The following is a 144,179-nucleotide window of genomic DNA, read 5'->3' as shown; positions in this document are numbered from 1 at the left end:
AGTCATTAACAGCCAGCACGCTTTTAAAAAGTAGCGTAGGGCTGGTATTTTCCGGCGCACCTTTTGGTGGCGTAAGTATCTTCATTCCTGCTGGGCAGATGGGTAAGTTTATGAATGTTTAATGGTTTTATTGATTAATGGGAGCAAGTTCGCGATTTCTTGGTTTTGGCGCATTCATGAACTTGCTCGCTGTCTTCGCTGGCGGAGAGAGAGGAGGCCACTGATGAACCGTGTCCTCGGGTGAGTAATTTATGCGCCATTATATTTATTATTCTGCCAAGGTGCGTTGTGTTACTTTAAAGAGACAAGATCCGATTGATAAGTGAGGTCAGAGTTATTCACTCTTCAGATTTCAGATCACAACCCCGGGCTTTCTTGCTGTGTTTTTTATTAAGTGTGATGGTTAATGTCACTCAAAGGTTACAGACATTCTGGCTCCTGTGTCAAATTACTTTGTTTCTTTCCACTTTTTAAAAAAAAATGTGACACAGAAATTTGAGTGTTACACTTGAAGTGTGATAGATAGGAAAAAACGGTGACAGACTGAAAATGCACACTAGGAATACCATTCTTATAATAAAAACAGAAAATGCTGGAAAAGCTCAGCAAGTGGGGCAGCATCTGTGGAGAAAGAAATAGAGTTAATGTCTCAGGTCAATGACCATTCGCCCGCTGATGCCCCCATGCCCCCCATGCCCCCCACACCCACCCATCCATCCAATCCTGAACACTTACCTCTTCGTTGCTCTCCTCCTGTCCGACTGAGGACAGCCTGTCAAATCAGGCCGGCCTGGACTTCCAGGTTTCCCGTCTGCAATTCGACCCCTCCGCCCCCTTCCCAGCTCCGGGCTAAAATTATGCCCAGAGTGTCAAGATGCTGATCTCATTCGGAAAGCAAATGGTTGGCAACTATAAATAATGAACTCTGTACCATAGATGGAGACATTGTAACACCCACACTATGCCAACCGATTTTTTCCAGATAGCCTGGCTCCAATATTCCTGACAGAGGTATCTGTCTCGACAATAAACTTTCAGTATAATCACAAGCAGCGAAAGTAGTATCGGCATACAGATCTTCTTTTTGCTTTTTGAAGGCACCCTCATAGCTAGGTAACCAGACTCTTAAAGTTAGAACCGTAAATCTAAAAGGAACCAGGAAGAAGAGAGGCGTAAACTTCTCAGAGAGTGACGTAAATTTTGTTCAGGAGTGAGAGGCAGCTCCAAGAACTTCTGCATACATCCCCACATAACACAGAGGCCTTATAACACATACCTCCACGGTTATATTGAGGAATAATCTTCTGGGGCTATACAACCTGGTGGGTGTATCTGTAGGGGGTTTGGATCTGCTGCGCTGCTGCCATATGAGGCTGCCTTCCCAGGTTGCCAGCTGTTCCACCTCTTCTTCCTCCTCCAACAAATAAAGCATAAAAGAGAGGAATCCCTTTGGGCAAAAACATTTTGCAGCCTTCCCTTCATTTTAGGGAAATCCTTCAAAAAGAAACTGTCTCAAGGGATATTGGAAGCTAGGAGCCTCCGAAATAAGGAGGAATTTTGAGCTCATCCAAAATTCTGCTGCCCGTACCCTAACTCGCACCCAGCCCCATTCACCCGTCACCCCCTGTGCTCACATTGGCTCCTGGCCTGGGAACGCCTCAATTTTAAAATTCTCATCCTTGTTTTCAAATCCCACCATGGCCTCACCCCTCCCTATCTCTGTAACCCACTCCAGCCCTACAACCCTCCGAGATCTCTGTGCTCCTCCAATTCTTGTCTCTTGTGCATCCCCGATTTTAATCGCTCCACCATTGGTGGCCGTGCCTTCAGCTGCTTAGGCCCTAAATTCTGAAATTCCCTCCTTAAATCTCTCCGCCTCTCTCTCCTCCTTTAAGACGCTCCTTAAAACCTACCTCTTTGACCAAGCTTTTGGTCACCTGTCCTAATATCTCCTTAGGTGGCTCCTTAGTGTCAAATTTTGTTTGAAATTCGCTCCTGTGAAGCGCCTTGGGACGTTTTACTACGTCAAAGACGCTATATAAATGCAAATTGTTGATGTTGAAACAAAATTTTGACAAAAACACCAATTCAAGGTGACATTATGAGCCTCTAACAGTACAACGAAATACACCAATTCATCTTTGAAATCCCAGCACGGCCTTATCTTAGCTGCTGTTCTAAGTTACTCCTGTTTTATAGTGGCATACGTTAGATCGGCAGATACTGGGGCACAAAAGATGGAATTTAGAACTTATGAGGGTGATTTTCATGTGGAGCGTAAATCAGGCAGGCGGTGGGTGGGACGTGCATGGCACCCTCTCGGAGGAGTCAGCGGGGGACCCAAACCACTTTGGTTTGGGATCCTCATTATAATGTGGTTGGCGAGCTGCCAGCAAAAAAACACACTCCCCAATAGGCAGCTCGCCAATCTGGAGGCGGAAATTAAGCAGGGCAGTTGAATTAGATGGACCTGCAGCAGCACCTTGAATGGGGGGGGGGGATTAAAGGATCAGGAGTGAAAGGATGTACTGCTTTAAAGGAGCAGCCAACATTTTTGTACAACGGTGCTAGGACAATAAATATGGAAGCCTTTAGGGCTCAAAACCCACAAGCGACCTGCAAGTGTGCCAAACCTGCAATAAGCTTTCCTTGACTGCAGCCAAGGAGCCCTTTAATAGAGGCTGAAAATGACCACCTCCTGACTTGTACCAACCATGTTTGGCGAGTGTGAGCAGGAACTGGCAGTAGTCAGGTGGGCATAGGCGGAGAATAGCTTTGGGGTCTTAACAGTTTCACTAGACTCTGATTAGCGAATATCCTTGAGGCACCTGCCTGTTTCTGGCAGGAGTTTTGACTGTCTGGATCGAGATATCGGAGCTCAATCCGCAGATTGAAAGAAGGATCCCAGCGGGTGTCCTTTTTGCCTGCTCAGAAGAGCAGGTTAACATCATAGCCCACGGGGCTGGGATTGGTATGGGATGTCAGCGGGCGAGTCCCACGGGCTATTTTAACTGCCCGCCCACCCAGTTTCTTCTGGGAGCAGGGTTACAAATCACCCCTAAAATCTCCCTGACCTCGCTTTGCCGAATTCAGGATGGTTTGCCACTAGCCTCAGCCCTGGCTGCCTGATTCCTGCCCAAGTTAAATCGAGGCTTGTGCCTCTATATGGGTAATTGTAAACAATTTTACAACACCAAGTTATAGTCCAGCAATTTTATTTTAAATTCACAAGCTTTCGGAGGCTTCCTCCTTCCTCAGGTGAACGTTGTTGGAAATGAAATCCTCGAAATGAAATCGCATTTATACATCACAGAACAATGCTTGGTGATTACAGACAGTTTTTTCAACTGCCCGTTGCCAAGGCAATCAGTGTGCAGACAGACAGGTGTTACCTGCAAGGTCTCCGAATATACAAATCACCAAAAAAACCCAAAAAAAAACAGAGATAGAGAGGTAGAAACATAGAAAAGACAGCAACTGACCCGTTATATTAAAAACAGATAACATTTGTTCGCTGGTGGGGTAACGTGTAGCGTGACATGAACCCAAGATCCCGGTTGAGGCCGTCCTCATGGGTGCGGAACTTGGCTATCAATTTCTGCTCGACGATTTTGCGTTGTCGTGTGTCTCGAAGGCTGCCTTGGAGTACGCTTACCCGAAGGTCAGTGGCTGAATGTCCTTGACTACTGAAGTGTTCCCCGACTGGGAGGGAACCCTCCTGTTTGGTGATTGTTGCGCGGTGTCCGTTCATCCGTTGTCGCAGCGTCTGCATGGTCTCGCCAATGTACCATGCTCTGGGGCATCCTTTCCTGCAACGTATGAGGTAGACAACGTTGGCCGAGTCACAGGAGTATGAACCATGCACCTGGTGGGTGGTGTCCTCTCGTGTGATGGTGGTATCTGTGTCGATGATCTGGCATGTCTTGCAGAGGTTACCGTGGCAGGGTTGTGTGGTGTCGTGGACGTTGTTCTCTTGAAGGCTAGGTAATTTGCTGCGAACGATGGTCTGTTTGAGGTTGGGTGGCTGTTTAAAGGCGAGTAGTGGAGGTGTGGGGATGGCCATAGCGAGGTGTTCGTCATCATTGATGACATGTTGAAGGCTGCGGAGAATATGGCATAGTTTCTCCGCTCCGGGGAAGTACTGGACGACAAAGGGTACTCTGTTGGTTGCGTCCCGTGTTAGTCTCCTGAGGAGGACTATGCGATTTTTCGCTGTGGCCCGTCGGAACTGTCGATCGATGAGTCGAGCGTCATATCCCGTTCTTACTAGGGCGTCTTTCAGCGTCTGTAGGTGTCCATCGCGTTCCTCCTCGTCTGAGCAGACCCTGTGTATTCGCAGGGCCTGTCCATAGGGGATGGCCTCTTTGACGTGGTTAGGGTGGAAGCTGGAAAAGTGGAGCACCGTGAGGTTGTCTGTGGGCTTGCGGTAGAGTGAGGTGCTGAGGTGCCCGTCTTTGATGGAGATTCGTGTGTCCAAGAAAGAAACTGATTCTGAGGTATATGGGGGTTGCTGTGTTTGAGATCCAATGGTGTTGTATAGATATAAAGACTCTGGGTTGTTTATGGCAGGGCTTAGTTAATACTACAAGTTACATCAAATATATCCACTTTGAAATAAAGCATCTTTCAAGTGAAAAGAAATGTTGTGGTTTTTAAGACAGTTTTCAGGAGCGAGATTAGAAAACATTTCTACACACAAAGGGTGGTAGAAGTTTGGAACTCTCTTCCGCAAACGGCAATTGATACTAGCTCAATTGCTAAATTTAAATCTGAGATAGATAGCTTTTTGGCAATCAAAGGTATTAAGGGATATGGGCCAAAGGCGGGTATATGGAGTTAGATCACAGATCAGCCATGATCTTATCAAATGGCGGAGCAGGCACGAGGGGCTGAATGGCCTGCTCCTGTTCCTATGTTCCTAGTTAATTGAGTTGAATCTTTTGATTCTCCAGGTTGTCCCGGATTCTCCTCTTTTGTTTTATCTCACGATTTGCTTTCACAGGGGTGGAGCTATTCCAAGTTTTATCATTGCAATCACACGCTAAAAATCATTTTGGAATATTGCATTAAAGATATCTATTAACACTTGCAGATTTTTCAATATTAAAAGTGATGACAGATGACAAATAGCAGCTGCTCCCTCAATCCCTTTGAGATTTCTTTTTAATTTTGTGTGCAACACATTTTCGTAGTCTGGTGGTCTCAAAGTGTTGGTGCTGGTTAGTGTTTTGTAAAGTTGGAGTTGCCAAGATCTGGAAATTAATTTCAGTGAAATTGTTAAGCAAGATTGGCCAAGTCCCTACAACTTAATACTCATCCTACTTTTCTGCCAAAACATACTAAACTGTAAGGAACATAGAATAACTATAATTACATTTACTGCCCAACATATACCCATTAGATCACATCTGGAATAGTGCATCCAGTTCTGGGCACCGCACCTCAGGAAGGATATAATGGCCTTGGAGGGGGTGCAGCGCAGATTCACCAGAATGATACCAGGGTATTTTGGCAGGAACATAGGAACAGGAGTAGGCCATTCAGCCCCTCGAGCCTGTTCAGCCATTCAATTAAATCATGGCTGATATGTATTTTAACTCCCTCTACCCACCTTAGTTTCGTAACCCTTGATAACTTTGCCTAACAAAAATCTATCAATCTCAGTTTTGAAATTTTCAATTGACCCCCAGCCTCAACAGCTTTTTCGGGGAGAGAGTTCCAGACTTCCACTACCCTTCATGTAAAGGAGTGTTTTCTGACATCACCCCTGAACAGCCTAGCTCTAATTTTAAGGTTATGCCCCTTTCTTTGGATTGTCCCACCAGAGGAAATAGTTTCTCTCCACCTACCCTATCAAATCCATTTAATCATCTTAAACACCTCAATTAGATCACCCCATAATCTTCTATATTCAAGAGAATTTAAGCCGAGTCTATGCAACCTGTCCTCATAATTTAACCCTTTTAGCCCTGGTATCATTCTGGTGATTCTGCACTGCACCCCCTCCAAGGCCAATATATCCTTCCTGAGGTGCGGTGCCCAGAACTGGATGCAATATTCCAGATGTGGTCTAATCAGAGTTCTGTACAGCTGTAACATAACTTCTTGCACTTTGTATTCCAGCCCTCTTGAGATAAAGGCCAACATTGCATTAGCGTTTTAAATTATTTTTTTGTACTTGTCCACTAGCTTTTAGTGAATTCTGTACTTGGACCCCCTAAATCTCTTTGTTCATCCAAAGTCCCTACCTTTTTGCCATTTAGAAAATACCCTGATCTGTCTTTCTTCGGTCCAAAGTACATGACCTCACACTTTCCCACATTGAACTCCATCTGCCACAGTTTTGCCCACTCACTTAATATATCAATGTTCCTTTGCAACTTTCTGCTCCCATCTACACTATTCACTGTGCCCTAACTTAGTGTCATCAGCAAACTTAGATATACGGCTCTCTATTCCTTCATCCAAGTCATTTGTAAATATGATGAAAAGCTGTGGCCCCAGTACAGATCCCTGGGGGACACCACTATTCACATCCTGCCAATTTGAGTATATACCCATTATCCCAACTCTCTGTCTCCTACCTTCTAACAATTTCCTATCCAAGCCAATAGGTTGCCTCCAATTCTATATGCTCTCATTTTTGTTAACAGTCTCTTAAGTGGAACCTTGTCAAATGCCTTCTGCAAGTCCATATAAATAACATCCATAGACACTCCCTTATTTATCACTTTAGTTACCTCCCAAAAAATTCAACTAGGTTCGTTAGACATGACTTACCCTTTACAAATCCTTGCTGGTTCTCTCTATTCAGCTCATATTTGTCCAAATGCTCAGACACTCTGTCCCTAATAACAGATTCTAATAACTTCCCCATGACTGAAATTAGACTAATAGGCCTATAATTTCCTAACTTATCTCTCTTGCCCTTCACAGTACATCTGTCAATATAAAGTTATTTTTTCACCAAAAGAATTATTTGTTGCAGCTTAAAGCAAACTGGAATGACTTCTCTGTTAGGGCATTACATAAATGTGTCTGCAGAAAGGCATGGAGTGTTAACAAATGTCATAGATGAGGAATTTCAGTTATGTGGAGAGACTGGAGAAGCTGGGATTGTTCTCCTTAGAGCAGAGAAGGTTAAGGGGAGATTTAATAGAGGTGTTCAAAATGATGAAGGATTTTGATAGAGTAAATAAGGAGAAACTTTTCACTGGCAGGGGGGTCGGTAACCAGAGGACACAAATTTAAGATAATTGACAAAAGAACCAGAGGGGAGATGAGGAGAATTGTTTTTACGCAGCGAGTTGTTATGATCTGGAATGCACTGCCTGAAAGGGTGGTGGAAGCAGATTCAATGATATCTTTCAAAAGGCAATTAAATATATACTTGAGAAGGAAAAATTTGCAGGGCTATGGGAAAAGAGCAGGGGAATGGGACTAATTGGATAACTCTTTAATAGAGCCGGTACAGGCTCAGTCGCTCAGAGCTTCTTACGGTCAGAAATGGGGGAAATTATAATGGGGAACAAAGAAATGGCAGAACAATTAAACACATACTTTGGTTCTGTCTTCACAAAGGAGGACACAAATAACCTCCCAGAAATGTTAGGGAACCAAGGCTCTAGTAGTGAGAGGGAGGAACTGAAGGAAACCAGTATTAGTAAAAAAAAGTGCTAGGGAAATTAATGGGGCTAAAGGCTGACAAATCCCCAGGGCCTGATAATCTACATCCCAGAGTACTAAAGGAAGTGGCCCTGGAAATAATGGATGCATTGGTAATCATCTTCCAAAATTCTGTAGACTCTGGAACAGTTCCTACAGGTTGGAGGGTGGCAAATGTAACCCCACTATTTAAAAAAGGAGGGAGAGAAAAAACAGGGAATTACAGACCAGTTAGCCTAACATCAGTAGTGGGGAGTAGTAGCTAGAGTCTATTATAAAAGATATGATAACAGAACACTTGGAGGGCATTAACGGGATTGGACAAAGTCAGCATGGGTTTATGAAAGGTAAATCATGCTTAACAAATCTACTGGAGTTTTTTGAGGAGGTAACTAGTAGAATGGATATGTGAGAACCAGTGGATGTGGTGTATTTGGATTTTCAGAAGGCTTTTGATAAGGTCCCACACAAGAGGTTAGTGTGCAAAATTAAAGCACATGGGATTGGGGGGAATATACTGGCATGGATTGAGAATTGGTTGACAGACAGGAAACAGAGAGTAGGAATAGTAGGAATAAACGGGTCTTTTTCCGGGTGGCAGGCAGTGACTAGTGGGGTACCGCAGGGATCAGCGCTTGGGCCCCAGCTATTCACAATATATATCAATGATTTGGATGAGGGAACTAAATGTAACATTTTCAAGTTTGCAGATGACACAAAGCTGGGGTGGAATGTGAGCTGTGAGGAGGATGCAATGAGGCTCCAATGTGATTTAGACAAGTTGGGTGAGTGGGCAAGAACATGGCAGATGCAGTATAACGTGGATAAATGTGAGGTTACCCACTTTGGTTGTAAAAACAGAAAGGCAGATTATTATCTGAATGGTGATAGATTGAGAAAAGGGGATGTGCAACAAGACCTGGGTGTCCTTGTACACCAGTCGCTGAAAGCAAGCATTCAGGTGCAGCAAGCAGTTAGGAAGGCGAATGGTATGTTGGCTTTCATTGCAAGAGGATTTGAGTACAGGAAAAGGGATGTCTTACTGCAGTTATACAAGGCCTTGGTGAGACCACATCTGGAGTATTGTGTGCAGTTTTGGTCTCCTTATCTGAGGAAGAATGTCCTTGCCATGGAGGGAGTGCAACGAAGGTTTACCAGACTGATTCCTGGGATGGCAGGACTGACGTATAAGGAGAGATTGGGTTGATTAAGCCTATATTCACTAGAGTTTAGAAGAATGAGAGCTGATCTTATCGAAACATATAAAATTCTAACGGGACTAGACAGACTAGATGTAGGGAGGATGTTCCCGATGGCTGGGGAGACCAGAACCAGGGGTCACAATCTCAGGATACGGGGTATGCCATTTAGAAATTTCTTCACTCAGAAGGTGGTGAACCTGTGGAATTCTCTACCACAGAAGGCAGTGGAGGCCAAGTCATTAGATGTATTCAAGAAGGAGGTAGATATGTTTCTTAATGCTAAAGGGATCAAGGGATATGGGGAAAAAGCGGGAACAGGGTACTGAGTTAGACGATCAGCCATGATCATTTTGAATGGCGGAGCAGGCCCGAAGGGCCAAATGGCCTACTCTTGCTCCTATTTTCTATGTTTCTATGTTTCTACTCCCTTCTCTCCCCTTTGCCTGCTGCATTCTGTAACTTGTAAACTTAATGATTGTTTATGAAAATAACTCTGTGCTTCATTGTTGAGTTTCCGTAGTGCATTTGTATCAATTGTTGGTTAGATGAATCTCTATTGGTGAGTGTAGTTGAGGAATGATATATCACGGAGTAGAACTACTATTGGGTGAGGATGAGAAAGAGATAACCAATATAGTGTGAAAAACAGAACAAAAGCAGATAAACAACCATTAAGAAACCCTTTGAAGTTGCCAAGTGGGCTCAAAACCCTAAAGTGTCCCTTGCAAAATGCACAATAAACCTTGGGATGAAGGTCTTGCAATAACAAATCATGGAATGAACTGAAACCTAAAAGTAATCATTAACAAAAATAGGAAGTTGCTAATAATCGAGACTATAATGGCTGCAGTTAAGAGCACAGGTTTAATTTTATTTTACAACTGAAAGTAATCTATACTTAATACTGACCTTCCAACTTGAGAGCAAACATATGAAGGTTAAGACTCAGCAAAATGCCAAAGGTGCATGTTGTCGTCAAAATTGCTGGGGATCCCAAAGATTTGCATTCTCATGATCCGCTCATTTATTCTGTTTCTAAGGTATAGCACTAATGAGGTAGGAATGTAGTATTAAGATGTAAGCTCTTATTAAGAAATAAGGGTGATTATCTTGGCAACTTTTTGTTAGAAGGCCAGCTTCCATTTAAGTAACACTCCCATCTTTCAGACAGAAGGTCATGAGTTCAAGCCACACTCAATTGCTTGAGCATAATCTCGGACTATCATTTCAGTGCAGTATTGAGGGAGTGCTGCATGGTTGAAAGTGGCATCTTTATTATGAGGTATTAGATCAAGACCCCAACTGCCTGTTCAGCTGGATATAAAAGACTTGCATTTATATAGCGCCTTTCACGACCTCGGGACGTCCCAAAGCGTTTTACAGCAATGAAGTACCTTTTTTTTAAAAAGTGTAGTCACTGTTGTAATGTAGGAAACGTGGCAGCCAATTAGCACATAGCAAGGTCCGACAAACAGCAATGTGATGATGAACAGATAATCTGTTTTTTAGGTGCTGGTTGAGGAATAAATATTGGTCAGGACTCCGGGGAGAATTCCCCGGCTCTTCTTCGAAATAGTGCCATAGGATCTTTTACGTCCACCTGAGAGGGCAGACAGGTCCTCGGTTTAATGTTTCATCCGAAAGAGTGACAGCCTAGATTTTGTCTCTGGAGTGGGACTTCAATCCACAACCTTCTGATTCAGAGGAGAGAGTACTTATTTTTTATTCGTTCATGGGATGTGGGCGTCGCTGGTGAGGCCAGCATTTATTGCCCATCCCTAATTGCCCTTGAGAAGGTGGTGGTGAGCCGCCTTCTTGAATCGCTGCAGTCCGTGTGGTGAAGGTTCTCCCACAGTGCTGTTAGGAAGAGAGTTCCAGGATTTTGACCCAGTGACGATGAAGGAACGGCGATATATTTCCAAGTCGGGATGGTGTGTGACTTGGAGGGGAACGTGCAGGTGGTGTTGTTCCCATGTGCCTGCTGCCCTTGTCCTTCTAGGTGGTAGAGGTCGCGGGTTTGGGAGGTGCTGTCGAAGAAGCCTTGGTGAGTTGCTGCAGTGCATCCTGTGGATGGTACACACTGCAGCCACAGTGCGCTGGTGGTGAAGGCAGTGAATGTTTAGGGTGGTGGATGGGGTGCCAATCAAGCAGGCTGCTTTGTCCTGGATGGTGTTGAGCTTCTTGAGTGTTGTTGGAGCTGCACTCATCCAAGCAAGTGGAGAGTATTCCATCAGACTCCTGACTTGTGCCTTGTAGATGGTGGAAAGGCTTTGGGGAGTCAGGAGGTGAGTCACTCGCTGCAGAATACCCACTGCTAACACCTGTGGCACTATTCAAAGGAGAGCAAAGAGTTCTTCTGGTATCCTGGCCAATATTCCTCCTCCAGCCAACACCACCAATGCAGATTATCTGCTCATTTATCTCAGTCTATGGCATCTTGCTGTAAACCTACTGGTAACCACAGTAATTCACTAGCTGTGAAACACATTGGGACGTCCTGAGGAAGTGATCAGACGTTATATAAATGCAATTTCTCTCCTGAATAGCCAGGACATTTCCATTACTAAGATGGCGTCCGCAGTGCTTCACCAAAAGATCACGTGTTCACCCTGCGTCCTCGCCGCGCTCAATTAATTTCAACCCGCGCCTGCGCACTGCTGCCGATTCGCTATTTCACCCCTCCCCCCCCCCCCCCCGGCGCCTCCAACCCCGCGCAGGCGCAGTGTCATCACACTCTCCCCTGTTCGGGTAACGCATGCGCAGCCAGCGGTTTCGCGAAGGAGAAGGCTGCTCGCAGTTGGTCGCCATTTTGTGCTGCTGTGTTCCTATTCGCCGCCGGGGCATTGTGTTTAATACCGGAGCCAATCAGAGGGGCAAAAGCGCGGGGTAAGTCCGGCAAATTGCTGCCAACAGGCTGAGAGCTGGAGTTGGACAGGGAATGGGAGCGAGGATTGTGTGTGTGAGGGGAGGGGGGATGATCGTAGAGGCAGTGATGTGGTGGGATTAGCCCCCCTATATTTTGGATTGGAGAGAGAGAGGGGGGAGGAGAGGAGAGAAGAGAGAGAGAGAGAGAGAGGGGGAAGAAGGAGGGAAAACAATATATTCCGAATAACCGACCGACCGACCAGACGAAAGAGAGAGAGAAAAAAAAATGGGGTTTTGGCGCGAAGCTTGCAGCGCCCGCCCGCCCGCGCGATCTTTCCCCGCTCTCGCAGCCCGCTCGCTTGGTCCTTTTCGGTCCGCTTTGCCCCTCGCCGTGCGCCCTACCCGGTCCGCCTAACCGCCCCGCCGATCTCGGAGCGACCCTCCCGAAATTGCGGGAAAGTGGGGGAGGAAAATGGCGGCCGCGTGGGGTCGGAGAGAGCGGGGACAAAACCAAAAAAAAAAATCATGTCCCGGGATTGCTATTTAGCCGGCGAGTGGTCAGGCCTGTTTGTATATATATTTTAAATATTATTATTATTATTATTATTGCTGCAGGATGGGGCGAGAGGGAATATAAATGTTTGCCTTGTTGTAAAATTTCCGTACCCAATGTGTATTATAGTCATGGCGGGCGGGAGCGTGGACTATAGGAATGCCGAGTATTGTGCAGCTCTCGGTTTAGATGTGTAATTTTTCCCTCACCGGCATTCGGAAACTGTCCTCTGCGCTCTTAATACTGCCCGATATTGATCCACGTGGAAGCATGTACTTGTGTACAAGTGATTAATGTCACCCTGTTCCCAAAAAACCCCGAGCCTTTTTAGCCGTCTCCATCAATACCACTCCCCTTGTTGCCTCTTGTATCTACGGCTGAGACATCTCCCTGCATGTGAGGGCTGCAATATTAAATGCTAGTTGTAATGCTTCACTTAAGTATGTGCGCAGTTAGCTTCTAAAATGTTATGTTTCTGTATGAAATGAGGGATAGTCTAGACACAGATGGGGGATTGATCAACTTGTTAATATGGGAACTTGTGTATGAGATAACATGTATGGATTTAATATGTTTACAAGTCAGATGTTAGTGAGATTTGCTGTTTCAGATCATTTTATTAGCAATTTAATGCTTATTAAAAACGTAAATTTTTTGATGGTTATTTAGAGTATAAAAATAAGTCACCCAAGACTGTTTTCAATAATGTAAAACATGTCTTCATAAAGTGGATTGTGCTTGGCTGAGAGGTTGATCCCTGCTTGGAATCTCTTGAATTTTATGGCTGGCATGTGTTTAAAGTAATTGTGATACCACTGGTCTTTTGTGCATGGGTGGGTGTCACACTATAATCATACTAACATAGTTCCTTCCCCCTGTGATTTTGTGCTAAAGTTAGGTACCAATGAAATACAAATTAATTGCAATTCCCAATTTTTATAGAATAGTTTGCTTTGTTAATGGGTCCAATCTCAAGTCCTCTAATGTAGAGTTTTCAACCATTCTTTAATAATAAGGGAAGGAACTATTGCATAAAGTGCTGATGAGCAGGTGCTCACAAGGCATCCACCCAGCGGAATGATTAAGGATTTTCTATTTCCAAGCTGGACTTGTCTGCAGATAGTATTTTGAGCTACATGTTGCTGGGGCAAAGTACTAATGATTGCAGATTTGTCACTGATGATGGTGGTGGTGGTGGTAGTAGTAGTAGGATAAATTTGAATTAAATGCTGTCATTGACTATTTAAAGTCTATGGGGCCTGATATGCTTATAATGAAGGCTGCCTGGTGTACTTTAAATACAACATAAAGCCCAGAAGCTTCCCTGTCCTTTTATTGTAGCCAGCTGGTGCAGAATTAGTCACTTACAGTAATTAAAGGTTAAATACATTTCAATGTGCATTAAAACAATTATGCTAATATGGTGATCCAAGAATGCAAAAAGATGTGTGTGTGTATAGAGAAAGGAAGTGCCATCATTAAGGATAGCTGCCACAACTGTAATCAAAAGTTTGGATTTTCAAAGTGCCAGAATTTTGTTAATTTGGCTCCTATGAACCTGTAATTTTGTGAATAGGCTTTGTTTCAAATCCAAAAATGAGCAATTATTGGAGATTAAACTAGGCCCAAGTTCATCTGGTTCCATCATTACAAGGCATCTTTTATGCTGTTCTGAATTAAACTCAACATACTGAAGTTTGTATTTGGAAATGGGCGAAACATAAAATTGCAAAATGCCTAATCTAGCAAAGATGTGGAGATGCCGCCAATTTATAGTCCAGCAATTTTATTTTAACTTCACAAGCTTTCGGAGGCTTCCTCCTTCCTCAGGTAAAGGAAGGAGGAAGCCTCCGAAAGCTTGTGAATTTAAAATAAAATTGCTGGACTATAACTTGGTGTTGTAAAATTGTTTACAATAATCTAGCAAAAGTAAACTGTCAACCTAATGAGTTGCTGTATTATAATGAAGAATTACCAAAGTTCAGTTCAACTTTCAACATACTGGTACAACAGTAAGGTACGTTTATGTAGCACCATTCTAAGGTACGAAAAACATCCCAGGGCACTTCAGAGGCATAATCAGACAAAACTGGATGCCGAGAGAAAGGTGGGTCTTAAAGGAGGAGATGTTTGGAGAGGGATTTAAAAAGGGGAGAGCCTAGCTGGCTAAAGGCATAACAGCAGTGGGGGCGGGGGGAAATGCACAAGAGGTCAGTCAGAGGAACCCAGGGTTCTTTTGGGGGAGGGGGAAGGCCAGAAGAAATTTAAACACGAGGATGTGAATTTTAATTTGGGAGACCAGGAGCCAATGTAAGACAGCAAGGACAGGAGTGATGGCTAAGTGGAACTTGGTGTGGGTTAGGATGCAAAGGTGATCTAGATAAATGGCAGTTTTGGAACAAAACAACATTTAAAAAAAAAGTGGTAGAAAAGTGAGCAGCACACAGATCTCAAGGCTTTTCTTCTTTCCATCTGTCAGTAAATGGTAGAAAGTAATTAAGTTGGTTCATTGCTATCTGAATGAATGGTGTAGTAACAAAATTTGTTTGGTAACTATTTTACCAAGATATGACCTTTTTTACTGAACAAGTGCCCAAAATTGAAACCAGTGGAGGGGAAGAATCACTTTCTTACCACAGTCAGCATTGTCAGGTGTAGTCATGTCTACAGTGCTGATCAACTTGTCATACAAGCTGAAAATGATGCACATGGTCAGTTGAAAAATAATGCCCTAAAAAACTAGAAAATAATCTTGATTGTGCCCACAGTATTCATTGGCAGCTTGTCTTAATGATTGTGAAGCTTGCATGTTGTTTGGTTCATTCTCTTGAAGTATTTCCATGCAGCCAATGACTTTTTTAAATGGGAATTTTGGTTATCTGGAAGCAGAAAATATAGGAGAAATTTAGCAACAGAAATGCAACTGAAGTTGGCACGCAACAACCTAATAATTTAGGTAATTTTATGGCATTCAAACTCAAAAGGTTCACCATCTGTAAAATGTAGTGGTTGCATTCTACCCTGCAAGATTAATTTCACTTCACCAAATCAGCCGTCAGAGTAGCTACCTTGTGGCTGTTTTTGGGGGGGATAAAAAGAATAGCATACAGTGTTGGATGCTGATGTGCAGTGTCAGAAGCCTGCTACTATTATGCTTTGATGAAATCCTGTTGATATGCCTGGATGTGGTGAATTAAGAACGTCACATAAGGAGTGTAGTGCACAATATTAATTGCAAATTTTTCTTGTATCATGTGGGTACCAGTGTTCTAAGTATGCCTAGTGACAATCTTGAAGGCATTGAAAAAGCAGTAATGAAACTCGACTACACTAAAGAATGAACACAAGCAAGAAATACAGGTGCCCTATCTTGATGTTTATTACAGTTACATTTAATCACATTTGCTGTGGGGGTATTTTGGTAGAAATAAAACAGTACTGAAATTCCCCGAAACACTTACATCTGTGAACATCTTTTACAATCCAAACCTTTACCACAATTTCCATGTTAATTTTTTTCTTTGTCTCCTTTCTGTTTTCTTTTTTCTATGCCTGCAAATGCTGTGTAGCAGTGGCAACTTCAAAAAAACATATTGCGTTTGAGTGCCCCAGTGCCTGCCCATTAATCAACTTCACATCCATTGACTTGAAATTTATTAACAGACTTGCTGCAAAGTGCTTTATTTTTGTTGCCTATCCATGTTCTTCACCCCACCCCCCACCACCAGCTTTCGGGCCAAAGTCTTCGTGAAGAAGAATAGAAAATGCAACAGATGCAAAGGTTTTTAAATAAAAGGAAATGAAGAAAAATCTGTGTAGAGATCTGATTTGGTTCAAATGCTACCATGATTTTTTTTTCTTAAATTGGTTGTCTTCTGCACCAAGCCAATAAATTAGATTTTTTTTAAAATCATTTTTAAAAAATAAACTGGTGCAGGCTTCCTTAGGTATTAAGCAATCTAAGCACGTTGATAAGCAAATGCTATCACCCGTGACTTCTCTTTTCTAAAGCCAATGGTATATCTAGCTCTATAAAAGTCTTGTATCTAATGCGTTCATCACACCGCAAAGTCTCGTATCTCAAAGTGGACATCACAACTCCACCTAGTTAGTTTAAATATTCTTATTAAATAGCAAAAAATGACTGGTCCGTTTAGTACCTATTCTAATCAAGAAGTAACAAACTAATCACAAACGGACAGTCGGCAAACAGCTGCCGGTAATTATAAAAGATAGAAAAAACAATGGAATTTCTCTTTTTGGGAATTGTTTCAACTGCAATCTTTAATTACTCAAGCATCTGTCTGCTATATTAATTTTTGTAAAAAGTTAGGTAATTGTGTTTGTCACAATTGCATGTAAATTTATTGTAGTTTGGTTTAAATTTCATTCATAAATGGATGATAAATCAGAACTAAGATTTTTTTTATCCTTATTTATAAACCTTTTTTCTTTTATCAAATCACTGGAAAAAATTGACCACAGCAAATCAAAATCAAGGAGCTATGAGAAGTAATAAAAATCTACCAATAGAATCAGAAACCAAACCAATCAGATCATTCAGAATATTTTTTCCAAATGTTTTCAGCTGTAGTTATTTTTACTCAGCAACTGAATTTTCTAATGTCAAAATAAGTTTGTAACATAATAAAGGCCAAAATATTACATATTTAACAATAATGTAATTAACTTTATCTATAAATGCGAGTACTTACATTTAGATTTTTACTCAAACTCAAAAACCTGGGCTTCAAGTTGATATTTTCCCTAGTTGTCCATGTCACTGAAGCGAGTTACTTGTATCTTTAATTCCCTGGATTCTGCAGTTTGAACATGTACAATGTGCCAGATTCTCAAAGTATGCATTTCATACTGCATAATGCAACATGAGAAGTATTTTCAGAAAACTCGTTTAGAAGAATGTGAGGTGATATCTCATTGAAACATAAAAAATTGAGGGGGCTTGACAGGGTAGATGCTTAGATTGTTTCCCTTGGCTAGAGTTTAGAACTAGGGGGCATAATTGCAAGATATGGGGTCGGCCATTCAAGACTGAGGTGAGGAGGCATTTCTTCACGCAGAGGGTTGTGAATCTTTGGAATTCTCTGCACGAGAGGGATGTGGATGCTGAGTCATTGAATATATTCAAGGCTGAGATGGATAGATTTTTGGACTCTAGGGGAATCAAGGGATATGGGGATTGGGCGGGAAAGTGGAGTTGAGGTTGGAGATCAGCCATCATCTGATTAGCGGAGCAGGCTCGAGGGGCCCTATGCCCTACTCCTGCTCCTATTTCTTATGTTCTTAAAATGCTGGAAAAGCTCAGCAAGTTAGGCAGCATCTGTGGAGAAAGAAAGAGTTAACATTTCAGGTCGAAGACCTTTCGCCAGAACTGGAAGATGTTAGAGTTCAAAACTGGAAAAGGTTTAAAAACTTGAACTCTATCATCTTCCAGTTTTGACGAAAGGTCTTTGACTTGAAACCTTAACTCTCTTTCTCCACAGATGCTGCCTGACTTGCTGAGCTTTTCCAGCATTTTCTGTTTTTATTTCAGATTTCCAGCATCCACAGTATTTTGCTTTTGATGAGAAGTTTTATCTGGTCTGTATTTTAATGCAATTTCTAGGTCCTCAGAGCTATGCAGAGTTCCCTCATGTGTTAGAAAGTAAGTACTACAACAGCCATAAAAATGTCAGTTTTGTACATTTATATAATGGTTATTTCTGAAAACCTTAACATAATTAAAATTGAACCTCTGGTGTGCTAATATTTTTAGTCCAGCTTTTATTGGATGTGTAAATCTGGGAGTCACTAGTTGAAAATTTAATGTAGGCACTATAATGCCCTACTTCCATTGCCCTCAGTTCCTGTTTTCAATTTCTTCAAACTATATTACTTTGCCCCGATGTGGTAGTCCATCCCCCACTGCCTACAATTATAAATGGAACTTTCAGGCTTTTCAGCAACAAAATTTGGAAGGTGATTCAGTGGAAACTACTTAATCGCAACCGCTCAGCACAACCTCACAAATTGCGATAAAACAGCAATTTCTATAAAGTGGGGAGCAGCAAAAGCAACAAAAATCAAGGCTGGTTGGTGCGCAACAACCATTTATTTGCCTAAATTTCATACATCTTGCAACAATGATAAATACAGTATACCAAAAGGCAAATACGTAACATTTTTTAGAAAAGAGAAAAGTGCTCCAAAGAATTCTGTGACAGCTCAATTCTAAAAACTTGAGATTCAGAAAAGTCATGCTTCTGTGCAACTAGCTTTTGAACCCTCAATTCATTCAAACTTCATAACATCCACTTGCTCCCGCAGTGCCAAGTCACGGTGCTTCTTTTGCAAGACCGTTCGCAACCTGAGATGAGCGTCCGAACATATATCCGCTCCATCACCAAGACCGCCTACTTCCGCCTCCATAACGTCACCCGTCTCCGCTCATCTGATGCTGAAACCCTCATCGGTGCCTTTGTTACCTCTAGACTTGACTATTCCAATGCTTTCCTGGCCAGCCTCCCATCTTCCACCCTCCATAAACTTAAGCACATCCAAAACCCTGCTGCCTGTATTCTAACTCGCACCAATTCCCATTCACCCATCGTTTCCTGTGCTCGTTGACCTACATTGGTTCCCGGTTCGGCAACGCTTTGATTTTTAAATTCTTATCCTTGTTTTCAAATCCCTCTACGGCTTCGCCCCTCCCTATCTCTAACCTCCTACAACCCTCCGAGATCTCTGCGCTCCTCCAATTCTTGCGTCTTGCGCATTCTCGATTTTAATAGCTCCACCATTGGTGTCCGTGCTTTCAACTGCCTAGGCCCTAAGCTCTGTAGTTCTCTACCTCCCTCCCCTCCTTTAAGACGCTCCTTAAAACCTGTCTTTGTCCAAGATTTTGGTCACCTGTCCTAATATCTCCTTATGTGGCTCGGTGTCACATTTTGTTTGATAATGCTCGTGTGAAGCGCCTTGGGACATTTTACTATGTTAAAGGTGCTATCTAAATGCAAGTTGTTGTTGCACCATCTGGAAATTCAACTTCCATTCCTCACACAACACTAATAAACAGGTGGAAACCAGGTCAAGCCGGTTCTTAGACACGTTGACCAACAAACTCAATCCGATTGAGATGAAAGCCTCAGGTTCAAAGGTGACGAGCAGAATTTCTGCGCGTCACACTTGCATATAAGTAGGAATTGCAATAAAACAAAATTTTTTTATATTTGGAAGTGTAGGGGGAAAATGGGACTTTAGAAATGGTTCCGTTAAAACGGGAATTGCAATTAAGTGAGTTGCAAATAAGCTTTATTAAGCATCTTGTTACAAATGGATTAGTTTTAATAATTTATTTGCAATATGTTTTCAGGGGAGTTGAAAGAATGCTTCTAAAGATTTTGCATTATTCCAAACAAGTTTACAGATCAGTGTATTTTTTCCTTCCCTGTCCATGAATTTTCTTCCCTCCCTGCACCTTCTTGCTGGTTCCACAGGCAATAAGAGGCCCCTAATTAGCCAATAGGCCATTCTTCATATATGGGCCTAGATTATGAGTGTAGAGACTGTTCATTTGCAGAGAAGTTTTATAGGCAATATCAATCCTGCCTCACCCATCATCCACGCCCTTATGTGATGAAAATAAAATTTTTGTTTTATGTGGTGTATATATGTATCCTTTTAAAGTAGTAGTAGCACTAAGTATGTCACTGGAAAACCAATGCTTACTGGGGAAACAGTTTTGTCTGTTTCAAAACACTAAGAAGTTTGTCCTTGAGATGTGGGTGATACTGGGAAGGCTGCATTTATTACCTATTCCTAGTTGCCCTGAGAAAGTGGTGGGTTGCCTTCTTGAACTTTTACCTTCTTTGTGGTGATGGTGCTTCAATGATGGTGTTAGGTATGGAATTCCAGGATTTTGGCTCAATCACAATGCAGGAGAGGCAATATAGATCCAAGCCAGGGTGGTGTGTGACTTGGCGGGGAACTTGGAGGTTATGGTGTCCCATGATATTGCTGCTCTTATCCTTCTCAGGTAGAGGTTACAGGGCTGGGAGGTGTCAAAATAAGTTAGGTGAGTTGCTGCAGTGCATCCTGTAGATAGTACACACAGTGCCACGTTGCGCCAGTGGTGGGGGATATTGTGTCCAGTGGTAGGGATACAAATCAAGCAGACCATTCTGTCCTGGATGGTGTCTTGAGTATTTTTGCATCCAGGAAAGTAGTGATTATTCCATCACTGTCCCAACTTAAGCCCTGTAGATGGTAGAGAGACTTTGAGGAGTCAGGAGATGAGCCACTCATCAGAGTACCTAGCCTCTACTCTGATCTAGTCACTGTTGAGATGGCTGGTCCAGTTGGGCTTCTGATCTGTGAGGATCCCCAAGATGTTGAAATTGGGGGGACCAGCAATGCTGTTGAAGGTCAAGGGGAGCTGGTTGGTCATTGCCTGGCACTTGTATGGCACTAATGTTACCTGCCATTTGTCAGCCCAAGCCTGTATGTTGTCCAGGGCCTGCTGTAAGCTGGCATGGTCTGCTTCATTATCCTGAGGAGTTTTGAATTGAGCTGATCACTGGAATAGTCAGCAAACAGCCCCACTTCCGACCTTAGAATGGAGGGAAGCAACTGAAGATTATTAGGCCAAGAGCACTGCCCCGAGGAGCTTCTGCTTGCTGACTGGCCTTCGATGATCACGACCACCTTCCTGTGTGACCTCATCAATGCCTAGAGGGTAGGAAGCAAAGGGTAGCATTATAAGGAAGGAATACAACAACCAGGAGGTATTATTGTACAAAACCTTAGTTAAGTTGCAATTTTGTATACAGTTTGAGCACCCCATTATCAAAATATCCAAAACATCAAGGAGATAGGCAGAAAGGCACATGAAAAATTTATCACAATTTGTTTTAACTAATTGATTTCTAAAAGCACTGAGACTTAGACTCCTTCCTAAAAGGCATTTGTGTATATTTATATATTGCAATTATTAATTTTGCACCTCACCTGGTTTGCATCCCATTGTCTTACCTGTCTTATCTAATTGTGTTTATACTGTTTGGAATGTTGTGATAATTCTAGAATATTTGTACAGTGTCCATCTGAGCCATAATTGATGTCAGAGGATTTACAGAATGAATTAGAATTTCACATCTTGCTGTAACTTTTTTTTAGGTTTTGCTACGTTCAATTTGAGCAACATTCTCCCGAGAAGCTGCTCACACGTTCAGGTTAATAATGGAACAGTACACAGCGAATAACAGCAATTCAACCGAACAGATAGTGGTTCAGGGACAAATTCAGCAACAGGTATGAATCAGATGGGCCGAATATTTTCATTTGTGCATATGGTTCACTGCAGTTTGTATCTACAGATTGTATAAAATTGTATTATAGATTTTGATGGCAGGTAATTGGAACCAAAACTCAAATTTTACCATGATAATGTTATTATATTGCCAGTCTTCAAGTAGTGTGCAAGAGTGGCCCAGGATAGCTTGCCTTTTCTATATGTTTTTCCCTGTCCTTTCTCCTTTCTCAAAACCAGCTGCAAGATTGGAAACTTGCTGTATGGGCAACTTTGCCATTTGCAAACCGTGTCACACCACTTTGGCATGGTATGCTCGTGCGCAATGCTCTGTGCCACTATAGTATTGTACCGTAAAACCGTAATCTATATTGTAACGTAGTGCTCTTGTAGTTTACGTGCTTAGTCAAATGGTAATGTTCCCAATTTGTGCTGAATTGGCTGATTTCAGATAAGTTGGCATTTGGCCTTGGTACTTCTGGGTTCCTGCTTTTGGCTGCTGTTCATCAACTGCAGCTGGAAATAGGCTGTGTGGACATTGGGCAAGGACAGGATTGAGTTCGGCTCTGATACCCTCCAGGATCGAGCCAACATTCACTGTCTTGGACTTGTGCACGAAGACCGAGCACTTGGGAAAGGTACTGGAGGACAGCTGTTTCCTGCTACCCATCAGGAATCAGAACTTCAGGAGAAAACTTCAGTGGGGGAAAAAAATAACTTCAGCTTTTATTGTCATGATTGTGGCATTGAAAATGATTTGGGAGTTGTACGAATACTGCATTTTTGTGTCTGTAATACAGCACTAATTCTCTTTTTATCTCGTATTTTACCCTTCACTATTGTTTATTGGTCTAGGGTCAACCATTAATGGTCCAAGTTAGTGGCGGTCAGCTAATCACGTCCACTGGTCAGCCAATCATGGTTCAAGCAGTGCCTACAGGTCAGGGACAGACAATTATGCAGATTCCTGTCTCCGGAGGACAGGGTATACAACAGGTCAGCACATACTTCCATCTCGTAAAATAATCTATTTTTTCCCCTCTAGATTAATTCTATTGATTTGGGGATAATGTTTCTATTATATTGATTTGTAACTATTGTCACTCAGACTAGGTTCGATTCCTGACCTGTGTTGAGTTAGCTGATCTCAACAGGAGGTAGTTGGGGTGACTCAATTGGTCTCAGCACCTCTGGAGGTTTAAAATCAGCCAGGGTTCTGCCCCATTTGTTTTTAGATGACACCTGCTGGAAAATGCACGTGTGGATGTCAAGACAGGACAGCATCAGGCTCAGTTGTGATGCTCAGCTTGTTGAATAGCCTGCCAACACTTGCGGCTCACACACGAAGAATGGCCAGCTAGGCAAGGTACCGGAGGGTTACCTTGAGCCTGCTCCGCCATTCAACAAGATCATGGCTGATCCAGTTGTGTTCTCTTATGGTGCCTGACAGACCACACGAGGGGTGACTAACTGCAGTAAACTCACTTCTGTATTTCTGGGTTTTCCTTGCTTAATAACTTGGATATTCCATAAATTCATCATTGTGTGTATCCCAATTAGGTTTGTTGATTTATTGTGCTGTTGGCTAGTTAAATTGTTTTGTTAACAATGGCCCGTAAGTTGCTCTGAGCGGCGAACAAATGGCACTCTGCACTCCATTGATTTATGCTCATGCACGGACTTTTGTGCGGCAACTTCCTCAAATGGTGAGCCGAAAACAGTCCCGCGTTAACTCCCGGGAACCTAGGACCTGTGGGAGAGGTGAAAGGAGCGATCTCTCTCCTCAACCAATCAGATTGCAGCATCCTTGACAAGCCGCGAGGAGTCAAAACCATTAAGTGCAAGCTACAACGAGTCAAAACCAGGAAGTGAAAGCTGCAACAGTAAAATCATTGTAAAAACAGTCATAGACAGCAAAATAAAGAGAGGGTAAGATTAAAAGACTGAGATAAAAGAGACAGAAGGAAAAAAGTAAACAAAAAACAAATTTCAAATTTTAGATGTCCAAAAACTATTAAAATCAGGAGTAATGAGACTCCACATTTTTAAAAGTTAATTTTTAGTGTCAGAGAGGTTGTTTGGCAATCATTAATAGTTACCATGCTGTTAAAACTGAGTTTAGATCTAAAAAAACTCAGCGTAACTGTTTTGTGGCACAATTAGTTCGTTTTCAGCTGGGAAGTGCAGCAAGTTGACGCTAGTCCTTTGATTGCAGCTGTGAGGTTCTTTAACGTGAAGCTGACAGATCACCGGTGAACCAGGAAGAGCAAGTTCCAGATTTCTGAGTTTGATTGCGCATCTGCGGTCGGCAGAACTTGCTCTTCAATTTCGCCACTGATAACAGTAAGCTCTGTTAGGCACACCGTTATTTTAAAACCAATTCCCGGGCCAATGTAACCCGTTTTTAGGGGCTTCAAAACATAGGCATAACTTTGAGTGCCTATGCTGTATATTGAGAACTTAAATCTGGAACATTGTGATGATAGATGGTTCAAGCTTTGAGATAAAGGGAATCGGCAAATAAGGCTGCCTGCAGCCATGATCTCCTTGGCAGCTGGAATTACCTTTTCTTGTTCCATTATATTTTTACGTTGTTAAAAGAATACCAGTTACTTAAAGTAAAAGTAGCGCAGTTAAGTCTTGTATCCAGTAGTGGATCCTGTTTATAATAGATCCCTGATGGGTGTAATGGAATCAGTGATATCATTTCCTAGACTTGAGACATTTTCAGGACTTTCAGCATGTTCTAATCCACAAGCAATCTATTGCATCTTCTGTTATAAATATGGACTGTATTTCCATTCTTTTCAGATTCAGCTGGTTCAACCAAGTCAGCTCCAGCTTCAAAGTGGGCAGGCTGTTCAGGTCCAGAACCAACATGGTCAGGCGCAACAAATTATTGTTCAACAGCCTCAGGCAGCTGTGACAGCAGGGCAAACACAAGTAAGTTACTTCGACACTGTATCAGGACAATCAGTGCGTGCATCTGATGCTATCGGGGGGAGGGGGTGGGAGGAGGAGGAGGAAGAGGAAGAGTCCATTATTGAGGTAGTCATGCATGAAATGTGGAAAGAATAGGTTTGATGGACCAAATGACCGTTTCTCATTCCAAGCTTTCTTGTGTTTGATCTACAGATTTTTTAAAAATCTAAAATCATTTCTAGTATATGTTGAAATCAATCATTTTGGCTACGCTAACAGCCCATCTATTATGTTTTGACAATTGTGTTAGCTATAGAGCAGTTTTAGCGTGTATCTGTAATGCTGAAACATACTTCGGTATTGCAATATTGAAGCTACTTAAATCTCATGAATGTTAACCCTAAGATAAACACACAAACCACTTCTGCTCACCCTGTCTTTGATTTTTTTACATGTTGTCTCTCTTTGGTTTCTATTATTAATTTTGCTTTTAAACTTTATCCTTAATTATAACTTATTGTTTTTCTTTCTTTTAAAAAAGGGACTTAAAAGTTTTGGTTTAGTTACCTTTTTATCTGAATCTTCCAGGTTCCACAGTCTATTTCAAAGGTGAGAGTTAGCCTTTTTGGCTGGTTCCAACTTGACTCAATTGGTATCACGCTCACCTCCGATTCTGTGTTTATGGGTTCAGGCCCTACTCTAGGACTTGAACACATAATGTAGGCTGACACTTCATGAAGTTTTTCAGATGAAACGTTAAATCGAGGTCCTCTTTACTGTTCAGTTGGATGTTAAGAATCCCATGATACTATTTGAAGAAGGGCAGGGAGTTTTCCTGGTGTTAGGGCCAACATTCCTTTCTCAACCACCACCACTAATGTCATTCTTCTCACTGTTGTTTGTAAGATCTTGGTATGCACAAAATGACTGCCACATTTGCCTGCATAAAAATAGTCATTGCATTTCAAGGTCAGTCATTTGTATGTGCCTCCTCTGAGAGATGTCATAATATAAATAAATTGAAACTGGCTCCAAAGGCCCCATGTTCAACCAGTTAAGGCTTGAAACTCCAAAAATTGACATGGTTGCATTATGGATAAAGCAAAGTCAATTTTTGATGCAATTTTCAAACATCAAATTGTTTCAAGCTTGTGTTTTAACTTGCGCAGATAGGAGGGTTGTTGTCCAACTAGAAGTTGATTGTCAGAATCTAACAACTGTTTGCTGCCCCAATCCATTCGGCTCAGATGAATGAATATCATCAGTTTGTGGTCAAAATGAATGAATTGCTCAGCTGATATAAGGCACCCAACAACTTCTTGATGTTGAATGATACTTATTACTAGTCATTCCCAGCAATCTTGGAAAAGACCATATTACAAACTCGTAGTTAGAGGGAGGAATTCTATATGGCAAGTAGATTGCAAAGGCAGAGAATAGATGAAAGGGTATGTTTAAAGAAAGAAAGAAAGACTTACATTTATATAGCGCCTTTCACAATCTCAGGATGTTGGGTTATAAGTGTTGAATATTTACCTGATGCCCTCATTGAGGCTGAGCCAGTAGAAATTCTCTGAACTTAGTTCCCAGCTTTGACCTAGTGCCAGTGGCTGTTCAGCACAGTGATAACATCTCCCATATAGCCAACCTACATGGTTAAAAAGATCCAATGGTCATCAACATCACTACAACAAACATCGACAAAATTAAATCTGAATATCAAAACTGCTCACTGGGATAGACCCTCTGAATTGTCTGTGTAAGGCCCTCACTCTCTCGTATATAACTGAACCACGCTTTCTATACACTACCAGCGATGTATAAATGTCTAACTGTGTTATAATTTAGAACAATGGCAAAAAATGGAAATGAATATTTAATTTTTTTCATAACTGAATAGGGTCAACAGCAAATAGTGCAAGGACAACAAGTGGCACAGACGGCAGAGGGGCAGACAATTGTGTACCAGCCAGTTAATGCAGATGGCACTATACTCCAGCAAGGTAACCACCAAGTTTGTTGGAATCCATTTTTTGCTAGTGATTGGAATGCTAAGAGCAGTCAGCAGAAACTTAATCAGCTGATCTCCCCTCCTTCACCTCTTTGCTATTTGCCACTATAGAAATTCTGGTGGGTCACAGGGCCTCATTTCTTTGAACATCCATTCATTATTGAATAATGTGCAATTTTTTCCAATAAATGTGATATGAGCTGGTAATGTAAATTTTACCTTCCCCTCATCCCTTCTGTTAGGGTGAGTATCAATAACTATGTATTTACACCACATACTGGCTAGAAGCTGATTTGGCTCGTACATGCCTGCCTGTGTGTCAGCTGCTTGGCATGTGCTTTAAAAACTCAATACATTGTATGCCCACTACACAGAGAAGCCAGTGTTTGTGATCAAGCCATGATGCTAAGGATGAATTGATGTTCACTTGTCTGCTATTCAGTGGAGTACACCATGATATGTGTGCAAAATGCATACCAGTGGCAACCTTTAGACAGTTAGGGTTGCCCCTTTTCCCAAGTCCAAAACTGAACAGAGAGCAGGGTAAGGATGGGATCATGGCTTGAGTTCTGATGTCTTCTTTGCTAATGGTGAGAATTATTTGATGACCTTAATAATGATAAAGTAATACAAAGCAAAATGGAAAAAGCGAATTTCTATTTTTTAAAAAAATAGACTTTGAATGTTTGTTCAAGAAAGACATCAAAAGCTGGCTAAATATACATTGCTGATTACAGGATTATTTGAAAAGGAGAATAATAAAATTAAAAGATATGAAGGATAAAAAGGTCAAATTTGATGCTTCACTGCTCTTTTGGAGGAGTATCTTCAAAGGTAACAAAAATTTACCATGGTAAGCTGTTAACAGCAAGAAGTAAAACAGCAAAATAATTACAGACCCTAATAGTAAGTCCATTTTTGGAATTGATAATTAAGTTGTCACTAGACTGGATTTCCATGGCCTTTCACAGTTTTCACTGCAGTTCATATTAAGCAGGAACCTTCCTCGATTGCATGAGATGGCCAGGTGGCACCCTTATTTTTCAAATCACATCTGTTCAGCAAACCAGATCTGCAGAGGGTGTTTAGTCTCACCACACTTAAATGGGATGGAATAGGTTTGCTATTACTAGAGTTAGAAATCACAGGATGCTATGGATCTTGTGAAGTGTCATTTCCTGAAAAACCCTAGCAATGATACTGCACACCGTACCGATGTAAGAACTGTCCTCTTTCAAATCAATGCGGGATTGCCAGTGATTTGATGTTGGTTGGGGAGACGAGCTCCTCTCGCATGATGCAGCTCGACCTCAGTTGGGCCACAGATTTTCCTCTTCTTGCTGTTTGGGTTGCAGTGAATACAGCAAAGTTGGGCAGGAAGGAGTGCATGCTTAAATGGAGCCCATCTGATATTCTTATATTCACTGTGCCCAGACGATCCAATAGTCCCAGGCTCAGGAACAAGAAAATCTGCACCATTATTCTTACACCAATGATTGCACTAATGAGCCTGTATTTGTTCACATGAGGGCATTTTGTTAGCCAGGGATCAACCCTGGTTAAATGAACAGTGTAGAAAAGCATGCCGGGAGCAGCACCAGGCATACCTAAAAATGAGGTGCCAACCTGGTGAAGCTACAACTCAGGACTACATGCATGCTAAACAGCAGAAGCAACATGCTGTAGACAGAGCTAAGTGATTCCACAACCAATGGATCAGATCAAAGCTCTGCAGTCCTGCCACATCCAGTTGTGAATGGTGGTGGACAATTAAACAATCAACGGGAGGAGAAGGCTCTATAAACATCCCCATCCTCAATGATGGCAGAGTCCAGCACATGAGTGCAAAAGACAAGGCTGAAGCGTTTGCAACCATCTTCAGCCAGAAGTGCCGAGTGGATGATCCATCTCGGCCTCCTCCCGATATCCCCATCATCACAGAAGCCAGTCTTCAGCCAATTCGATTCACTCCACGTGATATCGAAAAACGGCTGAGTGCACTGGATACAGCAAAGGCTATGGGCCCCGACAACATCCCGGCTTTAGTGCTGAAGACTTGTGCTCCAGAACTAGCCGCGCCTCTAGCCAAACTGTTCCAGTACAGCTACAACACTGACATCTACCCGACAATGTGGAAAATTGCCCAGGTATGTCCTGTCCACAAAAAGCAGGACAAATCCAATCCGGCCAACTCCCGCCCCATCAGTCTACTCTCAATGATCAGCAAAGTGATGGAAGGTGCCGTCAACAGTGCTATCAAGCGGTACTTACTCTCCAATAACCTGCTCATCGCTGCTCAGTTTGGGTTCCGCCAGGACCACTCGGCTCCAGACCTCATTACAGCCTTGGTCCAAACATGGACAAAAGAGCTGAACTCGAGAGGTGAGGTGAGAGTGACTGCCCTTGACATCAAGACAGCATTTGACCGAGTGTGGCACCAAGGAGTCCTAGTAAAATTGAAGTCAATGGAAATCAGGGGGAAAACTCTCCAGTGGCTGGAGTCATACCTAACACAAAGGAAGATGGTAGTGGTTGTTGGACGCCAGTCATCTCAGCCCCAGGACATTGCTGCAGGAGTTCCTCAGGGCAGTGTCCTAGGCCCAACCATCTTCAGCTGCTTCATCAATGACCTTCCCTCCATCATAAGGTCAGAAATGGGGATGTCCGCTGATGATTGCACAATGTTCAGTTCCATTCGCAACCCCTCACATAATGAAGCAGTCCGAGCCCGCATGCAGCAAGACCTGGACAACATCCAGCCTTGGGCTGATAAGTGGCAAGTAACATTCGTGCCAGACAAGTGCCAGGCAATGACCATCTCCAACAAGAGAGAGTCTAACCACCTCCCTTTGACATTCAACAGCATTACCATCGCCGAATCCCCCACCATCAACATCCTGGGGGTCACCATTGACCAGAAACTTAACTGGACCAGCCATATAAATACTGTGGCTACAAGAGCGGGTCAGAGGCTGGGTATTCTGCGTTGAGTGACTCACCTCCTGACTCCCCAAAGCCTTTCCACCATCTACAAGGCACAAGTCAGGAGTGTGATGGAATACCCTCCACTTGCCTGGATGAGTGCAGCTCTAACAACACTCAAGAAGCTCGACACCATCCAGGACAAAGCAGCCCGCTTGATTGGCACCCCATCCACCACCGTAAACATTCACTCCCTTCACCACAGGATGCACTGCAGCAACTCACTAAGGCTTCTTCGACAGCACCTCCCAAACCTGCGACCTCTGCCACCTGGAAGGACAAGGGCAGCAGGCCCATGGGAGCAACACCACCTGCACGTTCCCCTTCAAGTCACACGCCATCCCGACTTGGAAATATATCGCCGTTCGTTCATCGTCGCTGGGTCAAAATCCTGGAACTCCCTTCCTAACAGCACTGTAGGAGAATCTTCACCACACGGACTGCAGCAGTTCAGGAAAGCGGCTCATCACCACCTTCTCGAGGGCAATTAGAGATGGGCAATAAATGCTGGCCTTGCCAGCGACGCCCACATCTCAAGAACAAATAAAAAAAACCTAGTAGAATCTACTTGTTTTGTATGTTTCTAAATCACATCTTGAAAACATTTGTCAAAATAATAAGCCCATCCTTATATCTGCGGATAACAAAATTCAAGATCTCCGCGGCGCTGCCAGTGTGAAACTGGGCATTTCCTTACATTGTGGGGGAGAGGAGGATTGAAGGACAGACCACATCATGCAGTGACGTAGCCCATGGCAGCTGATTGCAGAATAATGTAGCTGGTGAGAAAAATGAACAAAGATACAGAGTGGGGGTGGAGTCAGCCGTGTAGCCTTCTTGGAACATGCTACTGCATTTACAGCCAGCGCTACAGGGTGCAAGGAATTTGTTCACTGTTAACTACTGGGAGCCACAGCATTTTGCTGTTCTCTAATTCTCATCAGGAGAAGTTTCAATGTTTAAATTGAAATTTTTAAAATTTAAGCAAATGATGAAGTGGTAAGCATTGACATTTATTACAGAATATTTAAATAAAAGTTATATGCATTATTCAGAAATGCCATTTTGGCATTGGCTAAGTATATCTGAATAAGACCTACTGTGCTGAACTAATGCAGTCATGAATCCAGCCTCCTGGAGCAAGTCAGTACTCATTTTCTAATATATATTTGGGTAGAAACATTTAGATTAGAAAGCAAAAATCACTCCATAACAAATGGGGCTATTAATTTTAACTTAGTAAACTCCAGAGATAAAATATATTGTTTATTTTATCCTGCTTTGAATTTCAACAAAATCTGTTTTATTTTCTGTCCGTTTCCCTAGCCCTTTTTTGGGTCATTCCATGGCACTGTTCTTCAGCCAGTAAGGCAAACAACCTTTTCACAGGTCTCTGCTGCGCTGTTTTGAGCCAAATGATGAGCATGTGAGCAGCCTAAGCTAACACACCCTCCAATTTGTACTTTCTTTTACTTTCCTTTTTCTAGGAAAGCATCTAGTTTCAATTCAGTGCTTCCATTCCGTAGCGTGGCTATGGTTGGGAGCTCACTGTATGTGTGATTATAAAGTTAACCCCTCAGGAGTGCTAAACTCGTGCTAGGTCATAAATGTCTCCAAACTCTGCACTAGCACAAAACAGACACGTAAAAGTGGAATTCAGGTTTTGAAGTACTACACTGTTCACAACAGGGTTAAAGCATATTAGCTAAATATTTGAAAATCTGGACCATTTTAATTTGCAGTGATTTGTACTTTGCATGACTTTTAGATCATTTTGAAGCAGAAGTTTAATTTAGCATCTTTTTGAGCAGTGTTACTTTAGTAAAAACGTGTTTGACTTCTGCGCAAGGTTTTAAAGATGATATGTTGTTTTCTTGAAAAGTGAAGGGATTAATCTTGTTCCTTTCATTTTTCTTTTTCTCTCTGTTCTGTCTTGTTACATCTCTCTCGTTCCTCTTTATTTTTATTCTGCCCTCTTTTTGCTTGTCTCTGCTTTGTCTTGTCTTTCTCGTCTTTGTGTTATGTGCTAAAGTTGCAGTCCCTGTTACAGGCATGATCACCATTCCTGCTGCCAGCCTTGCTGGAGCGCAAATTGTCCAGACGGGAGCCAGCACAAGCACCACAAATAGCAGCCAAGGCACTGTAACGGTAACACTACCAGTCACTGGAAGTATGGTCAATGCAGGCGGTATGGTGATGGTAAGTCCAGTTTGGAGCAATATTGTGACTAGATCACAGCTTAAACATTTACAGAATACTTATGACTCAAATCATAACCAGTTCCATTTAAGATAACAAAAAGATGATTCCACCCTTGAGAAGAATTCATTTTGAATCAGTGGTCATCTGTCAGAATTACATGTGATGATAAAGATGTGCTATGTTGTAATATGGTAGGACACAGAGGTTCTTGTCCTTGGTTCTCTTTTCTGATCCAGCTGTTAGTTAACCTGACATAGGGATGTACTGAGCAAAAACAAAGTGATACCTCAGGGTGGAGGCACTGGGGAATCTCAGCCATGCTACCCTGTGCTGGTTTTCTTGCTTTCCTGTATAATAAAGCATATCAATTGTGTGTCATGAGCACAGGCTTTGAGGCAGGTTGACAGTCCAACCTTCGTATATCTTTTTTCTAACTATGAGTAATGTAGAGTTAAAAATGTACATAGCCACAAAATCATTAATTTAGTCTTCTCTGAATATTTATCTTTGTGATTAAGTTCCTTGTTTCCTAACCCCCCTCCCATTGTCAATAGGCCCTACCCATGAAGATGAACAATCTGCACACGAGCTGCGATCAATCACACTCTTGAACAAGCTATTTAAAGCATGAGAGTGATGCAGGGTGGCTTTTGTTCAACATTTCATGGTCCCAATGCACCAAGCCATTGCCAGAGAGTCTCCCCCCTGGTACAGCTGAGTTGAGATTTTGCCTCATTGGCACAAACCTGCATTTCACCATTCCACGACAGTCTACTAAATAGCCTCTTGTCATAGCTTTGAGTTTGGAAATGGTACTGCATTCCTTGTAGAGTTAACAGGAACATCTCTTGTTTGTGTCACCTAAGCTGTGATAAACAGAAAGTTTGAGGCTTGCTGGTTCTCATAGAATAAACTAACTTGCTAGAGGAAGTCCAGAATATATGTTGCAAAATTATCATCTATGCAGGAGAGCAAGCTATCCTTATCAATCTTTCCATTGTCTCTTTTTTATGATAATCCATGCAGATGGTACCAGGGGCTAGTACAATTCCAGCTATGCAGAGAATCCCCTTGCCAGGGGCTGAGCTACTGGAAGAAGAACCGTTGTATGTAAACGCCAAACAATACCACCGAATCTTAAAAAGGAGACAGGCAAGAGCCAAACTAGAGGCAGAAGGCCGAATTCCAAAAGAAAGGAGGGTAAGTATGATGGGAGAAAGTAGGTCGGTCTTCCTGAGATGGATAAAATTTCACCACAGACAAATGTTTTTGACTAAATGTCCTTTATGGTGGATAAAGTATTTCCCCATTTCCTTGTACTGATGTGTGTTCTGTTAATAACATTTAAATAACCATATTTTGGAAAACTGGAAAACAAAGATTTCGCATTTGGTCTAAGCAGCTTATTTTTCTTGGATTGTACACCTAGACTACTAACACATACCTCATTATTGCTACTGGAGTCTGTGTGTATATATGCTTGAAAAAATATCATCTGTGGTTCATGTCTTTATACCGTCTAATGTCAGTTCTGTTGCATAAGCAACAAAAATCTTCTCCGCTCTTTAGAATCCTCCTAAAACAACACTGTGTTATAATCTTATATATTCTGACTTCTTAAAAGTCCAGCACCATGAGAGGCCAAAGTTTACCCTGCACTATACTGTAGTAGACCGAAATAAATTCAAATCAGGGCATAAAATATTCATTTTCTGAGAGTATTCTTTCCATCCAGCTGCCTAATAAATCTACTTGTTTGTGCTGTAGTGCCACAAATGCACTTTGTGTTATTTTTCATTAAGAAGAGAAAGTAAACAAATACAACAAAGAACACATTCATTATGAGTAATTTGTAAAACCAAGGGAATGATATAAAACAAATTGGGAAATGGCATAAAAACACTTGTGAAACAACAAAGGCTACACAGTCTCAACCCCACACACACACACACACAGACACAACACAGGACAGAATTCAACTAACTGTCATGGAAGAGTTTAAACTTATTTCCTGTCAGGCCATATTTTCTAAGATGCCCCCTTCCTGTTAAAAATGTATTCCTCAAATAATAACTCTCAACTAAACTAGAAGTGGGGAGGATGCAATTAGAGTTATCAGGAGATAATCTTCCTTCCTCCTTTATCCCAAAGCTTGGACTCTATCCCTTAGTTGGTTCTTGTTCTAAAAATGTTCCTTCATATGCCAATCTTAACTTGGTATACTCAGCAAAGAATTTGCTACAAGAGCCAGAGACAGGGCTCTGTACTAGCACAGTACAGGCTATAAGATGCTATCTGTCCTTGGCATTGGATGGAAGCTGACATCCCCTCCCCCACCCTGGTCACACTGTTCACACATAGACACAATTATCATTCATGGCTCTCCACAAAGTAAGTGGATGCATGAAACCTTAAAAACAACATAACTGGGTCTTTATAATTTGGTTGCAAACACCCAGAGTAGGGACAGGTGAAACCATGACATTCAGGCTCCAGACCATTTTAGAATTGAAAGTGTTGACTGCCTTAGAGGGAAGATGTATGGCTGCCTTATGGGGAAATGGGAATGACCTCCCTCTCCTCAGAATCCCAGAATCTCTGCTGACACGGGGAACTGGGCAAAGGAAGTCTTAGCTCTTTAGGGAAGGCTGGTTTGTATCCCATGATTGCAAGGTTAAATAGATCAAAACTCCCAATCAACTCCCAGATGCATTAATTAACGGAATCAAAATCCCAGGCCTAAATCCTACTAACTGGGAACTGGCTGTCTCATACGTTGGAGTTGGAGCACCTGGTTCATTTTGACGCTGAGAGCTTTCATGCATATTGATAGAATCAAATGTATTCATAAAGCTTGGCAACCTTTCATACGCTATCAGTTAAGTATCAAGATCAAGTATTAAGTATCAAGCAGTTCAACATTCGGGTCAAGGATGTCACTGACTGGCTGCAGAATATTCTGAGGGGGAAGGGTGAACAACCAGAGGTCGGGGTCCATATCTGCACCAAAGACATAGGTAGAAGGAAGGACGAGGTCCTGCAGGCGGATTTTAAGGAGCTAGGAAAAGAATTAATAAGCAGGACCTCAAAGGTAGCAGTCTCCAGATTACTCCCGGTGCCACTTATTTCCTGTCAGGCCATATTTTCTAAGATGCCCCCTTCCTGTTAAAAATGTATTAGGAAGATAGAGCAGATGAATGTGTGGCTGGAGAGATGGTGCAGGAGGGGAGGGCTTTACATCGTGGGGTATTGGGACCAGTTCTGGTTGAGGTGGGACCTGTACAAGCCGGACGGGTTGCACCTCAACAGGGCCAGGATCCATATCCTTGCAGGGAAGCTTGCTAGTGCTGTTGGGGAGGGTTTAAACTAGCTTGGCAGAGGGATGGGAACCTGAGGGTAGATTCAGATGGGACAGAATCAGAACTGGAAATGGGAGGCAGCAAATTAGTAAGTGAGTTTGGAAGGCAGAGGAAACAAAGGTTAGAAAATGGACAACAAAGGAGTTCTGCAGTGCTTAATGGTATATACCTCAATGCAAGGAGTAAGTGAATAAGGCAGATGAGCTGAGGGCACAGATAGACACGTGGCGGTATGATATCTTAGCTATTACAGAAACATTGTTTAAAGAGGGGCAGGAATGGCAGTTCTACGTTCCTGGTTACAGGGTTTTTAGACGAGATAGAAAGGGGGATAAAAAAGGAGGGGGGTTGGCAATTTTGATTAAAGAAACAATTATAGCTGTGAGGAGGAATGATATGTTAGAAGGATCATCAAATGAGGCCAAATGGTTGAGCTAAGGAACAAAAAAGGGGCAGTCACACTACTGGGAGTGTGCTATAGACCCCCAAACAGCCAGAGGGAGATAGAAGAGCAAATATGTAGGCAAATTTCTGAGGTGCAAAAGCAATAGGGCAGTAATAGTAGAGGATTTCAACTACCCTAATATTAACTGGGATACAAACAGTGTGAAGGGTAGAGAGGGCACAAAATTCTTAAATTGTATTCAGGAGAACTTTTTTAGCCAGTATGTAGCAAGCCCAACAAGAGAGGGGGCAGTTCTGGATTTAGTTTTAGGAATTGAAGCTGGACAGTTGGAAGGAGTAGCAGCGGGAGAGCATTTTGGTGGTAGTGATCATAATTCAGTTAGATTTAGCATAGATATGGAAAAGGACAAAGATAGAACAGGAGTTAAACTTATCAACTAAACAATCCACATCATCATTATCAATGGGGGAAAGGCCAGTTTTACTAAGCTGAAAAGTGATTTAGCAAAAATGGACTGGAAGTAGCTACTTGAAGGTAAATCAATGTCAGAGCAGTGGGAGGCATTCAAGGGGTTCAGAGTAAACACATTCCCACAAAGAAAAAGGGTGGGACTGCCAAATCTAGAGCCCCCTGGATGTCAAGGAGCATACAGCATAAGATAAGGCAAAAAAGGAAAGCTTATGTCAGACACAGAGAACTCAATACTACAGAAAGCCTAGAGGAGTATGGAAAGTGCAGGGGTGAAATTAAAAAGGAAATTAGGAAAGCAAAGAGAGGGTATGATAAAATATTAAAAGTAAAATCAAGGAAAACCCAAAGATGATTTATAAATACATTAAGAGCAAGAGGATAAGGAAAGAGTAGGGCCTATTAGAGACCCAAAAGGTAACCTATGTGTGGAGGCAGAAGATGTTGGTATGGTTCTTAATGAATACTTTGCATCTGTCTTCACAAAAGAGGGGAACGATTGTAGTTAAGGAGAAGGAATGTGAAATATTGGATGGGATAAACATAGTGAGAGAGGAACTATTAAGGGGATTAGCATCTTTGAAAGTAGATAAATCATGAGGCCCAGATGAAATGTATCCCAGGCTGTTAAAAGAAGCAAGGGAGGAAATAGCGGAGGCTCTGACCATTATTTTCCAATCCTCACTGGATACAGGCATGGTGCCGGAGGATTGGAGAACTGCTAATGTTGTACTGTTGTTTAAAAAGGGAGCGAGGGATAGACCGAGTAATTACAGGATCGAAGGGAAAGTGGCAAGTTGGATCCAAAATTGGCTCAGTGGCAGGAAGCAAAGGGTAGTGGTCAACGGGTGTTTTTGTGACTGGAAGGCTGTTTCCAGTGGGGTTCCGCAGGGCTCAGTACTAGGTCCCTTGCTTTTTGAGGTATATATTAATTATTTGGACTTGACTGTAGGGAGCATGATTAAGAAGTTTGCAGATGATACAAAAGTTGGCCATGTGGTTGATAGTGAGGAGGAAAGCTGTAGACTGCTGGAAGATATGGACTGGTCAGATGGGCAGAAAAGTGGCAAATGGAATTCAATCCAGAGAAGTGTGGGGTAATGCATTTGGGGAGGGCAAACAAGGCAATAAATGGGAGGATACTGAGAGGTATAGAGGAAGTGAGGGACCTTGGAGTGCATGTCCACAGATTCCTGAAGGTAGCAGGACAGGTTGATAAGGTGGTTAAGAAGGCATACGGGATACTTTCCTTTATTAGCCGAGGCATAGAATATAAGAGCAGGGAGGTTATGCTAGAACTGTATAAAACACTAGTTAGGCCACAGCTTGAGTACTGCGTACAGTTCTGGTCACCACATTACAGGAAGGATGTAATTCCCTCGAGAGGGTACAGAGGAGATTTACGAGGATGTTGCCAGGACTGGAAAATTTTAGCTATGAGGAAAGATTGGATAGGCTTGGGTTGTTTTTAGAACAGAGGAGGCTAAGGGGTGATTTAATTGAGGTGCACAAAATTAGAGGGGCCTAGATAGAGTGGATAGGACGGACCTATTTCCCTTAGCAGAGAAGTCAATAACCAGGGGACAGAGATTTAAAGTAATTGGTAGAAGGATTAGAGGGGAGCAAAGGAAAATTTTTTTCACCCAGAGGGTGGTAGGGGTCTGAACTCACTGCCTGGGGGGGGGTGGTAGAGGTAAAAACACTCAACTCATTTAAAAAGCACCTGGCTATGCACTTGAAGTGCCATAACCTACAAGGCTACGGACTAAGTGCTAGAAAGTGGAATACGGCTGGGTGGCTCATTTTCAGTCGGTGCAAACACGGTGGGCCGAATGGCCTCCTCCTGTGCTGTAAATTTTCTATGATTCTATGTACCCAGTATCATAGTTTGGACAGCATAGAAGGAGGCCATTCGGTCCATTGTGCCTGTTCTGGCTCTTTGAAAGAACTATCCAATTAGTCCCACTCCCCTGCTCTTTCCCTGTAACCCTGTAAATTTTTTCTGTTCAAGCATTTATCCAATTCCCTTTTGAAAGTGACTATTGAATCTGTTTCCACCACCATTTCAGGCACTGCATTCCAGATTATAACAACTCGCTGCGTAAAAAAATGTTTTCTCATGTCGCCTCAGTTTCTTTTGCCAATCACCTTAAATCTGTGTCCTCTAGTTACCAACCTTCTGCCACTGGAAACAGTTTTTCCTTATTTACTCTATCAGAACCGTTCATGATTTTGAACACTATCAAATCTCCTCTGAACCATCTCTGCTGTAAGGAGAACAACACCAGCTTCTCCAGTGTCTCCACATAAATGAAGTCCTTCATTTCTGGTATCATTCTAGTAAATCTCTTCTACACCCTCTCTAAGGCCTTGACATCCTTCCTAAAGTGTGATGCTCAGAATTGAACACAATACTACAGCTGAGGCCTAATCAGTATTTTATGACGGTTTAGCATAACTTCCTTGCTTTTGTACTCTATGCCTCTATTAATAAAGCTAAGGATTCCACATGCTTTTTTAACATCCTTCTCAACTTGTCCTGCCACCTTCAAAGATTTGTGTGCATACACTCCCAGGCCTTTCTGTTCCTGCACTAAAATGGTACCATTTTGCTTGCATTAAAAGTTCAGCACATTGAAATGGTGCCATGTATGTTACTCTGTTATCAAGGAGCAGGTGGAAAATCTTCTAAGAATATCAAAGGCCATTCTGTTAATTTGACATCCACATCTTGGGCAAACTTTAAAAATATTATCATTGATCTCATCTGCCAAACATTACTCTCTGAGCTTGTCAACAAAATTGTTTGCTGGGCCTGTATTTGATGCAGGCCCATCACCTAACCTGGGAAAGATTCTTTCTCCTCCCAAGTGTAATACTGAGTCAGTCTCCTCAAATATGTTGAGTTAAAAGAAATGAAGAAATTTAGACTGCCTGCTTTGAAGGACTGTCTTTTTTTGAATGGAAGCATTTTTCTCTTACCAAGATCTCACCCAACCAGCCCATAATCCCTCCACAGATGTTAAAAATTTATACTTGCATAGCTTACTGTGAAAGTTGGGGTACTGCCTGCTCTGGGAAAGTAACTAAAATGCCACCTCTAGGGCAATGCATTTTATATTATGTGGAAAGGGAAGGTCATATGGATGACCTGAGCATCTCTTAAAGTGATGATGTTCTAGTGTTTTTTCTTTTTTGGCAACCTGGGTCCAGTCATGGTATGTGGAGGATGCTCATGCACCAACAATGAAGACAACCTGCAAAGCAGGTAATCTGACCTCTATCTGCTAGTGTTGAATAGGCTGTCCATTTGGGTTGAAATGTCTCCTCATTGAAATTGTCCACTTATTCCTGTGACCTTGTAGCTTTTTCTTTCTTTTTACAGAAATACCTCCATGAGTCACGTCATCGCCACGCAATGCAGCGAAAGCGTGGAGAAGGCGGACGCTTTTTTTCTCCCAAGGAGGGTGATGAGATTGTACGTTTTTTTCCTATATGTAAATGTTATGAAACAAAGGTTTATATTCTCCAGCAATGGGTTCTCAAACTCTTCTTGGCCCACCTGATCAAAAGATTTGCATAGCCTCTCATGCCCCACCAGCTATAGATATTGGTGCTGGTACTAATACTTAACCCATTAGTGTTTGAGAAGACCACTTTAACAAGTAGTGTACACTATGTGTGTGATTTACAGTAATTTCTACTGTTCCTAAATTGTTAATCAAACCTTGGCAAAGCTTTCCAGATTGTGTGGTGTGTGTACTTTTTTAGACCTCTACTTTCTTTTGCATGAAATAGCTCTATGACAACTAACACAGAAATAAACTTTCATTTGGAATATTTAAACTGTATTCATTGAGAGTGGGTCAGGTCTCATTATACAGTTTGAGAATCATTGCTGTAAAGGATGGACTAAAGCATTTAGCTATTGCAGTGGGACTACATGGGTTAGGATAACAAAGATTAACATTGCACATTTATATTGTAACAGTCGCTATCTGTGGTGCAGCGTTTCTGCAGGGTGCATAATCACCTGGATGGCCTTTGACTCCGTATTATATTTAACAGAAGATAGAATTCTATATAAAGCAGCGAAAGATCATTTCTGTCTAAGTAATCACTAGTGTTACTGTTGTCGTGTGTTAAAAGCAGCTATGATAAAATCATTATAAGTGGTTTGTTGTAAACAGACACTTGCACCATATTTTTCAGTGAGACCGTTATTTAATGTTTTAAAGAGGAAGTCTCATTATCAAAACCTTCCTAAAAATCAAGCAGCTTAAAAAGAATATACCAACCTTGTCATCGCTTTGATTTCTGTCATGTGTGATTTTTATTTTATGTAAACAGTGAGTGTTGAAGACATTTCCTTGGGGGGCTGGTTTGGAGGAATTACTAATCCCACCGCTGAAGGAATTGAATTCACATTCAGACAACCCTGATGTAACATAGATTAATGATTTCAGTTGAGGTTAATTTAAAACTCTCAACTGTTGGCTTTAAGTAACTCCTTCAAGCAGATATCCCAACGATGCTATCCAGGCTTGTTATTTAAATCATGCTAGCAAATCTGATGTGGTGTAGCTGACAGTAAACAAGAAGATACGCTAAAGCAAAAAAGATTATATCATGTAACACGCAATGAATTATTTTGCTGAAGTGGAACTGTGTTTAGCGTGTCTGTCCCTTTAAAGGCACACAGTCTGTAAATGGGTATGTCCTGGGGTCAGCTAGAGGCTAATTGCTCTTAGGCAGATTCTCTGGTAAATCAGAGGGATTTCTGTTGCTGGGGTAGTTTCTATCTGGATTGGCAGGTGCTTGTAAAAACCTTGCTGCTCCCAAAGGTCAGAAAAATGTTAGTTTTCTTTTTTTAAACTTCTTTTCTTCAGTGTGACATTTGTGATATCTGGGATACAACAAACACATTTCAAAAGTTTTTTTTCAAGGCATAGAGCGGGAGAGAGTGGCAAATAGATTTTCAAGTCAATCATAATTTTTTGTGATGGTATTTTTATGTGTATTGTGATGGTTATGTACTTTTTAATATTTTCATTCAAGTCTACTTTGAAAAGCTGTAATGTAACAGTAGGGGTATATTGCTGTGGTAGTCCATGTCTTAATATATTCTTTCTATTCTAACCGACTTTGACCTAGACATAAAAAGAAAGAAAACTGCATATGCTGTTCATCTGAAATAAAAACTGACAGTATTGGAAATATACAGCAGATCTGTCAGCATCTGAAGAAAAGATAGGGTAACATTTTGGATAGAGACCCTTCATCAGAATTGGTTATTTTAGGCAATTAAATTTTTTGATATTTTTTTCTTTTTATAAAGGTCATCTCAGTCAGGCTGTGAAAAGGCATAAAGCAGAGAAAAGGTGAGTAAAACAGCTCATAAATAGAAGGGAGTGAAGTGGAATATAAATAGGAAAAACCAGTAGGAAAATGGTGGAAACAGCTAAGTTCTGAAGTCAGAATTTATACTGGAGGGCTAAGCTTGGTTAGAACTGTGTAAGATGACAGGGACAGAAAGTTCAATGGATGAGGTTGTTGTGGCAAGGCAGGATCATACATTCAAACAAGTCGGCAGTGTTGAGCAGAGGAATCGCCCGATCTGCACTTGGCCACCCCACTACAGAGGAGACTGAAAGTGAGCAGCTATTATGGTATACTAGATTTGAGAAAGTACATCCGAATCACTGTCGCCCACAAGAAGAGTGTTTAGAACCCTGGACAGTGGTTTGGGAAGAAACAATTGGACAGGTGTTGCATCTGCAATGGTCGCATGTGAATTTGCCTGGAGAGGAGCAGCTGGAGTAGAGGTAATGGAAAAGTGAATGTGTTATGGAGGAAAAAGTTCCTCTGAAAAGCTAAGAAGTGGTACCACGTTGTGGTTGGTGGAAGACGATCTAGCAAAAGTGGTGGCAAGTAGAATGGGAAATGAGGACGAGCGTGAGCCTGTCGTAGTGATTGGAGGAGCGAGAGTGGAGACACAGGAAATGGGACAGACATGACCGAGCAACTTATCAACCACAGCAAAGGAAAACCTTGGCAGAGGACAAAGGATTCGTCCAAGCAGAAACTGCAGAGAAAGAAACTGAGAAAATGAGATGAAGTGTTTGCACGAAGAAATGTCAGAAGAAACAAAATCCAACTAGTTGTGAGAATTCATGGTGTGTGATAAATTTAGAAAACATTTCTACACACAAAGGGTTGTAGAAGTTTGGAACTCTTCCGCAAACAACAATTGATACTAGCTCAATTGCTAAATTTAAATCTGAGATAAATAGCTTTTTGGCAACCAAAGGTATTAAGGGATATGGGCCAAAGGCAGGTATATGGAGTTAGATCACAGATCCGCCATGATCTTAGCAAATGGCGGAGCAGGCACGAGGGGCTGAATGGCCTACTCCTGTTCCTATGAGACATTTTAGAGCTGAGAGATTGGTAGCAGTAACGCAATTGTCAATGCAACAGAGGAAAAGACCATGGAGTTGGTCTGAGTAAGACTGGAAAAAGCAGTGTTCTACATATCCTATAACTGGGACTGTTGTGGGCTTCCATAGTTGGCACCTTTGATTTCGGGAAAGTATGTGGAATTAAAAAAAGTTGTCGATGGTATGAACAAGTTCAGCCAAGCATAGGAGATTGGTGGTAGATGGAAACTAGTTGAGAGAAGTGGGTGGCTGGAAGGACATCCTGTGAGGTATGGACATTTAGAGGGACTGGACATCAATTGTTGGCGATTGGAGCCAGAAAACCTAACATCATCAAACTGGTGGAGGACATCAAAAGAGTAAGTAGGCGGAGCCTGGGCAAGAGAAACAATGAAATTAAGAGTTAAATTAAATTGACCCTTCGAGAGGGTGCAGAGTGGATTTACTAAAATGGTACTAGGCATTAGGGACTTCAGTTATGTGGAGAGACTAGAGAAGCTGGGATTGTTCTCCTTGGAGCAGAGAAGGTTAAGAGGCGATTTAATAGAGGTGTCTTGATAGAGTAGATTGGGGAGAAACTGTTTACACTGGCAGGCAGGTCAGTAACTAGAGGACACGGATTTAAGATAATTGGCAAAATAACTAGAGTGGAGATGTGGAATTTTTTTTTTACGCAACGAGTTGTTGTGATCTGGAATGCATTGTCTGAAAGGGTGGTGGAAGCAGATTCAATAGTAACTTTCCAAAGGGAATCGGATATACTTGAAAATGAAATTTTGTAGGCCTATGGGGAAAGAGCAGGGGAGTGGGACTAATTGGATAGCTCTTTAAAAGAGCTGGCACAGGTACGGTGGGCTGAATAGCTGTATGACTAAAATAAGAGGAGATGAGTTAGGTGGGACAAGAGGAAACTAAAACATCGCTTCTGGCAATCGGTCCTGTTTGTGAAATTTGGGGAGAAGGTAGAAACTAGCAGTATGGATTGGGGAACTAAGAGATTGGAGCAGTGTTGGGGAAGATATCCATATCAAATCAGTTACAGCCTGGGAAATAATGGTTTGATGTTCGGTAATATGGTCATGCTTCAGGGGGAGATGGGAAGAGAAGTCAGATCATTGCTGTTCAATCTCAACCACTTCTTACGTTTATCTCACATTCTGAAATTTATGCTTTTATTTTAATACGTATTTACAAAGTGTATTTTATTTCAAATGAGGGTGAAAAGGGTTCTTTCTGTATTTCAATGAGAGTTACTTGGCTTTGTTCCTCTTGTGAAATTAGATCAGCTAGCTAATTTTAATGTGTTAAATGTTCTTTTTTTTTCATTTGTTCATGGGATGTGGGCATCGCTGGCGAGGCCGGCATTTATTGCCCATCCCTAATTGCCCTTGAGAAGGTGGTGGTGAGCCACCTTCTTGAACCGCTGCAGTCCGTGTGGTGACTGTTCTCCCACAGTGCTGTTAGGAAGGGAGTTCCAGGATTTTGACCCAGCGACGATGAAGGAACGGCGATATATTTCGAAGTCGGGATGGTGTGTGACTTGGAGGGGATCGTGCAGGTGGTGTTATTCCCATGCACCTGCTGCCCTTGTCCTTCTAGGTGGTAGAGGTCGCAGGTTTGTGAGGTGCTGTCGAAGAAGCCTTGGTGAGTTGCTGCAGTGCATCCTGTGGATGGTACACACTGCAGCCACTGTGCCCCGGTAGTGAAGGGAGTGAATGTTTAGGGTGGTGGATGGGGTGCCAATCAAGCGGGCTGCTTTGTCCTGGATGGTGTCGAGCTTCTTGACTGTTGGAGCTGCACTCATCCAAGCAAGTGGAAAGTATTCCATCACACTCCTGACTTGTGCCTTGTAGATGGTGGAAAGGCTTTGGGGAGTCAGGAGGTGAGTCACTCACTGCAGAATACCGAGCCTCTGACCTGCTCTTGTAGCTACAGTATTTATATGGCTAGTCCAGTTAAGTTTCTGGTCAGTGGTGACCCCCAGGATGTTGTGGGGGATTCGGCGATGGTAATGCCGTTGAATGTCATGGGGAGGTGGTTAGACTCTCTTGTTGGAGATGGTCATTGCCTGGCATTTGTCTGGCGCGAATGTTACTTGCCACTTATCAGCCCAAGGTTGGATGTTGTCCAGTTCTTGCTGCATGCGGGCTCGGACTGCTTCATTATTTGAGGAGTTGCGAATGGAACTGAACACTGCAATCATCAGCGAACATCCCCATTTCTGACCTTATGATGGAGGGAAGGTCATTGATGAAGCAGCTGAAGATGGTTGGGCCTAGGACACTGCCCTGAGGAACTCCTGCAGCAATGTCCTGGGGCTGAGATGACTGGCCTCCAACAACCACTACCATCTTCCTTTGCGCTAGGTATGACTCCAGCCACTGGAGAGTTTTCCCCCTGATTCCCATTGACTTCAATTTTACTAGGACTCCTTGGTGCCACACTTGGTCAAATGCTGCCTTGATGTCAAGGGCAGTCACTCTCATCTCACCTCTGGAATTCAGCTCTTTTGTCCATGTTTGGACCAAGGCTGTAATGAGGTCTGGAGCCGAGTGGTCCTGGCGGAACCCAAACTGAGCATCGGTGAGCAGGTTATTGGAGAGTAAGTGCCACTTGATAGCACTGTCGACGACACCTTCCATCACTTTGCTGATGATTGAGAGTAGACTGATGGGGCGGTAATTGGCCGGATTGGATTTGTCCTGCTTTTATTTGTCCTGCTTTTTGTGGACAGGACATACCTGGGCAATTTTCGACATTGTCAGGTAGATGTCAGTGTTGTAGCTGTACTGGAACAGCTTGGCTAGAGGTGCAGCTAGTTCTGGAGCACATGTCTTCAGCACTACAGCTGGGATGTTGTCAGGGCCCATAGCCTTTGCTGTATCCAGTGGACTCAACCGTTTCTTGTTATCACGTGGAGTGAATCGAATTGGCTGAAGACTGGCTTCTGTGATGGTGGGGATACCGGGAGGAGACCGAGATGGATCATCCACTCGGCACTTCTGGCAGCGATATGTACTCTGAAGCTGGTTCATGCTTTGAGCTAATAAATTTGTTTGTCTAGGAATTTGTTTTCTTAAATAGTTTGTAATTGTTTGATGTCAGATGGGAATGTGACTTCTGATTGTTGTCACATTGAAATGGCTGGCTGCTATGTATGAAAGCTCATGTGATGGGTTCTGATTTCACACAAAACAGACTCCCTGTTGTGTCAGTGATGTGCAGGATCATTATAGAATGATTTCTCCTGTCTTCTTCAAAGGAATTGGGCAAAAATCCGGTACCTCTTTGCATGGTTCCAATGTATGCTTAGTGCTGCTGGCTCCCAACACCAGAATCCCGCATAGCCAGAGTAAATGCCAAATATTTCATCTGTATATTTCAGTATAAGAAAATTGGATTATTTATTTTAGCCTGTCCAAATCTGGTTTAATGTGTCAGATAGACTGAAGATGCGAGAATGCTACATGAAACCAGTATGCAGTTTAGCATATCGATGGTTAATTATTAGATCTGAGCTACATTATCTCTACTGGGGCAGAAAACAAAAGGCACAAATTTCAGTTGATTAAAGACGTTTTGCTTCCAGAAACTGTTGGGCCGTTTGGGGGATAAAAAGCTTATTTTAAAATCCCAAACTTAACAGTTGATGATGGTGAAGACTGGAAACACAAGGAAATCTGTAGCTGGCTTAGCAGCAAAGAGAGGAAAGAAAATGCCAGTGTGTCCAGGAGAAGGAAGAGCAATATTGCATGCAATAGTTAGACTACTTAAGCTGGAGTCTGAAAGGAGCTAAGCTAATGGGAAACAGTGTGGCACCAGTTGTTGGAACTGACGACACAGGCACAAATCAGAAGCAATGATAACAGGAGCTTGCATTGGCAGAAGAAGCATTGCCACTTACAAGATTGGTGAGTGGCCATCCAATAGATTCAGCACATAATTTGGTACATATTAACTTTATTAAGTCCAGCCTTATTCCAAATCTTAAGGAATGGGCTATTGTACATGGATTCTGGAAAGCTTTTGAACTGCCAGTGAACTAACATAAGTGAGATAAAGAAATATGGGTGGAGAAGCTGGTGCCATCACTGAGTGGTAAAACACTTCACATTTAGATCCAGTGCATGCTGTGGATGTGGTGAACGAAACAATTCTTGTTGCTTTTGACCTCACGTTAGAAGCATATGGGTGTTATGTAAAGCTTGTGTCCATAATTGTAAAGAGTTGGCAATAGAAATGAAAGATGTTTGGAAACTGGTTAGAGGGAGAGAACGAACAATATTGAATCGAAGTCTGATGGCTGAGCAAACTGAGCATTATGTGGTCTCATGAGCACTGGGGAACCCACAACTGGAGCAAGCTAGATTTTCCATACTAAACAGCCAGCAAATCCAGTGAATAGATGACTCCCTGTAACCTGGGACTTCATGGCTGCACAGATCACCAGACTTGTTTCCATAAGTTACAATTGTGGGACAAAAATGAACAACTGTTGGTCCAAGAGGAAGTCCAGAGCTCAATCAAACCTGAAACCTGAGCGTGTCAGGAACCAATCCCAATCCCATAGAATACGGCAGAGTGCCTTCACCCGATCACTCTGAATGATCAGCAAATTGAAAGCAAGGGTGTATTCTGACTACATGTGGTGTGGGAAGATCAGTTGCTAAGGGAAGGAGTTCCTCCCTTAATGACATTTATGCATTTATGGGTCTTCGTCCAAAGTTATCAATTTGGACAAATGAATGAAAGGGAATCATAGCAACGTTGCTGTAAGAAGTATTATTAGAGAATGATTTGAATCTTAGTATAAAACAGGCCTAGATAGTTATTTTGGGCTACATTATATCTGCAAAGAAAGCAAACAAAATATGCAAATCCCAGATCTTAAAAGACACGGTCTCTGACAGTACCTAACGTTGGTCCTTTTGAACAAGATAACTGTCTTTGAAAAGCCTAAATCATAATAGTGCCAAAAAATAGCAACACACCCAGCAGACTTCTAAACTAGGTTGGAGATTTAAGAGAACAAGGAGGAGAGTCTGAGATACGTAGATTAGAATGGGTAAAGGGAGTACAGGACAACTGATTTGGAGTTGATTTGGCAGCTCTCAATGAAACGACCAAGGGAATGAGAGAGGTCCACAAGGGCTCTGGAGGCAGGAGAAGTGGTGGAGGCATGAGTGAAAGCACAGAAAAATAACTCCGCATCATGTCAAGCTTGTAACTTGGTGAGGGTGTAAGATCATCAAGCGGAGAACAAATCGTTTGGAGTGATTGAAGGGGAAGGTCAGAGGATGGTGAAAACCTGGCAGATGGGCATCCGAACAGCGGTGGGGTCAGAAGAAAGTGGAAGGGAAGAGGGGAGCAGGAAATTGGCTTGATCCAGGAGTTGCTTGAGCAACTTTGAGAGTTTCTTTCTGAAAGGAAGAAAAAATGTAATTTATTAAAAGTGACAAATGTTGATGTGAAACTGGTAGCTGTGATGTAGACTGAACCAATGCTGCTGGAAAGAGATCAAGAGAATGCCTACAACTGCACGTGGTAGAGAGGATGGATCACATCAGGTGGCAGCAGCAGTGGTAAGAGGAGCATTGAAAACACAGAACTATCTTAATTCTGACAAAGGGTCTTTATCCGAGGCATTAATCCACAATTTCTTTTCAGTGCTGACGAATCTGCTGTATATTTCCAACATTATCTGACGTAGTTTTATTGGCTGGAGTCTGGTCTCATGTATCAGATGCTATAATCTTGTGCAAACTGATACTAAAATATGCAGAAATCATTTGTGAGCATACATGCAATATGGATAAGAGGCAATCCATAATTGTCATCTGTTTCTCGAGTATACAGTTTATCCTGTCCTCTCTGCCATTCTTGAATCTGTACAGTAAAAAGAAAATATCGAAAGTTGTACATAACATCAATACAGTTTATTTTCTTCACTCCTCAAGTTACACCTTTGTATATATGTTGAAAACCAACCCAGCTGTGATTTCTGTGATATTTATTTGTATATTTATTCAACAGCCTGAATGATTTCGGGGTAGGCTAGAGAAAAAACAAAAGGTACAGTATTATTCTGTTACATTTTCAAAGTACTACCTCTCCCTGCACCAAGGCATTCTCCTTTTTAAAAAAAATTTTTCTCTACAATGCAGTTTCAGTCGTGGTATAATTGACAATAGGGCAAGTAGAGTGACAAACCTATGTTTCTGCACACACTTAAGTTTGTTAAAGCTATTAAACACCCAAGTCTATCTCTTTGACCACAGAAATATGACCGAATTGCTGGTATTGCAGTACAGTCTTGTTTAATCTGGAACTCTTTTATCCAGAATCCACAATAACCCAACTGTTCATAGGCCCATGGTTTGAAGCAGTACATTTAGCACTTGCTAAACTGAAAAGTTACACTCTGACTCCAGTGCTCTGATCTGGAAACAAGACTATTTTGGTATGTGCTCCTTTTCTTGATGAACCAACAACCCTCAGTTTGTCAAGGAACATGCACTTAAGAAAACAAGAAGTCTGAGCTCCCTCTGGTCACCTTGTTCCTTCAGTCAGTGGCTCTGCTTCTGCTGCTGACATTTTTTGGTCTTGAATGCTGCTGTCTTATCACTGTCTGTGGATGCTTCCTCAGCTCAAGGCCAAGTCTTGTTCAATTTCTTTTAAGTGGAAGCAAGAGTAGCAGCATTTCCAGGGACTCTTCACACAAGATAAAAATTAATTGCTGGAAATCTGAAAACAGAAAAGGCTGGAAATACTCAGCAGGTCAGGCAGCATCTGCAGAGAAACAGAAGTCATTAAGTCGATGTTTCAGGTCAAAGATCCGTCTTCAGTCCTGAGGAAGGGTCTTATACCTGAAACATTGACTGTCTTCTGTTTCTTCACAGATGCTGAGTATTTTCAGCTTTTTCTATTTTTTGTTTTCACACTTCACAAAAGTACTGCAGGAGTTTCAGTTTGTCCTATCAGTATAAACAATGGGGTTGAATTTATTTGTGCAGCATTGTATTAGCCATGTTGAATATGTTCTGACCATCAATAATCTAGCAGATTTTGTCGTGTTGGAGGTGAGAGAGGGATCACCTATCAGACAATGAGTGATAGTGATAGCTGTCGATTAGATTTGCAAGAAACATGAAAAGCACTTGGAAGACTTGAAAGTTTTTGCTGTTGTGTCGAAGGGCACGGAGGAGTTTCAGCCATTGCACTGAGAGAGGAATGGGGGGGGGTGTTTAGTGAGGGTCTGTAATCAAGAAAGTTGATGCATGTAGAATGGAATCATCAGCATAGGTGGATAAGGTTTGATTTTTTTTAGGTCATTAATATGAAAAGGACTAGGGTGAGAGACCGACCAGAGTGAGAGGGGAAATCTCTGAGGAACCCTTGAGTTAATGGAAAATGACAGAGGATCCGCTATCAACTACAGCACAGAAAGTGTTATACCAGAGACATTAAGATAAACTTGGGAGGGATGATCTCTGCAGTTCAGTCCTTACACTCACCCTTCCCCATAATGAACAATTTAGGCTCTTCAATTCAGCTGGAATTATATAAATATATTGGGGAGCATTTCTTAACTAAACGTTTTCTGAATAAACTAAATTCTATAAACTTTACAATGACTTGAGTTAATCTTTTCTATCTTTCCTTATTCCCCCCCCTCTGCAGAAACACCAGCAGCAGAATGAAGAAATATTGGGTCAGGTGATCAGGTTGGCCTAAACCTCTGCCTTATGCAAGACTTTTGAAATAAGCACCAAGTAAAACTGATGGCTTCTCCTCAGTCCAGTATTCCTGCATTGACTGCCTCGCTTGCATTCCTGAAACAGAAATGGAGCTTTACAACGAAACTGTCTTCTTCAGAAAAATCTACCTTTCGTTGCAAACCTTGAGAATTTAGACTAAAAAGTACTGGAGTATGAATAATGAGGACAAAACTCACTTCAATAAAAAGAGGACCTTGAGTAACTTTGTTTAGTCCAGATGGAGACAACCAATTTTAAAACTGCTTTCAGTGGTGATGGTATGTAGTCTACATTAGTTTGTGGGGGAAAACCCATCCTGATACTTTGTCCACTTTTAGAAAGTTGGCAGAGATCAAAGAGTAGTGTCCTGTAAGTTTATTAAGTTTATCGAAGACTGCTGTGGGGGTGGGGGGGGGGGAATTGAGTGGAATAAAGGTATCTTGTAATAGGGTGGGTTGTGGGGGGGGGGAATTTTCCTGAGACGTATGGGATGTTATTATGAAACTTACACGATTTTGTATTTTTTTTCCCAGTGTTTGTTAATTAAGAGATAATGTATAAGTGCATTTGTTAAATTTTCATTGTGTACATGATGCAAATAGTAAAATGTAGCAGAAAAACTGCTTCTTGAGAGACAGTAACCCATTTTGGAAGATAAAACAATTTATTTTACAAAAATGATGGTAAGTTAGATGCAGTGCTTCAACTATGGTTGTAATGCAAAAAAAAGGTTTTTTTTTCTCGAAAGTGGCGATAGAATGTGTTGCAGATTAGCGAATAAGTGCACTGAGAGACCTGAGGTCCCAACATTCAATTTCTGGCCTGTCCTAAATTAGGTGGTCTCAACCAGGACAACTTTGGGCCTTGGGGCAGGAGGGGACTGATAGAAAATTCAGTCATGGTTCCTGCTCTTGATCGCCATCTAATGATTTCTGGAAAGTACGCATGTGTGAATGTTGAGTGAGGACAGTTCAGTGATACCCTCCACAGGTGAATGGTGCACCACTATTCATTATCTTGCCTCTTGCATGAAGAATGATACTTTGGTGTGGCCACAGAGATGTGCTGCTGTCAATGAAACTGTATTCTAGCATGAGTTGGTGCTTCAGGAGAGGAGAGCGCTACAAGAAAGTGTAGTTATTTTCAGCATTTTTTTCCTTTAAAGGCAGACTAGAAAAAGGTTGCATGTCAGTCTTATTCCTAAATTTAAACTGCTGTAGCACTAGCTTGCAAGTGATATCTAACTGTAAAGTACCATTTCCTCTAGCAGGGCTATACCTTTACCATTGCAGAGTTGGATTTATTTTACTATTTTTGGCATATGCCAGTAACATCCCTGTATTTATGACTTTTTTAAAACAAAAAGGGATACTGTCTCATTAGAAAGCAATATTTGGCTTACACTTTTGCTTTAAGAATAATGTCCTTTTTCACCTGGGACCTATATTCAAATCCAGCAAAGAGAAAAATGAAATTTAATTTTCTCTGGGGCTTTTCTGGTGTGTTGAAACACTTGACTTTTGCTTCTGGGAATTGGGTTCAAAAAGCAGTCCAACTGCATGCTGGAGCAACTGAATATGGTACCAGTCTGTTAGAGTAATATCCATTCACATATTTACATGGATCAGAATCCAGCTCAGATAAAAGGGAGCAAAAAGAGTTGCCCTCTACGATGGCTGTTAAGCATTCCAAGAGAAACACTTGGCAGTCTTCATGTAGCACTTGATCCTGGCTTTGTGCATGGGTTGGAAGTGCAGTATTTTCTTGGGAGGGAGGGAGTGTACTGTATTAGGACCTGGTTTCAAATCCAACCTAGACAGGAAAAAGTGTTTTCTTCTGTCTATAAGAACAGCAGTGGTGCAGTGCCTGAGAAAATACCCTTTCAGCCATGGACCAGATTTCAGATCCAACCTGTACTGGTGGGGTGAAAGTCTCTTGTGGCTAAAAGGATCCTAAATTAAATGAATTTAGGCATTCTCGAGCCTATAATTTGCCACTACTTGGGTAACACAAAGGATCATTGATGTGGGAATGAAAATAGCACAGCTGAGGTTCCACAGGGTTCTCCTGCCAGCGGAATCCCCACAGAAACAGTGCGAATAGGTGTTTTTAGCCATTTATACAGTTTAGTCAGGGATTCTGCCAGAAGCTTCCCCCCCCCCCCACTTCAACATTTGGGATTAAGGCACATTGATAGAGCAGAGCTTAAGGAGCTTTACCAGGAAGTACTTGAGGGCAACAGAATGGAAAGACCTTTGAGTGCTCAGCTTGATGTTTTTTTTGTATTTTAAAAAAAAATCACCAGAAAACAAACTCAGTATTTCCTGATTCCTAATGCAATGCCTTCCAAACCTGCACCAGAAGAACCAGTTAGCCAGATATTGCCTTTTTACATCAGTTAACTTTACAGTGACTGAGTAACACTGAAACTCAGTCTTAAGGGCTTTGAATATCAGGTAAAACATTTTAATTGTTGCAGATATTATAAGGTCATGCAGAGTATAAATATTCAACCAGTGCATTGAAATGAGTGCAACTTGTTTTTGTATATAGGTTACAGATTTATAATTTTTATATACTGCGTTTGGTTTGTAAGCATGAATCTATGAATTTAGCTATAGAAAAGTACTGTGTACGTGGTTCAGCTAATAAAACTGTACCATTTTAGAAAGACTCCTTTACATCTTGGTAATCTAGCTGGTGGGGGGTTGACCTAGTTTAACAGAGGGATGGGATTTTCAGGTTTGTTTTCTGCAGTAGCCGATACTGGATTTTTAGGCCAGCAATTTATAATTTGCACTGTTAGTAACTTTTCTATGCTGTGTGAAAGCTTTGGAGAGTTGATTTTTTAAAAATTCCCATTGAAACACCAGGAAGTAGCACACACTAGGATACTATAGTAATGCACCACTGCTCACTTGGGCATGAGGTCATCAGTGTGGCATTCACACTGTTAGCCTATTATTCCTGGACTGCTAATGGGCTTGCAAACTCTCGTCATTGTGGCTGGAGACACTTACATCTGTTAATATAAGCACATCTGCCCTATTGCGTGAGTTAAATAAATGTTAAATATTTTCATAGGATTTTTAAAGAATAAAATCAACTTTGTCAGTGAGAAAAGTTGAAAAAATTGTTTTTTTCTTTTTCATTATTAGTTTTGGCCCAGTTTGCATGAATAGCTGCTGTGCTGTTTAAAGCTGAGTTACCACTGGGTTTGACAAAAAAAAACTTTTCTACATAGCAGTATTCCTGCATATTAATCCACTTAGTTAGAAGTGATTGGATAGTTCTACCAATGGTTGAGTAAGGATGCCATTTGGTGAAATACTGAACCATACATACTAATGCAGGGGGAAGACCTCTGGCTTTTATAAACACACTATCATGTGATCCCACTGGCTAAGGAACCCTAGTTTAGAGGATTGAATCATGACTCAACTGCTTTGTTCCTTTTCCTCAAGTCCCAGCTACATGCTTATTAGAGTAGACTTTGACAGTCTGTGGAGGGTGCTGAATCAAAACAATTAACCCACAGTGTACAGTCTTGGTCATACATAAAATATAAGCCTTCCTCCACATACCACCCAGCAATATAAACAAACTGCTGCTTCCTTGTTGGGGCCTCTGGGCTGTAGGAGCAGGGAGTATCACAGGTGATCAGCACTTGACCCTGACATTACATGGTGTTTCCTACCATGTAATCAGCCTAACAGACTCCAGCGGTGCATAGAGAAGACTATATAAATCGGGAAAAAAGTGAACATGGACCGTTACTAGGCGAGGCGGAGTTGGTAAGGAGTTCAACATTGCTGGGCACCATCCTCAATGAGGCCAAGACCCTCCCCACCCCACTTTTTTTTTTAAAGTATGCCCTATAAACATCCTACAGGATTTTCATTAGCTTGTTTGAATTAGACCATTGCAACATCTGTGGCTCTAGATTATACTTGCTGATAGTACTAATGTTAGCAACTTTAGACCAACTAATTTCCCTCCCTATTGCTATTCCTAGCCATGTCCTTCCACTCAAGACAAATTTTCTTTCTTGCACCCCTGTCTCTGAACTAGGTCCAGAAGGGGTAGATTGCCTGTGTGGGTACTTACAATAAACAGTTGGAGCCTGTTATTTCCAGTCACCAAATTGTCCTTTTTCTGCATATTGTTCATATAATATGCATCACTATACAAGATTTTTTTATACTAAAACTAAAAACAATGAAAAAGCAAAATTTCCACATGAATAGTTGTTAAATAAGTTTCACATTAACTGTAGCATTAACCATTATTCAGGATATACAGGAGCTTGCTCCTCACACTACTGAACCTGTACTCTAGTTAAGATGGGGATGAGGGAGGGAAAGGGTGGAAAAAGAGAGAAGAGAAAGTAGTTTAGGGGTTTGCTCTTCCCCCTCCTGCCATGTTGAGAATTCCTTTTAATCTTAATAGGGTTCAGTCCCCATTCTGGTGAAATTAATTAAAAGCATTAAGATCAACTGGTGCCCCCAAGAAAAAGTTGATCCAAAAGTGAGACAAAACATGACAGGAACTATATGCATTGTTCAAAAACCAGGAAATGAGTTAATAACTAGGAAGTTAATGCAGGATGGGAAGTCAGATAAAACTATCACAAGTAATGGAGCTTTTATCTAGAAAGACATTCCTGAACAGAGAGCAGAAGTTGGTGACCAACTCATGGGTGCTCCACACTGTCATGACCATTGCTATTCAGCATGGAATGCCAAATATAGATAGAATCAGCCACAGAAAGTGAGGAAAACAAGTTTTGATCCTCACATCTTTGCTGGTCAGAACACATCCTTAATAGCATTTCAACTTTCAAAAGCTGAAGGCAGGCAGATAACTGGCTTTGCAGCAGAGCTGGGTATTTGGACAAATCAGTGTTGTAAATTAAAAGCTCTGCTCACCAAAGCTGGACAGGGATTCCTGTAAAACTCCAGACACAAAACATTGGGAAGGGAGAAGAGGAAGAAAACCATCAGACTACTTTTGGAATCACCTTATAGTAAGCTAGCAATTCACATGTAGAAATTTTCAGGGAGCACCCAACCTAGTCTTACCAGTAGAGAGCCAGCAATAACATGATGCCTCATTTTCCAGAGGTCACACAAATCAGGCATACAAGAACTTCATAAATTGCAGGGGACTAAGCTGGTCATTATCTTTCATATCAAGTCTAAAGAATATTGAAGAACTGGTGTCTGCATAACAATATTTTAATAAATTAAACACAAGTGCCATAAGTGTCTCAATCAACTATCCATTCTGGCACAAACTTCATGAGCAATGTTCCTACATACAATCCATCTGTGACACTAGAGTACCCCCATTACCAAAATGTTATCCCAATATCTACAAGTTGCTGGTTACATCCATAAGCTTGATGAAAGGGGTAAGATATGTTATTTTCACTTCAATGCAGGCCTATAAAAATGGCATTAAAACAGAATTACTATTTCCAAGTGTTTTGATAGTATTTACATTAGACAAGTTAGCCCGTTTAGCATCATCACTACAGCTGACAAGTCTTCAGTGCCAATTTTACCAACCTTTTGTTCACTCATTACAAAGCTTACTGGCACATTAAAAAGTATTTTATCTTTAACCACTCATTTCACCTGTACATGAAGGACTAGGCATAGAATACAATTCACCTCAAACTGAGTCATCTCCCATTGAGCACACTATAAAAAAGGTTTGTACATCACTGAACTCAGTTACAAACAGTACATCAGTGAATTGACCTATTTCAGTTTAGTCCATGGGTACAAAGGAGGAGGTTACTGCCAAGCAATATACTGTGATCTACCACTTGCTTGAACAGCCAACTTGGCAAGGTTAAAGAAAGTGAACTTGTCAAATGTGAAGCCTATACTAGGTTTGAGGGGAAAGGGCACTGATAGATCATGAGATAACACTGGCTCAGGAGAAAGAAAACAGCAAGTTAGAGCTCCATTATTCCCCAATAGGAGCAAACCAACCTTTGACCCACCACCAGGATTTTGTGAAGTCAAACTTGAAAGACATGTTAAACCTTGAATTTAAGCCCCTCATTGCTTGGCACAGAATCTTGTACTTGCACATGTAGGGAAAATATAGCAAGAAAATCACATACAATATATACTGTGTATCAGATGCACTTTTACTTGTACCAAAATCATGATTACTCTCACTGCTATAATTGAGGGGAAAGACTTGTTAATTAGCAGAACATACAATATCAGTGAGAAAAATGACAAAAGTATCAAAGTTCCAGTGAGAGGCATGTTTTTGCATTGATAAATTTAATGGGAGGACCACAGCACCATACTAGCAAGACAATATCCTCTATTCAGCTGGAATTAGAATGTGGCTTGGCACTACAAGTGGCATGAAAATGGAGAAGGATAAGAAGGGCAATTAAAAAAAAATCTACATTAAAAAAAGTGCATTTGCATGGAAAAAAGGCCACAGTAAGTTCGATAAATTGTTCGGTCTTGGGGAACAGCCAGCCTGTGAGGACTCCCAGCTATTTTGTCACATTTTGTGCTAATAATTATGTTATCCAATATTGTGAATTTACAACAAACAGCAAAGTGGGAATTCAGTGCTAAAATCTGAATATGATATGTTAAATTAAATGACTGAATTAATAACAGACTAAGTGAGCAAGAGAGAGAAGTCACGTCTAATCCTCAGGAACAATCATGACAACCAGCAAAACATTATCCGATCATGAATGCCAGAAATGTTTACTAGAGTGCATCATGTGAAAGACACATTCTGCATACCACTGAGTTATAGACAAGTCTGCACTAATATAACTTGATAGCTGAATTGAACTTAAAACTAGTAATTTTTTTTTTAAAACACTGACAAGAAATGCAGAGGAAATTTAGACATACCGTTAACTTGCAGTGACTATTTCATCTCAGTCAAAAAGCCTGTATTTGAAATTAGATTCTCAGCCTCAGTTTCTTTAAATAAAAATCAAGTCAAAAGGGTTTTTAAACCTATAATCATCAGGGCAGAGGGCAGGTCTCCTTCAGAAAACTAGATACTAGGTTAGTAAATACACTCAATGCTCCCAACAGATGTGTGAAAGCTCCAGTACACTTAGCGTCAATACAGCACTTACTCCACCCTGGTTACTGCCTGCCAAGGGATGTTTATTAATTTTGTAAGCTAGGGAGCTGTATGCCTCAAGATATATACCAATGCCTTTAAGCAACAAGACTCACAGCAATGTGTAGTCATACTACTTTCAAGTAACATGATTCCATTTTGCAAGCACCTTTTATAAAGAGTTGTGTTCACTTTAAATGGACACATGGGTTATGTCAAATGCATACTGGAACAGGCCAGCTACTTGGGAGTCCACATTGTAGAACGTGGAGAGGAGAGTCAAAATAGAACTTTTATAACACTGATCAGATAAGGTCTGATGGTGTGTAACTCCTTTAAAAGCACAGCGCAAGACATTGCAACACGAGCATAACATTCAACTGTAACTGGCACCAACTCAAGCCATCTTGGCAAATATAATGTGCAAGTAAAGTGACACTGGTGCAACAAAAAAGGAAGATCTGAAATGGAAGAGCATAGGCGACTTGCCACAAGTAATCTAGAAAGACGCACCTACCAATCAATTACAAAAAAAAGTGTGCATTGCACTAGGCTCCTTGCCTCACTAGCTTGTGCTGGGGTGGAGGGTGTATAAAAACGTGCTTCAAAAGCATGGTTATCCCTTGCATTGAGAAGCACCACATGCTATACCTTTCCCCGGGGCCCCACGTCACCAAGAATGTCTGTAGTGTCATCTGCACCCACCTGCTGTGGATAAGCAGTCACAAAGGATTATATTGAGGTTAGGCTCCTAACTGTTGGATATTAAATGATGGCATACAACAGGCAGGATATTGTCTTTACTTTTGAGTTACATCCTAGGTACGTGACCATCCTTTCAAAACTAAATCCTGCCTTGTGCGGCCATTTTTGTCTCATTTTGCTTTCATCACTCGATCCAGTCCCCACAAGAGCAGTGGCTTTTTTGCTTCGAAAGTCCTGCAAAAGCCATTTTTCAAGATTTATTTTCCTATTTTTTTTTAATATATAAATAAATACAACTTTCAGCCAGAAATAGCAGAAGATCTTCATTTTCCATCAGCTCAACGTAGAGGCCTGCGACACCACAAATGGCACCTCCAGTCCATTAATCCCGCAGCTTTTGCGTGTGCTAATGGAAGTCCCGTCACGGCCTGCGGTTACTGCAGTCTCATTCTCTGCATAGCAGCGGGCTGTGCAGGGCTTCAGTTTAAGAAGCAGAGCAGCAGCCTCCGCTGCTTAGCGGCTGTGGTTCATCGTCAATGATCTGTATGCCCCGCCGTGTGCTGCTTACCCGATTGGGATCGTTCTCTCTTGCTGCTTCCTCTGCCTGGGAAACTTCAAGCATCTCTGAAAAAGAAACAAACGTTTTAGGAACTCAAAAGTCCTGACCACATCATTTACCCCTGGTCTCCCCCACCCATAAAGGAAAAAAAATTTAAATTTAATACAGTGCCTTTCATAACATCAGGACGTGCAAAAGTACTTAAAATGGCTGTAAAGTGCTTTGGAAGTGTAGTCACTTATAATGTAGGAAACGCGGCAGCCAATTTGCACACAGCAAGGTCCCACAAACAATGTGATAAGACTATCTATTTTTAGCTGTTGGTTGAGATAACTATTGGCCAGGACTCAGGGGAGAACTCCCCTGCTCTTCTTTGAAAGAGTGCCATGGGATCTTTTACATCCACCAGAGAGGGCAAACAGGGCCTCAGTTTAACATTTCATCCTAAAATAGCATTGCTGCATTGGATGTTTTTCAGGCAGGCTGTGTCTTTGGGACAGCTGCAACCTTGATCTGAAAGACACCACAGCTCCAATGTTTGACACTGCAGCACAAATTCCCTTCCCACTAATGGTCAATTAACCAGCAGCATTGGCAAAGAAACAGGAAGTCACCTTCTCATTCCCTTACTGAGGAAATGGGACATCTCTGGAAGGAAAGAGCAACATTTCAAGATCAGAACCAAGGGAAGAATAAACTTTTAAAAAATTGAAGTAGGGTGCAACTTAATAGTCCAAATTTTGTAATAATCAAATGAGACAACGAACAAGATAGATGAGAGTCTGGTCACAGTCATCTAGAAAAGGGAAAGTAAAAAGCTTTGGTCAAAGCTTCTAGCACCAAGTTGGCTTGTGTAATTGTAAGCATTTTTCATAATTAGGGAAAATAAAATTCTCATGTTTTTCCTTAACTGTGGAGAAGGGCTGAGCGCCAAATAAGATTAAAAATAAGACAAGGTAAATCAAGTAATTTTCAGGTGACTCCCAAGCTTGGATTCTAAAAGCCTATAGATTATAGGAGGAAGGGAAGACCACAGTAAGCAAGGAGTTAGAATGATTGCGACAAAGGGAAGTAGATAAGGCTAGCAAGCACAGAGTCTGGCAACCGCCTCAGGATACAAGTATACTTCCAGAATGGAATGTCTGTGACAGGCAAGGTTGGGACTTCATAATGTGATCTAGCATCTACTAAATAGCGTACGCACAACTTGTATTTATATAGCACCGTTAACATAGTAAAACGTCCCAAGGTGCTTCACAGGAGCGATCAAACAAAATTTGACACCGAGCCACATAAGGGGATGTTAGGACAGGTGACCAAAAGCTTGGTCAAAGAGATAGGAGCATCTTAAAAAGAAGTTGAACAGGCAGAATTGGATGAAGCACATTGCAGCCGAGAGCTAGTCAGGGTTGGAGAAAATTCACTCACTTTTACAGATATCAAGAAACAGTTCCTCAATGCCTTTGTTCACTTTGGCAGAGGTGTGGAAGTGCTTTGCTCCTACAGACTCCGCATACCTGTTGGGAGGAATTATTAAAACAATTTTAATAAAGACAAAAAGGGATTTAACATCGGTCAAAGTCTAAATAAAGATGTCAATCTCGGGGGGGGGGGGGGGGGGGGTCACAGGAGCAGTACAGTAGATTTGCACCCACAACTCATCCACATGACAAATATCTTCAGCCAGGCAATCACATGAAGGTGACAGAGGAAAAAGGGGCATTCACCATCTGCCATCTTTGTAACCATTTGTTAGGCACTGGCAGAACCCTGGAAGTGGGTCCTCTCCACTAGGCAAGGCACGCAACAGAGACTTGGAAGGGCACAGGGGGAATAAAACATCAGTGTTACTTTAAAAAGAATCATTGGAACACAATGTTCGGAATAAACTTGTGTTGGCTTGTCAACAGCATTTGCTTAGGGAGGTACATTAAATGAGCAATGAGATGATTCAAGTCTCATGATGGGAGTGACTTGATAACTCAGCACAAAGTGCTTGTCCCACAGATCTAAAACCATGTTAAAATTAAAACAAATGAAGGAGGGATATAATGATGCACTTCTTTCTCTCACTGTAAAGGCTAATTGAGCTACAGTGTGGGGTTTGAAGGCTTTAGACTCAACATTCTTCAAAACATTTCTAACAAGAACAAACCAATCCTGTAATTAGAACACAATGTCCTCTCCATAGAAACACGTAGAGCACAGTCACTTCCCTCATCAAACAAGGGGGGGGAAAAACGATTCACAGCAGTCAGTACTTAGCAATAAACATTCTTGTTTGGTGAAGCAAGTGATTGTACATATTTCCATAGTGGCACGGTCGTACATTATAAACAGAAGCACAAAAATATCATAACAGAACCATACCACCGAGGTCCTGAGATAAGTCCCTTTCCCCAAAAGGTTAAATTAAATAGTGTGGCTGCAAGGGTGCAAAGGTGAATCTCATCCTTCCCTCACCCAATATCCATACAAATGTACTTTCCTGCTGGACAACAGTCAGAATTAGGATGTGTGTGTGTGTGTAAAAAAGGACTTTTGGCCAATTATACCACCTCCTACTAGCACTGGCACCAAGATCTCCAGACTAGGGATTGATTCTCAATGGTAAATAGACACATTTAGTACCATTTTGAATGGCTTATCATACTGGGTGCTGTATTTGTCCACTAAACCACTGAGTGACTCTTTAAAAGTATCACTTGATGGATTTATTGTAAACTGTTTAAAGACTAACTCCACATATCAAAGCTGTGTCCCATACACACTCCTCAGCAGATCCTTAGCAGACATCAGGAGACTGTAAAATCCAGCTCCAGTTTTCCCCAAAGGTTCCATTCAGTGCCTGATACATACGCCTCTGCTTCTTCAACAGACACAGTCCGGTCCTTCTCCAGGTCAGTTTTATTTCCTGAAAATTCAACAAAAACAATTTTTAAAAAGGTAGCCTCCAGATTTCAGTCACCATCAGAAAAGGCAACAAAATTGTAACCTAGTTGAAAACTTTTTTTAAAAAAAAAACCTTGAGAATCCAAAGTCATAGGAACAGGAGTAGGCCATTCAGCCCCTCGTGCCTGCTCTGCCATTTGATAAGATCATGGCTGAACTGTGATCTAACTCCATATACCTTAATACCTTTGGTTGCCAAAAAGCTATCTATCTCAGATTTAAATGTAGCAATTGAGCTAGTATCAATTGCCGTTTGCGGAAGAGAGTTCCAAACTTCTACAACCCTGTGTGTGTAGAAATGTTTTCTAATCTCGCTCCTGAAAGGTCTGGCTCTAATTTTTAGACTGTACCCCCTACTCCTAAAATCCCCAACCAGCGGAAATAGTTTCTATCCACCCTATCTGTTCCCCTTAATATCTTATAAACTTCAATCAGATCACCCCTTAACCTTCAAAACTCCAGAGAATACAACCCCGATTTGTGTAATCTCTCCTCGTAACTTAACCCTTGAAGTCTGGGTATCATTCTAGTAAACCTACGCTGCACTCCCTCCAAGGCCAATATGTCCTTCCGAAGGTGCGGTGCCCAGAACTGCTCTCAGTACTCCAGGTGCGGCCTAACCAGGGTTTTGTATAGCGGTCCATAGAGCGAGATCTCAAAGGCTGAATTCAAAAGCAGGTCAATGCAGCAGGTAGTGATTAAAGGATGTTAACCGTGGATTTTTAAAAACCTGAAGATTGTAGAAGGAACAAAGATTGAGGGAGAAGAGTCGTACAGGTATGAAAGTCCTGGGAAAGGAATTAGTTTCCAGTTTATGAGACACCATAATTCTGGTCTGATGTTAGCTTTAGTCAATGAGCAGGCCACACCTCCCTGCTGAAACTACTTAACGGGGCAATGCTGATTTTATTTGGCAATCATTTTACAAAAGCAAAAAAGGGACGCATTACGCACTGGACAAAACTGCATTTGCATGACTGATCTGACCCCCATATGAACACTGCTGTTTGAACACTTTCCTATACAAGTGCTAGCTCCCTCTCACCATTTAAGTTACACAATGCACAGGAGCACTAAGTTGGTTTTATTTGGGTCAGTTATCAACTATCGATGCACAACATCACATCACATCATATGCAAGCACGCTGCGATCACCAAACGCGTCCATTTAACATCCAGAATCGGGACAGCAGCTTACACATTCCGCACTCCAATTTGAGCAGTTTATCACACACACAAAAGGATATTAAATAGATATTTACTGTGAGGGCCAACTTTAGTGAAATCTTATAGGCTCTGCCAGTCCACCTCTTCCTTCTTATAAAGGAAAGAGAAAATTGCTTGTGGCATCATCAGACCAGTTGGTGATTATTTTGAAATATACACAATGGTAACAGAGTTGGGAGAGACTTTAGAAGTGCTCTCCAAACAGCCATGTATTGGACAGAGGCTGCAAGTGCATTGTGACAGTTGACATAGCAAAATTGAGTATGAAATGTTAACATAGCAATTTACAAAATGGTACCCATCGACAGAAAAGTGATCCAATATCGTGACACTAGGAAGCAAAGTTTATGGACAGAAAGGGGGTAATTTTAAACTTCACCGCCTGGGGTGGGGCTCAGTCTGGGCTGCAGTGTGACTCTGGGTCAATGTACAGACCGGAAGTTTCCAGTGTGGGGTCAGTCTGGGCTGCAGTGGGACACTGGTTCAATGTACAGACAGGAAAAAGAAAAAAAGAAAAAAGGGTCCAGAGGGGCAATTTTTTCACTCAAAGGGTGGTGAGTGTCTGGAACGAGCTGCCAGAGGCAGTAGTCGAGGCAGGTACAATTTTGTCTTTTAAAAAGCATTTGGACAGTTACATGGGTAAGATGGGTATAGAGGGATATGGGCCAAATGCAGGCAACTGGGACTAGCTTAGTGGTATAAACTGGGCGACATGGACATGTTGGGCTGAAGGGCCTGTTTCCATGTTGTAACTTCGATGATTCTATGATATAATGGTGGAGCAGATCCCCTGCCCTGATTTTCGTTCCATTGATATTATGGGACCACCATCTGTAAGTTCCCCTCCAAGTCACATGCCATCCTGACATGTATCACTATTCCTTCATAGTCATTAGGTAGGGAATGCCAGGATTTTGACCACTATCACAAGGACTGCAGCGGTTCAAGGAGAAGGCCCAACACCACCGTCTCAGGACAACTAGGGATTCGCAAAAAATGCGGCCATTCCAGCGACGCCCACATTCCAATAAAAAAATGCTTTTACAACAATATTAGAGGAATGGGAGGTGGGGGAGGAGGAAAGAGGAAGATGATGAATCAATGTCCACCTACTGGTACAGGAATAAGGCTACAGGCATGGCAATATACAAGAGAGTTTGGGGTTCTTAAGGCAATACAGGAGAACTACAACGTTGAGGTCACATACCTACGATACATAGACAGATTTCACTGCCAAGCATCTTCCGCAGCTCTTTCACCCAGTTCTTCACCTGCAAGGTTTAAAGACATTTAATTCACCTTAAGATCTGGTGCCACCAACACAAGCTACAATCCAGCCAGATTAAAGAGAGGGGCAGGAAGCAGTTGAGATCAGTTACATAGAATTTACAACACAAATAGGCAATTCGGCCCAACTGGTCCACACAAACCTCCTCCCACCCTATCCTTCTATTCCTTTCTTTCTCCCCCTTCATGTACTTATCTAGCGCCCCTTAAATGCATCCATGTAATTTGCCTCAACTACTCCATGTAGTAGCAAGTTCTACATTCTAACCACCCACTGGGTAAAGAAGTTTCTCCTGAATTCCTTATTAGATTTATTAGTGACTATCTTATATTTATGACCACTAGTTTTGGTCTCCCCCACAAGTGGAAACATTTTCTCTACATCTACCCTGTCAAACCACTTCATAATCTTGAAGACCTCTAGTCTCTGAATAGCAAGTCTGCTAATATTCCAATTGAAAGTCTGGTGTATTAGCAAGTCCCTTCTCAGTTGCTGCCTGTATTAATTTGAATTAAAATTCTTTTATTTATATTGCAAATCATGAAAATGCTTAACAAAATAAAGCATTTTGAGTGCAGTGATGTATTAATTTGCTTACATATCATCCAACTGAACTTGACTTAGTTAGTAGTGCACTTGCCTCCATGTCAGAAGATTGTAGGCCCACTTCAGGACTTGAAGAGCTAACCTAAGCCAATACTGCACTGTCTGAGGTGCTTATTCCTGTGCTTCAGGTGGGCGTTAAGAGCAGTGAATTGTCCCAGGGACACAGACATGTCCCTTAACTACCATAAACAGATTAACTGGCAATTCTTCTCATTGCTGTGTGTGGGATCTTACTGGCTGTTATATTTGCTTTTGCAACAATCACTGCACAAAGTAATTCATTGTACATAAGAACAGGAGTAGGCCATTCAGCCCCTCAAGCCTGTTCCACCATTCAATTAGATAATGGTAGATCTGTACCTCAACTCCATTTACCAGTCTTTGCTCCATATCCCTTGATATCTATAGATCTCAAGTTTTGAAAATTCAGTTGACCCAACATCCACAGACTTTTGGGCGAAGAGTTCCAGATTTCCGCTACCGCAGGGATCACAACGTAAATTGAAATTGCTGCAATGTTTATTTCATTTTCCAAGTCATAAAGTACTCTATACAGTTACCTTCAAAAAGGTTTGGGGAGAGTGCGGTTAGTAATTTGTAGAAACAAAGCACCGCAGTATATAGAGGTTGAGTGAATTGATAGTAAATTGTGTCAACTGAGGAGCAAGTGTTCACTTAAAGAGCAAACAGGTGGTACAACAATGGTTGAGGATTTTCAATTTGTATTTACCTCACAAATTGACACTACTGGTTAAAAAACAGATCTTACAAGAAGTCAAGCAGCTCACCTTCTGAAATGAGTCTTCATCAGTAATGTCATATACTAATATGGCACCATTTGAATCTCTGTAGTAAATGGGGCCCAAAGCATGAAACCGCTCTTGACCGGCTGTGTCCTGTACAGGAGGAGAGAACTGGGGTATTAACCAATGTTCTTGTCGCTATTTCCCCCACCTGCCAAATCATTCCAAGGAAGTCAGATATCTTCCTGTAAAACAGACTTTAAGTGCTTTTCTTTTAGGAAAAAAAGAGGTACATTTTCTTGTAAAATTCCTATTCAAGATTTAAAATAGTCCATCACTCTGGTACTCACAAAGTATGTCTGTTGCTGGTCAGGTATATTTTTTGTAGCATTTTAGTATGGATAGAATTGTTTTCATAAACCATCCCTGCTTCAGCACCACATATTTTAAAAATAGTTTTAAAATAGTCTACAGATTCCTCCTTTTTTTTTCTTCTTCCACAAGATGCAAAATATTCACTAGGTTATAGCAAGCCATTATTACCATTTCTGATGAATGGTCTAAGGGTTTAACTGAAGGGCAGCTGGTGGCACTACTTAAAAAGAATTTACCATTCAGACAACAGTGAAGCAGAAATTCACTATAAAAAAGTGGCAGTGAAAGAGCACCATGTTTGCATACTATGACTAATGACACCCCAACCACTACTATAATACTATCCTTAGTTATACCCAACCATGACTCAGTTCATAAGACTGCAGCACACAATGTATGGACTAGAGCACAAAATCCAGGCTGATGCTTCAGTGCAGCGCTGAGGGAGTTCTGCATTGTCAGAAGTGCCGTCCTTCGGATGAGATGTTAAACCAAGACCTCCCTCTCAGGTGGACGTAAAAGATCCCATGGCACTATTTTGAAGAGCAGGGCAGTTCTCCCCGGTGTCCTGGGCAGAATATTTATCCCTCAACCAACACCTAAAAATAGATTATCTGGTCATTATCACATTGCTGTTTGTGGGACCTTGCTGTGTGCAAATTGGCTGTCGCATTTCCTACATTGCAACAGGTACTTTTGAAGTGTAGTCATTTAGCTGTAAAGCACTGAGAAATCCTGAGACGGTGAAAGGTGCTATATAAATGAAAGTTCTCTTACTTCATTTTTAACCCTGTTCAGTTCTGCGTCAAGCACTATAGCATATTTCACAATGCACGACTCCTCAGAACCACGTCAAAGGAGTGTGATTATTGCACTAGACAGTCTTTCAGTAGAACTTGTTTTTGGATAGTCCTGCTCCTCAATTATGCTGCGCAAACAGAACAAGTGGGTAAACTGAACAAAGCAGCATCACATTTTGTATCTGGACTAAGACCCAGACGTCTCATTCACTGATCACTATTCTGCTTCTGGTGAAGATATCAGAATGGTGCAACCAATTGCTCCCACTCCGTTCTATCCTCCTACTACACTGGCAATTGAAAATTCATTTGTTTAAGGGGGTTGTCAAAAAGATAAGATTATTTTAAAAAGATAGTTAGTTAATGAGTATCCCTCAAATGAGCACACAACTGAAAAAGGTTAACAAAGCAGATTTTGCCCAAAAAGGGATACACTGCACCAAAGTAACATCAAGTACTGCCCTATTGCCAAGAATGGGATTCAAATCTGTGCCTGCACTACCCAATGGATTAGTAATCCATGACCTTAACCAGCTTGTCACCAAAATGGGTGGGCAGGTGAGGGAGGAGAAGATATTGAAACAGTACCATAACAATGGCAGGGTACAGGGATGTTGGTGCTTCAGTGAGCTGTGTCACTTCAACAAATTGATAAAAAGGTAGAGTATATACAGCGTTGTAGAACACAGGACCGTGACAGCACTTGTTATAAGCATCCTAATGTACCGTCCCAAAAGAACATAGCAGTCAATAATGACAAACAAAGAGATCTCACAGTGGATCAGTTACTCACCCATATCGCAAGATTCACACGCTTTCCACTGATATTCAATTTCTTAGTCAAGAAAGAGGCCTAAAAATGAGAAAGTATTTAAATAGTGGAGACACTGCAGTTCGACTGATCCTGCAAATACCAGAGCGCTTATATCTGGGCTCTTTTCCATTGAAAAGCCCAATCATAGTTACTTCATGTGTTTTAAGAATTTTTATTTAAATGGCCAGCTGATAATGGGCAATTAAAAACTCTATTTTTTGTTCTATGAAGCTCGCTCCCAATTTCTTTTAAACTGAGGAAATCCATTCATTATTTTTTAATTGTCCATGTCCCTTAGCATTTAACAAAAACATATGGAATATCCAGCTATAGACAGCATCAGGGAGCAGAATCATACACAGCATGAAGCCAGGACTCACTATGTTAAGGATAACACATCTCTTATTTCCCCCCCCTCACACAATCATGCCATTTCCTACATTCCTTCAACTGTCTCTCCAGGTGGGCAGTTTCCTTCACATCTCAACATCTTTCAAGGAAGTTTTGGTCTCCACTTCATAGATACATAGGAATTCGACCACAGCTGGAAGCCACATGGCCTTTGTCTGCATTGGCTTTCTGCCCCGCTTGAGGAATGATTTTATATCGTCCCATTTTACTGATCTCTCCCTATTTCTTTCCCTTACCCATTGTTTCAACTGTCACAGCAACACGATCCATTAGTTCACTGCTAGACTGAGCTGGTATTCTTCAAATAAGCTTGCGTCAAAGTTATTCAGACCATTGTGTACATGTACCACTTTTTATGCAACCAGTAGAATAGTGTATGTGGTTAAATCCTCTATTTCGAACCCTCATTGTGTAATTTTATTTCCACTGGCACTACACTGGTCTCACACTTGACTCCTCCATGCCAGTTGACTTACACAAGACATGGTATCTACCACTGCTCATGAATCATTGGCGAGTTGGGCTTCTGATATCTGAACTAAAAGAGAAAATCACAAATTACTGGGCAGCCTTCCCAAAACCAAACTACTCTGTTCAAAAACAATGGATAGCTCACTGTTCCATCCAAAAAAAAGGTAGATAGAAGTTTCTGAAGAGGTTAACTGATAGAAACAAAACAAAAACGAACTAATAAAGTACACGAACCAATTTACTGGAAGCATTCTGTGCTAACTCCTCCACTGCCCACCCCTTAATGTTTACACTAGAAAGTCAGTTAGGAAAACAAGTCCCAAAAAAGCTCTTCAGCCTCAGTCAGAAACACACTAGCATCAACTTGTTCTTTAAGCGTGACATGACAGGTGCCGGAGTGAGTTATTTCAAGGCTCAGTCTTCAAACAAGTCAAATCTTAGTACTGCACCGAAATTCAGCCCAAGTCTACAGTAACCCTTCTAAATTCTGCACGGTTTTGAGTGTACATCCTTATACCTGATTCATAACGCTCAGCAATTTTAGAGGCGTGTAATAATAGGAAAGTAAATCACAGTTCCAACAGGGTTGGTTTACTTGACACAAGTGTCAAGCCGTAGCAAATTCCAATCACAAAAACTTCACCGCATTGTGGATAATTAACTCAAAACTTCATGGAGCAAGGATTTCCTCTTTACGGAGCATGCAAGGCACTACGCCAATGGCAGACATTCTTACCCACAGTCCCTAACATCAATGAAACTACTCTATAACAAAAAAGGTAATACACCATTCGCTTGCGATGAGGCAAATCAGTAATCAACCAGAACTAAAATTAAGACCTCGTTTAAAACAGAAGGCTTGTCACAAATAAAAGGGAAAGATACAGGAGTAAAGACTTGAAAGAGTTACAAATACATTAGCAAAGATGAGCAGTTCAGCAATTAAATCTGAACCCACATTAGATAACAGCGTTGTATTTCTTGTCCAAGATATCCATTATTCTTTAACTTAATTCCATTTTGGTTACACTAGTAATTGGCGTTATTCTAAGTACCTTCCTCTTCCCGACCACCTAGAAAAAAAATGGCACAAATCAAGAGATTTGATTTTTTTTGTCAGCGCTTCTAATCGGACCTGAGACCGAGGGGTAAGTGATCCCTCGGATCCCCTGCAAAGACAGGGAACCCGGTGCCCGCAGCTCAGAGGGGGCAAGCTAGGGCCGATGACTCTGCTGGGCGTTTATACAGGCTGAAACTAAGTGAAATATAATCTCTGCACAGGACCTCCATGATGTGACTTTAACATATCACAGGCTTGAATTAAAATCAGACCATTTATCTATTCCCCTCCCTGTATCTTAAAGCCAAGAGCTCTATCTAGCAGCTATATTAATATTTAATAGTGTAATTTGGCTATTGTCTTATACCGTACAGATCCAGTCTATGGTTACAGCAGAACGACGGGGCCCAAGTCGTCTGCATTTATGGCCCCAAAAATTGCAGTAAAACAAACACAAGACTCCAAAATATTTTAAGCACAAGAACCAGAAGTTCTGACAAAATGGGGAAAAGGAAATAATTTCAGTATATTTGACCTAACCAAAAACAAAACGCTTTCAGCCATTTGAAAAAAAAAGGGCCGGTTGAAAAGAATATTGTATGTTTTTCTCCAGGACTTTTTCCCCTTCCAAAACAACACGTGAGGTTTATTTTTGTTGCTTAAAACGCAGGGTCCTGGTTCCCCCTCGAAAGTTAATTACGACTTAAATCAGTTTCATACTCGTTACTTTCAACCGCAACAATGTATCGAGTCGACACTGTGTCCAGTTACCGAATGTATCGAGTCGACATTGTATCCAGTTGCCGAATGTATCGAGTCAGTGTCAGGGCGAAACGCACAGGTTGGGCTGCGAAGCTCTCGCCCCTCCCTAGCCCCACTCACCTGTAACGTGGTGATATGTTTATCACTGAATTTATTCTCACAGTATCTCAGCACCAGGGAGGTTTTGCCCACGCAGCCTTCCCCGAGCAGCACTACTTTGAAACAGTAGCTCTTGCCAGCGGCTGCCGCCATAATAATAATAATAACAGAAACACTGGCTTTGCAGAAGGAAGTCTCATCAGAGCGAGAGATTTATCGTGTTCTCGAGTTGCTGCAATTCACAACGTGGCGGTGCGCGGCGGACAAATTGCGACAGAACATTTTAAGATGGCGCCTTCCTCCTGCCCAAGCGATCAGCTGGTGATCATATGATGTGCAGAGTGGGCAATAAATGCGGCAGCACCACGCCCCCTCCGCCTCTGACAACCCTCATCACATGGGACAGGAGGAGAAGGAGGAGACTGTGGGAAGCGGTCAGTCAAACGACCAGAGATGAGCTGCTTGGAAAGTATAGTAATATAATAGGAACATAAAATAAGGACTAAGGTCCATCTAGTTCGCCTTCTACCATCGTGGTAGTCGCATGATACAATGATAATAGAATTGCTGACCAACCAACAAACAACAGACCCAGACATAAGGTGAGGAAAGCTCAGTGGTAGAAAGTTTTGGGAACTATAGTGAGAGCTGGCTATGTTTTTGGCTTGGACGGAGATCATCTCGTGCAAAAGGTAGGTGGTACTGCATAGAATTGTTAGGGCCAGAGTGATCTCCTGGACTAGTTTCAATCACTTAAGGGATGAGGGAGAGGAATTTTCCCAGATTTTTTTTTTTTGCAAATTGGCCTGGGTTTTTAAACTGACTTTTTGCCTCGCCCATGAGATCACATGGTTTTGGGTGGGGTAGGGGATGGATTATATATTGTGATGTACAAGGTATCACATTGCGTGGGACAGGCTGGATGGACCAGAGGGTCATTTCCGGTCTGACATTGTTCGTATAGATCTAAAGTCACCTTTTTCTTCCCAAGCATTGTTTTATGTGCGATTTTCGTTTAAATGGGATTTACCATTTTTTTTTTAAAAACATCCCTTTGCTGCCTCCAATTCATCCGCCTGAAGCTGCTGCACCAACCTGTATCCCCAAGCTATGGAGGGAATTCCCAGCTGGTCCAGTCGCCAGCTGATTTACAATGAACAAGACCTCACTAGAACTTTAAATCGACAGTAACCGAGTAACTACAAGTGTTTCTCTTTCCCCATCCACTCAGAAGGAGGTTAACACTCTTTAAAAAAAAATTCAACTTGCATGCTTAAAACAAACATGATATCAATGTTCTCTTTTTGTGATCGTAGAAGCCCAGAGAATGCCAAATCCATTAAATTGGGGCTGGGACATGTGGGCAATCCTGTCATCTCCAACTGGGGATATCCATTACCTTGAGGTTTTTACAGGAAGTCCACTTCAGCTTGCATTAGGCTGGCCAATTTGGTTGTTGCTTGATTCTAAAGCCAGACAAATACTTTATGCATTTAGATTTTGCACTGTATCGCACAACAGATTGAGTTTAAGTGAAAGTAAAGACACTCCAGGCACAAAGACACAGGCAGCAATCTAAGATGAAAATGTCTTATGATTTAATTACTACGTTGCAATAGAGTCCATAAAGAAATTGATGAGCCATGTGCAGAATATTCAGAAGCACAAAGACCTGATCATCCTGAGGTCGAGGTCTCTGCCTGTTTGAGCCCAGTGTAGACCATGACCCTCTGATCGCAGCTGGAATTGTCTGCACCAGGGGAGTCGAACAGGTGGTCCGTGGAGCAGTTTCATCCCGCCCGCAGACTTCCCATGAATTTTTGAGTTAGGAGTACCGGGAAGCGAATTCAGAGTTGAGCAGCCAGCAGTAGCTAAGCTGGAATAGCAGCAGCAGGTCCAATCAATGGATGGGGATCAGAAGGTCATGGGTCAATAGAAACGCAGCTAATGAATAAAACTGGCCAGTTATTACAATCTTTACTAATTGCTGTCATCAGCCCATTGACATATAATGCGCTTTCAAAAAGGCATTCCTTAAATTCATAGAGGGTGAAATTGGAGGTAGGCAGGGACACAAAGCACGTATTTATCACCCGTTATACGCCCCACCCGATATTCGGTCCCAGTGACTTCAATAGAACTAAATATTGGGGGTGTGGTTTAACGGGCGGCTGATGCGATTCCGCCTGTTTCACGTCACCGCCCACCTCCAAATGTTACTCCCAACAAGTTCTCTCAGCAATTTGTTTTTAAAAAAAGTCACAGTGCTGTGAATAGCTATCAATGCAAAATCGGCATATTAATCGCTTAATAAATTCAGTCAGCAATTTATTAAGTTAGTCATTAAATTCAACCAGCAGCAACATAATTATTATTTAAATAGTTGACTAAATTAAGATCTCTCTCTCGCCTGCCCCCCCCAAATAATAATTAAAATGAAGTTAGCTTCATTTTTAAAAAAAAACAAATTAAATATGGAAGGAAATGGGAATCATAGACAATAACTGGGAAAACACAAAAGTGGTCAATTGGAAGTAGAGAAGGTAAAACAATAAATTGTATTCATTAGAGTGAATAACCTTAAATAGGGTAAGAATAAAATTAAGACCAAAACATGTCACAAACATGATTCACTGCCTTCACCTGATTCCAGAAGCTTTAATAATATTTTTCTGGAATCTGAAATATATGTAAGAGATGGGGGAAAATTATGGCCGTGATTGTAGAAACATGGGTGTCCACCCAAGAGAGGACTGAGTTTCATATTGAAGAGACATAATTGTAAAGGGATACAAGCTGGAAGATATAAAATGGAAGCACAGAGAGATTAAAATGGAGGGAAGAAAGAAAATGTACTGAAGAAATGCAACAGGGAAAGGAAGGGCAAGAACTTGGAAAAAATATATTTTAAAATGTTCAAAAGGGTTACATCTGTAAAATATAAAAAGAGTGGAATAATTGAAGGTGAATGGGGAAAAAATGAACTAATTAAGGATTATCATTTTTATTCGTTCATGGGATGTGGGTGTCGTTGGCAAGGCCAGCATTTATTGCCCATCCCTAATTGCCCTTGAGAAGGTGGTGGTGAGCCGCCTTCTTGAACCGTTGCAGTCCGTGTGGTGAAGGTTCTCCCACAGTGCTGTTAGGAAGGGAGTTCCAGGATTTTGACCCAGCAATGATGAAGGAACGGTGATATATTTCCAAGTCGGGATGGTGTGTGACTTGGAGGGGAACGTGCAGGTGGTGGTGTTCCCATGTGCCTGCTGCCCTTGTCCTTTTGGGTGGTAGAGGTTGCGGGTTTGGGTTGTGCTTATTTAGGAACTAATTTGGTTTATCATTTATCTATTTCTACTTTAATAACTTTTGCCAAATGTAGCTCACACCAAGTGCCAGGATATCGGATCAGGCCCACCATAATAACATGAGTTTGACAGCCCTGTGAGCACAGCTGAGCTATCACAGCTAACTCCAGCCATTCGCCATTTAATATAGTAAAAATCAGCTATTTAAGTAAATCTAGACCGGTCAGATTGTCAGGCAGTTACTTTTCCACACTAGTACCCTTGATGTTATCATCCATTGTATAAGGATGGGTCTTCAATTTATTGAGGCAATTTAATCCTATCCTATGGAATCTATGTGGACCTTGGCAAACTGATTTTGTATTCAACATTCTCCTGTATTAATATACATAGATAAAAGGAGGTATTTTAACAGAATCTAGATGTATGGTTCCCTCTCTCTGAGAAATATTGTAACTGATATACTTCACACCCATCCACTGTACCATTCACTGAAATACCCCACATCCCTCACTGCTATAACCTACACCCCTCACTTTTTAATACTTTCTGAAATACCCTCACCCGTAATCCCACAATTCTGACTGTCTAAAATATCCCACACGTCTCACTCTCTGAAGTACCCACACTTCCTACTATAACTCTCTGAAATACCCCCCCATCCCTCACTGTGACAACCTGAAATATCTCCACACCCCTCATAGCAGCACTCTGATATTGCCCTCATCCCTGGCTATAACACTGTCTGCAGAATCTGGTGGTCAGTCCATCAGGGTGAGGGTCTCGTTAACTGTTCCTTCTATCACTTGGAAGTGGTGGTGATAAAATGGGTGCTGTCCATCACACTAACCCCTCCAGTTGGTCAGTCTCGGCCTGTTGTCACCCCCACCCTGGGGGAAAGGTCAAGAAGGTTGGAGTGTATGTGGAAAAGTGAGAGTGGAGGGAAGATAAAACTTACGACCAAATAAAAGCAAATGGAATGAATATCGTTGATCGATTCATTGATGCATTGAATGGTCAAGGCAATTACTCTCAAGTTTATTGTCGATGAATTCAAGGACCTTCCAAAATGTGAATGTTTCTAAATCACTTCCCCACCTCCCCCATGGTTTTCTCCCCTCCTCCCCTGACAGTGCTGACTCTTCCTGAAGTACAGTTCCACAGGTAGCAGTAGAACCTCAAGTACCACAGCCAGGTGGGCATTCTTCCAAGTGTGACACCAGGCAAGAAGTGTTGGCAGGTTGATGGTTGAGGTGGGCGGGCGGGTGGGGGTGAAACACAGAGCCTGGTCCTTACCTGCGTCCAGCACACAAGCATTTTCCAGAAGGGGGTCATTCGATAGTGATAAGGAGCAGGAATCCAGTCTTATCCTCTCCTCCCCCTGCCCCCACCTTCTGTAACCCATAAGTTTTATCTTCCCTCCACCCTCACTTTTCCACATACACTGGCTTCCTTCTAATACCAGAAATGCTCAGCCTTGGCCAAAATCAGCTAACTTAGCACAGACCTGGAGAATTAGTGACCTTTCTGGCCTGTACAGTTCAGTACTGCACCAGGTGAGGTATTTAGCACTAATCTATCAGAGGAGCTGACTGTTTTAGATTTTAGTTAAAACCATTATATGGGGACAAACATTGCAAACCACAAATTTTATAGATTTAAAAATGAGAAAGTAGTTGTTTGTGGTAGTCCTCACTAGAACACCATTTACAACTGTTCATTCTCAGTAATAAAGGGGAAGATTTGCTCTGTTCACTATTTGAAATGAAACCACAAACCTGTTCCTTATTACATAGAATTTACAGCACAGAAACGGGCCATTCGGCCCAACTGGTCTATACCGGCATTTATGCTACAGACGAGCCTCCTCCCACCCCTCCTTATCTAACGCTATCAGCTTATACTCGTGCTCATGGTTTTGCTACAATATCAACAGAAGAATTCTTGCCCATTAGTTAGCTTTCAATCTAAGAGTCACTTATTTGCCATTAAAATCAATAATCCTTTGTGTTTGGGCCCATTTGTTTCAGTGAACACAATACATGCGGAACAATAAACACATTCAACATCAAACACTTTTCCTTTTCCTGAAACGTGGAGTGTTGCAGTGGAAATTTCAAGCAGAAACGCAGTCACAGGTACACACATGTGCTCATGATTATCGATTGGAAATAACTTGTGTTAAATCTACTGATTTTGTTCTTTTAAAACTTGTTTACAGCTAAATACTGATATAAATCTAAACTGAGCAGTCCCTGTAGCTAGATCCACAACACTGTTTAAGTTCTTCTCTTGTGCAGACTGCCAATCCTCCAATAATCTCAGGAAGTTGAACTTCTGTGCGTGGGATGTTGACAAGCTGGGTCTCTTAATGCCTGAAAGGAAAAGAAAGAGAAAAAGGTTTTTTCCCCCTCATTGAGATTTAATGTCTTGGGGAGTATCTGTTTCTCTCGCCTAAGCAAATAAAATGAAATTTTTTTTTGTACTGTGCCTCTTATTTAAATTTTCCTTCAGTAAGAGAATGCACGTACTTTTTGAAGTCACCTTGCAGTATGGTCACTTCTTACTTACAGGGCAATAGACTGGGGTTGTCATTACACAGTGCACGTGTTGGGAATAGAGTGCTGTTTGGCTCAGTTGAATATAGCCCCTGGGATTTGACCAAGGCAGGGTGGTTAACACTTATCTTCTCTTTGCCTTCATTGTTGCAAGGCTACATGGCAGGGTTGGCCGGTTGGCCTGTTGCCCTTTGAGGAGCACTGGGAGGGGCTGTGTTGTCTTGTGTCTCCAAAGACCGAAAAATCTTCTCAAGTACTTTTATCTTATTCTTTTCCAGAAACTCAAAACTGCGGAACTCTTCGCCTCCCTCAATCTTCCCTTCCTACAATTTACAGGCTTTTAAAATCTAAGTTCGATGTCACCTAACCCCTACTTCCTGAATGACATCACCTTCTCTTCTCTTTGCAAGGAATCTTACAACACCAGGTTATAGTCCAACAGTTTTATTTGAAAATCACAAGCTTTCAGAGCTTACCTCCTTGCAGCCTTGGTGATATTTTACACTGTGGGCCCTGCCACTTCTTCTGGGTTTCTCAATTAAATATAAATCAACTTGAAGAATGGAAAACTCAGGGAACTTCTTAAACCGACCGAATAATCATTGCACTGTATAAATGTTGTGTATTATCATTTCTTATCATTATTTAGCAAAAAATCTCATCATGAAGAAATAAAGATTTTGCATTTATATAACACCTTTGACCATCTCAGGACGTCCCAAAGCACTTTACAACCAATTTCCGCACAGCAAGATCCCACAAACAGCAACGAGATAAATGACCAGATAATCTGCTTTAGGTGATGGTTGAGGGATAAATGTTGGCCCAGGACAGCAAGGAGAACACCCCTGCTCTTGTTCTAATGATGCCATGGGACTTTTTACGTCCACCTGAGAGAGCAGACGGGCTCTTGGTTTAACGTCTCATCCAGTATCATAAGTACTTTAAACGAATATAATATATAATATTTTGGGGGAAAAATTGCATGTTCTCTTACCCACTGTGAATCTCATTGTAGACAATGCCTCCTTCATTTACACTGATCATCTTCATCTCTTCCTTAGTTAGACTCAGCAACTGAGAGCCAGTGAGAACCCCCAGAGACTTCACAGTTCTAAAGGAAGGGAAGAAGAGACACGTGATGAGCAGAACTAACAAGGAGGGAGATTAGAGCTGAGTGGGGAGTGTACCTGATATAGAGTGAAGAATAGAGATAGGTGAGGAGCAAACCTCACAAGGGGTGAAGATTAGAACCATAAAGAATGCATCTCACAATGAGTTAAGTGTGAGGAATGAAGAACAGAGGCATCTAAGGGATGGACTTCACAATGAGTCAAGAATAAAAGCAGGTGAGGATAGACCCGTTGGGCCGAATGGCCTGTTTCTGTGCTGTAAATTCTATGTAATACAACTCACAAGTGTAAAGGAGGATACACAAGAAGTGATGAATTGATGCAATTGAGGAACACACTTCAGAAGGAGCAAAGAATGGAAGTGCACAGGGGGCAAACCTCACCGAGCAAAAAATACACGAGAATCAGTGAGTTATTGAGCGATCCGAATAAGAACATATTTGCCTGGGCCAGGAGCCTGCTTCTTATAAGGTCCAACGTGCCTGTGTCCTTAGCTCTCTTATCAAGTAGAATAGACAGCAGAGTAAGGTTTGTGAGGCTCAATTCTGAGTGGAATTAATGACCAAAAATTGGGAGCTCCATGAATCAGGCACACTGACCGCCAAGCCTGAATGTCTGAGCCTTTTTGCCATCAAGCGAGACTCAGTGCCAAGAGCCTCACCTTGCAAAATTTACATCACGTCTTTATGGGACACCATTTTTACTGAAGGTAGCTCTTTATGCATTAAAAACAAGCATGGTGTATACTGACCATATAATCTGGGGCTCTTTTCTCTAGAAAAGAGGGATGATCTGATAGAGGTCTTTAAGATAATGAAAGGGAAGGCGGAGAGAAGATGTTTCCACTTGTGGGGGAGACCAAAACTAGGGGCCATCAATATACGATAGTCACTAATAAATCCAATGGGGAATTTGGGAGAAACTTCTTTACCCGGAGAGTGGTTAGAATGTGGAACTCGCTGCCACGAGGAGTAGTTGAGGCGAATAGCAAAGATGCATTAAGGGAAAGCTAGATAAACACATGAGGAAAAAAGGAATAGAAGGATATGCTGATAGGGTTAGATGAAGAGGGGCGGGAGGAGGCTCGTGTGGAGCATAAACACCAGATAGGCCGAATGGCCTGTTTCTATGCTATAAAATCTATGTAACAAAATAGCAGTACGTGCTACATGAACTTGAGTAGAAACATAATCCTTTTAGTAGTCAGTGCATTATTGAATTAAGGTCGGCTGTAAGTGATTTTGCAATCCAGAGTTTCGTTTTGTGTTTTGGTGAATTTGGGCCCGTCAAGGTAAGGAACGTCAATCCTGGGGAATGGAACACTCCCTAGTTCAGAAATTCAGTCTCGGCATCGAGTGCTCCCAGGTCAGGTGTAGGAGGACTAGTTGCAGACGTATCTCTCTGGCCAAGATTGTGCCTCAGCCCAAGCTTCACAAACACACCGCTGAAGTACCACTTCCCACACCAGCCATCCTTTGGCCTCCTTAAGTGCCAACTTTGTGTTATTTAAAGCTGGATTAGAGCCAGTTTTGCGCTATGGGAACCCTTACCCTGCTGTCTATTTTACTTACCACTATTTCGCATAGGACTCCTACAGCCAACAGGCAGAGAGGGTCGGTAATCAGAGGACACAGATTTAAGGTAATTGGCCGAAGAACCAGAGGGGTGATGAGTAGAATTTTTTTTTTTTACGCGGCATGTTGTTATGATCTGGAATGCACTGCCTGAAAGGGCGGTAGAAGCAGATTCAGAAATAACTTTCAAAATTGGAATTGGATAAATACTTGAAGAGGAAAAATTTGCAGGGCTATGGGGAAATGGCGGGGGGAATGGGACTAATTGGATAGCTCTTTCAAAGAGCTGGCACAGGCACGATGGGCTGAATGGCCTCCTTGTGTGCCGTATCATTCTATGATTTTATGGGGCTTTGAGGTCTGTCCAAAGAACAATAAGCACTTGAAATTCTTACCATTGGTATTTTAAAAATATCAGTGTTTGATGTTGGGTTTAGTTGGGGAAAAAAATGGCTATTTAGAAACTTGTTGAATCTAAAGTGCAACATAACCTTTACTTACACCCTTGAAAAACCTTTCATCTGGAGCCAAGCTGTCACCTCAGTGGGCGTGAAGTGGATTGTCAGGCCAGGAGAGTCAGCGTGGGAGGGGGATCGGAAACTACGGCGGTTTTCGACCGGCTAAGAAAAATCAGAAGTCATGTTAAAGATCACAACAGGAGACGAAACAAATGTGTGAAGAGTCAGTCATACATTTAACAGTGCATTACACTTCACTCTTTTATTGGCTTTGTACAGGATAATGAGGAGCAAGAAGGTGGGCCGAGCACATGGTGTTACCAGTGGATTTGCTTTTGAAGGATCTTTTGGCAGTCTACGGGGAAATAATCACCCTTTCTTTGATCTCAGGATGTCGCTGAGAGGGGTTACCTTCTCATTTGGTCAGAAATAAGGCGATTTACAGCATTTGGACCTCATGGCATTAAAGGAACGTAGACCCACCTCAGCAGCAGAACACATTGGGGCCGACGCTGTAGTCCCGTAGTCCTCTGGGCACTGACTTATGTCTGTGGAGCTATATGTTGATCTCACCCCACAGTGCAAGGTCAGCTAATTGAAATATTTAGACAATAATCCAGCGCATAGCATGTGACACGCTGGGAGAGTACCGAGCTGGGTTTTGGAATCATACAACACAGAAGGAGGCCATTCAGCCCATCGTGCCTGTGTCGGTTCTTTGAAAGTGGTTATCCAATACCAGAGCTGTTAACGGCCTGCTGGTTGCCAGATGTTTGCCTACTATTTTTATGGCTGGCAGGAAGATAAGTGTCACTTTGCCAGTCAATCGCTCGGTGCTATGTTGAAGGACGACCCTATATGGAGGAGAGGGCCATTCAGCAAGACAGACCTTCCACTTTTGTACAGGCCTCTCTGGAAGCGTCTGTTCCAAAGTAATTCATTGGTTGTGAAGTACCTTGGACCACCTGAGGACATGAAAGGCACTATATAAATGCAAGTTTATTCTTTTCTATTCATTTTCCCCCATCTCCAATTCCGTCCCCTCCTTTTTCTGAAGGCATTGACTCGTGCTGCTTTACGGTTCCAAGCCCACCGACCAGGCTCTGACACCATGCCTCCGTGACCATTCTTCAGGTGAACCCATAAGCGGTGAGTGTTGGGCTCGAGCGGCCGTCCCAGCCGAGCTCGATCCTGTCTTAATGTCAGGGCCTCATTTACATAAATGTTCCTGCGGTCCCGCCCGAACGGGAGCGGGAATTTGGCGGCAGGAGGGACACGTGGGAACAATCCCTGGCAGTCAGTGGTGGGAGTGGGGAGTGGGGGGGGGGGGGGGGGGAGAGATCTGGAGTCAATCAGAGACCGGTTGGGTTGGTGTGGGCGGAGAGATCTGGAGGTGAGTGGAGACTGGTTGTGGGGGGGGGGAGGGGTTTCCATCACGATCAGGGGCTGGGGAGGACTAAGGAATCCTTGCGGGGGCCTGAGGGGAGCACTCCTGCTCATCCTGGCCCACAAGGAGTTCTGAGAAAAGTAATTTTTTCGAACATACCTTGGCCTCCCCTGGCCAGTCGGTGCCTCCCACAGTGGTTCTGCTGCCAGGCTGCAGATGGCACCGGACTACCCCTCGACTGGACGTTAAGATCTCGTCGTGGCGCTGATGACGTCATCGGGCCTGTAGCGGGAGCCTCGGCCGACTTGAAAGTCGGCGAAGATGAAATGGCCCCGGGCGGGAACGGAGCGACCTCAGGACGGGTAAGTCAACTCAGCCTAATCTTAACCCCTCCCATTCTCGCTGACCAATGGGGGCGGGGGGGGGGGGGGTTAAAACTGAGGCCATCGCCTCAAAAATATACCAGAACATTCTCCAGAGCACTCTAGCACCAGCACAGTTATACAATGAGATTTGTAAGAACATGCTATGTAGGAAATGAGGATATAGGGCGAGATGGGGCTATTTTAGCAAAATAATTGGCCTGTGAATTGAGTGGGAGGGCGCTTTCCTCAACTGGGCTGGTGTGATGGTAAATTGCCTGCTCATATTTCAGTAATTATCAACACTTTTTCTTTTCTGGGGTGAAAGGTTTTCTTACCGAACTGGGGGATTCTTCCTGATTCACTGGCTGCATGATGTTGGAGGGTACATAACCAACATTACCATTTAAGTTCCTCACTTTCCACCACTGCTTAGCAGCCTCCAACACCTGAAATACACAAGCAGCATGAGTGAGCGAGGCCCACCTGGACCAGAGTGCACAACGGGTGAGCAAAGTTGAGCAGAACTAAACGCCTTGATGATGAGGTGGAGCTGGACCAAGGAGCATGATGGTTGAACAAGGTCATGTTCGGCGAGGACCAGATGGGCTGGAACCCTTTAGGATCTGAGGCCAGACCGACTGAACGAAAGTCTCCTCTCTCTGCTGGCTGCCCGTGTGAAATGAGTTTTGAACAGTCGCCACCCACTTCTTACTCATAATTTGGTACCATCTCAGGAGGGGCATTGGGGAATGGCTGAAGTAGGAAATAAGCTCTGGTGTAGTATGGGGGAGGGAATGCAATCTCTTCTTGAGGTTGGGGTTAAGGCACACCTGTTGGGACAGAATAAAAGCGCTTTGCTCTACATCGAACCCATTACAAACTGACTTGAAAATGCTCTTAAGCTGACACTGGTGACAGAAAGAGAGATTGTTTGATCTCTGGCATTGATGCCTCACACCTCGATGGGCACTGAAATTCACTGCACGGAAAGTGAGGCACTGGCTTGATGATTAAATAAGGGTCGGGATATAGTTTGCATGAATCACATTGAACTTTATCATTTACACAAGGCAACGTTAAAATAAATGTGGCATTATATAGTTATCTACTGTTTTGTTCTGACTGATAGAAACATTTCCTTGTGATGCTGGAATATTCCCCAAATTTGGTCTTGGTATGTTTTAATCACATCTCTACTTGCTTTTGTGAACGTTGGAACTGTCTCTTAGTGTTTCACAGTAACCTAGTTGAGTGCTTTGACAAAAATGCACATATCCAGGGAAGTTTGCAGCACCTGTGTTGTTATTTTTCTTCCAATAATCTTCCCACTTCTCCATAAGGCAGTGACTCGTGCTGGGGTCCACAGGTGCTGGCAGCCCTCCAGTACCGCACCCAAGTCGCTATTCTTCATATATCAGCCTGAACAGTTGATGTCAAACAGGTCATTTGACCCTGGAGGAGATCCAGGTTGAGCCCAGTCCTGTCCCTGTCATCTACATATTGCTACTTTCCAACAGGCACCAACAGATAAGGAATTGGAACCCTGGCTGATTATATTTTTCCCCTCCCTCCCTCCCTTATTCGAAGGTGTTAAGACCAATGATACTGCCTTTACCATTGCTATAACTGGAACTTTGAGGTTCCCCTTGTCTTTACAGCTCAGTACCGCACTGCACAGTGCATTTAATCACCAACCCATCAGGGGAATCCTTATGAAGCATTCTGCACATCAGCTTGTTCTCTGAGTAGTTCTGCAGCCTCAAACAGTCCAGATAGTCCAACTTGCTCAATGCAGATTCTTTTAATCCCTAATACAATTCAGCCCTTGGTCTTCCCTTCCTACTACAGTCTACAGGCTTTTAAATCCCAACCTTGGTGCCAGAAGAAACCATTGAGTAAGAAATAAGCACAATTAGGACTGCATTGCCCAGGCTTTGTAGACTTCAGTGCCAGGGCCTGTGGCTGCACTTTGGACACCCCATGCTTTGACCCTTCCCGTATGCTTCTCAATTTATAAAAAGTTCAACGTCAAGGCTTGTCCCCATTATCATTCAGCTCTGAAAGCACCATTGATTGAGACCATTACGTAGAATTTACGGCACAGAAATAGGCCATTCGGTCCAACTAGTCCATGCCCGTGTTTATGCTCCACACGAGTCTCCTCTCACCCCTCTTCATCTAACTCTATTAGCATAACCTTCTATTCCTTTCTCCCTCACGTGTTTATCTAGCTTCCCCTTGAATACATCAATGCTATTTGTCTCAACTACTCCTTGTGGTCGCAAGTTCCACATTCTAAACACTCTCTGGGTAAAGAAGTTCCTCCTGAATTCCCTATTGGATTTATTGGTGACTATCTTATATTTATGGCCCTAGATTTGGTCTCTCCCACAAGTGGACACATTTTCTCTACATCTACCCTATCAATCCCTTTGATAACCTAAAAGACCTCTATCAGCTCACCCCTCAGTCTTCTCTTTTCTAGAGAAAAGAGCTCCAGATTATATTGTCACCATGCTTGTAGTGCAGAAAGGGCTATTTTCACCCCTCAGTCTTGCCCCAGCCTGTTCAGTCCTTCCTGATAGTTATAACCTCTCCGTTCTGGTATCATACTTCTAAATCTTTTTTCGCCTTCTCCAGTGCCTCTATGTCCTTTTTATAATATGGAGGCCAGAACTGAGCACAGTGCACATTACTTACCTCTAGAACATCTCCTTTCATCACTGTGAGCTCCCTGTTATTTCTTTTCATGAAATCGTACATTGCCTTGGCGAACTGAGGACCCTTCTGTGACCTGTGATGACCAAGCAGTGGCCAGTTAGTAATCAGACGCTGGCACACTCTTCATGTAATCCAAAAAAAACCTTCCTTTTAACCAAAGGGGCGACTTCAACCCTGCTCGCCCGGCAGAGACACCCACCTGCTGACTTCCCGCAGACTGTCAATTGTACCTGCTCTCCTGAGCAAGTGAAAAGGACACGCAACCTAGCGGGAAGAGGAGCCGGGGCCAAAAGAGGCCCAAAGAGGCAAGTAAATTTAACTCCTCTTTCCTTTCCTCGCGGGACCAGGAGGAGCAGCGTTCCCCGGCGCTAACCCCTCCCCCGCAACCTGCCTGAGTGCCGGGGACCGTTCCTATGGTCCCTGATAGCGGTCTCCTGCCCGCCCGACATTGTCAATCTCCACCTACCGTCGGTTTCAGGCGGGAAACTGACTTGGGTGGGGGGGGGGGGGTGTTGTGCAGATGAGGCCCGGAGGTTAAACTCTCCCGGACGCTTTGCTCTCCGCCTCAGACCCCGCCCGAACGATTTGCGCCCTGAGTTAAAATCGGGGCACAAGTCGACTTACAACATCGGGAAGTTCTTTATACAAAGATTGCAATGGACGGGAAGAAAGGCCAGGACTCTGGACTCATTGAAGAAACACCTGCTTGCTATAAGACGGTAGGGTTGGTACCCAGGGAGGGTGAGACCAAATAGGTTGAAGGGCCTTCTCAGCTAAGCCTATCTTGTGACACCTGGTTAGGGTAGTGGATCATAGAATCATACGGCACAGAAGGAGGCCATTCAGCCCATTGTGCCTGTGCCGGCTCTTGGAAAGAGCTATCCAATTAGTCCCACTCCGCTGTCTTTTTCCCCATAGCCCAGCAAATTTTTCCTTTTCAAGTATAACCACCTCCCCTTGACAATCAACGGCATTACCATCGCCGAATCCCCCACCATCAACATCCTGGGGGTCACCATTGTCCAGAAACTTAACTGGACCAGCCATGTAAATACTGTGGCTACAAGAGCAGGTCAGAGGCTGGGTATTCTGTGGCAAGTGACTCACCTCCTGACTCTCCAAAGCCTTTCTGCCATCTACAAGGCATAAGTCAGGAGGGTGATGGAATACTGTCCACTTGCCTGGATGAGTGCAGCTCCAACAACACTCAAGAAGCTCGACACCATCCAGGACAAAGCAGCCGCTTGATTGGCACCCCATCCACCACCTTAAACATTCACTAACTCCGCCACCGGTGCACTGTGGCTGCAGTGTGTACCATCCACAGGATGCACTGCATCTCCAAAACCCGCGACCCCTACCACCTAGAAGGACAAGGGCAGCAGGCGCATGGGAACACCACTACCTGCACGTTCCCCCTCCAAGTCACACAACATCCTGACTTGGAAATATATCGCCGTTCCTTCATTGTCGCTGGGTCAAAATCCTGGAACTCCCTTCCCAACAGCACTGTGGGAGAACCTTCGCCACACGGACTGCAGCAGTTCAAGAAGGCGGCTCACCACCACCTTCTCAAGGGCAATTAGGGATGGGAAAATAAATGCTGGCCTTGCCAATGATGCCCACATCCCATGATCGAATAAAAAAAAACACAATTTCTTTTTGAAAGTTATTATTGAATCTGCTTTCAGGCAATGCATTCCAGATCGTAATAACTCGCTGCGTTAAAAAAATTCTCATCATCTCTCCATTCTCTAGTCTCTAGTCACATAGCTGAAGCCCCTCATCCATGGTAACTTTCTGGTAAATCTCCTCTACACCCTCTCCAAGCCCTGAATGCAAACATCGATGATGCAAAGACCTTGGCTGCAAGAGCAGGTCAGAGGCTGGATATTCTGTGGCGAGTGACTCACCCTCTCCAAAGCCTTTCCACCATCTACAAGGCACAAGTCAGGGGTGTGATGGAATACTCTCCATTTGCCTGGATGTGTGCAGCTCCGACAACACTCAAGAAGCTTGACACCATTCAGGAGATGCAGTGGTAGGGAGACCGTATTTTTTTCTTGATAGATGATCAAAATGGGCCAAATGGCCTCCCTCACATGTATTTACCTTGTGCTATGGTACTCACCTCTTAAAGGGTGCACCAGGTGGGTCACTTATCTGCTGAGAGAACAAAAGACAGAGTTCAATGGGATAAAAGAACCTGTGTTGCATTATTTTAAAAATTCAACACAAAAGGGGCTAATTTAATCCTTTTGATTACAGTCAAACGTTTACCCTAATTAGTATGTTACTATGATAGGCTGAATACAGGTAATATCAAACCACTTTGAATCATAGCAGGGTTATTGTCAGGGCTCCTGTGATACACACGTGTATCCATTTTGTTGTCTGGTCCATATGTCAAGCTCTCCCTGTTTGTATTGGTAAGTCTAATTATGCTGCTCTTCGTGGGTGTTCCTTTGCAATTCCATGAGATCGGATGTGAGTTATACTGTCATTAAGCTGCTGGGAACATCGGGCACCCACAAATTCACTAGGCTGGCATGGTGATGGGGTGCACACATACCCACTGGCTTGCCAGGAAAATCAAGTGCACACTCAGGGCTCAGAAGAGCACTCCGTATATCTGCAACTGCTCAATTCTGTCTACATCTGCTTCCAGTGACTCGGTCACCAGTCATCGCTCTGCTGAGAATGGTGGCATCAGCAACAAGAACAGCAGCATTCGATAAGCTTCCCCAGGTCACCGATGAGGACAGAGTTGGGCCAAGGACACTGCGTAGATATCACAGCAAGGAGTCAAGTGGCTCTTCATCATGAAGAAAAAAGAAAAGAACTTGCATTTATATAGCACCTTTCATGACATCCCAAAGCTCTTTACAGCCAATGAAGTATTTTTGAAGTGTAATTACTGTTATAATGTAGGAAACACGGCAGCCAATTTACGCACAGCAAGGTCCCACAAACAGCAATGTGATAATGACCAGATAATCTGTTTTAGTGATATTGGTTGAGGGATTATTGTTGGCACTGGGGAGAATTCCGCTGCTCTTCTTCAAGAATAGTGCCCTGGGATCTTTTATGTCCACCTGAGAGGGCAGACAGGGCCTCAGTTTAACATCTCCTCCGAAAGGCAGCACCTCTGACAGTGCAGCACTCCCTCAGTATTGCACTGAAGTGTCCACCAGGAATATGCACTCGGGTCTCTGGAGTAGGACTTAAACCCACAACCTTCTGACTCAGAGGCAAGAGTGACACCCACTGAGCTACGGCTGACGTCATAAACCTACTTGCGTTCTCAGAGGGAGTCATGCACCAGATTGAGCAGTTCACCAGCAGTGCCACAAGAGGGCAGCTTCTCAATGGGGGTAAGACGATATTCCTCACTTGGATTGCTCCAACTTCAACATTTTAACTGGTGAAATGAAAAACAAATAGGACCCAGAAAAGGAATGTACTTCTCGTGAACATTTCTTATCCAAGAGTTCCCACCCCAACTTGTGCCGAGTCTCCATTCTTTCTATTTAGGAGTGCCTCCAACACCAGGAGACCTGTATGTCTATGGTTATGTTAATGTACAGGCTGGAGCAGTGGCCTTACCCCATAGAGCACCGTGCACGAGCATCCAGTGAGATGCTCGGTGTGTCCACCACTTTAATTAGACTCTAGAATAAAGGTTTCACCCTCCTTCCCCCTTATTGTCACTGTTCTGAAATTCATTGGCCTCAATATTAACCCGGAGATGGGAACGGAGCGACCGGGGTGGGGGATCCGACAGTGGGCGACGGACGTGCCACACCGCGGGAAGGGTAGGAATGGCCGATTTTAACGACCATCCCTCATTTTCATATTAAGACTGGGTTTCGCGACTCCACAGCACGTGAGCGGGCGTGACGCAGACCCGCGTGACGCCATTTCCTGTTGACTCCTTAAAGGCCCGGAGGAGGAAACAGAGGAGGATGATGTTTGCATCTCTGACAGCTTCTTTTCCCTAGGTTTCGTTCTTCCATCAATCTTTCTCTCCGTTCCCAAAGGCTCTGACTCATGCCGGGGTATGGTTCTACATGCAGCATCTTGTCTTAACTGGTCATTCCTCAGGGGCGAGTTTAGACAAGGAGCTATTTGACAATGGGGGCATCACAGCCAAGCTCATTTGTGTCCTAACCCGCGCCCCCCACCAACCCACACAGATACTTTAGTGCACTTTCCACGAGACGCCTGTAGTTAGCGATCGAGAGCAGCACCTTCCGGCTGGTGATTTCCTCCCTAGCCTGGGAAGCCGGTTGTACTGCCACTAATGTAGCCCCACCTGCTATCAATTAACAGCACAAGCCAAGAATCAAAGCTCGGAGCCTCCTGGCCTCCATTGCCCTTGCAGTTACCCAATGACCCAGCAGGGGAGCTAGCCTTGTTATCTATCAGACTTAGCCCAACCTAATAAAGAAACTGTCTCCTCTCCGAGGCTTGGTGGCAGAAACAAGTGAAGATTATGTTCTTTCTCTTGCTTTATTTTCCGCTGTGCAGATTTTTTCCCTTTCTCCCTTTTGCTTTCCATGTCCCCTGTATCATACGCTAATCAAGGAACAGCCAAGCAAAATGTTCCCAGTGTCAGTCTAGCCAATTGCTAGCAGCTGTAAATGAGTGACGTTGTTCTCTGATGTTTTCCCTCTTGCTGTTCATGTCTACAGATTCTTTTACTCCACATGAGGACGGCTGACTATAGAGGCACATTTTTCCTGGTATTGGCTGCACCCTTAAACGTAAATAGTGGGAATTGTGCCTTGCCAGCACCTGTTAATGGACCAACTCAGATAAGAAAGAAAGAGTTGCATTTACATAGCACCTCTCACGACCTCGGGATGTCCCAATGTGTTTTACAGCCAATTAAGTACTTTTGAAATGTAGTCATGGTTGTGATGTAGGAAACGCGGCAGCCAATTTGCACACAGCAAGTTGATAATGACCAGGTAATCTGTTTTTAGTGATATTGGTTGAGGGATAAATATTTGCCAGAACACCAGGGAGAACTCCCCTGCTCTTCTATGAAATAGTGCCATGGCATCTTTTAAGTTCACCTGAGCAGATAGACGTTACCTTGGTTTAACGTCTCCCTCAGTACTGCATTGAAGTGTCAGCCTAGATTTTGTGCTCAAGTATCTGGAGTGGGACTTGAACCCACAACCTTCTGACTCAGAGGTGAACCTCCCACTGCAGACACAAACCCAGAACAAACTACACCAAGGTTCCTTACCTCCTGCTGGTTTTTGGGCAGACAGGATACTGACAGGACTCTTTCCTCTGTAACAAGGGATTTAATAAAAGCACTAGCGTGTTAGTGGGCTTTCTGTCCAATTGGTACCTGTTCTTTCAGCTGCTCTCTCCCATTGCTCATGTACTGATTGGGTGTTGGAGATCTTTGCGACTGCAGCAAGGGTGGTTCCCAACCACTGGAAAATGTAGGACTGTATCCAGGAATACTTTCAGCGTTCGGCCAATCTAATCTGCGGTTTTAAAAAGCACAGTGATGACTTTGTAATATAAACAGAAAATGCTGGAATACACTCAGCACGTCAGGCACCATCTGTGGAGAGAGAAACGGAGTTAACGCTTCAGGTCGATGGCCTTTCATCAGAACCTTGTAGTACGCCATTAAATGATTTCCTTAAAGGCAGCCTCGGTAGCTGCGTCAGCATGGATCTGTACAAGTGGTCTGATTTTGGCCTGGAAGCATGTTGGGATCAGTATGTTAGACTGACCTGGAGGAGGGGGGAGTGCAGGACAACATCAAGAGCTGATTTGGAGTCACTTTGAGCATGTGAACCCAGACCAGCAACTCCATTTGGAAAGCAAACCACCAAGGTAAAGTTGCTTCACGATGTCCTGACACACAATTGTCGTGAAATCATAATTTGCACGAGTTAACCGGCATTCTCCAGTGAGGTTTGTGCTGGCGTTTGTTGTGAGCTCCTGTGTCCTGACAAGTCACATTCTGCCCTTTTAAGCAGTCACATCACTAAGGAGGCCCAGACCCGCAGACTGAACATAGAATGTGATGGGTTTTTTGAACCCTTCTCTTTGTGCATCTCACTTCTCAAAGCTCTCTCCCCCACGCAGTAACGCTACCCGTTAATGATTAATAATCACAGGCATTACACATCTGGATTTGGCTTGTCTGACCAACCTTGAAATGGCCCATGCGTCACCCAGAGACTTCCAGATGTGCAGCTCCTCTGTTGTCGTGCTTGAACGAAGGAGTTGTATGGCATCCGTGACCAGAAGAGGGCTGATCACATTTTGTGCCAGATCCGGCTTTGGGATGTGTCTCAGGATCTGAGGAGATAGATGCATTTTTCAAGAAGGCAAAAGCAAATGGACCTTTGGCTCAGTTGCTGCATATTTTGGAAGTGCGGAGAAACCTCAACAAATGAGATGACGCCACAGAACTGAACGGGTTGATACTAATCAGGGAAATTTCAGTACAGAAGGAGGCCATTCAGCCCATTGTTCCTCCATCGCTATAGACCATTCCCATTTCCCCTGCTCTTTGCCCGTACCTTTTGATATCTGTCCCCGCATTATAATTAGTGTACTTAAAGGGCCCATCTCAACGGGTGCTGGAGAAGTTACTACCTCACGTGCATCCGTGATAACGGCGAAGCTTATCTGAATGCAGCGCAGTTTGGGATTGTTTAAAGGGGGGGAAAAGGAGAGAAAGAAAACACCTACTTACAAACTCAAGAGTCTGGAACAAAGCGTGAACCAGGTCTACAGCACTCGGTACCTGAAGATAGGACTCCACCTTGCTCTAAAGAGGAAACAGAATTCATCAACACCTTTGGAAACTCGGTAATTAACAGTGCAGTTCGCTGTAGGCTGCTGCCAGCAAATGGCTGAAAGCAAAACCCAATGAGCAATTACATATTACATGGTATTTACAGCACAGGAACAGGCCATTCGGCCCAACAGGCTGGTGTTTATTTGAACGCGTCTTACGACGAGTTTATTGATCTTCATTACGTGGCATCAGTTTTGGTCTCTAAAGGATCTGCTAAGGAAATTGCATTCTCAGAAATTGAACATTTTAAAGCTGATTTCACTAGTGGGTCATTAATTATGCAGTAAAGTGGGCCTTTTCCCACATTGTGGTACAGGAGGAATTTCACCCAGGCGTCTCCACGGTAACATCCCAACAATCCCAGTCGAACATCAGATGGGAGCAAATCATCCAGCCCACTGAGATCCTCCCTTTCACAACCTCTGTGCAATCTACCCCCTCAGGGAATGTTCGGTACAACTTCCAAACAGAGTTTGGCTCAATCAAGCAGAGCATCAAGGAAGGCCCTGCCTTGTGAACTCTCTTCCTTCCACGGGGATAGTTTAGGATAAAGACTTCCTGATGCCCAAAGGTAATCAAGCAAAACTCTGGAATATCGGTAACCAGAGGACAAAGAGCCAGAGGTGAGAAGATGAGAACTTTTTTTACGCAGCAAGTTGTTGTGATCTGGAAATGCGCTGCCTGAAAGGGTGGTGGAAGCAGATTCAATAATAACTTTCAAAACGGAATTGGACAAATACTTGAAGGGGAAAAAATTTGCAGGGGAGTGGGACTAATTGGATAGCTCTGCACGATGGGCCGAATGGCCTCCTTCTGTGTCGTAAGATTCTATCCACCCATCCCCAAAAAAGGAGAAATCTGTTTACATACTTTGAGCAACTTGAAAATTTCAAGCAAATTTTATCCTGGGCTGCAGCAAAGCTCATTTGAGGAGGGGCTTTAATAGATAGAACTGGTGTTACACGGATGAGTCACCACCTAGTCCAGCAGGAACAAAACAATAACAACTTTGCATTTATATAGCGCCTTTAACGTAATAAAACGTCCCAAGGCGCTTCACAGGAGCATAATCAAACAAAAGAACAAGACATTAGGACAGGTGACAAAAATCAGGTGATAAAAAGGTAGGTTTCAAGGAGCGTCTTCAAGGAGGAGAAAGAGGTGGTGAGGTTTAGGGAGGGGCAAAGGGAGTCTGGGATGCACCAGAGACCAGAAAAGACCACAAATTCCTGGGAAATTACTCAGTTTGCTTCCCATGTTTTTAGTTTTAACTTACAAAGAATGCAGCAATGAGAGGCATAGCGTCTGCACGATGAGATGTACACGTTGACTCTCACCGAGTGCATAAGTTTCCAAGCAGGTATGGCCTATGGGGAAGTTCAGTGCAGCCCCCAGGAGAGCCTACACCCCAGGAGAGTTTAGCTCAGTCACTGGGAGCTTCAGAGAGGGTCCAGCCTCCGTGAGAGTGCATTCCCGCCACAGCCATGATGAGTATACACGGCATTCCATCCTTTAACACTGCTGATTCTGGAATTTGCTTTTGGAATGGGACTAACTGGATTGCTCTTACAAAGAGCCGGCACGGGCTCGATGGGCCGAATGGCCTCCTTCTGTGCTGTAATGATTCTATGATGTGACAAGTGAAACTTTGCATTTGGAATTTTGCATCGCTTTCTTATTTTGTGGTATATTCGGAATGATTTGGGAGAGGCAGTTTAATTACCAGCAAATCTACCCTGGTGTGTCTCATGGTGAGACACTGTTTTATAACAGTAGAGGTGTTATTGACAATGTGTGATGGGAGAAATTGTTCCAGGAAGTAAGTGTGGCACTTACAGGAAGTGCACCCCACATGCAAGACTCTTAATATATTAATAGATGTGTGTCTGGGAGAACACAACAAGAACAGCAGAGAGAGGAGTAGCCTAAAGGAGGGAAATCCTGGAAGGACTGTCCTACTATTCAAATAAGAGGTTTGGATGGACAGTCCAGAAAACATGGTATGTAAGTAAGAACTCTCTGGTAACAGAGTACTATTGCAGAGAATGTTTTGTGAAGAAAGTTGGGTTAATATTTCCTTACGTTTTGAGCATTTCATTCTCACGACAAAAACCCACCCTCTGGCTTGATGGAACAATCTGCTTATTTGATGATTTTGATTTAAGCGAGTGACTCAACAAAATCACTTTGCTGGTGAATCAAAGTTATTCTTAACCACGCTTGATCAAGAGAGACAGTCGCGAATAGAGAAAGGAAATGTAATGAATATAGAACCAGAATGCAGAATATCCTGAGTCGTTGAGTATATTCAAGGCTGAGATAGATAGATTTTTTGGACTCTAGGGGAATCAAGGGACATGGGGAACGGGCAAGAAAGTGGAGTTGAGGTCGAAGATGAGCCATGATCTTATTGAAAGGCGGAGCAGGCTCGAGGGGACGTTTGGCCTACTCCTGCTCCGATTTCTTATGTTCTTATGTTCTAATATCCATTAGAAAGGGCAGATTTGTAGTGGGAAGTCAAAGTTCTTAATCCTTCCCTGTGACACTCACAAGTCCCTGAATCAGGCTTCATTAATACAATAATCTTTCTGAAGCACAATCTTATCACTGCTGCAGCTAGGGGCAACTTTTTTGATAATTTTTTTTTCATTACAAATCAGAGTGGCATCTCTTCCAGAATAATGAATACAGTATTGCTCGAAATTAAATCCCACCATGGTCTGTTTAGCAAATCCTGGCTCTAATCTTGAACTTTACATGCTGCTTACTGAGATAGAAACATAGATCAATAAAGGTTCAGGGACTGGGTGGTGCATTGAGTTAACATACTGCCTCTGGGATGTGGTGGTGGAGTTAATTATCACTGCCTCTGGGATCTAGTGGAGTGAGTTATCCTGTTGCCTCTGGGATCTAGTGGAGTGAGTTATCCCATTGCCTCTGGGATCTAGTGGAGTGAGTTATCCTGTTGCCTCTGGGATCTAGTGGAGTGAGTTATCTCATTGCCTCTGGGATCTGGTGGAGTGAGTTATCTCATTGCCTCTGGGATCTAGTGGAGTGAGTTATCTCATTGCCTCTGGGATCTAGTGGAGTGAGTTATCTCATTGCCTCTGGGATCTAGTGGAGTGAGTTATCTCATTGCCTCTGGGATCTGGTGGAGTGAGTTATCTCATTGCCTCTGTGGGATCTAGTGGAGTGAGTTATCCCGTTGCTTCTGGGATCTAGTGGAGTGAGTTATCTCATTGCCTCTGGGATCTAGTGGAGTGAGTTATCCCGTTGCTTCTGGGATCTAGTGGAGTGAGTTATCTCATTGCCTCTGGGATCTAGTGGAGTGAGTTATCTCATTGCCTCTGGGATCTAGTGGAGTGAGTTATCTCATTGCCTCTGGGATCTAGTGGAGTGAGTTATCCCGTTGCTTCTGGGATCTAATGCAGTGAGTTATCCCGTTGCCTCTGGGATCTGGTGGAGAGAGTTAATCCATTGCATCCGGGATCTGGTGCAGAGAGTTAATCCATTGCATCCGGGATCTGGTGCAGAGAGTTAATCCATTGCATCCGGGATCTGGCTTCGTCCAGTCCAGGCTGATGGAATGAAAATCTGTCCTGTCTATTGACTGTAAGGGTCCTACATGAAGTGCGTCTGGAGTAGTCTTAACCCAGTTCCATGAGATTCCACCTAGTTTGGTAAAAAGTTAGAACTCTCACTCAGAGAAGGCACAGGTTGGTGGCTATCACAGTGGTGCATACTCACAGCTTCACATGTTCAAGAATTATATAGAATTACGTAGAATGTACAGCACACAAATAGGCCATTTGGCCCAACTAGTCTATGTCGGTGTTTATGCTCCACACGAGCCTCCTCCCGCCCCTCTTCATCATCTAATGCTATCAGCATAACCTTCTATTCCTTTCTCCCTCGTGTTTATCTAGATTCCCTTTAAATGCATCTATGCTATTCTTCTCAACTGCTCCTTGTGGTAGCGAGTTCCACATTCTAACCACTCTCTGGGTAAAGAAGTTTCTCTTGAATTCCCTATTGGATTTATTAGTGACTATCTTATAGTTATGGCCTCTAATTTTGGTCTTCCCTACAAGTAGAAACATCTTCTCTACATCTATCCTATCAAATCCTTTCATAATCTTAAAGACCTCTATCAGGTCACCCTTCAGCCTTCTCTCTTCTGGAGAAAAGAGCCCCAGCCTGCTCAATCTTTCCTGATAGTTACAACTTCTCAGTTCTGGTATCATCCTTGTAAACCTTTTTCAAAAGATAATCTGCAATGTTTAAACTTGTATGTTTCAGCAATTGATTTTTTTTTTCCAACTTTCATGATGATACTATCCAGTTGTCTTCCTCCACTCTAGTACTTACCAGTAAATTAATGCCATATTTTATCTTCTGCAGACAGCTCACATATTCTTCCTCAGGAGGCAGTACTTCTGCAGAGAAAGATACACATGTTAGTGTAGGGTCACAGGAAGGCCGCACTCAGCTGCCAGTTTACTAGGATGGCAACATTCCATTGCCAGCTCACCAGAAGCACAACAGCGACCGATATTTTAAATTGCGGAATTGTGGCGACCTCCAGTTTGGATTGGCACTGCCAGTCTCAATCCGTGGAGGGCCATGATTGGACTGAGCACCATGTCCACTAGGGTTGTATTTTGGATCAATTTCCTGATTCCCGTTGGAGACATGTTGGATGTGGTCGCACTGCTCACCTGAGCTTAGGAACATCGGAACAGGAGTTGGCCATTCAGTCCCTCGAGCCTGTTCCGCCATTCAACGAGACCATGGCTGATCTGTATCCTAACTCCATCCACTCGCCCTGGCTCCATATCCCTTGGCTAGCAAAAATCTATCGATCTCAGATTTAAAATTATTAATTGAGCTCGCACCTATTGCTTTTTTTGTTGGAGAGTTCCACACTTCGACCACCCTTTACGTGAAGAAATGTTTCCTAACTTCTCTCCTGAATGGTCACGCTCTGATTTTAAGGTTATGTCCCATTATCCCAGAACCCCACCAGCGGAAAAAGCTTCTCTCCGCCTACTGTATCAATTCCTTTCGAAATCCTAAGAAGCTCAATCAAGTCACCACTTAATCTTCCCTATAGCTTGCTGGAGCAACGAGTGTTCCCCAAAGAGCTTGCAAAAATACAAAAAAAGGGGGAAGCTAACTGCTGGGGGAAATGGTCCCCGTGTCATCAATAAAATAAAAATAGAAAATACCAACGTGCTCAGCACCTGAAAGGGGGGAATCTCCTCCAACCTGTTTCTCTGTTTCAGATGCCGACTGACCTGCTGTGCACTACCATAATTTTCTGGTTTTAGTTCACATTTACAGCATTTTTTTTTTACTTCACTGATACACTTCAAACCAACTCATGGGTCGGAACTGATCAAAAATCTAAAGGGAAGTGGGGACAAGAAAAAAAACAGGCAAAGAAACATTGAGAAAGGAAACAAAACTATTGGCATTCAGCATGCTTGGTTTCATTGGTCAGAACATTGAATGCAGGAGTTGGGATGTCTTGTTGAAGTTGTACAGGGCATTGGTGAGGCCACACTTGGAGTACTGTGTACAGTTCTGGTCACCCTATTATAGAAAGGATATTATTAAACTAGAAAGAGTGCAGAAAAGATTTACTAGGATGCTACCGGGACTTGATGGTTTGACTTACAGGGAGAGGTTAGACAGACTGGGACTTTATTCCCTGGAGAGTAGGAGGTTAAGGGGTGATCTTATAGAAGTCTATAAAATAATGAGGGGCATAGATAAGGTCGATAGTCAAAATCTTTTCCCAAAGGTAGGGGAGTCTATAACGAGGGGGCACAGATTTAAGGTGAGAGGGGAGAGATACAAAAGGATCCAGAGGGGCAATTTTTTCACTCAAAGGGTGGTGAGTGTCTGGAACGAGCTGCCAGAGGCAGTAGTAGAGGCGGGTACAATTTTGTCTTTTAAAAAGCATTTGGACAGTTACATGGGGAAGATGGGTATCGAGGGATATGGGCCAAGTGCAGGCAATTGGGACTAGCTTAGTGGTATAAACTGGGCGACATGGACATGTTGGGCCGAAGGGCCTGTTTCCATGTTGTAACTTCTATGATTCTATGATTCTATGACTTGAAAAGGATAAATTTGCAGGGCTATGGGTAAAGAGCAAGGGGGAGTGGGGCTAATTGGATAGCTCTTTCAAAGAGCTGGCACGGACGTGATGGGCCGAATGGCCTCCTCCTGTGCTGTATGATTCTATTAAAGGTAGTGGGAGACTGTGTGACAGGGTAAAGGCATCTGCCAAGCACTGAGTATCAGATACATTTCTAAACACACCTTTCTACCTTTAAATGCACTTCCTGAGCACAAAGTGTGCAGTACAAGTCCTTCACTATACATTCTGAATTTTTTTTCCCATTTATTCTTGGAATGTGAACATCGCTGACAAGACAGTATTTATTTCCCATCCCTAATTGCCCTGAGTGCACCAAGAGTCAACCACATAGTGTGGGGACTGACGTCACACGTAGGCCAGACCTAGGTAGAGGTGACAGGTTCCATTCCCTGAAGGACACTCGTGAACCAGTTGGGTTTTTATGACATCCTAGTGGCTTTCAAGATCATTTGTTTTTCAGGTGCCAGCTCAAAAAAATAACCGGATTTATTGAATTCACTTTCACAACTTGACAGGGTGAGATTTGACCTCACAACCTCTGGGTTAGCTAGTCCGTTGCTATAGCTACTAGGCACATACATCGGTCAGTCGAACATTTGGTGTATGAAGTGTGATTCCCCACTAATGAAGGACGTTTGGTGGCTTTCGGTACATTTTCCATCGCATTGTTTTGGTACAAACACCGCCGATTAGTTTAACTGGGTTAACGTCAGCATTAAAATAGCAGAGACGTGAATTTGGCTCGAGCATTTATTTTTGAAAGTTCGTCCCAAAAACAACGCCAATCACGAAATATACCTCAAGAGTGTGGCAGGGGTTAATTCTAAAATTCTCACTGGAATGTGGAGTGTTTGACGAAACTTGAGGCAAGTTTCAAGTATTAGAAGTTAAACCTTTGGCTTCAACATTTCTTGGCTCGCAAGCTAGAAACCGCTGTAGGATTTCAGAAAATATCAATAATAGAGTAAGGATAATGCTGCTTTTTTCATAACTGGGATACCGAGGACATTTGAAAGCCATTTCCATTGTAACTAAATCAGGGATGCAAGGACCCTTCATTATGCACTATTTACCTTTACTCTTTTTTGATTTCTTCTTTTTCTTCTTCTGAGGGTTGGAGTAAATGGCTTGAATAATTTTATCGTTAAACAGCTCAACGTCATCTAAGATGTGATTGAAGATATCCTGTCAGGAAGGAAAGAGACCACACCTCAGATAGCAAACTAGTCAGCAATCATTCCATGTGAGCAATAATTGGGTTGTAATTGCACTGGGCCATTTTAGCAACAAGCTTGCGACCATGTTGATATGCAATTCCATTATCTGCTATTTTGATAAAGAGAAAAGGAAAAAGACTTGCATTTATATAGCGCCTTTCACGACCTCAGGACATCCCAAAGTGCTTTACAGCCAATGAAGTGTAGTCACTGTTGTAATGTAGGAAACGCGGCAGCCAATTTGCGCACAGAAAGTTCCCACAAACAGCAATGTGATAATGATCAGCTAATCTGTTTTAGTGATATTGGCTGAAGGCTAAATATTGGCCAGGATTCCCCTGCCCTTCTTCGATATAGTATCATGGGGTCTTTTATGTCCACCTGAGAGGGCAGATGGGGCCTCGGTTTAACATGCAAAAGACGGCATCTCCGACAGTGCAGCACTCCCTCAGTACGCCACTGGGAGTGTCAGCCTAGATTATGCGCTTAAGTCTCTGGAGTGGGGCTTAAACCCATGACCATCTGACTAAGAGGCAGGAGTGCTACCACTGAGCCACAGCTGACATTCAAAGACATTGACCAGTTTAAAATAGATGAGTCAAAGCAACAGAGAAAAGAAATTCCATATGAACACATTAACACTGGAACTACAATGATATTTCCCAGCCCTGTACATTCCTATGTTGCAATGTAATAACATTACACAGCACAATTTCAACCCAAATGGCTTTTATCAACAGCAGTGCAAGGCTGTTTTGCTCAGGCATCACACAGCATCCTGCAGCCAATGAATATCATCAACAACAGAGGCTCTGCCTCCAAGCACCGTTAGAAGCCAAAATCCAGTGAAAGGTCAGGCTTGGATGTACCACTCGTGATCTCATGCAGACCCTTTAGATGCGTTTGTTATGAATTCTTCAAAGCTCAATGGGCTGTGGAGAAGGAATGAAGGATTCAACATAGCCATAGGTTATAGCGTAGAAGGACTTTGGCTGGAGGTTATGGCACTTAACCTGCTTTAAGTTACAGCAGAAATGGCTACAGTGCTTGGTGTCATGGTCAGGTGAAGACAGCTCCATTTCCTCCAGTGTAAACTGACAGATTAACTGTGCAACTTTTACACTTTCACCTATGGTGAATCAGAGCTTTGAACCAGCATCATTAATGTAACAGCCGTTCTCCTAGTGGCTTGGTTAGTAGGTGCATTGACAATCCAGGAAGATCTCAGGTTCGAGATCCAGTCTGTGCTGTGCTGACTGCTTTCAGCCAGGCCACTTGTAGAGTTGATACAATTAGACCCAACACTCCACTTGGCTTGTATTCCCTTGAGTATAGATGATTGAGGGGTTTTAAATGTTAAAAAGATTCGATAGGGTAGATACAGAGAAACAATTTCTTCTGGTGGGGAAATTAGGAAAAAGAGGACATAATTTAAAAATTAGAGCTCGGCCATTTAGGAGAAAAATCAGGAAGCACTTTTTCACACAAAGGGTAGTAGAAATCTGGAATTCTCTCCCCCAAAAGGCTGTCGATGCTGGAGGACAATTGGAGCTTTCAAGACTGACATCGATAGATTTTTGTTGGGTAAAGGTTTCAAGGGATATGGAGCTAAGGCAGGAGTAATGGTACAGATCAGCCCTGATCTAATTGACTGGCGGAGCAGGGTCGAGGGGCTGAATGGCCTCCTCCTGTCCCTACGTTCCTGGGCTAGGGAAGGGAAAAAAAAAACAACCAGAGCTCCTGCTCACTATTCCATAACTCCGGATGGAAAATGGTTTGGTGGGGCTATCGTGTGAGGATAGGATTTGGTTTGACTATGGGACCCCACCTGCTGAAACTCACTGTTTGGACTCTCACAAGATGAATAGTCACAAGTGTGAGGTATTGGGGTGCAGTTCAATACCTGTAGAACCATACACCAGTACGAGTCAGCACCTTCTAGAAGGAGGGGAGGAAATTGGGAGAGCAAAAATACAAGACATAACCGTGCAACAAAGTGGGAATGTCTCTCTGGTTCTCTACATTTGAATTAGCTATTATTTAAAATGGAGGCTGATCTTTTTTTGCTCAGTCGGATGGACCAGAAACGCTCCAGCTGCACGAATCAGGCAAGGTTGCTGTCTGCAGATCAATGATTCCCTTTAATGGGGGAAAGCAGAATCGTAGAATCATACAACACTGAAGGAGGCCATTCGGCCCATCGTGCCTGTGCCGGCTCCTTGAAAGAGCTATCCAATTAGTCCCACTACCCTGCTCTTTCCCCATAACTCTACAAATTTTCTCCTTCAATTACTTATCCAGTTCCCCTTTGAAAGTTACTATTGAATCTGCTTCCACCACCCTTTCAGGCAGTGCATTCCAGATCGTAAGAACTCGCTGCGTTAAAAGTAATTGGCAAAAAAAATAATTTAAAATGCTAGTAAAGAAATCCAAACTGTTACAGGCCATTATCCTATCGTCGACCAAAGTCGGAAGACTCTTAATATTTTTTGACAGCTTCAAAGGAAATGGCTTCACACCAAAAAAAACAGGATAAGAACTTCCTCAAGAACTAGAGGACATAGATTTAAACTGATTGGCGGAAGGATCAGAGGGGACATGAGGAGAAACCTTTTTGCCCAGAGGGTGGTGGGTGTATGGAACTCACTGCCCGAATTGGTGATAGAGGCAGGGACCCTCAACTCTTTTAAAAAGTACCTGGACCTGCACCTAAAGTGCTATAAGCTGCAGGGCTATGGACCGGGTGCTGGAAGGTGGGATTAGAATGGGCACCTGGTTTTTCTTTGAGCTGGCACGGACACGATGGGCCGAAGGGCCCTCTTCTGTGCTGTATCTTCTCTATGGTTCTATGGTAAACATTATAGTCCCAGCTGCTGGTTTTTAGTTCTGGTGAGGACACACCAGGCTCCCTGGGTATTTGAGACTTACATATTCCGCATGTACTATTTCGTCCTGAAAGGTACACTTTGAGACTGAAGAGCGTCAGAAAGCTAATCTGATTCACCTAAAGAAGCTGGTTCAGTCCACGAGGCTGTAAGTGATGCTGGAGGAGGAATTCTGAAGTGTACATTAATCCCTTGTGAACTGGAGCCAATGGAATGAATATCGGGCGTGTTCTATAATGGACGGACGATTCACTTTGCCATGGTGACCTCCCAGGCAGCAAAGTTACAAATCACCCCCCTCCCCCACCCCCGGATTTGTGGTGGGCATCCTAAGTACTCTCCAGTATGCAATTTACTGTGATTAGAGTTAATTGTTAGTCTTGAGCTACACTAACAACAAAAGAGTAACTTGCATTTATACAGCACCTGTAACATAGTAGAACGTCCCAAGGCGGTTCACAGGAGGGCTATCACACAGAGACTGACACCAAAGAAGGAGACATTAGGACAGGCTTGGACAAAGAGGTACGTTTTTAAGGAGCGACTTAAAGGAGGAGAGAGGTAGAGAGGCCAGGAGGTTTATGGAGGGAATTTCAGAGCTTAGGGCCTAGACGGCTGCCAATGATGGGGTGAAGGAAGTGGGGGGATGCACAAGAGTTGGAGGAACGCAGAGATCGCGGAGGGTTGGAGGAGGTTACAGAGAATAGGGAGTGGCGAGGCCATGGCGGGATTTGAACACAAGGGTTGAGAATTTTAAGATCGAGGTGTTGGTGGACCAGGGGCCAATCTATGTCAGCGAGCACAGGCAGAGCAGAATAAAATCACAGGATTCTGCTTCTAGGAAACAATCTGCTTATGGGAATAGTTATCAAGCCATTCATATGAAGGAAAGATGTTGGGAAAAATCCCCAGCGGAAAAAAAAATATTTTGGAGAACATATCTACTCACCATATTTCTTTGTGCAAGCGAAATTGACATATATGTCTTCTCTGTATCGTCATCAGTGTATCTTGAACCTATTGAAAGAGTTTGTAATGAAACAATTCAGATGTCGGGTTAAAGATCTCAGCACGAGGCAAAAGGGTTAAAGCTCCAGTTGACTGGGTTGCAGCTCTCACCATGTTCGGACGGTGTCCTGGACCGTTGTTCTGCCCAGCTCCCGTGCTCTGACATTGCAGGATGTAAATAGTCTGGCGGCATCCATCTTTCCAGAGGGGGCGGCGCTGCAGACTTTGCGTGAGGCGGCTGCAAGTGACGAGAGAGCGTGCTTTCCAGGTTGTTTCTGAAATTGTTTCAGAGAGAGACAGCAAAGACAATGACTGAATACAGTGGTTTATAGTGAAGCCAGCTAATAGTGTAGTCTGTGTATCAGACAATATCTTAATCTGCCCCAATACCTGTTAATAGCGTCATCCAACTATTAATGGATCTGATTGTCATTAGACCTGGCAAAAGCACAGTGTGACTTTACCAAGTGGCATAGATGACTATTATCTCAGTAATGTGATACACAATCTAAGTACTATTTTATTCATTGAATCTATTAATAGACCCCAGTGCTTATCAATTATGTATAAATCTTTTTTTAAATTATAATCCTAATGTCTTTGGTGTATTATTCTTAGGATTTCAGTGCGGAAGAGCCTTAATTTCAGATGGACATTTAAAATCCGGTTCGTAATTATCCATTAATTACCTGTAAAGGGACTGTCACTGGAGACAGATGTAATGACATTTTGGGTTCTAGGCTAGAGTATGGAGCAGGTTCATGGGTGCAGCCCCATAAGGGCCTCTTCCACAGAGCGTTATTCTAAAGTAAGAGTTGATTTTTTTTTTTGTACGTACCTCAGCATTTCCTGGTTCCCTCGTTGCTCTTTCTTCCCTCTGATCATTTTCTCAATATCGTTCTGTATCAGTTCAGCCTGCAACAACAACAACAACAACAACAACTTGCATTTATATAGCGCCTTTAATGTAGTAAAATGTCCCAAGGCCCTTCACAGGAGCGATTATCAAACAACGTTTGACACCGAGCCACATAAGGAAATATTAGGACAGGCGACCAAAAGCTTGATCAAAGAGGCGGGTTTTGAGGAGCCTTTTAAAAGGAGGAGAGAGAGAGGCTGAGAGGTTTAGGGAGGAAATCTGAGCTCAGGGCCCAGGCAGCTGAAGGCACGGCCACCAATGGTGGAGCGATTAAAATCAGGGATGCACAAGAGGCCACAACTGGTGGATCACAGATATCTCAGCGGGCTGGAGGAGGTTACAGAGATAGGGAGGGGCGAGGCCATGGAGGGATTTGAAAACAAGGATGAGAATTTTAAAATCAAGGTGCTGCCAGACTGGGAACCAATGTAGGTCAAACAGCGATACAATAATAAAGATATTCCATAAATGTCCTAACATTTGGAATTGTTGAGGACAAACTGGACTTGTATCTCTCGCCCACCAGGGCTGGGATGACTGGACTGCAGATTCCCTAATGCCGGACATTTAGCTTTCCTGGTTGAGTTTTCCATTTGCAACCAGAAACCTTTCTGTGGCTCAGGTAGTAGCACTCTCACCTCTGAGTCAGAAGGTCATGGGTTTAAATCCCACTCCAGAGACTTGAACTCAAAATCTAGGCTGGCACTCCAGCGTAGTACTGAGGGAGTGCTGCACTGTCAGAGGTGCCGTCTTTCGGATGAGACGTTAAGCCGAGGTGCTGTCTGTCCTCCCAGGTAGATGCAAAAGATCCCATGGCCACTATTTTTCATACATTACAACAGTGACTACAGTTCAAAAGTACTTCATTGGCTGTAAAGCGCTTTGGGGTGTCCTGAGGTCGTGAAAGAGGCTATATAAATGCATACTTAAAACGTGAGCAGTGCAGAGTGTTATTATTACATTCATATCCCGGACCTTTTACTCAATTGCTCTTGGGATCAAGGAGAAATTTCAATTTTCTTTTCTTGGAAGTTATATCCATGGCTGCTTGCCTCCCTCTGAGTATGTTAGGGAGAGTTTTTGATAAATTACCTATTGGGAGGAGCAGACTCAATGGACTAAATAGCATTCCTCATTCAGTGCTTTTACCAGCTTGGCATCAGTTAGCACATTGAGTGGGCTGATGTCGGCATTAAAATAGAATCCATAATGGCTTTTAAAAGGGAAGTGGATAAATATTTGAAAAAGAACATTTTAAAAGGGTATGGGGGAACGAACTGGAGATTGGGACTTTGTGGATAGCTCTAACAGAGTGCCGATGCGGGCGCAATGAGTTAGAAGTGCTAGTATCTCATTTCTTTTTCTCCTCTCCCTGCTAATGTGCATCTTAATTAGTTTATTCTTCCCGACCTCCTACTTTTTCTGCCAATTTGCACCCTTTCCTCCCCCAAGGATGTGTCTCCTTGGATGTGAAGCCCATAATCCACCATGAGTCTGTGCCTTCTGAAGAAGAGGCGGAGGGATATCTGCACAAGTGCTAAGTCATTGGTTTGTGTTGGGAACAATGTCTGAGCCTGTGCTGAGGGAAAATAAAATGTACAGCACACCATACAAAGCCTCGTGGGCGATGTTGGAAAAATATCCTTTCTTCCTTATAAAGAAAACTGACCACTTTTTGGAGCTTCTGCCAAGCCAGAGATGTTATTCCATGTATTTTTAAGAAAAAAAATCTTATTTTGAAGAGTGTGGTGAATTGGCATTAGACTTTGCAATGGTGGAAAAAGTGGTGTGCATGTGAGTGTACGCATGAGTCTGTGTGAGCACAAGTGCTTGTGTGTGGGCGTGTGAAAGTGTGCGCACGTGAGGGTGCGTTCATGCGTGAGTGTGTGCGCATGAGTTTCATGCGTGTGTGAGTGTGTGTGTGTGTGTGTGTGTGTGTGTTGGAGGAATCCTCAACTACCTCCCTCAGGTGAATGAATAAGTAGGTGTAGGATCCATTACAGGGCAGGTTGTGGTTGGTTTGTGGAAGGATCAGGCTTGGTATTTTTACTCCTCTCCTCTCCTGAAGGTGCTGACCCTAGCTGGGGTTCAGTTCTAATGGGCGCCAGCTTCCCTCCGGTACCTCACTCAAGTGGCTATTCTACAAGCATGAGCTCAGACGATTAGTGTTAGCAGGCTGTTCAATGGTAGTCAGCATCTCAATCTAGTCTGATCTCCTTCTGAGCACTTACCGACAGGAATCAATAGACAATGATTGGGATTCAGGCCAAGTGTAGTGTCCCTGCTGCCTACCCTAACTCAGCAAAGACTGGGGATCAACCTCAGGCTTTCCTGCTCTGTACAACTCAGATCGTACATTCACTTACGTAGGAACATAGGAACAGGAGTAGGCCATTCAGCCCCTCGAGCCTGTTCTGCCATTCAATGAGATCAAGGCTGATCTGTATCCTAACTCCATCCACCTGCCTTGACTCTATATCCCTTAATATCCTTGGCTAGCAAAAATCTATCGATCTCCGATTTAAAATTATTAATTGAGTATCTACTGCTTTTTGTGGGAGGGAGTTTCCACACTTCTACCACCCTTTGCGTGAAGAAGTGTTTCCGAACTTCTCTCCTGAATGGCCTGGCTCTGATTTTAAGGTTCTGTCCCCTCCTCCTGGACTCCCCCACCAGCGGAAAAAGTTTCTCTCCATCTACCCTATCAATTCCTTTCAAAATCCTAAAAACCTCAATCAAATCACCCCTTAACCTTTTATATTCCAGTGAATCCAAGCCTGGTTTATGTAATCTCTCCTCATGATTGAACCCTTGGAGCCCTGATAACATTCTGGTGAATATTTGCTGCACTCCTTCCAAGGCCAATATATCCTTTCTAAGGTGCAATGCCCAAATCTGTACACTGTACTCCAGATGTGGTCTAACCAGTAATTTGTGCAGCTTTAGCAAAGCTTCCTCCCCTTTATATTCTAGTCCTCCAGTTATAAAGGCTAACATTCCATTAGCCTTTTTGATTACCAACTGAGTTACTTCCATGATTTCTGATGTTCTGGGTTGGGCCCATCTGTTCTTGTCACCTTGTACTTTTTTTTTGTTCGTTCACGGGATGTGGGCGTTGCTGGCGAGGCCAGCATTTATTGCCCATCCCTAATTGTCCTCGAGAAGGTGGTGGCGAGCCGCCTTCTTGAACCGCTGCAGTCCGTGTGGTGACGGTTCTCCCACAGTGCTGTTAGGAAGGGAGTTCCATGATTTTGACCCAGCGACAATGAAGGAACAGCGATATATTTCCAAGTCGGGATGGTGTGTGACTTGGAGGGGAACGTGCAGGTGGTGTTGTTCCCATGTGCCTGCTGCTCTTGTCCTTCTAGGTGGTAGAGGTCGCGGGTTTGGGAGGTGCTGTCGAAGAAGCCTTGGCGAGTTGCTGCAGTGCATCGTGTGGATGGTACACACTGCAGCCACAGTGCGCCGGTGGTGAAGGGAGTGAATGTTTAGGGTGGTGGATGGGGTGCCAATCAAGCGGGCTGCTTTATCTTGGATGGTGTCAAGCTTCTTGAGTGTTGTTGGAGCTGCACTCATCCAAGCAAGTGGAGAGTATTCCATCACACTCCTGACTTGTGCCTTGTAGATGGTGGATAGGCTTTGGGGAGTCAGGAGGTGAGTCACTCATCGCAGAATACCCAGCCTCTGACCTGCTCTCGTAGCCACAGTATTTATATGGCTGGTCCAGTTAAGTTTCTGGTCAATGATGACCCCCAGGATGTTGATGGTGGGGGATTCGGCGATGGTTATGCCGTTGAATGTCAAGGGGAGATGGTTAGACTCTCTCTTGTTGGAGATGGTCATTGCCTGGCACTTATCTGGCGCGAATGTTACTTGCCACTTATGAGCCCAAGCCTGGATGTTGTCCAGGTCTTGCTGCATGCGGGCTCGGACTGCTTCATTATTTGAGGGGTTGCGAATGGAACTGAACACTGTGCAGTCATCAGCGAACATCCCCATTTCTGAAGGTCATTGATGAAGCAGCTGAAGATGGTTGGGCCTAGGACACTGCCCTGAGGAACTCCTGCAGCAATGTCCTGGGGCTAAGATGATTGGCCTCCAACAACCACTACCATCTTCCTTTGGGCTAGGTATGACTCCAGCCACTGGAGAGTTTTCCCCCTGATTCCCATTGACTTCAATTTTACTAAGGCTCCTTGGTGCCACACTCGGTCAAATGCTGCCTTGATGTCAAGGGCAGTCACTCTCACCTCACCTCTGGAATTCAGCTCTTTTGTCCATGTTTGGACCAAGGCTGTAATGAGGTCTGGAGCCGAGTGGTCCTGGCAGAACCCAAACTGAGCATCGGTGAGCAGGTTATTGGTGAGTAAGTGCCGCTTGATAGCACTGTCGACGACACCTTCCATCACTTTGTTGATGATTGAGAGTAGACTGATGGGGTGGTAATTGGCCGGATTGGATTTGTCCTGCTTTTTGTGGACAGGACATACCTGGGAAATTTTCCACATTGTCGGGTAGATGTCAGTGTTGTAGCTGTACTGGAACAGCTTGGCTAGAGGCGCAGCTAGTTCTGGAGCACAAGTCTTCAGCACTACAGCTGGGATGTTGTCGGGGCCCATAGCCTTTGCTGTATCCAGTGCACTCAGCCGTTTCTTGATATCACGTGGAGTGAATCGAATTGGCTGAAGACTGGCTTCCTTGATGGTGGGGATATCGGGAGGAGGCCGAGGTGGATCATCCACTCGACACTTCTGGCTGAAGATGGTTGCAAACGCTTCAGCCTTGTCTTTTGCACTCACGTGCTGGACTCCGCCATCATTGAGGATGGGGATGTTTGCAGAGCCTCCTCCTCCCGTTAGTTGTTTTTAATTGTCCACCACCATTCACGACTGGATGTGGCAGGACCGCAGAGCTTTGATCTGATCCGTTGGTTGTGGAATCGCTTCGCTCTGTCTATAGCATGTTGCTTCCGGTGTTTAGCATGCATGTAGTCCTGAGTCGTAGCTTCACCAGGTTGGCACCTCATTTTTAGGTACGCCTGGTGCTGCTCCTGGCATGCTCTTCTACACTCCTCATTGAACCAGGGTTGATCCCCTGGCTTGTTGGTAATGGTAGAGTGAGGAATATGCCAGGCCATGAGGTTACAGATTGTGCTGGAATACAATTCTGCTGCTGAAATCCCACAGCGCCTCATGGATGCCCAGTTTTGAGCTGCTAGATCTGTTCTGAATCTATCCCATTTAGCACGGTGGTAGTGCCACACAACACGTTGGATGGTGTCCTCAGTGCGAAGACGGGACTTCATCTCCACAAGGACTGTGCGGTGGTCACTCCTACCAATACTGTCATGGACAGATGCATTTGCGACAGGTAGATTGGTGAGGACGAGGTCAAGTAAGTTTTTCCCTCGTGTTGGTTCGCTCACCACCTGCCGCAGGCCCAGCCTAGCAGCTATGTCCTTCAGGACTCGGCCAGCTCGGTCAGTAGTGAAGTCCCCCACCCAGAGTACATTTTGTGCCCTTGCTACCCTCAGTGCTTCCTCCAAGTGGTGCTCAACATGGAGGAGGACTGATTCATCAGCTGAGGGAGGACAGTAGGTGGTAATCAGCAGGAGGTTTCCTTGCCCATGTTTGACCTGATGCCATGAGATTTCATGGGGTCCAGAGTCAATGTTGAGGACTCCCAGGGCCACTCCCTCCTGACTGTATATGACTGTACTGCCACCTCTGGTGGGTCTGTCCTGCCGGTGGGACAGGACATACCCAGGGATGGTGATCGAAGAGTCTGGGACGTTAGCTGAAAGGTAAGATTCTGTGAGTATGGCTATGTCAGGCTGTTGCTTGACTAGTCTGTGGGACAGCTCTCCCAATTTTGGCACAAGTCCCCAGATGTTAGTAAGGAGGACCTTGCAGGGTCGACTGGGCTTGGTTTGCCGTTGTTGTGTCCGGTGCCTAGTGGTCTGATGCCGGGTGGTCCGTCCGGTTTTATTCTTATTATGACTTTTCGTAGCGAGATTTTACAACTGAGTGGCTCGCTAGGCCATTTCAAAGGGCAATTAAGAATCAACCACATTGCTGTGGGTCTGGAGTCACATATAGGCCAGACTGGGTAAGGACGGCAGGTTTCCTTCCCTAAAGGACATTAGTGAACCAGATGGGTTTTTACAACAATCCGGTAGTTTCATGGCCATCATTACTGATACTAGTATTTTAATTCCAGATTTTTATTTAATTAATTGAATTTTAATTAATTAATTTAATTTAAATTCACCAGCTGCCGTGGCGGGATTTGAACTCATGACTCTGGATTTTAGTCCAGGACTCTGGATTACTAGTCCAGTAACATAACCACTATGCAACCGTACCCATGCTTCCTCTAAACCAACTGTATTCTGGCAGGGGATTGAAGGTTGAAAATACCTTTTTAATGCACCTGTGACCTTGCCCTTATCAGGCCTGTGGTTGCTGGAGTAACAGTTGCAACTTTCTTACAATGCATACTCACAGCGACTTCCTCGCACTGGAACAGGTAGATGCTGCTTTTCCTCTTGTTCCTGTCCCTGATGGTAACAGCGAGCACCGAGTTGTAGACACAGCTATCTAATACCGCCTGGCAGTCCTGAATAGCATCAATGGGAAAGAGCTCCAAATCGTCCTAGAGCAATGACAAGGCGATCAATACAAACAGCTTCATACAGGGGTCCACCTCTCCATCATACGCGAGACTGGCAGGGCCTTTCAACACAGTTATTTTAAAAGTTTGCCCCTTTTTAAACTGTTCAGAGTGCACTGTTGTAAAAATGACATTCGCTCACATTCAGCTGCCACTGGTTGGCTTACTGGTTGCGAAGAAGAATTTTTATCTGGCAATCCAGCGATTCCTTGTGACTCCCCACCCCACCCCGCAATTTAAGTATGAGAAAATCCTCTGAGATTCTATTCTGACACAGCCGGCCTCCTTTTTCGAAATAACCCACACGATCTCGCTTCGTGAAACCTCGAGGATTTATTTGACACGCAGTTTGATCTGGCCTTCCTCTCTCCTCTCTGCAGCCTCCTTCACCTGGGAGTGCGGCCACACGATTGAAGTGTCGTTAACAGTGTTCCGTGAAGCCGCTCATATGATGGGTCGGTTGGTATAACTGAACAGTACGGTTTGAGTCCTGGCTTGTATTGAATAAGGAGGGAGGGGAGTAGGGTCGCCAACCCTCCAGGATTGTCCTGGAGTCTCCATGAATTGAAACCGAATCTCCAGAACGTTGCTACAAGCAACACCCGGGGCATTAAAAAAAAAATTGTGCGTATTTTTCATTTTCGTTTATTAGTTATAAAAATATTGGAGAAGGATAAAAAAAAAAGGCTGTTCAACCGGTTGGCAACAGGAGGTCATGTGATGAAACCTCCAGGAATACGTCCAACCAGAGTTGGCAACCCCAGAGGGGAGGAAGTTAAGATGTAACATCAAACCAGCCATGCTCACATCCCGAAATGAACAATAACTGCCAATAATATGTTCGAGATTGCCACCAGCTATTGGCCCAGGGACAAGGGCCTCAAGCCTAGAAGAGGGAAGGTGCAGGCACAGTTTAGTGTTAAGTACTTTATGCAGAGGGTGATTGTGTGGAAAGAAATTTAAGGGAGAACTGGATAAATGTTTGAGGGAATGGGTGATGGAGAGGGATTAGCTTTTGGGACTGGCGAGATGAACTGTAGTCTTTTGTGGTCCTATACCTTCCCATGTTCCTAGTAATACTACGGGGGACCATCTCTCTACTGTCCAACGTTCCAGAATACGTGCGACACTCTGTCACCCAAAAACTACCACTGGTGATATCAGCATTTATTGCCCATCCCTAATTGCCCTTGAGAAGGTGGTGGTGAGCCGCCTTCTTGAACCGCTGCAGTCCGTGTGGTGACGGTTCTCCCACAGCGCTGTTAGGAAGGGAGTTCCAGGATTTTGACCCAGCGACGATGAAGGAACGCCGATATATTTCCAAGTCGGGATGGTGCGTGACTTGGAGGGGAACGTGCAGGTGGTGTACCTGACCTGCGCTGTCACCTGAATTGTCCCGCAAGAGAGCTTGCTGATTCGGGCACCAGGTATGCAAAGTTGAAAGGTCTGCTATTTCCAGATCCCACCCCTCTCACTGCAACGATAGTTACACACAGCACAAGTCCTCCCAGCTTTCTTACCTTGGTCTCTACGTCGGCCAGTTTGAAGGCGGTACCATTGAGCTGCAGAATCATGTCTTGTCCCCAGACTTTCCCCGTGGCATCAAGCAGCTGAAGCTTTTTGATACTGTGGTCCACGGTCGTCATTTCGTTCGAGTCAAGATCACAGGTAATCAGGTGCTGCACACGGAATTCAGAGAAGATTTTTAGTGAAAACCAAGTGAATGTTTAAAGATGCTAAGCGGGCGGTGGGCTGCAGAGCACTTCCTGTCGTACTATTGTCCCCTCATTTCTAAATTTTTTCCTTGTCTGTTTTCGGGTCACTTCCTCCGCAGCTGTCGCGCACTCTCGACGGAACTTTCAATTTCGACAGGCCATATCAGATCGGCCACCCTTTGTGCTCCCGGCCCAATTATCCTATCCATTCAACGGGCAGACAATCAAATGTCACCCATTTTACGCCCCCCTTCCCGCCAGCGTTGAAAGATACGCCCCATGGGGTTTTCTCCCCGAGCGGTCGTCGGGTGGCTGACCCAGTGGAGCCCGACGCCCCCACCCCACAGCCGCCTGCTAGGCCCGGCTCCATTTTCGAGGGTCCGGGCCACGTTCGCATTGGGCTGGCTGGCAGGGGCTGTGGGCCCGGAAAACGGCCGCCTCGCGGGGAATCCCGGCCGGCTCGCGGGCCTCCGAAATATCGGGCAGCCGCCGGGCCGGAAGAAGGTAGATCCACGGGGGGGCGGGGAGGAGGTTGCGATCTCTAGATGGTGGGGGTGGGCGGGACTGGGAGCAGCATTGGCCCCAGGCCCGCGACGGACCCCCAAAAATAAACACAAACTTACCTGTCGGCTTCTCTTCAGCTGGACGCGAGCTGATACTGGGCAGAGTGTGCACAGCTCACGGCCCACCCAGTAAAATGGCAAAATAGGGTCCTGTGTATGTTATAGGACCCCAATTTGCATTTTAAATGGGCCTACCTCTTGACCAAGGTGGGGCGATCCAGCCGCCCAGCGATGGGCACAGGGGGAGGATTGGGGAACGGGGAGGTAAGTCGTACCCCACCGTATCCGAGGAGACACCGCCCTGATTCAGCCAGCCAGGCGGCCTCAAAATCTACCCCCATATCCGAGCTAAAAAGGCAGGTGGAGAAACTGCTCCAGGCCCCTGCTGGTCTATACATAATTATTTATAACTGGCTATTAAAAAGCAGAGGAGTTACAGAGGGAACCCTTATCTGTCACACTGGTATTGTACAAGGCCGATCATATTAGAACATAAGAACATAAGAAATAGGAGCAGGAGTAGGCCAATCGGCCCCTCGAGCCTGCTCCGCCATTCAATAGGATCATGGCTGATCTGATCCTAACCTCAAATCTAAATTCATGTCCAATTTCCTGCCCGCTCCCCGTAACCCCTAATTCCCTTTACTTCTAGGAAACTGTCTATTTCTGTTTTAAATTTATTTAATGATGTAGCTTCCACAGCTTCCTGGGGCAGCAAATTCCACAGACCTACTACCCTCTGAGTGAAGAAGTTTCTCCTCATCTCAGTTTTGAAAGAGCAGCCCCTTATTCTAAGATTATGCCCCCTAGTTCTAGTTTCACCCATCCTTGGGAACATCCTTACCGCATCCACCCGATCAAGCCCCTTCACAATCTTATATGTTTCAATAAGATCGCCTCTCAATCTTCTGAACTCCAACGAGTAGAGTCCCAATCTCCTCAACCTCTCCTCATATGTCCGCCCCCTCATCCCCGGGATTAACCGAGTGAACCTTCTTTGTACTGCCTCGAGAGCAAGTATGTCTTTTCTTAAGTATGGACACCAAAACTATATTGTGACAGGCATAGTACTATATTACATCATATTGTGCTTAGCCTGTGATGCCATAACACTGCAGCGAACCTGTCACAACCATAACACCGTAGTGAACCACAACCTTCTGACTCAGAGCCAAGTGTGCTACCCACTGAGCCACACTTAATACAATACTGTAGTGATTCTGTCAAATCGTGATATTGTGCTGAGCCCAGCCCATAATGTAATATTGATTCCCTTAAAAGAATAAAATGAATTTCAAAAAGAACGTGTGACACAAACCTCGACACGATACTGAATGAGGTCGTCTGTGGAGCCAACCATCTGTGCATAGGCCTTTCTTTGCTCTGTTAAATAATGAGAGACAGAGATGATTAGAACATATAGGACAGCAACAACTATGCAGGGCTGAGTTGCAATATGCTAACCTGCAGGAACGTTACCTGTACTCGGAGATCAGCTTGCAGTTTGTCAACACCCTCTGCGATGACGGCTTTTTTTGTATAAATTGTCTTGTGTGTTAAATTAGAATTAAAATGTAATTTAAAAGCCACTCGAGCTAATTTCAGGAGACTTCTGGTCTTTCACCACCGACTTGCCATTACAGTGGAGAGATGCTTCACTCCTTTGCGATGTCGGCACCACAGATTTAGCAGACTGTCATTTGCAATAGATCGACAGAAAGTTGCTAACGAGTTGTTGTGGTATTGTACTACAGAGAATCTCGTGTTTATAATATTGTACTGAACCTACAATACCGTACTACCATGGTATCAGTCTGGTAATAATCGTCATCCATTAATCTCTGCATGTGTGAATGTTGGGTGAAACAGGATGGGGCTTGGCTGCGATGCCTTTTATGGTTGAGTAGCCTGCTGACGTTTACTGTCTAGCCTCATGTAGGGAGCCATGCCACTTGGACAAGGTGCAGGGTGGCCACCATCCATCATACTGTCCATGAGGTGCTGTGGGTCATCAGCAGCAGCAGAATTGTACACCACCACAATCTGTAATCTCTTGGCCCGGAATACCCCTCACTCCTCCATCACCGTCAAGCCAAGTGAACAACCCTGGTTCAATGAGGAGTGTAGGGGAACATGCACCAGTCCTACCTGAAAATGAGGTACCAACCTGGTGAAACTACCACACAAGATGACGTGCAGGCTAAACAGTGGAAGCAGCATGCTATAGACAGAGCTAAGCGATCCCACAACCAACGGATCAGGTCAAAGCTCTGCAACTCTGCCACATCTAGTCGTGAATGGCGGTGGGCAATTAAGCAGCTAACGGGAGGAGGAGGCTCCATGAACATCCTCAACGATGGTGGAGCCCATCAGGTGAGTGAAAAAGACGAGGCTGAAGTGTTTGCAACCATCTTTAGCCAGAAGTGCCAAGTGGATGATCTTTCTCGACCTCCTCCTGAGGTCCCCATCATCACAGGCGCCAGTCTCTAGCCAATTGGATTCACTCCACGTGACATTAAGAAACGGTGGAATGCACTGGACAAAGTAAAGGCTACAGGTCCCAACAACGTCCCAGCTATAGTGCTGAAGGTCTGTGCTCCAGAACTAGCTACCCCACCCCCTCCCAGCTAAGCTGTTCCAGTACATCAACAACACTGGCATCTACCCGACAATGTGGAAAATTGCCTGGGTATGTCCTGTCCACAAAAAGCAGGAGAAATTCGACCCAGCCAATTAACACCCTGTCATCCTACTCTCAATCATCAGCAAAGTGATGGAAGGAGTCGTGAAGTGCTATCAAGCAGCACTTTCTCACCAATAACCTGCCCACCGATGCTCAGTTTGGGTTCTGCCAGGCAGCATTTGACCGAGTGTGGCACCAAGGAGTCCTAGTAAAACTGAAGTCAAAGAGAGTCGGGAGAAAGCTCTCCAGTGGCAAGAGTCTGGCACAATGATGATTATTGTGGTCCTTGGAGGCCAACCGTCTCAGCCCTAGGACACCGCTGCAGAGCTTCCTCAGGGCAGTGTCCAGGCCCCAACCATCTTCTGCTGCTCTGTCAATGACCTTCCCTCTATCATCAGGTCAGAAGTGGGGCTGGTGTGGATGACTGCACAGTGTTCAGCTCTATTCACAATTCATCAGATAATGAAGTAGTCCATTCCCACACACAGCAAGACCTGGACAACATCCAGGCCTGGGCTGATAAGTGGCAAGCAACATTCACGCCGCACAAGTGCTAGGCAATGACCATATCCAACAAGAGAGAGCCTAACTGCCTCCCCTTGACATTCTGTGGTACCATCACCAAGTCCCCCACTATCGACATCCTAGCGGGGGTGGGGGGAGTCATCATTGACCAGAACCATATAAATGCTGTGGCTACTCGAGCAGGACTCCTCAAAGCCTCTTCGCCATCTAATAGGCACAAGTCAGGAATGTGATGGACTATTCTTCACTTGCCTGGATGGGCGCAGTTACAACAGCATTCAAGAAGCTTGAAACCATCCAGGACAAAGCAGTCCACTTGATTGGTATGCCATTTACTAGTCGAAACATCTACTCCCTCCAACGTGGCTGCGGTGTATCCTATCACTCCAGCAACTCACCAAGGCTTCATTGACCGCACCTCCCAAACCCACAACCTCTACCACCTAGAAGGACAAGGGCAGCAGGTGCATGGGAATACCAAGTTTCCCTCCAAGTCACACATCATCCCGACTGGGACATATATTGGCCTTTCTTTCGTCGTCGCTGGGTCAGAATCCTGAAACTCCCTACCTAACAGCACTGTGGGAGCACCTTCACCACACGGACTGCAGCGGTTCAAGAAGGCGGCTCACCACCACCTTCTCAAGAGCAACTAGGGATGAGCAATAAATGCCGGCCTTGTCAGTGACGCCCACATCCCGAGAATTAGTATTTTAAAAAAGCCCAGAAAGAGTCAGCACACTCGGGAGTGGGAGAGAGAATTGGGAAAAAGTTTGGGCTTGCCATTAAACAAAAAAAGCTGTCACAGGTAGAACATAGTTGAATTACCAAAATTTGAAAACATGAATAAATGAAAGATTTCTATAAATAGGCAACTCTTTAACCTTATCTTTCACACGATGCAGAACTATCCTAGTAACTCTCAAACAGGTAACTAAGATTCAACACTTACGATAAATCATTTTTGCAGTTGGTCTGTTGGAGATGCTTTGGGACCTTTGGAATGGCGATTTTTCAGGAGTAAACCCACTAGTGAGAAAAAATACAAAATGCTTATAAACATGTGAAACAGATGTTTTCATCTGTGGTTTTATAATGTTTGTTACTCAATTTGGATTAATCCTGGATATACAGTCAAGTTGAGAAAAATTGATGGGAGAGACAGGAGCAGTCTGCCAGCGCTATGAGTCACTGATCTCACCCTGCCCTACCTTTTCATTATCTATAGATGTGCTTAAAATAAGCTCGCAAACATTGAACTTTGTAACTGGCTGGTTGTTTGCTAAGCCATCAGCAGCAGTCATAACCCAGTTCTCACTGATGGGCTAACCCAACCCAATTGAACCAAGCAAGAAGAGCGAAATGCTGCTGTGCAGTATTAGCGAACGACCACATTAACAGGTCCTTGTTAAAATGGCAGCCAGAGGGACAAATTGAGGCTGAAATTGCACATGTCAATTTTACACCAAATTAATTACAATTTGTTTTGGTAAACCCGAGGATATTAACCTAAATATGACAATAAAGGGAAAGAACCTGCATTACTGTCGTGCCTTTCACATCCTCAGGACATCCCAAAGCACTTCACAGCTTTTTTAAAGTGTAGTCACTGTTGTTTTGTAGGCAAATGTGGCAGTGAATGTGCACACAACAAGGTCCCACAAACAAGCAAGTGAGATGAGTGGCCAGTTAATCTGTTTCGGGTGGCATTGGTCGAGAAATCATTTGCCAAGAATCTGGGAGAACTCCCTGCTCCTCTTTGAATAGTGCAATGGGGATCTTTTACATTGAGCCACGAAGGCAGTCAGGTCCTCGGCCTCACGTCTCATTTGAAAGACAATGCAGCACTCCTTCAGTGCTGCATGTGGAATGCCAGCCTAGGTTATGTACTCAAGTCCTGGAATGGGGCTTGAACCCAGGCTGTCTGAAGCGAGAACCAAACTGACACAGTGTGTGATATTAACATGTGAATGCTCAATACATTTACAGGCCATAATTTTGCCCAGTACTTTAAGAAAGTATTATTCCATTTAATTTAATGCCTCCATTAAAATAGTGAATAAAGTGAGGGCATTAAATCTTTGCAATATCACATGCAATAGTTAATGATCTACCATGAATTGGGGAAAGTATTTGAGTCAGTTAAGGTTACAGCACTGTGCTGGATTTGTTTCTCTAATCTGTGATCGTGAGAAATCTTGGTGTACAAAATCCATTTTTAGTTGTAGACAGAAAACTAGGGAAAAACTAGATAAACTGTGGCCCAATTTGGATCAGTACAGAGTTGGAAAATCGGTTCATTCCACGTGAAAGGCTGGGCTGGGTGAGGGTGAGCTCAGAATTCTGAATCTGAGGATAGGGAGAAATTGGCTGCATTCTCACATTGTTTTAAAATTCACATCGTACTGCTGCCGTATGCTTTTCACTGTTGAACACGGAAGTTTTGGGTGAAGCTAGCCCTGACCCCTCCCTCCACTTCACCCTCACACACCCTCAGTCCTGTCTGACCTGGTAGGCTTTCCCCTATCCAACATGGCTTGCAAACCTCACCCGGATTTAACTGTTAAATAAACTGTGACTTCTTTGAAATTTAATTCCATAGGAGTGACGAGGAAGTGATTTGATCCATTGTAGTTCTGTTGAGTACGGGGTGGATAGAAGGGTTTGCCCGTCTATTTGAGTTCTCATTAATTGGGGTAAATAGTAAATGGTTTTGTTCATTCAGATTGTATTGAAAGTTAAGAATAAGGTCTATTGGAAAGTGAGGGTGAGTTGGAAGAGATTATTACAACTGAATGATGTGAAATGAGAGTGAATACAAAGAGGAGGATTGGAACTATTGGGGGGGGGGTGGAATTCCTCTCTTTGTTGCATTTATCTGAAGGGCAAAGACGTGCACCCACTTTGCTTGAGGGATAAAACTGGAATGCAGAATTCTTCCCCATCTATACTGGGATGACAGGAAGTTTGTCATTTGATGACCCTTCCCTCACCTCTGACCTCCAACCTTTCTTCCTACGTTACAATCTTTCTTGTCTCTCTCCATTTTATTGATACTACTGTGCTCCTCTCAACCTTCCTCCCGTGTTCTTCCTAAGCTCCAAATATGCTGTACTCTACATTCAGTTTCCTCCATACTTCATTGGCTGTGAATCGCTTTGGGGCAGTCTGAGGTCGTGAAAGGCGCTATATAAATGCAAGTTTTTCTTTCTTGTAGGATAACTCTGCCAAATCTCTATTATCCCAGTAATTAAATCCATTTCCACAACCCAATTTCCCAGCTGTCCACTATGCCAACATTTAAATCTGTCCCCATGGCCCACTCTTGCTATTTTACAAATTAAATGCTACTCTCCTGCCCAGTCTCCAGGATTCACTCTGCCATCTCTGTTCCAGTCCAGCAGTCTAATCTATCTGTAAACGGAATTTTGTTTTAATTACTTCGAAATATGTCAAAGGGAACGCCAGCCAGATAGAATGTGGTGCATTATGATTCCAGAAACCCTGGCAGTCTTTCTATTTGTACCGCAGTGATTCCTCTGTGAAATCTCTATTGTGGAGGAAATTAAGATGCATGTGATGCAAACATTGCTGCAATATGTAAATTCGGAGCAGCCCTGCTCACTAGCTCTTTGTCAGCGGCCAAAATCTCAGCCAATGTCTTAATGGAGGGCCAACCTCAGGAACATGGCAGCACACAGTGCCACAGAGTGAGAGGGCCTGGTGAGCGCCTGGTGAGCTTCTGACTTCGCTCATGCCACTGTTGTTGGGCAGCGGCTGGACATTTCCCCCACACGAAACGAAAACTATAGGGTCAATAGTTCTTTTTAACAGGGTGCTCATTATCGGGTTAATAGTTCTGTTTAATAGGGTGCTTACTATAGGGTCAATAGTCCTAATTAACAGGGTGTTTACTATAAGGTCAATAATCCTATTTAATAGGGTGCTTACTATAGGGTCAATAGTCCTAATTAACAGGGTGTTTACTATAAGGTCAATAATCCTATTTAATAGGGTGCTTACTATAGGGTCAATAGTTCTATTTAACAGGGTGTTTACTATAAGGTCAATAATCCTATTTAATAGGGTGTTTACGATAGGGTGCTAGAGGGATTTAAACACAATGATGAGAATTTTCAGCTTGAGGTTTTAGTGTAAGTCAGTGAGGGCAGTATACATTAGGGGAGTGGGACACAGACAGCAGATTTCTGGATGAGCTGAGGTTTACAGAGACTGACGGATGGGAGGCCAGCCAGGAGAGTATTGAAGTAATCGAGTCTGAAGGTGATAAAAGCATGGATGAAGCCTTCAGTGACGGATCGGCTGAGGTCGAAACAAGGCAGGCGATGTTACGGAAGGGAAGTAGGCCATTTTTGTGATAGAGAGGAAATGGAGTCTGAAGCTCATCTCCGGTTTGAACAGGATGCTGTTGTTATGAACAGTCTGGTTGAGCCTGGGACAGTGACCAGTGAGGGTGACGGAGTTGGTAGTTTTTGGTATGGGTCGAAGACGGTGGCTTTGATCTTAATAAACAATGGTACAGGCCATTTGGGCCCAATGGCTTGTTTCTGTGCTGTAATTTCTATGTAATTCTATGCAGTTCCTGGTGTTTAACTGGAGGAAATTACAGCTCATCCAAGCAATAAATAATGAACTTGTTCTCACTATAGAACAGAAGATGAATGGAGAGGAAACGATCCAGATCTTTAATATGCAGAAAACCATGGATAATGTAAATAACCAAATTGCTTAAGTTAAACAGTCATCACAAAACTATAAAACTGATAAACCTCAAGTGAGGTCAGAAAGTAAATGAAAGTTTGTTTTCCCACGATTTGTAAACAGATGGATTAGAGTCCTGTCAAACACAGGTAATGCATTGTTAATTAATATCTTTAAAAAGGAGCTAGATAATTATCCATCAAGGAACAGGGTTAATGAAGTAGATCACAAGACTGTTAAAGGTGAGGAAGGCCATTCTGCCCATCCATTCAAGTAGAACCTATAATCTTCCATGGCACAGAATCCAGTTGCTTCTTAAATTATCCCAGGACTTTTACTGTCCAAACCAAAAGTCCATTCCAGTTGTTTATCATTCTGTGTGAAGAACAACTTCCTGGCATCGGTCCTAAGTTAGCCATTTGCTCTGTCCTGCTATCATGGTTTAACTTGAAATAATATTCTGGATATCATATTCCAGACAACTTACTATGTTATAGATAATCAAATATTCTGTGGAGCACAATGGCTGAATCTCTGTTAGGTCCAAAATTATCTGCGGGGTGCAACTGGTCAGGATTAAGTGACACAGGTTGTAACGTACACAGATATGGTTTAGTATTTTGCTTGATTGACATTGGAGAGCAGGGAGAATTGCACGGAAGTTTCTTCTCATTTGTTTCACCTGTAGCTACTTGCCATCATTTGGACAATAAATAAGTTATAATTTGGTAGTGCATTTTCTACATGCCTGTCCGAACGAGTACATGAATTTTCTCATTGCGTATTTGGATACAGCCATATTGATGATGTCCCAATATACTGCTCCCCTCCTGCCCAGAGTCCCAATGCACTGCTCCCCTCCTGCCCAGACTCCCAATGCACTGCTCCTCTCCTGCCCAGAGTCCCAATGCACTGCTCCTCTCCTGCCCAGAGTCCCAATGCACTGCTCCTCTCCTGCCCAGAGTCCCAATGCACTGCTCCCCTCCTGCCCAGAGTCCCAATGCACTGCTCCTCTCCTGCCCAGAGTCCCAATGCACTGCTCCTCTCCTGCCCAGAGTCCCAATGCACTGCTCCTCTCCTGCCCAGAGTCCCAATGCACTGCTCCTCTCCTGCCCAGAGTCCGAGTGTTGTGCTGCTCTGAACTCTATTGTTGCATGCTGTCTGTCTCACCAGCATCACAACAAATTATTTTGATTTAAACTAAATGGCTGGAATCAATGACACAGTTAGTCTCAGACAGACAGAAAGAGAGGGAGTCAGAATGAAAAAAATTAGGTAGAGAAGTTAGCTAAGAAAAATTGAGATTAACGCTCATAATTTTTAATTATTAACTAACTTCTTAATTGTGAATTACACTTTTCCTGTACTAAAGGGACATTGATGGTGTTCTCATGTCTGTGTTTTCTTTTACTTTTCCACACTGAGGGAATGAGCACGGCTTAGTTGGTAGCACTCTTGACTCTGAATTAGAAGGCTGTGAGTTCAAGCCCTCATATAGAATTTGAGTACATAATCTAGACTGACAGTGCAGTGCCGAGGGAGTGCTGCATTGTCAGAGATGCCAACACTTGGATGAGACATTTAATCCTCATCTGCCTGTTCCCATGGATGTCAATGAATCCTGTGACACTGAAGAAGAGCAGGGGAGGTCTCCCAGCGATCCAGTTAACATTCTTCCCTCAATCACTAAAAGAGGTCAACTGGTCATCCATCTCACTTGCTGTTTGTGGGGCCTATGCTATGATACAAATCAGCCATGATCTAATTGAATGGCAGAACGGGCTCGAAGGGCTGAATGGCCTCCTCCTGTTCCTAGGTTCCTTTGTGCAAATTGGCCACCACATTTGCCTAAGTGACAGCAGTGACTACACTTCCATAGCAATTCTTTTGTTACAAAATGCTTTGGGATGTCCTGAAGATATGAAAGATTCTACATGAAAGCAAATTGCTTCCTTGTCTGATTTCAAACTCAATAAAGAAAAAAAAAGCACCATGATGAAGTTTTCCAAATTAATTCTTACTTCTAAAAACAACGATTAACACGACTGAATGAATGCCTGGGCCAAAATTGTGCAAATTGGCAATACTAAAGGTCGGAGGGCAAAGTGAAGGGTCACTGGGTTAGTTCAAAGGTTATGCAGGGCTAAGGGGTGGGGAGAGGCAACGATATGGCAGCCGGTGAACAGCTATACCTCTGGTTTCTACAATTTCTATTTGCTTACTTCAGCTGAGTTGCCCTGATTTGGCTGCAGATACTGAAATATTTTACTGTAATTGTTATAAGTTGCAATGCTTAGTAATAAACAGTCAGAGACATACTTGGCCTGGGAGTGGTTTTCTTCATCATCTGGAATCCGTCGATTGCCATAATCTCCGTACATTGCTGTCACTGATCAGGATCCTGAAAAGTAAACGAATAAGCCTTAATATTTCTTGGGAGACAGGAGTTGCAAGAATAGCACAGGAGTCTGGGTACGAGAATGGGGTCGGATAAGGCAAGAAAGGATTGGGTATGGAGAAGAGGGGAGAGAGTTCAGGACAATAACAAATGCATCTATACATCAGACTGAGACTAAGTACTACTGCCTGTTGGTAAATATAGTATTGGGGTAAATATTGCAGGTAAATATGGGGTTTTGGGGGATGGTTTAATTAATCTTATATTGCACTTATATTAAAGAACTGCCTCAGAAAGCCCAGAACAACACAAAAATGTGTACTTTTCAAGTCACGGTTAGTTTCTGACCAACGTACCTTATGGAATGACTCGGTAATGTACAAACAGACCAGTGACCAAATGCACATCACTGGCGTGCACATCATAAAATCATGGAATTGCACAGCACAGAAAGAGGCCATTTGGCCCATCATGCACATACCGGCTCTTTGAAAGAGCTATCCAGTTAGTCCCACTCCCCTGGTGTTTTCCCACAGTCCTGTAAATGTTTCCTTTTCATCCAGCTAATTAGTCCTGGTACCCAACACCCCCCTTCCCGCAGCCCACTCCAAGCAGCACTGTTCATGCCATTAGTTTGGGGGCAGCACTCCTCATAGTTGCTGGAAGTGGTAGGACATTGAGATTAGGAGATTTTATTTTTTAAACACAGAGGGCTGTTCGGATAATAAATGCTCTACCGGAAACAGAGATGGATGTAGAATCCATAATAGCATTTAAAAGGGAAATGGATAATAACATGAAAAAAAACCAAAAATGTAAAAGGGAGTTTGGAGAGGGCAGGTGAATGAATATAAATGGATCGCTCTTTAAGAGCAAGGTGGGCCAGAAGGCTATAAAATTCCATGATTCTGCAGCTGATTGAGATTAGAGGCAAACAGAATCCCACCCCCACACACATTTATAAACACACACACACACACACACACACTCACTCACTCAAACCACTGCCTCTGTTTTCCGAGTGAAAGTTTATATATTTAATCACTGCAGAAAAACTGAGTAAGCTTTAATTGAGTTGCATGCAACGATTAATAATATTTTGTGTTTAGAATCCCATTGTATATCTCATCACGAGGCCCCATTGTAGAGGAGCTGTGTGTGTTCTATTGAGTGCTGCAAATGTACAATGACGTGCTCAGCTGTGGTATCTGTACTGCATCATGATGTTAAAGGGCAAGTCTCTTTGTGTTAATAAAGAAGGAACTTGCATTTTATATAGCAACTTTCGCAACCTCAGGATGTCCCAAAGTGCTTTACAGCCAATGAAATATTTTTGAAGTGTAGTCATTGTTGTAATGTAGGAAACACGGCAGCCAATTTGTGCACAGCAAGATCCCACAAACAGCAATGTGATAATGACCAGTTAATTTTTTTTTAGTGATTTTGGTTCAGGGATAAATATTGGCCAGGACATCAGGGAGAACCCCCCTGCTGTTCTTCAAAGTAGTGCTGTGGGATCTTTTATGTCCACCTGAGAGGGCAGACGGGGCCTCGTTTAAACGTCTCATCCGAAAGACGGCATCTCTGACAGTGCAGCACTCCCTCAATACTGCACTGGGATTGTCAGCCTCGACCTTATGCTCAAGTCTCTGGAGTGGGACCTGAACCCACGACCTTCTGACTCAGAGGCGAGAGTGCTGCTGAGCCAATGCTAACACATAAGGCAGGCTCAGTATCCTGGAAAACCCAGAACATTTGCAGCTGCACTGCCAGATTGAAAATCATTGTGAATCCATTGGTGCAACTATCATGCTGGCTGCAGAATAAACCTTACCTATACATTCCACATTTCTATCTCTGTGTTGATGCATTTTTAACCTGCTCTATGGAGAAACATGACAAAATATTTTGGGTTGCGTATTACCACGCCAACACTGTACCTTAAAATAAACGTTTATAGATTAGTGAACCTTTCCCACTTCCCTCCAGTAATTCAATTTGAACTAGGCTCCCTGATGATTTACTCAGTAAATGGACCATCTGTTGTGGTACTGATTCAGGACGCTGCCAAGTTCAATCCCTGGCCAAGTTAGTTGGTCTCAAGTGGGCCAACAGTGAAGATGCAACAATCTGTCTAAAGTGTTGATAAACTAGGGTGGTTTCATTCATATTAGCAAATCTCCATTGCTCTTGTGATCTGCGGACAGGTTAAAAGTGGGCCGTTTGCTATAGTGCGACAGGAGGTGAGCGTGGCCCTTTCAGGAAGTGCATACTATACGCATCGTTCACCTGACGAAGGAGGTAGCCTCCGAAAGCTTGTGAATTTAAAATAAAATTGCTGGACTATAACTTGGTGTTGTAAAATTGTTTACTATACGCAAGACAGTTTAATATATAACTAGTCGAGCTGCTGTGTCGGTACACATGGGAATCAAGAACAAGCGTAGACGTCAGGTGACATGGCATTAGAGGGCAGGGTGTCCAGATGTAATTTAGATCCCGTGTTAAAGTCATACATTCTATCCTTGTTTTTATATTTCCATTTATAAATTCCTACATCTGCATTTATAATGTAAACTGTCTATGGAAACTCGTCCCACTGTAATTATGCCCGCCCACCAGTTGCAACACGTCTACTGGCAGGAGGGTGTAATTACAGTGTGTCAAACTTACACATGCAGTTTCCATTATAAATGTGGATATAGGAATATGTACAGTAATCGAAAAAGTTGACAGGAAGGTGGACGCAGACGTAATATTTTTAACATATTGTATAGATAGTGAAAACCATGCAGTTTCATCATCAGCTTGTTTTTTGATTGGCTAATTGAACATACCAGGGATAAGGGATCTCAGTAATTTGGAGAGACTGGAGAAGCTGGGGTTGTTCTCCTTAGAGCAGAGATGGTTAAGGGGAGATTTAATAGAGGCGTTCAAAATTATGAGGGGTTTTTATAGAGTAAGTAAGGAGAAATATTTTCCACTGGCAGGAGGGTTAGTAACCAGAGGACACAGATTTAAGATAATTGGCAAAAGAATCAGAGGGGAGATGAGGAGAAATTTATTTTACGCAGCGAGTTGTTCTGATCTGGAATGCGCTGCCTGAAAGGGCGGTGGAAGCAGATTCAGTAGTAACTTTCAAAAGGGAATTGGATGTATAATTGAAAAGGAAAAATTTGCAATGTTATGAGGAAAGAGCAGGGGAGTGGGACTAATTGGATAGCTTTTTCAAAGAGCCAGCACAGACACGATGGGCAGAGTGGCCTCCATCTGCGCTGTATGATTCTACGAAGAGTTTGACAGCAGTCCCATTTCTCTACCCATTTCATCGTGTGCTTTTAGTGGTTGTTCACCCTCATCTCCCGAAGATGCTGACTCATTCTGTGGTGTGGTTATTACTGGCAGCCTTCTAGTATCTTGTCCAAGTAGCCAAGCCTCATATGTGACCCTACACACAGTGTGTGTGTGGTCAGCCTATTTACATGGCAGCTTGCCCAGTAGCTGCACTCATGAACTTTCTAGCACTAGGTACTGGGTAGTGATCAGGAGTGAGACCCTTTGCTTGGCACTAAGATCTTCCATAATACAATCTAATCATCATTTTTGTGATCTTCCTCGCGATCCTTCTATGTAAGAGTAAAATTTTGCCGATGAAGAAAGTCATATACCATGGGAAGTATTCCATGATATCTCAGATCTTTCTGGCACTGATCTTCTATACTCTAGTCTTTCTACTTTGTACATGAGTTAGATCCCTGTACCGGCATTAAAGATAATCATAGAATCATTGAATTATGGAAAGGTTACAGCACGGAAGGAGGCCATTCGGCCCATCGAGTCCACGCCAGCTCTATGCAAGAGCAATCCAGCTAATCCCACTCCCCCGCCCTATCCCTGTAGCCCAGCAATTTTTTTACTTTCAAGTACTTATCCAGTTCCCTCTTGAAGGCCCATAACTCTAAAGGAGGCGTGTTACGAATTCCAGCTGTGCTCGATGTGATTTTCGTGCTCAGCACCAAGGTCCACTCCCATAAATGAGCCCTCACTCCCTAATCAACTGCAGTGTGATCTCATCTGCACACTATCTCACGATCCAGAATTGCTAAGATCAAAGCGAAATCCTTGTTACTGTCAATCGTTCACTGTCCTAATCGTTATATAATGGAAGAGTAATCACTTTATCAGCTGTGTGGCTTAGCCAATAAGCTATGAATCAGGTTTACTTCAGACCTCCAAGCCCTGATTTTAACCCTGCCCGCACGACGGGAACGGCATGTGCGAGGGATTAAAATGGCGGCCAAACGCTACCAGCTGATTACATGCTCCCCTCCCCTCCCTCCCTCCCTCCCCCCATCGCCATTTTAACTCTCAGGCCTTTTGGAAGCGTCAAGCTCGCACGCCGCTGGCAGTCGGGGCTCTTGTAAATATTTAAATGTTGGGGGTCCGATGACGTAATTTGAACCTCAACGCCAATTTAACACTGAGACGCACAGCCGCGGTGCCCTGGAACAGTCAGTCCTGTTAGGTTGGTGGGTTGGGCGTGGTGGTGGGTTAGGATCTGACAGTAGAGTTTTGGATGGGCTGAAGTTTACAAGGGTGGCTGGCCAGGAGATCATTGGAAGTGTAGAGGCTGGAGGTGACAAAGGCGTGGATGAGTGTTTCAGTGGCAGATGGGCTGAGGTACGGCCAGAGGCAGATAATGTCACAGAGGTGGTGGAGAGGAAGAGCTGGGTGTCATCAGTTTACATGTAGAAGCTGACGTCACGTCTGAGGATATGGCGGGTTGCCAAGAAGCAGCTTATATTCCCATACTGTCAGTGCTAGGGGTGTGAGTCCGGTTATACACACAGTCAGTACTGGGACGTCAGCCTGGTTATACACACAGTCAGTGCTAGGACAGTCAGTCCTGTTATACACACAGTCAGTACTGGGACAGTCTGTCCTGTTATACACACAGTCAGTGCTAGGACAGTCAGTCCTGTTATACACACAGTCAGTACTGGGTCAGTCAGTCCTGTTATACACACAGTCAGTGCTAGGACAGTCAGTCCTGTTATACACACAGTCAGTACTGGGACACTCAGTCCTGTTATACACACAGTCAGTACTGGGACACTCAGTCCGGTTATACACACAGTCAGTACTGGGACAGTCAGTCCTGTTATACACACAGTCAGTACTGGGACAGTCAGTCCGGTTATACACACAGTCAGTACTGGGACAGTCAGTCCTGTTATACACACAGTCAGTACTGGGACAGTCAGTCCTGTTATACACACAGTCAGTACTGGGACACTCAGTCCTGTTATACACACAGTCACTGTTAAAACACTCAGTCCTGTTATACACAGAGTCAGTAGAATCATAGAATCACAGAAAATTTACAGCACAGAAGGAGGCCATTCGGCCCATCGTGTCCGTGCCGGCTGAAAATGAGCCACCCGGCCTAATCCCACTTTCCAGCACTTGGTCCATAGCCCTGTAGGTCACAGCACTTCAGGTGCACATCCAAGTACTTTTCAAATGAGTTGAGGGTTTCCACCTCTTCCACCCTTTCAGGCAGTGAGTTCCAGATCCCCACCACCCTCTGGGGGAAATTTTTTTCCTCAGCTCCCCTCTAATCCTTCTACCAATCACTTTAAATCTATGCCCCCTGGTTATTGACCTCTCTGCTAAGGGAAATAGGTCCTTCCCATCCACTCTATCTAGGCCCCTCATAATTTTGTGATAGTCAGTCCTTTTATACACACAGTCAGGGCTAAAACACTCAGTCCTGTTATACACACAGTCAGTGCTGGGACACTCAGTCCTGTTATACACACAGTCAGTGCTGGGACACTCAGTCCTGTTATACACACAGTCAGTGCTGGGACACTCAGTCCTGTTATACACACAGTCAGTGCTAGGACAGTCAGTCCTGTTATACACACAGTCAGTGCTGGGACACTCAGTCCTGTTATACACACAGTCCGTACTGGGACACTCAGTCCTGCTATACACACAGTCAGTGCTGGGACACTCAGTCCTTTTATACACACAGTCAGTGCTGGGACACTCAGTCCTGTTATACACGCAGTCACTACTGGGACACTCAGTCCTGTTATACACACAGTCAGTGCTGGGACACTCAGTCCTGTTATACACACAGTCAGTGCTGGGACACTCAGTCCTGTCATATACACAGTCAGTGCTGGGACACTCAGTCCTGTTATACACGCAGTCACTACTGGGACACTCAGTCCTGTTATACACACAGTCAGTGCTGGGACACTCAGTCCTGTTATACACACAGTCAGTGCTGGGACACTCAGTCCTGTTATACACACAGTCAGTGCTGGGACACTCAGTCCTGTTATACACGCAGTCACTACTGGGACACTCAGTCCTGTTATACACACAGTCAGTGCTGGGACACTCAGTCCTGTCATATACACAGTCAGTGCTGGGACATTCAGTCCTGTTATACACACAGTCAGTGCTGGGACATTCAGTCCTGTCATATACACAGTCAGTGCTGGGACACTCAGTCCTGTTATACACGCAGTAAGTACTGGGACACTCAGTCCTGTCATATACACAGTCAGTACTGGGACATTCAGTCCTGTTATACACACAGTCAGTACTGGGACACTCAGTCCTGTCATATACACAGTCAGTACTGGGACATTCAGTCCTGTTATACACACAGTCAGTGCTGGGACACTCAGTCCTGTTATACACACAGTCAGTGCTGGGACACTCAGTCCTGTTATACACACAGTAAGTACTGGGACACTCAGTCCTGTTATACACACAGTCAGTACTGGGACGCTCAGTCCTGTTATACACGCAGTCACTACTGGGACACTCAGTCCTGTCATATACACAGTCAGTGCTGGGACATTCAGTCCTGTCATATACACAGTCAGTGCTGGGACATTCAGTCCTGTCATATACACAGTCAGTGCTGGGACACTCAGTCCTGTTATACACGCAGTAAGTACTGGGACACTCAGTCCTGTCATATACACAGTCAGTACTGGGACATTCAGTCCTGTTATACACACAGTCAGTGCTGGGACACTCAGTCCTGTTATACACACAGTCAGTGCTGGGACACTCAGTCCTGTTATACACACAGTAAGTACTGGGACACTCAGTCCTGTTATACACACAGTCAGTACTGGGACACTCAGTCCTGTTATACACACAGTCACTACTGGGACACTCAGTCCTGTTATACACACAGTCAGTGCTGGGACACTCAGTCCTGTTATACACACAGTCAGTGCTGGGACACTCAGTCCTGTCATATACACAGTCAGTGCTGGGACATTCAGTCCTGTCATATACACAGTCAGTGCTGGGACATTCAGTCCTGTCATATACACAGTCAGTGCTGGGACACTCAGTCCTGTCATATACACAGTCAGTGCTGGGACACTCAGTCCTGTTATACACGCAGTAAGTACTGGGACACTCAGTCCTGTTATACACACAGTCAGTACTGGGACACTCAGTCCTGTCATATACACAGTCAGTACTGGGACACTCAGTCCTGTCATATACACAGTCAGTACTGGGACATTCAGTCCTGTTATACACACAGTCAGTGCTGGGACACTCAGTCCTGTTATACACACAGTCAGTGCTGGGACACTCAGTCCTGTTATACACACAGTCAGTGCTGGGACACTCAGTCCTGTCATACACACAGTCAGTACTGGGACACTCAGTCCTGTTATACACACAGTCAGTGTTAAAACACTCAGTCCTGTTATGCACACAGTCAGTACAGGGACACTCAGTCCGGTTATACACACAGTCACTGTTAAAACACTCAGTCCTGTTATGCACACAGTCAGTACAGGGACACTCAGTCCGGTTATACACACAGTCAGTGTTAAAACACTCAGTCCTGTTATGCACACAGTCAGTAGTGGGACACTCAATCCTGTTATACACACAGTCAGTACTGGGACACTCAGTCCTGTTATACACACAGTCAGTACTGGGACACTCAGTCCTGTTATACACACAGTCACTGTTAAAACACTCAGTCCTGTTATGCACACAGTCAGTACAGGCACACTCAGTCGTGTTATACACACAGTCACTGTTAAAACACTCAGTCCTGTTATGCACACAGTCAGTACAGGCACACTCAGTCGTGTTATACACACAGTCACTGTTAAAACACTCAGTCCTGTTATACACACAGTCACTGTTAAAACACTCAGTCCTGTTATACACACAGTCAGTACTGGGACACTCAGTCCTGTTATGCACACAGTCAGTGCTGGGACACTCAGTCCTGTTATACACACAGTCAGTACTGGAACACTCAGTCCTGTTCAGTGCAGCCTGCTAATTCAGCATCATAGTTCTATTTACATCAGCACTATTATTTAATTTGACATGGTTGACTTGTTGCAAACACCATTATTACAGAATAGCTGACCAAGGGCCTTTTTTGACATACTGACAGCTGAGGAACAAACACTGAAAAATGAGAGAGAAAGTAATTAATGAGCTAAATAATATTCGTGATGGGTACATGAATACACATAATTAGGATAACACGAGCTTCCATCAGATTAATTAAATATTTGTCAGTTTTGTATCATTCATTGCTGGCCCGTTAATCTAGGAACACAGAGGGAGAAGCAGCAGTTGTTGGCTCCGATAGCAGACAGGCAGGAGTCCGAATTTATTCATCTGGGTCTGAGACAGTCGACCATGAAAGGACCCTCCTCCCCCCTACAACCCAAAGCGAAAAGAAACATAAAACAGATGCCAAAAACAAAAATTGATGTGTGCGACCTCCAGCGCTGATGGCTGCTGTTACTCTTCACTTGTTGTCCCACCCTGCCTCTTGGGACGCCCCCACAACCCCCAACTCACTTCTTGTGCATCTGTGTGGCACACGATCAGTTTTATGGTGGCATTCGCTGGGATTTATTGAACTACAACACAGATGGAAGTGCTTTTTCCCACAAAGTGCAATGTTTGCGCTGACAGATTGTTTTCTGTGCCACTTTGCAATATGGGTTTGGAATTCTCTACCCCCGAGGGCTGTGGATACTGAGTCGTTGAGTATGTTCAAGGCTGAGATCGATAGATTTTTGGACTCTAAGGGAATCAAGGGATACGGGGATAGGGCGGGAAAGTGGAGTTGAGGTAGAAGATCAGCCATGATCTTACTGAATGGCGGAGCAGGCTCGAGGGGCCGTATGGCCTACTCCTGCTCCCATTTCTTATGTTCTTATGGGAAAAATAAGCGAGACCAAAAAAAAAAGCAATCTATCCATTTATTGGACTGACCTAGTGCGTTGACAAATGTCCTGGTTCCACCCACCCCACCCCATGCCTGCAAGTCCTGCCCCGCTCTCAGGTGAAGCTCTATGTTGTTTATCTCAAGGCTGCTATAACACAGTCACTGAGGATCCTATCGTTTAGCCTAAGGCAGAGACTGCTGGAATAAAGCACGAAACTGCTACCTTATCTTCAGGTGGTCATTTTACAGCTCGGGCCTTCTCCCAACACTTTGAATTTGCATTCGCGGTAGAAAATAGTTTCCATAAGAAGGCAAAGTTTCCTATGAACCAAAAACCTGCAGCTCTATATGTGCCATAAATGGGAAAGCATGTTTGGGACTAATAAATACCCCTTAACTGCCCCTAAAGTCATGTGATATGCCTACCACATTCTCCTACCTACTCAGAAAGATGATAAATGTCACACTGTCAGATCATTTTGTTCAGGTTAAAACTAATAGTCGAATTTATTTACAGGGAAAATAATTACAGAGAAACGATAAGTTACTGATTGGTCCAAATACTAGAAAACAATAAAAAATAGAACCAATCCTCAAGGGGATAACATATCTTCATGGAATTTATTTCATATACAGTCCAATAATCTGTAAGATGTGGATGAAACCAACTTTCATAGATTACCCAAGGTGATGGCACATGTGAGCAATGGAAGACCTGGGTCTACCTGAGTGCTGAACACTTCACAAGTGAGCTGAACTAAAATTGAACTGCTGGGACAGTCTCTATACAAAATGAAGCCTTTCATGTCCCAGGTGCTAATATTGAAGCATCAACTATCTTCCTCCCACCCCAAGTTGGGTCAACATTAAAGATAATAGCCTCGAAATTTTACAGGGGTTCTGCCATTCTCACGCCAAGTCTCTGCCGTTTAAATGGGAGACCGAGAGAAACCCCAACAGGGGTTTCAGGGCGAACGGTTTTTCCTGATCCCACCCACTCCCCCCCACCCCGCCACAATCCGAGGACTTGCACACATCAGCATTTCAGCAAGAGACCGCCCAGCCACCAGGCAAACTTTAATCTAGGTACAGGCCGTGACACCGACTAAGAAGGTCAGCCAGGGACTCCTTAGAAGTGTGCATGGATCTGCTCAGTTTCACATATTGGCCCACATGGAGGCAAAAGGGGCTTGGATCTTCTGCTAGTGCGGAGAGGGGGAGTAGGGTTGCCAACCCTCTAGGGTTGCCCTGAAGTCTCCGGGAATTGAAGATTAATCTCCTGGGCACTGCTACGAGCAAAACCCAGGGAGAAAAATCATTGGGGCGTTAAAAAGCATTGTCCATTTTTGTCATTTTCTTTGAACGCTTTTGTTTATTAATTATAAACATAGTGGCGATTTTTTTTTTTAAAAGGCTGTTTTACAGGGTTGGACAGTTGGAGGTGGAAGATCGTGTGATGAAACGTCCAGGAATACGTCCAACCAGAGTTGGCAACCTTAGGAACTGGGGTGAGATGGGGTGGGGGGAAAGGGAGTGTTGTGGGGGGGGGGGTGGTAGAGTGAGGGTGGGGGGGTGAGGGGTGGCGGGATTTCCGACTGCTGCCGGCGTGTGTCCCTGACCTCAGCCACGTCTCTGGAGTCAGGATCGTTTAACTAATTCAAGTAGGCTCAAGCACTCTGTTTGAGTTACACCCTGGAGCCAGGTCAATCAGGCAGAAATCCAGGCCTGGGACTCCTTTAAACACACAGATTTTTTTAAGGCAATTTTTAAATCCTATCTAACGTCATTAAAAGAAAAGCAGAATTTTTTTTTCTTATTTGTCACAGGAAGAAAGTGTTTCCTCTGTCACAGCTATCTGTCAAGAAAGATCATTTCTGATATTCACTGACGTCAGCTGTGTATTTTTAACCTTAAGCACTTTATACTGCACCGAGTTTCGAACTTTAACCAGCAACCTGCCCAGTTTCCGTATCTCAGTGCAGTTAATGATTGACTTTAATTTTGAAGTTAATGTCCTGCTTGGTCAGACTGAGTAACAATCCACTTGTTCAAAAAGAGCTCCAGTTTGAGGCCCTTTTGTGTTTACATTGGATCATATCGAGCTTGGAAAATGAATCAGTGTCGTGTATTGAATTAATTCTCACTACTGAGTAAGCTATTAAAACACTGTCAAGAAAATATTACCCTGCACACAGGAGCAGCTAAGACTCCCTCAGTAGTATATAGACGGGTATGAATAAATCTCCACCAGGACACTGACTGAGACACCAGAGATGGACCCCCAGGGACCCTTGTACAGATTTCAATGCACTCCCAGTCCTCAAGCCTGAATAATGATCCAATGTCCAGTGTGCAGGTCTCAATGAACTCCCAGCGACCTGTATGTGGATCTGAATTAACCCCTAATGCCTGGTATATACAGATCTGAATTAAATGCTCTGAAGATAGATTTTCTGTTCGTCCAGGTCTCAACAGCAGTCAAGTAAACTTTCAATTGCAGTTGTATCAGTTCTTGATGTTATATGTTCTTTCAGGTGCAAATGGAGCCCTGCCTATCACAACCTCATTAGGTTTCTATTGCATTGATAACACACCTTTCACTCCCTCCATCACCGCCATATCATAGATTTTTTTCTGATCTTTCTTTTTCCTTCTTTCTTTCATTCTTTCTTTGGAATCCCTAACAGATGAAGTCACTGTGCACACCCAGTAAATAAAATGAGATCTTTATCTGTCCTTAGCATCTGTACATTACACTGTAATGAAGAGACAATGCTAGATACTGGATGAGATCATCCCTTAACCCGTTGCCCTTGCCTCTCCGAGGCCTGGGTTACGATCCAGACCCAGATCCTTCTCCTGGCTGCAATGGGCATAAGTGAGTGAGTGAATGGGTGAGCCTCTGCCCAGTTCCTAAGGAGAACAAGATCGTACCACAAAACTGGTCACAAGTTGGCAATCAGACTTAGCCTTCAAGGAGGGGCTGTGGGAAATGGAGATGTCACACTGCTGCAGTAAAGGATCGCTCTTCTGAAACTGGGGTTCAGGCAACTATTGGGAAAGTGCCTTTACAATTCATTCAATTCATGCCATAGTTGATCTAGGAGGTGAAAAAGTTCCATTCCACAACATTGAATATTTTAAGCCGCTTCCTTCAATAAAAATAAAACAGCAGTAAATGCTACATTTTTAAAATTCATTCTGGGGGTGTGGGCGTCGCTGGCAAGGCCAGCATTTATTTCCCATCCCCAGTTGCTCTTGAGAAGGTGGTGGAGAGCCTATTTAAACGGTTTTGCTAAGAAAACGCCACTGTTTTAAGAGCTGATGCAGCACTTGTTTATTAAACATGAGACTGGCTTTTTGTTACTTCTCCCCATTCTCTCTCCTAAAACTACTGGTTGCTCCAGCGAGTGAAAACGTGGGATTTAGTTGCACGGAGGCCTCCCCCCAAACTCACGAACAGTGCCACCTTTCTCACCGTCTTTCTTCCCTGCTCACTCGCTCGCTCCATAACTTGCCAGCTTTTTTAACCTGACAGTCAGTCAGCGTTTCAACCCATGTGTCGGCTTTGCAAATCATCTTTTCCCACTTTTGGAAGCTGCCAGTGTCGGCCAGGCAGGTCCTTTGGATGACATGATTGCCAGAACCAGATTAGTTGGAGGGCGTGAATGGAATCAATCAGATAGCACTTCCTCTCGCTGTTTGTTACGCACGAGCTTGAGGCAGAAAAAGAAGTTTAAACTGAGCTGTTGGTTTCGAAGAATCGTTGGAGGCCATTTTGCCTTTGGGTGAAAGTGTAAAAACAGGCAATATCGGATCAGTGAAAACCAAAATCGGGAGAGATGTATAACGGGCGGCTGATCCACTTTTCAGCTTCCCTTAGCAACAACAACTTGCGTTTATATAGCGCCTTTAAGGTAGTAAGTCGTCGCAAGGCGCTTCACAGCAGCGTTACCAAACAAAAATTGACACCGAGCCACATAAGGAGATATTAGGACAGGTGACCGAAAGCTTGGTCAAAGAGATAGGTTCTAAGGAGTGCCTTAAAGGAGGAGAGAGAGAGGTAGAGAGGCACGGAGAGGTTTAGGGAGGGAATTACAGAGCTCAGGGCCTAGGCAGCTAAAGGCACGGCCGCCAATGGTGGAGCGATGAAAATTGGGGATGCGCAAGAGGCCAGAATTAGAGGAGCGCAGAGATCGCCTAGAGTTGTAGGGCTGGAGGAGGTTACAGAGATAGGGAGGGGGCGAGGCCACGGAGGGGTTTGAAAACCATCCTGCGTTGTCTCCAAGTGAGATTGCCAATTAGTCTTGATTTAGGAGTAGTTTTGTGCTTTCAGCTGATTCATACTGGGAACTGGATGCTCAAATTAATTTTGCAATGGGCTCTTACAGTTCATAGACGGAAGAAACTATAATTTACCACCCAACCCCTCTCCCCACCCACCTATCAGTTCACTGACTCACATTCCAGCACTTCTTTGTCTGACAACCATCATAACAGTTCCTTTCCTGAAAGAATTACAGCCGCAACTCAACAACAGCTTACATTCAACTTTGCAACTTTAATGTAGAAAAAACATCCCAAGGCACTTCACAGAGATATAGAAACGTAGAACATTTACGGCACAGAAGGAGGCCATTCGGCCCATCGTGTCTGTGAAGGGCATCGAAGAACAAGAAAGACTTGTTCAGACAATGACAGCACCAAGCGCGGGTCAGCATGCACACGAAATGGACGAAAGATGCCGGGCATTGAGAGACGATGGGTTTTGCAGATGCCGGGATAAATAGACTCAAAGATCTCATCTCCCTGCTTCTTTCGGATACTGAATGTCTTAATGTTCAAGAGATGTTCTCACTGCCTCAGGCCCATTATCTCCAGTCGCACTCTCCTTCCAATCTTGCACACCTCCCTTAGCTATGAAACCGTGCCTTTTTTTTTACACTGGGACTCAATTTGAAGAAAGCGGTGCTGTGTTAAGCTAGTGTCGTTAAGGAGATGTAGTGCAAGAAGAGACATAAAGGGCTAATGATAACTGTGAACGTTCTGACACCTGTGAGCTACAGTTAAAGCTTAAGGCAGCAGGTCGTTTCCAAATCTTTGGTAGAAATGGCAAGAAAACTTCACACAAATTTTGATCAATGTCACGACTTGGAAAAAAACAGGCATTTTACACAAGGCAAGAAAGTGCTTTACGGGTGTCTGTAATGGGTTGTTAGGTTAAAGAATGATCGGCTGCCCACTGTTCAAGCAGCAGTAGTGGCGGTGGAAAGACTGATGTAGATCAGGAGCGAGCCTTGTGCTCAGTAGTGGTGCCAGATCAAACAGCACCAAGCAACTCATGAAAGAAACAGAGGCTGAGCTAAAGACAGAGAGATTAGGAAGAACTGACCAAAAGCTTGGTCAAATTTTAAGAAGGGCCTTAAAGGAGGTGAGGAAGGTGGTAAGATTGAGGAGTCTAGGGAAGAAACTGTAGCATCTTCAGGACTTTAAGGGTGGTGGGAGGTTTTTAGACCCTGCACTGTGTCTGTGCATGGAGAAGGTGTGAGGGTGTGGTTTGCAACATGGTGCTGTTAAGAATGAACTTGAATTCATATGGCACGTTTCACGACAAATTAAAGCTCTTCACAGCCAATCAAGTATTTTTGATGTGTAGTCGCTATTGTAATATAAGGAAACACGGCAGCCAATTTGTGCACAGCAAGGTCCCACAAACAGCAATTGAATTAACGACCAGTTAATCAGTTTTTTTGGCTGAGGGATTAATGTTGGCTAGGACACGGGGAGAACTCCCCTGCTCTTCTCTGAATAGTGCCATGGGATCCACCTGAGAGGGCAGACAGTGCCACGGTTTAACATCTCATCCAAAAAGACGGCACCTCCAACAGTGCAGCACTCCCTCAGTGCATCAGCCACGATCATAGGCTCAAGTTTATGGAATGGGACTTGAACCCACAATATTCTGACTCAGTGTCCAGGGTGCCACCCACTGAGCCGCGGCTGACACCCAATGCGCTTCATAGTCAAATTGCCTGCCAAACACCCATTGTTGGCACTCATACATGAAGGACGGGCACACGGGCGAGGTCCTGGAGGGCTGTTGTCCTCCGTGGAGCTCTCCCCCAACAAGAATCACAGCCTTCAGGAGATGAAGGGGAGAAAACCGGGCAGGAAGAAATCAATAAATTAAATTCGGTCGTGTGTATCCTTGTATTGACAGTGGGGCAGATTGAGGACCAAGGATAGACAAATCCACTTGGAGTTCACGAGGCCCAGGCCTATCTCCTCACCAGTCTTTTGTATTGTTAATGTGTTGAATGCAGGTCTCAGTCAGACTCTGGATGGAGGGAGAGTTCAGGGGCTGATAGACTTTAGTTTGTTTGGAAATCTGAAAGTCTATTTGGAAACACTGTAAAATCCGCCCGTAGCAGACAAAGGGTTAATGTAACATTGTGGGGTTTGTCCCATGATAGTGCGAAACTTCACTTATCATTTCCACCAGGTATTGCATAGGTGACTTTTGCACCCAATGCGTTACCTGGATACAATCATTTGTCATCTCTAACACACCTTGACGAAAGCTATTTTCTTCCTGTGTTAAAACGTGATTGTATAGCTGCACTATCTCAACAGAGACGGCAGCATTGAAAACATAAAAATGATTCCCATGTCGTTATAAATATGTAAAAGGCAACAGTCCCCGGGCTACGTCAGGCCTAGGAGAAGAGGTTCAGTGAGGTCTGAGGCAAAGCCCCTGAAAATTTAGCATTTCAAGTTATTGATAGCGCAGCAGAGCGGATGACATAAAGAAAAGAAAGACTTGCATTTATATAGCGCTTTTCACGTCCCGAAACGCTTCACAGCCAATGAAGTACTTTTTGGAGTGTAGTCACTGTTGTAATGCAGGAAACGCGGCCGCCAATTTGCGCCCCTGAGGCTAACACCGCTCACCGTTATTTATGCACAACTCGCGCAGCAACTCCAGGCGAGGGCAGACGCACGGTTAAACGCGGAAATCCGGAGATGCACCGTTCCTCCGTTAGCGTCGCGAAAACAGCATCTCCCCGAGTCTGCCTCCCCGAGTTCCTGCACTGATGTTGTAGACGCGGACTAAACCCGCCACAGAAAGTTAGGGCTTGTCCATTCTAGTCTAAGCACCCCATTAACAGCTCGATAAGTCTTAATTACTGCCAAACAACCTCTCTGGTACTGAAAATTAATTATTACAAGTGTGGAGTCTCATTCCTTCAGCTTTTAATTGTTGTTGGAGTTTTTCTTAAAATGTAATACTTTTTAAGAACTTTTCTGTCCCTTTTTTCTCTCTCTCTTAATCCAATCTTTCCTTCCCTCTCTTTATTTCTCTTTCTGTACCTGATTTGACATTGAATTCACTATTCTAACTTACACTTCCTGGTTCAGACTCTGCGGCGTTCATTAATGATTCTTCATTCGGATTGGTTAAGGAGATACACAGCTGCTCGCCCTGTTCACAAAGGTCCCAGATGCCCTGTAGAGGGGGCCGTGGCGTTTCCATCTCCCACTTACAGGAAATTTCAGTGCAAAAACTCAAAGAAAGGGGCAAGTCTAACAAATGGCTGGCACCGTTCATTACATAAGAACATAAGACATAGGAGCAGGAGTAGGCCAATCGGCCCCTCGAGCCTGCTCCGCCATTCAGTAAGATCACGGCTGATCTGATCCTAACCTCAAATTTAAATTCATGTCCAATTTCCTGCCCGCTCCCCGTAACCCCTAATTCCCTTTACTTCTAGGAAACTGTCTATTTCTGTTTTAAATTTATTCAATGATGTAGCTTCCACAGCTTCCTGGGGCAGCAAATTCCACAGACCTACTACCCTCTGAGTGAAGAAGTTTCTCCTCATCTCAGTTTTGAAAGAGCAGCCCCTTATTCTAAGATTATGCCCCCTAGTTCTAGTTTCACCCATCCTTGGGAACATCCTTACCGCATCCACCCGATCAAGCCCCTTCACAATCTTATATGTTTCAATAAGATCGCCTCTCATTCTTCTGAACTCCAATGAGTAGAGTCCCAATCTACTCAACCTCTCCTCATATGTCCGCCCCCTCATCCCCGGGATTAACCGAGTGAACCTTCTTTGTACTGCCTCGAGAGCAAGTATGTCTTTTCTTAAGTATGGAGACCAAAACTGTATGCAGTATTCCAGGTGCGGTCTCACCAATACCTTATATAACTGTAGCAATACCTCCCTGTCCATTCTCCACTCACAGCAAAATCTGGCCCCCTCTGTTTTTTAGTGATGGATAAATTTCGGCCAGGACACCGGGGAGAACTCCCCTGCTCTTCTTCGAAATAGTGGCTGTGGGATCTTTTACGTCCACCTGAGAGGGCAGACGGGGCCTCGGTTTAACACCTCACCCGAAAGACGGCACCTCTGACAGTGCAGCACTCCCTCAGTTCATTTCCAGGCACTGGCGTTCTTCATCTTGGATGAATTGAAAGTAAGAGGAAAGAAATGAACAGAGAAAATAAAAGGGACGAGGGACTTTGGTTGCGTGGAGAGATTGGAGAAGCTGGGATTGTTCTCCTTAGAGCAGAGAAGATTAAGGGGAGATTTAATAGAGGCGTTCAAAATCATGAAAGGTTTTGATAGAGTAAATAAGAATAAACTGTTCCCACTGGCAGGAGAGTCAGTAACCAGACAATTTGTAAAAGAACCAGAGGGGAAATGAGCAGACGTTATTTTACACAGCGAGTTGTTCTGATCTGGAACGCACTGCCTGAAAGGGCGGTGGAAGCAGATTCAAGAGTAACTTTCAAAAGGGAATTGGATAAATACTTGAAAAGGAAAAATTTACAGGGCTACGGGGAAAGAGCAGGGTCAGGGGGTGGGCCGTGGTGGGACTAACTGGATAGCTCTTACAAAGAGCCGGCACAGGCACGATGGGCCGAACGGCCTCCTTCTGTGCTGTACCATTCTATGAATAACGTGAGAGAGATGATATGTGTGCAGAAAGCTTCTCATCTTTCCTCACTCTGGCTGGGAGGGTGTTGCACGTTTCATTCTATCGGAGGGGGTTGACTCTGAATGAGGTGTGGGTCTTGTCCAAGGGTAACCCTGAACATCACTGTTACCGGAAGCTGGTTAGCAGTTCCCATTCCACCCTGATTATTTTCCGGTCTTTCACTGTCGCTCTCTCACTCCCAGCCTGCCTTTACAATAGTGCAAAAAGATTCACGTCTGACACTTCAAACACGCCAAGATAAAGAAATGATTGAACGTGTGTGACTGCGGCTTTTTGCCTTTCAGTTTGCCCCCGCCCTCCCCCCGCCCCGCCCCTCTCCTGTCCTGAGACCACTGGCTCGTGCTCAGTTACAGCTCCATGGGTCTTTCTCCAGCTCGCCCAATGGAACTCCCTTCCTAACAGCACTGTGGGAGAACCTTCACCACACAGACTGCAGCGGTTCAAGAAGGCGGCTCACCACCACCTTCTCAAGGGCAATTAGGGATGGGCAATAAATACCAGCCTCGCCAGCGACGCCCACATCCCATTAAAGAATTTTTAAAAATGAGTCTAAACAATGAGTGTCAGCAGGACAGTCCACCCCTGGACCGTTTCACACTCCAGCTCAATTCTGCTTTCACAGATCCCATCAAAGAGCCAACGTCTTCTGGGGGAGGGGAGACAAAGGGGGAAATGGGGATGTTGGCGGCCCCTCTCACAATATTGCTCCCTTTTCACGGTGGCATGTCACGCACACACGCAAATATACATAAATGTGCACACACACACACACACATATACTCTTTTGCACGCCCACACACAAATACACATGCACACACACATGAGCGCACACACATGTATACTCATACACACGCACACACCTATACACACGCGCGCACACATACACACACGCGTGCACAGACATGTATACACATACACACGCGCACACACAATGCGCACGCGCACACATGTATACACACACACTGCACACCCACACATTTACACACACACGCATGTATACACACATCTATGTGCACACATACACGTATATATACATACACATCTGTGTACACATACACGTATGGACGCACACACATTTCAATGAGAGTCACTGGGTGATGATCAGGAGTGGATTCCTTCTCTATTCCTGACAGGACGAGACCAATTGTAGAACCCCAGGTAACTCAGCACATATTGGGAATCAAACCTGGAATCAACCGGCCTGCCTCGTGCCTTTATTCACCAGACATTACGTAAACCTGCAAAAGAGCATTTAAATACAATATAAAATCTTTAGTACCTGGTTGAGTCTTAATCCTGTTTTCTTGTTGAGAATTGGAGGTTCGTGTTACCGGTCAGAGAAGTCAGGAGTTATATCTTTTTAAACACTGCGACATTAAGTCAGAGCAAAGTCCAGCCTCTCCAAGTCTCCTCGCAGCTGTGATCCTAAGAGCCTGCCTGCACTTGTGAGTTATACAGTAATGGCCGGGGCCTGAGGGAGTTTCTGCAGTAGTGCCTTAACACTGGAGACAGGCCAAGGTCCACAAGTGATATTTCAACACCCTGTTTTCAAATATTTTCATTCTCGGGCGGCCCTGCCCCTCTCCGAGCTTCTCTGCCACGCCTAAATCCAGCAGGGAATATTCACAGGTCAATGACCACTCGACTGGGAACTTCCTATCAGGAGCCACTTGGAGTGTTTTATTTTTTTTTTTACATGGATTGTTCGCACCAGAGAACTTTTACTTGCATGGTTAATAGATTGTTGGTGAACTAAGAATGATCTGTAGCAGGGCATGTCTGTATGAAGCTGAGTGACAACTAACTCTTGGGGCTCGATTTGTGAAAATCGGAGATTCCTGGTGCGGGGCTGGAGCCCGGCTCCAACCCGCCCACTTGTGGGTTCCCCAGTGATGCGCTGACATGCGCGCGCAGCCCCCGCATGTGGGACTCCCGCCGGCAATTAAAGCCAGCGGGGTGCCACTTAAAGTATTTAAACACTGGGGGAAACACTCCCAGTTCAAATGGACGTGTTGCAGCTGTCAGCCTGTGGGGTGGGGAGACCCTCACTCATTGCAGGAGGCCACTCCGTCACTTTGGACAAAGTTTGGCCTCCACCACCCTCCTCCTAACAGTAACATTCACAAACTTGCACACTCACCCCGGTCTCCAGAAACATGTGCCTACCTTGTGGACCCCCTCAGATGTACATCTTGCGGATGGGGGCCGCCTAAGCTGCAGTCATGACCTCCTCGGAGGGCGAACACCATCACCAGCCTCGCCGGCCACCTCTGACACGTGGAGCTCCACAACACAGTGCTGTGACACATCCACCTGCACAGCAGGAGGGAGGGCAACTGAAGAGAGAGATGCGTCGCAGAGGGCACTACCCTCGCCACAGGGTCCACAGACCGAGGCTCAGCTTCCTGGACCTCTCTGAGCAGCAGCGCACACGGAGGCTCAGAGTCACTCGACATGTAGTCGTGGACATCTGCAGCCTCCTTCATGCCGAGCTGCTCCCGGCTGGCCCGAGCACCATCTTCTTACCTGTCGCTGTCAAAGTCACCACTGCCCTCAACAACTTCTCCTCCACATCCTTCCAGGGTGTCACCGGGGACATCGCCGACGTCTCTCAGTCGTCTACACAAAAGAGCCCTGCAAATACACCTACACCCACTCTGCAGTGACACAATGGGTGGCATCAAGTGTGCGTGTTCATGGTGAACCCCATGAAAGGGACCTATTCCACAAGCCAGTCAAGAATGGGCAAGATGTGGCAGTAGTGGTGATAATAATAAGATTTATTGTGCATGTGAAATAAATAAATATAAATAAAATACATGACAAATCGTCAGACACCCTTGTGCATCCCCTTTGTGCTCACAAAACCTTCGCCTTGCGTTTACGGGAACCCCTATATGGTGCTACCCCTGTGGCTTCAGCAGAGGTAGTGGCAGGTTTCTCTTGTCCATGCCCTGACCAATGAGACGTTTTGCGCGGACGACTTTGGGTTTGGGTGCCTGTGAGGGCCCCTCCAAAGACTGCTCCATCTGCACCTGTGCAGGGGCAGACTCGGCCACCTGGAGAGGGGGCAGCATTGCGGATACTGGTTGAGAGGGGGGCAACGGGTGAGACGTGGGAGCGCTTTGAGTGGCGTCCCCATTTCCATGTCCCCTTTTGCCATCATCCTTCTTATGGCCCAGGCCCACATCACTCCTTCCACCCTGCTGGACGGCAGTTTGGAGGACTTGTGTGAGGCCTTGTAAGGCCACCTGTAAAGTATCTGTCAGCCTGTTCAAGGCAGCAGAATGTTGCTCACCCTGAATCCGAACGGCTGTTGTCAGAGCCTGAATGGACTCATTGTTGAGCCGTGCTTGACGCTCGAGGGAGGCTAGACTTCCCTCCATCGCAGACATTCCCGCAACTACCCGCGACACTATCTCAGAGATGCCTTCACGTCCCTGCGACACTATCTCGGAGATACCCTCCTGTACCTGTGCCACCATTCCCCTCATGCAGGAGTTGGACTCCTCCATCCTCTGCGCGATTGTGGAGAGTGCGCGTGGCACCTGTTCCAGTACCTCGGCAATGTGCTGCTGCCCCTCGATCATTCTCCTTTTCACGGCTGGCCCCCAGGGTTCAGCATCTGGGTCCAGCTGAGCAGAGTCTGGAGAAGAGTGCTCCCACCGACGCGGACTCCCCACGGCTGCCCCTGCCACCAGGCTCTGCTCGTGCTCACGTGCGTGGTGACTCACCATGTGCAAGCCCAACTACGTGAGGACGGGGACCCACTGAGGTGTGTGTATCTGCGCTGGTGGATGGCTGGCTCAGATGTGACGATGAACCCTCAGAGGCCGGCAGATCCTCTGAGGAATCGCCCTCCATGGTCACGGCAGTCGCAGACGGCCCTGCAAAAGAACAGAAAGCAATATTAGGCATGTGGACAGATGTTGAGGTGCTGCAGATGCCAAGTGATGCTAAGATCAT

At 43.8% G+C, this 144,179-nt stretch overlaps 3 protein-coding genes across 17 annotated transcripts; 1 reads left to right on the top strand and 2 right to left on the bottom strand.

Annotated features, from left to right (window-relative positions):
- The first annotated feature begins 11,651 nt into the window (after positions 1-11,651).
- Positions 11,652-50,541, top strand: LOC137344584 (nuclear transcription factor Y subunit alpha-like). 12 transcript variants are annotated; one of them, XR_010968398.1, is made up of 13 exons: positions 11,652-11,753; positions 15,551-15,645; positions 17,912-17,950; positions 21,460-21,594; positions 22,448-22,588; positions 24,404-24,535; positions 26,415-26,517; positions 31,558-31,706; positions 32,736-32,909; positions 39,328-39,420; positions 41,281-41,323; positions 48,416-48,454; positions 50,063-50,541. XR_010968398.1 is itself a non-coding variant. In XM_068007654.1 (12 exons), exons 4-11 carry the CDS (start codon positions 21,523-21,525, stop codon positions 41,299-41,301), a joined length of 885 nt encoding a protein of 294 aa, XP_067863755.1. In that variant the 5' UTR covers positions 14,186-15,241; positions 15,551-15,645; positions 17,912-17,950; positions 21,460-21,522; the 3' UTR covers positions 41,302-41,323; positions 48,416-48,460. The 12 variants fall into 12 exon arrangements, 2 of the variants coding, with proteins under 2 accessions (XP_067863755.1, XP_067863756.1); XR_010968396.1 differs by lacking the exon at positions 11,652-11,753 and adding an exon at positions 12,328-12,681; XR_010968397.1 differs by lacking the exon at positions 11,652-11,753 and adding an exon at positions 14,186-14,392.
- Positions 20,678-70,461, bottom strand: LOC137344585 (ras-related protein Rab-21-like). 3 transcript variants are annotated; one of them, XM_068007656.1, is made up of 8 exons: positions 70,158-70,461; positions 67,313-67,372; positions 65,390-65,497; positions 63,915-63,978; positions 61,388-61,442; positions 59,957-60,045; positions 58,538-58,593; positions 20,678-21,012 (listed from the first exon to the last, which is right to left on the bottom strand). In XM_068007656.1, the coding sequence occupies exons 1-8, from the start codon at positions 70,287-70,289 to the stop codon at positions 20,758-20,760; spliced, it is 819 nt and encodes a 272-aa protein (XP_067863757.1). In that variant the 5' UTR covers positions 70,290-70,461; the 3' UTR covers positions 20,678-20,757. The 3 variants fall into 3 exon arrangements, with proteins under 3 accessions (XP_067863757.1, XP_067863758.1, XP_067863759.1); XM_068007657.1 differs by lacking the exon at positions 20,678-21,012 and adding an exon at positions 47,994-48,268; XM_068007658.1 differs by lacking the exon at positions 20,678-21,012 and having other exon boundaries at positions 56,282-58,593.
- A 1,251-nt stretch (positions 70,462-71,712) lies between these two features.
- Positions 71,713-141,821, bottom strand: eps8l3b (EPS8 signaling adaptor L3b). Of its 2 annotated transcripts, none has more exons than XM_068007652.1 (20): positions 141,493-141,821; positions 121,873-121,954; positions 115,784-115,860; positions 112,942-113,006; positions 110,866-111,024; positions 109,178-109,327; positions 102,593-102,669; positions 101,866-102,029; positions 101,696-101,763; positions 97,718-97,829; positions 94,844-94,911; positions 90,371-90,445; positions 89,822-89,970; positions 89,000-89,141; positions 85,766-85,797; positions 83,614-83,707; positions 81,249-81,359; positions 79,205-79,323; positions 76,994-77,110; positions 71,713-75,813 (listed from the first exon to the last, which is right to left on the bottom strand). In XM_068007652.1, the coding sequence occupies exons 2-20, from the start codon at positions 121,932-121,934 to the stop codon at positions 75,807-75,809; spliced, it is 1,848 nt and encodes a 615-aa protein (XP_067863753.1). In that variant the 5' UTR covers positions 121,935-121,954; positions 141,493-141,821; the 3' UTR covers positions 71,713-75,806. The 2 variants fall into 2 exon arrangements, with proteins under 2 accessions (XP_067863753.1, XP_067863752.1); XM_068007651.1 differs by having other exon boundaries at positions 85,766-85,800; positions 141,493-141,820.
- Positions 141,822-144,179: the final 2,358 nt, after the last annotated feature.

The sequence above is a fragment of the Heptranchias perlo genome, chromosome 27 (assembly GCF_035084215.1).
Source record: "Heptranchias perlo isolate sHepPer1 chromosome 27, sHepPer1.hap1, whole genome shotgun sequence".
NCBI classification, from domain to species: Eukaryota; Metazoa; Chordata; class Chondrichthyes; order Hexanchiformes; family Hexanchidae; genus Heptranchias; species Heptranchias perlo.
Note: the sequence above shows the minus strand (reverse complement) of the source record. Positions and strands in the feature narration are given on the sequence as shown.

What these genes read in the sequence shown, in the direction of transcription:
- LOC137344584 (XM_068007654.1), top strand. Translation starts at nt 21,523, where the DNA reads ATGGAACAGTACACAGCGAATAACAGCAATTCAACCGAACAGATAGTG. An exon ending in AGGGACAAATTCAGCAACAG is followed by an intron (nt 21,595 to 22,447) that starts GTATGAATCAGA and finishes TTATTGGTCTAG; the next exon opens with GGTCAACCATTAATGGTCCA. An exon ending in TGACAGCAGGGCAAACACAA is followed by an intron (nt 24,536 to 26,414) that starts GTAAGTTACTTC and finishes ATAACTGAATAG; the next exon opens with GGTCAACAGCAAATAGTGCA.
- LOC137344585 (XM_068007656.1), bottom strand. Translation starts at nt 70,289, where the DNA reads ATGGCGGCAGCCGCTGGCAAGAGCTACTGTTTCAAAGTAGTGCTGCTC. An exon ending in GTGTGAATCTTGCGATATGG is followed by an intron (nt 65,498 to 67,312) that starts GTGAGTAACTGA and finishes CCTCCTGTACAG; the next exon opens with GACACAGCCGGTCAAGAGCG. An exon ending in GAGAGAACGATCCCAATCGG is followed by an intron (nt 21,013 to 58,537) that starts GTAAGCAGCACA and finishes CCTACCCTCTAG; the next exon opens with GCATTGATGAGGTCACACAG.
- eps8l3b (XM_068007651.1), bottom strand. Translation starts at nt 121,934, where the DNA reads ATGTACGGAGATTATGGCAATCGACGGATTCCAGATGATGAAGAAAAC. An exon ending in GAAATCAAAAAAGAGTAAAG is followed by an intron (nt 94,912 to 97,717) that starts GTAAATAGTGCA and finishes CTTTCTCTGCAG; the next exon opens with AAGTACTGCCTCCTGAGGAA. An exon ending in AGGAAGAATCCCCCAGTTCG is followed by an intron (nt 79,324 to 81,248) that starts GTAAGAAAACCT and finishes GATTTTTCTTAG; the next exon opens with CCGGTCGAAAACCGCCGTAG.